The sequence below is a fragment of the Electrona antarctica genome (assembly GCF_951216825.1).
Source record: "Electrona antarctica genome assembly, chromosome: 16".
Taxonomy (NCBI): Eukaryota; Metazoa; Chordata; class Actinopteri; order Myctophiformes; family Myctophidae; genus Electrona; species Electrona antarctica.
In genome coordinates, this window is record NC_136797.1 from 27,143,219 (window position 1) to 27,287,397 (window position 144,179).

The 144,179-nt window shown below is 41.9% G+C and overlaps 4 protein-coding genes across 8 annotated transcripts; 3 read left to right on the forward strand and 1 right to left on the reverse strand.

The window, feature by feature from the left end:
• The first annotated feature begins 325 nt into the window (after positions 1–325).
• Positions 326–70,845, forward strand: nedd4l (NEDD4 like E3 ubiquitin protein ligase). 4 transcript variants are annotated; one of them, XM_079523713.1, is made up of 32 exons: positions 326–694; positions 3,563–3,636; positions 10,183–10,258; positions 13,567–13,605; positions 15,113–15,166; positions 26,701–26,736; positions 27,730–27,780; positions 30,392–30,453; positions 31,686–31,788; positions 33,817–33,971; positions 34,482–34,620; positions 35,450–35,647; positions 36,425–36,502; positions 40,742–40,804; positions 43,144–43,281; positions 44,897–45,085; positions 49,785–49,982; positions 50,795–50,872; positions 54,904–54,958; positions 55,721–55,779; positions 57,441–57,506; positions 58,687–58,916; positions 61,049–61,170; positions 63,526–63,596; positions 64,587–64,682; positions 64,854–64,927; positions 65,086–65,146; positions 65,720–65,779; positions 67,456–67,563; positions 68,605–68,701; positions 69,309–69,381; positions 69,512–70,845. In XM_079523713.1, the coding sequence occupies exons 1-32, from the start codon at positions 650–652 to the stop codon at positions 69,612–69,614; spliced, it is 3,051 nt and encodes a 1,016-aa protein (XP_079379839.1). In that variant the 5' UTR covers positions 326–649; the 3' UTR covers positions 69,615–70,845. The 4 variants fall into 4 exon arrangements, with proteins under 4 accessions (XP_079379839.1, XP_079379840.1, XP_079379841.1 ...); XM_079523714.1 differs by lacking the exon at positions 26,701–26,736; XM_079523715.1 differs by lacking the exons at positions 326–694; positions 3,563–3,636; positions 10,183–10,258; positions 13,567–13,605; positions 15,113–15,166 and adding an exon at positions 19,832–21,018.
• Positions 70,846–81,133: 10,288 nt separating this feature from the next.
• Positions 81,134–96,215, reverse strand: alpk2 (alpha-kinase 2). 2 transcript variants are annotated; one of them, XM_079524946.1, is made up of 10 exons: positions 94,057–96,215; positions 90,383–91,928; positions 88,422–88,569; positions 86,478–86,605; positions 86,256–86,300; positions 85,305–85,612; positions 84,917–85,005; positions 82,617–82,834; positions 81,607–81,655; positions 81,134–81,504 (listed from the first exon to the last, which is right to left on the reverse strand). In XM_079524946.1, the coding sequence occupies exons 1-10, from the start codon at positions 96,127–96,129 to the stop codon at positions 81,297–81,299; spliced, it is 4,812 nt and encodes a 1,603-aa protein (XP_079381072.1). In that variant the 5' UTR covers positions 96,130–96,215; the 3' UTR covers positions 81,134–81,296. The 2 variants fall into 2 exon arrangements, with proteins under 2 accessions (XP_079381072.1, XP_079381073.1); XM_079524947.1 differs by lacking the exon at positions 94,057–96,215 and adding an exon at positions 92,232–92,381.
• A 7,049-nt stretch (positions 96,216–103,264) lies between these two features.
• Positions 103,265–104,347, forward strand: LOC306940258 (kelch domain-containing protein 3-like; the record flags this gene model as incomplete). Its single annotated transcript, XM_079525279.1, has 1 exon — positions 103,265–104,347. One exon carries the CDS (start codon positions 103,265–103,267, stop codon positions 104,345–104,347), a length of 1,083 nt encoding a protein of 360 aa, XP_079381405.1.
• A 10,359-nt stretch (positions 104,348–114,706) lies between these two features.
• LOC306940259 (inhibitor of growth protein 4-like) lies at positions 114,707–115,501 on the forward strand (the record flags this gene model as incomplete). The annotated part of the gene is made up of 1 exon (XM_079525280.1): positions 114,707–115,501. The coding sequence occupies one exon, from the start codon at positions 114,707–114,709 to the stop codon at positions 115,499–115,501; it is 795 nt and encodes a 264-aa protein (XP_079381406.1).
• Positions 115,502–144,179: the final 28,678 nt, after the last annotated feature.

The following is a 144,179-nucleotide window of genomic DNA, read 5'->3' on the forward strand; positions in this document are numbered from 1 at the left end:
CACGCACACACACACACACACACACACACACACACACACACACACACACACACACACACACACACACACACACACACACACACACACACACACACACACACACACACACACACGCACACACACACACTCACACAACCTTTTCCGTATCCGCTCTCTACACCGGATCTTCAAACATTGATTCAAGAGTCGCTGGTGCGTTATTATGAATCCCACTGCAGTTCTAGGCAAACCGTCCCCGGCCCCAGCGGGGGGCGGGGTTTGCCCCAACTGCGGTGCGATCCATAATAACGCGTCTCCGGCATCATCATCAACCGCTGTGGCGAGAGGAAGTCACAGAGCTTTCTGTCACACAACGTCAAGACTACTATACGGATTATTAGGTTAGGAGGGAGTTAACAATATATAGCCTTACTGCCTTCTGCTTGGAAACATTTCTGACAGTTGTTTCACGAGTTATTGATCAGGCGGATCAGGCTTACTTCTAATAAACACACCACGGCACAAAGGACTGTGTGTGTGTGTCTGTGAATCCTGCACTCCACCACGACAGAGTAGACAGGGGGAGAAGGAGACTATTGTTCACGGCTAGCTTGGCTGGGCTACTAGCACTGTTTCTTGTTTGGACCTGTGGACCTCCAGCCTATATGGAATGGCTACGAATTCCGAGCCCATATATGGACTGTCAGAAGACGAGGTAATGTATAAGTTTATTAAAAAAAATGTCACCACATGTGTGCCGAGCACGATAACGCAAGAGATAATTGACGTGTTGGACTATAAAACATACCAGGGGGTGTAGTGCCGTATGTTGTTGTTGGGCAGCCGCAGCTAGCTAGCGTTCACGTCCAAAGGCTTAATATCGTCGCTCGAGCCTTTCGCTCGATAATAAATGATGTGTTTTCAGTGTCGACGCCTCGTCTTTTCACCTGGAAACCATGTCATTTTTGTCAGTTGAAAGGTGTAAAAGGAGCGAGCCTCCTGTCCCAAGCTCCGCTAGAAATACTCCTCAGGATGTCAGCTGTCAGGAGCTGCTTGTTCCGTGTATTCCAAAGCTTTTCTTTGGCTGACATCAGATCCTTGACAGTGAATGTGGACTGTTAGAATCTTTGTTCTGATGTCAAGGTTTTTAAAGGTGACATTCTACTAATATATATTAGTAGAATTTGTTAAAAAACCTTGGCATAGGTTTTTTAACAAATCAATAAAGAAGCCATTATGATGATCCTAACCCTAACGTTATATTCCAGCCAAGCAAGGGGGTTTAACATTCCATTCCAAAAATACAATCCGTTTTTTAACCTTACATTCCAGTCCTTATGTTGAACTTGACATTCTATTTACAGTAAAAAAAAGTCCTTCTGAATCTAATGTAACGGGGGTTTTAGTTACACTCGTAGAATTATTCTTAACGGTTTTAGCATTACATTATTCCAGTAATGATCTTTCTAAAGTAACGTTTGGAAACGTTTTCCATAGAAGCATTCTGATCTAAAGGTTTGTAGGCCCATATCTTTCAATGACCCACATTTTACATACTGTTAGGCCTATAGTTTCAGCTACTTTTAATGTTTTAAAAAATATATTATTATTATTATTATTATTCTTTACACTATTAATTTATTCATTTTTTACACAATATTTCATGTTCAAAACTGAAAATAATTTCATAACCACAAAACGAATTCAAATTATTTGAGGCTAACACAGCTTTTATCTACTGCTAAACAAAAGCCCCTTCACCCCGTTCAAGTGATGAACTGTTTTGGTGAAACATTAGAACAGAATTTAATTTAATTCATTTCGTTTCACACACTACCATAAGATACAAGAATAGCACAAATATAAAACATTATTAAAAAGATTAAGCCATAAACACCGTTGTTGTTCTAGGTCTGTGCTGAGTGGTCATGGATGGATGAAATATCCTCATATATTCTTCCTGTTCTTACTAGAAATGGGGGGGGGGGGGGGGGTGGTAGCACTGCCTGCATGCCTACATCAATGGACAAAGGAGTCTGCATAGAGTACTAGATTACTGGATTAACATGCTCATTATGCCATAAATGACCAGGTCTTTTAATATAGTGTCTTCAGTTGAACTGCAAAATATAGGCTCGTGTAGCGGTAGCCTTTGTCATACTGCTGCTACACAGAATTATTTTTACATTACTGTAGTGTAGAGGATCAAAATCGATTTAAATCACTGAGTGATCGTTATTGCTTTTGCTAAATGCCAAATTTATTGAAATCATAATTATGTAAAATCATGTATGTACTGTTACTGTAAGTAGCCTAATGAATAATTCAGGTGAAATGTCCAAGCCAGTATTCATGTCACTATTGCTGGGACTCTGGGAGATGGGAGCAGGCTAAGTTACCTTGCTTCATTTGGCTATACCACATTTTCCCTGACCCCTGTCTGTCATTATGAAAGTTAGAGCTAAAGACCATAGCGACATTCCACACATACTATAACAACAGAAGTGGCGTTGCCAGGGAAGGGGTGCCCTAGGCCTAGGGTTCACATTAAAATCCTTAGTGTTAATTTAACTCAAGAGTTTACACTCTTACTGTTACAAAGGGATAAATGAACACTGGGGTTTTTACTGTGTTGTTGGACGCCTAGAACCTCTATGTAATAACTGTGTTGCAGCGCAGGCATATACGTTCTTTATGAATACGACCCAATCATAGGCCCACATTCCATAATACCATAATCTTATTGTGAATGTGTTGTAAACGATCAGTATTGTTACATCCCTCTGAACAAGGCTACTACGACCTTAAATAACAGCTGACTGTCTGTTCCCCTCTCTCGCCCTTTCCCTAGCAGCACTTACAATAATTAAGTCTGTGACCGAATATGTTGTCAGCTATTACTTTGCGTAAACATTACCTATCCTATCTTCTGGTGTAGCGTAGTACTAGTGCCATTGATTTTGTTTTGGCCTGCACTGTAATTTGCTGCGTAGTAGAAAGCTGTGTGAGGCAGCAACCTGAGTGCAGTGTGTGAGGCAGGTCAAATAATTCTCTAGGAGTCTAGGTCAACCCTAAATGGCTAATACATTTCCTATACAGAATGTTCTTTTTTGAGGGGCGCTAGCCCCTCCTATGTCCTGCTTTGTGTGTTTGTGTGAACAATAGCGAAGATTTGATTAGCAGATCACCCCATAGCGATGATTTGATTGGCTGAGCAAAGTACATATTGAGGATAAAAAGTGAGAGCAGACAAGTGAAGACTGAAAAGAGAGGACGCAAATTGTGATTGGCTAGATTTAGAATGAGATGATGTATGATGATAAGAGTGCCCCTCCTATGTCCAGCTTTTATTGTATTTGCAAACACAAACGTTGTCCTTCACAAACATTAAATGCCATTGACAATGAATGGACAATTTTGGGGGTGCACAACTGCACACGCTTATCCGACACACCAAAGATGTAAAACCCCAGCCAGTGCTCAAAGTCTGACATGTTGGAAGTAGTAGTGAGCTTTGGGAATTAGGAAATAATGTCTGGATGAATTTCATTAAATGTCTCTGATCTTTCGCTTTCTTTTCCAGCATGATACAAGGGTGCTACGGGTTAAAGTCATTGCAGGAATCGACCTGGCGAAGAAAGACATCATCGGAGCGAGGTGAGCAATGAGGATCGACCAATTTATAATTGGTTGATGTGAGGTCATGTCGATGTACAAGCTCACAATGTGTTGCTCTGCGACGCGTTGTGAGCTTGTAGATTGGCTATATCTGTACGCAACTAAGTATAAGTTGGACTTAATTCCTTCCTAGCTTCTTCGTACTTCCACTGACACCCTCATTGTCATTATATAAGTGCCATGTAGGCGTTCTTTCCGAACACCAGTTTTGGACACAGCTCAGTTCAGGGATATTGTGCATGGGAACACTTTCTTCACCCAGCAATATTTCTTGAAACAGTAAATATGTTCCGATCAACTTCACAACCCCAGCATCAATATCTAAACATGTGACCATATTTTGTTCTTCTTACATAGCAATTTATAATATAAGTTAAAGAGCTCATGTATGAATGAAAGTGCACTTTTCTCAGCACCACCAACAACAGAGAGAGAGAGAGAGAGAGAGAGAGAGATGTGCAGTGTGCACCTGGTGACAGATGTACATGCTTTTTATTCACCATAATTATTCGTTTTTTGTTTTGTGTTTTTCACTTATTCGGCTGTTCACTGGATTGACCGGAAATGTGTTTTCTGCCTTTTGGTGGCCAAACCTTCGGTGCATCCCTAGTGGACTGTATGATACAATTAAACAATTAACATCCTATAATGAGCTCTGGCATGTATAAAAATGCTGAGCAGGCCCAGTGGACCTCGATTTTGGATCAGATAGCAAGAGGAAAAGACCTGAGTGACTATGAAAGAGGATTCATTATTGCCATTGGAGCTCGGGTGGCAGGAGCTTCAGTCACCAACACTGCTGAACTGGCTAGTGTTACTGTTGACGAATCCGCCGAGTGGCAATCATAACTGCAGTGTCAAGTGGCACCGCTTTCAACCCACAAATCATACAGTATCAAGGCCTACAGTATTATTTATTTCGCATCTGAGCCACGGACCACCATTTGTTGAGACTAAAGGCTCATACATAGTCTGGATTTTCGGTGGTTAGGTAACCACCGAACTACAACATGACGTCATGAGCCGCGGTGAAGAGCAAACCACCGCCACCGCCCCAGCCATTCTCTCTGTTTTTACTCACCACCGCTCAATGTTATTTCAGCTCCGGTGGTCAGCTCACCACCGGAGCGGTGGTCACCTCACCACCGAAAATCCAGACTATGAATGAGCCTTTAGCCTCTCAGACCAAAGACTATGAATATTTTGTTATTGGATAGGACTTTGTCCACAATTCCATATGCTGTATTGATGGTGATGCCATATGAGATTAAATGTGAGCGTTAAATCTACATTCTCAATTTTTTTTAGACTTATTGTAATTTAGGTACTGCAGATGTTTAACAATAATTTAACTCTTGAGAGTGTAAAATGAAACCAAATGGACCCGTCCGAAACGGCGTTGCAGCTTTCCGTACTCGGACACGTACAGGAGCGGAGGCACTGCTCAAAAATGTGCCATTAAATAGGGTTGGGTGCTGTCACAGACCTGACATTATTATAGGCATCATAACATAATGCAAGGTGCAAGCAGAAAATCTTAATATACTAAATTGGCCTATACCTCTGACCCAGGATCAGTCCTTTTACAGTTCTGGATACTGTCTGACTGCTATATTTTGTGCTTTCACTCCTTTACCTCCAAAGCTGTTCTGCGAAAAGTCTGGCATCAGCACTAAACTTCAACTCTAGAGGGTGAATGTTTAGCATTATGGTAATAAAAAAAGCCGTTCTATTTAGTTGTCCTTCTCTTGTCATAGGCTAATGACTATTCTGTGCTGAACTTAAAGGGGCATTCCACTCATTTTCAACATTTTACTATGTCATTAATACACCTTAGAGCTGTTGTGTGGAAATAATAAAAAAGTCCCCCCATTCTGTGTTTCCTAGAACTAGAGGTCTGAAAAAAATAATTAACATGGTGAAACACATCTTGATGATGTCATCAAGATGTGTTTCACCATGTTAAGGATTTTTTTCATAATTACAGTTCTAGGAAACACAGAATGGGGGGACTTTTATATTATTTCCACACAACAGCTCTAAGGTATATTAATGACATAGTAAAATGTTGAAAATGGGTGGTTTTCCCCTTTAAGTATAACTCAGTGTTTTCACAAGTTTGTGTGCTGTTGCATAATATCTCCTTCAAGTCTACATTTTGTTTCTTTTTTCACGGTCAGCCGGGTCAGGCAACATGACTCACGCCCTGTGAATTAATTACTTACCTTGTCTGGACTCACAAGGGTAGAAAAACACTGAATAGCACACCACTGAGTGGTTTAGTTATCATTCTGTTGAAAAAAAGCTAAATTCTGCAGCAAACCTGATCTAGATGATAATTGAAGTCATTCAATATAGTGAGTCATTAGCGTATACGCAGGTCACGTTTTCAAGTTAACAGTAGTAATGTAAGGGGAAATTATTGTTGTAACTCATTGACTTCAAAAGCATTTAAAGCAATCTCATAAGGGGGAACAGTTATGTTCATAAGATTTACGTATCTTCTATAAAAAACGTTCAGACTTACCATTTCTTCCCGTAATGGCCTGTTCAGAAATGCTTCAGAACCCTTGAACTGTCCCTTTAAGCAGTAGCCTCAGAACCTCACTCTGTTAGAAGATTACATGTGTGATAAGAATAGTTTTAATGAGACTGAACACACACACACACACACACACACACACACACACACACACACACACACACACACACACACACACACACACACACACACACACACACACACACACACACACACACAGCTGGCCATGCACATTGAGGGGATAAAACTTTCATGGGTAGAGTTTTTTTTTTTTTTTTTTTTTACATTATTTCCCTGGAGCACACCAGTGGCTGAATAGCTAGTGTGTTAACCATACAGTAGGCCTTATGTCGTTTTGATACCAGAGGGAGCCCGGTGTTCCGTGTGTTGCTTGTCATTCCCCTCCACCGTCGGCCTCCTGTCATTCTACAGTATCTACAAGAATAATTAACCACCCTTAGTCTAGACTTAACCGGACCAACAGTATACCTGGAACACTTTTTTCCATCTACCGTACGTACAGTACACCAAATCTCCTTGCAAGAATAGCCGATCTACAAGCTCTTGGTCAGCTTTTTGGCTTATGTTCTCCCCAGAATATGGAGGCTGGGGTTCGAAAGTGGTTAACCCATTCTGGGCGGGAACCCCTTTTGGTGTTTTAACTAAGCATTATGTTATACTTTAGCTATTGAAAAATAGCAGATCTACAAGCTCATAGCGCGCCACCGAGTGGCGCGCTACGAGCTTGTAGGTCTGCTATTTTTGAAAAATCGTGAAAATGCGGCACAAATCTTTGAATATATATTCTTTCAGTAGACTTTTTTTTATTTCGACGTCAGGCCTATCCCCCCCCCAGTTAAACATACCCTAGTACACCTGCAACAACCTGTAGTCCTCTTAACACTGCTTTCAGAGGTTGACTACCGTATGTCTGAGCCGTGAAAGTGCTCAGAGAGTCGGGAGAATGGACATTTTGAGCAGTGTGAGTGCTACTTCCTTGTTACGCAGCCATGCAGGAACATCCTGTTAACCCATTCAGGCCTGACGTCGAGAAAAAAAAAAAAAAAAGTTTTCTAAATCATGACAATTTTCAGAAAGATTTGAGGCACATTTTAACGATTTTTCAAAAATAGCAGACCTACAAGTTCATAGCGCGCCACTCGGTGGCGCGCTATGAGCTTGTAGATCTGCTATTTTTCAATAGCTAAATTATAACATAATGTTTAAAACACCAAAAGGGGTTCCGGCCCAAAAGGGGTTAATGGTTAATGTGGTTAAACGCTAACGTGACATGGATGCGTTCCAGGTCTCAATGGATTAAGAGGAGAAAACGTTGATGTCATGGAGAAACACAGAATGAGGTCTCACGTTGTGCACACTAGATACTGTAACTGTGCTAGCCGTCTCCTCCTCATTGGATACTCGACCACTACGTTATTCTTCAGTTTTTAACCGTTGCCTTTCTTCTTATCATTCTGTGGGACCTATTTAAGCCAGTGGTTTTCAACCCTTTTCCTATCAAGGCCCATTATTTATTTTGCATTTGAGCCACGGACCACCATTTGGATCAGACCCAAAACTTATCATGAGTTGACAGTTTTCTGAAAAATCTCTGTTTCTATTTCAGTTGTTCTCAAACTATTTCATGCCAAGGACCCCCAAATGATATGTATTCGGCCGCCATCTGAAAACATGTTGTTCCAGGGACCCCCCCCCCAGAAGCAAAGATATGAGTATAGTTAAAACGTTCGCCGTGAAAGAATACTGTATATATTCAAAGATTTGTGCCACATTTTCACGGTTTAAAAGAAAATTGCAGATCTACAAGCTCATAGCAAGGCATTCGGTGCCGCGCTATGATCTTGTAGATCTGCTATTTTTCAACAGCTAAAGTATAAAATAATGGTTAACATGGTTAAACGCTAACGTCACGTGGCACAAATGCGTTCCAGGTCTTAATAGGTTAAATGATCTATGGTGCAAGGTGGCGTAAGGTCTAAAGCACATTCAGTCATCAGTAATAATAACCAGTAATGCCTATATAATAATGAATAATTAAGTGTTCTACTCGTTCTAATGTTTTCCTTTACCCAGAGTCAGTTAAGTCCAGAAAATCTGATCACTTTCCTGCAATGCAGCCTTTAAAGGGAAAATGCTAAAGTTGAGCAATATCACAAATTCACAATATTAGAATATCCAAATCGCAGATGATATCTAGTCACACGTATATTGCCGTTGCCCTACTTCATCAGCAGGACATTGTGTGAAGGTTTCAGGGTAGCAGAGATACAGAGTAGGGCATTGTTTTGGTTTAGTCACAATTCATCTCAGCCAGACATACAGTAAACACACAATTCGGGGCAACATGGATCCTGGTGGAGTGGTTGATTTATTTGCAATAAAGCTCGCAGCAATGTTATTTGGCTCTGTCTCTGAGGGAATTCCACTTGAAGTCCTCCTTCTGTGTCTTGCATGTATCCTTGAATTGAGTGAGTGTTCTACTAAAGAAGCTGAAGTGAGGAGATGCGTAAAAGGGCTCTCTGCTCTGAAGTAGCAGATAAGTTAAGAGACAGTAAATGTTAGCTGGCAAGTAGGACAGCTTATATTCAAATACTGTTCAACAGGAACAAAGCCTATATTGCAATTGTGTTAAGCCTTGGACTGCCACCCCTAATAGCAGCTTTTCAGTGCCTTCTGCCAGCTCTAGACGACATTTTTCAATGCCAAAAAAAAAGAATTGTAAAATATTATTATTTTTTCATTACGTCAACGGGAGTGCTGGATTTTGACGTCAATTACGTCAACGGGAGTTCAAGGGTTAAGTCAAACAAAATGTGTAGGCTATGTCCTCAGCTTCATGTAGGTAAAATATACAATGGAGTGAGTGGGTTTCCTACCTTCCCCACACAAAAGTGAGAGCAGATAAAATGCAAGTGTGTGAAATATGTGGAGGAGTTTCTTATCTCAGGACATGGGAACGCCAACCTGACATTGAACCTACAGTAGAGCTGCCTCTGGGGACTGAAAGCAGCAGAGGAATTGGTCAGCCTAATGAATAGAGCAGCTCAGCCGCTATCAAAAACTCACTGGGGATTTGAGGATTTCTGCCCTGTCAGCACCTTCAAATAAACTACTGTGTTATTTTTAAATGGCCCAGAGTCACAGACGGCCTGCTTACTGTTTGTTCTGCTCGACTCAAAATGTTTTGCAAGGGAAGAGGACGCCCCTGCCTTGCATAGTCCCGTGGGAGGCAAATCTTAACGATTGGGCATGGGGCACAAGCTAAGGCTTGATCACCCTTTAGCTGGCCACCTTTGATGAGGGTGTATAGTGTTTGAAGGCCGAAACACCCGCTGATTCAAAGGCACACTACTGAGGATGTGTCCCAAAATTAACATCATACCCTAGTTAAGAAATACACCTCCCAATGCCACTCTTAACATCAAGGCAAATCTCATGTGAGCCCACACCATCTATTGGCACAATGGACAGTCTTAACATCACGTCCCGTGTTTTATGATTCTTAGCACATTATTTTGTCAATATGACATTGTAGCCATCCCTAACAATAATCTAATACAAGCATTTTTTTTTCTACAGGGATATTCATTGCTACTGTAGCTCAGATTTTAGGTTTTGGAACCAGTAGGATTTTTTTCATGGTGGTAAAAGCCTAGCCTAGCAATACAGGCTCAGGCACTTGTGGTTGTATTGATATAAGGGTCTGTTGCTGAGTAGGCTATCTGGTACAACTAATTAGATGGGATCCTGTCTCCTTACAACACTCTCATGATGTCTTTTCCACCATGAGATTTGATCACAAAAAGTATGTTTTCCTGTTTGATGGACTATTCTTATTTTATGAAGTGAGTTTAACTGTAAAGCATCGACGATAGTGTTTGGTACAGATGTGTTGTATGTGTAAATAAATGTGTCCGACTGGATGTAAAGTTTTAACATTTGTTGCTCTGTTTTGTCTGCAGTGATCCCTATGTCAAACTCTCCCTCTATGCTGCGGATGAAAACCTTGCCTTAGTCCAAACGAAAACCATTAAAAAGGTAAGACCCAAGATAAACAATATCTGTTCCTCTTATATAATATCTAGATATCTGTATGATAATTCCAGAACATTCCTGTGTATGTATCAAGTTTGTTTTCCTCTCAAAAGAGACCATTGAATTTCCATGAAATGGCAAAAATAAATGTGTTTTATTATGGTTATTGTGGTGCAAATATAAGGACTCTTGATTCAAAATAATATGGCTAGTAAACTGGGGGAGTAGCCTACTTAACGTTTGGTGTGTTCTGGTGCTTTGATTTTCACTGTGCCATAGAGTACTGCCCATCTATTTTTCTTTCTTCCTTTTTTTTTTTTTTTTTACAATCTCCTTCAGAATCTTCACTCATTTCTGGCACTGGTCTTTAAACTTAAGCCCTATATACTTTGTCGTATGACACGGTAGAGCGTGTGTGCACATGCATGTTGCAACATCCATGCTGCTTTGTGCTAGTCCTTTCTAGAGCATGTCGTCAGTACCTGGCCCGTCTGTAAGCTCCATCCTAAGACTTCAGTCTCCCCTCCCCGAGCTCACTCCTCCAGATTGGTTGAAATCCCACAGCACCTTCTTCTTCCAGCTTTTAAAATCTGCTCTCCCATATACCCATATGCTGCATGATGCTACTGTGTTTTTTTTTTAATTTACTTCGGTTGATTGCCCATTACAAAGATATGTATCTGTGTAATAATAAGTAATAACCAACCAGTGTAATTGCTAGAAACATTTAAAGGGGGATTCCACTACAAAGTTATGTTAAAATAATTGTAGCCTGGCTTGGCCAGCCTCATAGCGTGGATTCACTGAAGATTATGCGGGGAGGAATCTTCAGTGAATCCACGCTATAAGCCAGGCACTGATGTGGGCCGAGCCACAGTGGCTCGCCAAAGCTTCACAACAGCAATAGTGGCAGTGGGAGTCGGGACGAGTGAATTCCATAATTACACACTCCTGATTGATTATTGTGTTGGTGATTTATATTTTACGGATGAAGGGTCTTTGTAAAGCAGAAAGCTGAAGCATGGGCTATCTATACAGTAGCCTATGTGTTACAACACTTTGTGATCTTGTAGATCACCTATTTTAGCTTTTTGTTGTACGAGGAAGTATAGGTTAGGTGGTTAACTAAGTCAATTATACATAATTTTGCTTATTTATAGGGAGACTCTTCTCACTCTAGTCTAGGGTGTGTGTGTGTGTGGGGGGCTCTTCACAGCAGGGGGAGCCGTTTCTTTATGTTCACATTAACCTCCTGTCAAAGTAGAACCCGTGCCCAAAGAGAGGATTGGTGGGGTGGGGTGGTGAAGGCTGTCCAGGCTCCGAGCAAACATCGATGTGTATTAGAGCTTTTGTATTAGAGTTAGACAAAGCAAAGTCAATTCAAAACTATATCGGCTTAACATTTCATATTTAGGCCATGGTGTATATTATACATCCCTTATTATGTTATGCTAGTAGTGTGCTGTGGATACTTTCGCCTGGAAACCGGATGAATCTGCCAATGCAAAAAAAAACAAATAGCCCTCGCCATATTTTGGTCTGGCCCTGCTCGTTGTGATTGGATTTCCCTGCCCCCGAATTGTGCGGCACCAATCGGGGCCCAGGATGCAAATATGGGACAGGTTTATCACCAGAGGCATTTTTTTTAATTCTCTCCTTGGAAATGCAGGTCCCCCACAGAGATTCCAGACTGATACAGTATCTACGCAGTGATATTAGTTGTGTGTGTGCGTCTGTGTGGATATAGACCTTCATTCTTAAATAGATAGAGAGATATACTACATAGATATCTATCTATATTCAGTACACCACAGAAAGACATTTGGATGGAGGCCTTTGCACTGCAGTACATAATCACACGGTAATGCCATCATCATTATGTAACACTTGTTATAGCTAGTGAGATGGGCATGATTCTGTCTCTGCAACTAGCGTCTTTATTATCTCAGTGCATTTCTCCTCTCCTAGTGGTTTGCATCAGCTACTTGCCAGCCAATCCTCTGCTGGAGCCAGGCAGCCCGGGCCTCCATGCAGGCAGACATATGCTACCAGTGGCTATGCCTGTCTTTTAGGATATAAATAGCTGACAGTGCACTGCCATGTGGAGCAGAAGAGCGAAGGGAAGGCTCTTCTATGCATGAGCTTCATCTATGTGTCTTTTTAAATGGGCCACCCCTGCCAGCATCTTTGTTGTTGAAGATAAGAGTGTGCCCGGTGGCAATATTCACTGGACAGTGGTTAGAAATGCTATTATCGAGCATGCCATAGATTGGGAGACAAACTGATCCAGGCATTGTTGGCCTAACCCTAACTTATACTACTGTATACTATATTATAATATTATACAGGAAATAATGTAACGTTGAGTAACATATTTGGTCTGCTCTTTTGTAACGTGGTCAAGACGAAAGTTGTTTTTGTATTATTCTTATTTTTTTTTAAATACTTTTTAGGACATTGGGTTCAATGGGGGAAAGCTATTTTAACGGAGATGTTATTTTATTGCTGCTGTAAAACTGCTTGTGTTTATTAATCAGAGAGCCATGTGAAATGAAAGCTTCATTGGCATTCTGGTGTTTGCTCCGTTTCAATAATAGAAAGCATTTTAATGAGAACTGTCACATAGTTCTCAGACTAATAAAATGTCAAATGAATTCATGTGTGAGAAGGCTGTGCATATCTGTGGTTATTTCTCCAACAAGACAGTGCAAATGCTTCTGGTTGATTATTTACCTGGGCCGATGCAATCACTGAGTCACACTAAAGGTCTTTTACATTATTTCATGTGATTAATTTGTCCAAAAATGTTGTTTCTTTATTCGGAACATGGTTGATTTGTCATCTGCATAATCCTATGATATCATCAACAATATCAATCAATATCGCCATTCGCCACCGATTTTCTTATTGTTTGTTCATCGTGGCCTGATGTGTAATGACCTTTTTAGGAGGATGAATTCGGATTAACACTAAAAAATGGCTGAGCTCGCAATACGTGCAACATGATTTAAACTTGTAGACCAGCTATTTTCAGTGTGACACCGGCGCGCAAAATTTCAGATGGTGGATTTGTCCTCTTACTCAGATAAACACTGTTAAATAAATTGTCTTGTCTTTTCTGACCTGTTTCCTTTAATTTCTATTCTTTTACCTTTTCTTGTCAACTGCTAATGATAGGAGCTGGTATGGCAAATAATTTAGCCCACTTTTTTACACCTGTAAACCTGGTGACAAAGTTGAAGTTGTCCATATATGCAAAACTACAAGATAATACAATAATTAACGGTGTTCATATTTTATCTTCTTTTTAGACCCTAAATCCCAAGTGGAATGAAGAGTTCTACTTCCGGGTGAGTTCTGTGTAATGTATGTTGTATCAAGTGTCAATTATAAATTAATTGTTCATAAATGTGAATATGTATGATGATGCAGTCATTGTACTGGCCTCCACCCGGCCTGCACTGTTGCACTGTTGAAAAATGGAAACTACATGAAAACTAACCTATGATGACTAAAACTAAGACTAACTAAATATATTGACAATTTCGTCAACAAATAAAAACTAGACAAGAGATCCAGTATGTCATTGCGAACGCAGTGATTGCGAGATCCAGTATGTCATTGCGAACGCAGTGATTGCGAACGCAGTGAGCATTTACTATGAGACCCAGCAGATCATGTCTGTCTGTGTGTGTGTGTGTCTGTCACGCTGTAACACCAGAGGGCGCAGCTGTATCACACACAAAAACACACACACACATGCACGCACACACACACACGCACGCACGCACGCACGCACGCACGCACGCACACACAAAACTTAACTTAAAAAAAACTTAACTTCAAAAAAAAACTTAAAAGGGAAAAACTTAAAAAGGAAAAACTTCAAAAAAACTTAACTTAAAAAAAAACTTAACTTAAAAAAAAATTCACTTAAAAAAAAACTTCACTTAAAAAAAAACTTAAACACACAAAAAAGAGAACTTAAAAAAAACCTTAAAAAATTATGTAATTTATTCTAATTGTTGTTTTTGCAATTTACGAGCTGCGTTCGCTTCCCGCGTTCGCGCGTCTTACTTGTTTTACACTGCACTGCATGCAGAAAATAGCCAATCTACTATTTTCAGTGTAAAATCAGCCATTACGACGGCTTCAAGCATTTTAGATCTTATGATATTTAGTCGAGTAAAACTAGACTAACACTACAACATTCCAGGTGACTAAAATGTGACTAAAACTAAATAAACTATTCAAAAGACTATGACTAAAACAAAAAATCCGAATTTGCTGCCAAAATCAACACTGCACTGTTGCTATCATCAACAACATGCCCCATTCATTACAATAAAGAATGTCCTCAATATCTGTGAATAACGGCCCTTTTATTTTTGCACAATGTAATCATTTTGCATAACAGCCTAACACAGTTATTGTTATTGTGGTGAAGGTTCTTAATGTTGTTAAATGTAAACGTGTCATAAATGAGTTCCAGCTCTCCTGCAACTGTAATCAAACCCTTATGGCTGTAGTATAGTTTACAATGCCAGCTGCTCCCTGTTGGCTATGTATAGCAGAATCATCCTCGGAATCAGCATTATTCGTGCTTATGTTGTGTTTAACATTATTAGAGCACAAGATTGACAATTATCTACAGTAGATATGGAATAGTTATAGTACTCTGTTTTGACAGATGTGAAATATTGTTACAGTTTCGTGTGTGTGCGTGTGCGTGCGTGCATGTGTGTGTGTGCGTGCGTGCATGTGTGTGCGTGCGTGCATGTGTGTGCGTGTGTGCGTGCATGTGTGTGCGTGCGTGCGCGTAGTACTCCACTTAATCAACACTCTTACTATCTGCAGGTGTCCCCCCAGAATCACAGACTGCTCTTAGAGGTGTTTGATGAAAACAGATTGGTAAGATTCACACTTAATACCTTTTCCTGTCTATTCCTTATGCTGTGATACATGGCCTCAGTTTTATTTCCGAATGTTTCTCTCCAGTTTTCTCTGTAGTTAATTCCCGAAATCCTGTTTTCAAAGCATTCTACTTTTCTGATAATAGGTGTATTGTGAGCTTGTAGAGCTGCCATCTTCTCTGGATGTTCTTGGGTTCAAGTGGTTAAAGTGTTTAAAAACGTGTTGGTAAAACGGCTGCTCAGTTTCCAGTGCAGCTCTGTTGATGTGAATGGAAAGGGCATGTGCTCCCTGTAGATGCTGCATGCACAGTAGAGCCAGACGCCTACTGGACAAAATATGGCGTACGATCTGACTTAAAATGTAATAAAATTACATGATAAATTGATAATAAAGGTTATGATAGTTGAACGCATGAAAGCTAGCCTAGTCCCAACACGTGACTTACATCTTATATCGACTTCAAATTCGACATGTGTTCCACGACTGTGGCTCAGGAGGTAGAGCAGGTCGTCCAATGATCCATGGGTCGGCGGTTCGAATCCCGGCTCCTCCTGTCTACATGTCGAAGTGTCCTTGGGCAAGACACTGAACCCCAAATTGCTCCCGATGTGCTGGTTGGTACCTTGCATGGCTTCCGCCGCAATCGGTGTATGAATGGGTGAATGTAATGCACAATCTATGTAAAGCGCCTTGGATAAAGGCGCTATATAAATGCACCATTTACCATTTACACCCCCACAGTGCAGTTCTATACACATAGAAATGCACTGACTGCTGCTGCTCATTCCACCATGAGCTTCACCTTATGTCTGTCTGTTATGCTTCAACGAAAGACGATTGTAAAACTAATATAGCCTGCCTTATAAAACAAAACGTATTGGCTGTTTAATTGCAGTGACTGGATATGAATCATATAATACAGCAGTATTATTAGCCTATAAGTACCAAAAGTTTGTGTAGTACTTAATCATAATTTTGCTCATGCCATTAGTTATGTCCGTCTTTCACAAATAATGACTACTACTATCAAAATACAATTTCTATATATTAGGCAACAGCAGAATGACACTGTCTTCTTGGACTTGTGCTCTATCATGCATGATATTGCTGCCTGTAGTTTCACTAACTCTTAAGTGAGTTTACATCCAGCATAAGACCGAACGTTCAGTATGTGCCTGGCAGCTGGGCACAGGGCATTGTCGTCATTTGCATTGGCGTACTTCGCGTACGTGTGGAGTATGTTTCAGGCTTAAGTCACATTATTCAGGCTGTGCAGCAACTCGGTGTGCATGGCACACTGGATACCACAGTACTATGCATTAGCATCTTAAGTTTAAGGTTAGGTGAATAATGTTCATCCGATAGGATTATGTCTGTATCAGGTTCTGGAGAGCTTTTGTAGGTCAGAGGCTGCATAGAATTTAAACATAATAATAATAATGTCCTTGCATGCCTCACATTTATGGGCATCCCAATTTCATTTATTTGGAAGTGTTTTGTTGTGTGCCCTCTGACACGTTCCCTGATTTGATCCCTTAGGGCTTGTTTTTCAGTCAGGGCTCAGATGTTGGAAGTGGAAGGTTGCACTGTGGTTCTATCAAACATTTTCTCCATCATGGAAACTAGAGCTCTCAATTTGTCACTGTATAAATCAATACCCAATACCTTTAAAATTATTTGACAAATTTTCAAAAATAGCAGACCTACAAGCTCGTAGCGCGCCACTCGGTGGCACGCTATGAGCTTGTAGGTCTGCTATTTTTCAATAGCTAAAGCATAACATAATGCTGACACTGTGGTTCTATCAAACATTTTCACCATCATGGAAACTAGAGCTCTGAATTTGTCACTGTATAAATCAATACCCAATGCCTTAAAATTATTTGACAAATTTGCTCTGTAATTCGAGTTTACAGGACGTCTTCGTATACGGCAAAGAGCATTGCTTTCCTTGTGTTTAACACATTTTGTGCCCAAAACGTCTGTGGACGTCCTGGGTATTACCGCACGTGCATAGCCCAAGACGTCTGTGGACGTCTTTGGAAAAAAAAAAGAAAAAAAAAATATTTTAATTTTTTTTTATTAAAAGAAATCAGAAAAATCAAAACACTTTTTTTTAACACGTGGTGCCAAAGTTTGTGTTTTCGCCATTGAGAATGCATTTGGCGTTTAAATTAAATAACTCAGAAACTATAAAACATTTCAAAGTAAAAAGTTCCAGCATGTGTCTCCACAGTCAGCTGAATTATAAAAAATGTGAATGGATTTTCTAGGTGAAAGTGTTTTTGGGCAGTTTTGCGTGGGCTCTCAATGTGTTAATATAGGCCGTCTCCCAGCGGTCTCCCAGTTGCCATGACAACAAGATAAGACCACTGAATAATGTCAAATGTCTTGGCTACCTGTAGACCTGGCTAATATATTATCTCTGTGTTGAGGTGGTTTCTTCACCATGGCTAATTATAGTGTTTAATCAGAGGAAAGTTTAAGTGAAAGTTACTTTGTTGACATATCTTCTTAAGATAATAATATTCTACGGAGGAAGTAGAACCTCCCTGGAGATGATTATAGGATAATGGATAAGAGCTTGTGGTGTAATTAATGTTTGCTCTTACTGTATACCTCTGGGACTAGATGTTCAGTTTGACGTTTGATCTAAGTAGACAGTGGAATCGTCCGACAGACTTGGTGTTCTTGGCTGAATGAAGCACATTCTGTTGGGGTTTCGCTGGTTCAACAATGCTGCTACCGAGGCTGGAACAACGGAGACGGCTGAGAGATTCAAGCTGGGAATGTGTGTGTTAGAGTTTTCCTCTTCCACTTTTCCTGAACGTACGGCATATGAGGAGAAAAGTTATTTGCAATCGACTCGTATTTTTGTTGAACTGTAATTTATGCTAGTGTTCCCAAGTCGCATAAGGTGAAAGTAAAGTATTGTTTAGAGACCTGCTGGCTTTTATCCCTGTACTTAGCTTTAGTTTACCTCTTGGCATCTTCCCACTGTTGCAGACGGTAGAAGCAGAACACAGACTCCCTCAGGCCTGGCTCTGTCCTTATAAAGCAGACAACACTTGATGAGTGTTAAAACGGCTGTGCACTGGTGGTGCCATTGTTTTCCAAAGCGGTGACGCCCAACCCAGTGGTGTGACTGGTGACACTTCTTTGGGTGGCGCTTACTGCCTGGATTGTCCATATTTGTGTTGCGCTCAAAGTACAAAGGTTTTTTACCTTTGACCCTGTGTGCCATTGTTATTTGTAAGCATGTCCAATTGGAGAGAAGGGCAGAACTGCACGTCTGCCCTTGTTTGAGTTTACCTGCATGCTCGCTATGGTGATGATGGTATCATTAGCATCTGTGGTGTCCCGTCCGCTGATTGGTTCTTATTATGTCACTGTAGCATGCTGTGCTACTGTGGGTTCTTGCTGACACAATGAATGCGATATTTTAAGTGTAGCAACAGTGAAAACAGCACATTATAGGTAAACAGTGCTTTTATTTTACATTCCACAGACCAGAAGAAGACAGAGCGCTCTCATACTTTGTCTGGAACGTTGTCTGTGGCCTTGGTCTGTTATGTTTCTCTGATTCCTAATGCTCATCTCTTGGCCTGTTTTCCACTATTGAGACCATTCTTCATAGCCCTCCCCTTTTTCCCTTTTCATTCTATCATGCACCATAAGATGTGTAATTGTACTTTGACTTTGGCACAGATAGGCTGACACCACTGAGGCTTGGACCATAGGTCTTAGAAGCCATGAAGGCCAGAACAAGGGAACCACTATGGGGACTTTATGCCTCTCAAAGGCCACTTTATCTGAGGAGCTTTGTCTGTTCTCTCTGTGTACAGGCAGAGAGTTCACCCTTAAACCTAGCCTCAGGAAAACAAGAGTATTTACATGCAACCATGTAACCTAAACCTACATTTATTCATTAGCAGTTTTAATTCTGTAGAAAGGCTTTGCTTTAAGGCAGAATTAGATCTGCTCATGTATTTAATTGTTTGCTGTGTAAACGTAATCTGAGTTGAGGTTCCCAAAAATGTAAGGACTGTAATAGGTAGGGCCTAATTGGAGTCCTGGCACAAGACAACATACGGGTCAAAAACAGTTTATGTTGTGGGCAACATGACTTAGCAGGTTAGATGTGTCTGCATGGGGCCAGTGGGGGGCATTTAGCACTGTGGGCAGCGTGGGGTTGTAACAGGAGGCAGGGGAACCATTTGTGGTCACGTGACTGACAAGCAGCCCACTGTCACCTCGGAAACCAGGAGCGCCGGTCGCTCTTATACAGTCATGCCTGGAATGCTGGTCCTCACTCGGCCCAGTCTATTTCTGCTGTCTGTCGCTATTGCCTGGTAGTGCTAAGAGTTTGGCATAGGGCTCCCCCCTCTCTCTCTTTGGTTTCACTCCTCCTCTTGAGTGTGTAGCGTTGAGTTGTCAGCTCACTGGTAGTGCCTCTTTTGTTTTTGTGGCGTGGGTCTGCTGTACTTTCCTCTGTACAGTTTACTGTGGGAGGGAAAGTTGTGGAAAAGACTCAGGGGGGAAAAAGAGAGTGGAGCAAAAGAAGGAAGGGGATCAGCCAGCCAGCCAAAGAAGAGAAGAAGTGGGCGACACTTGAAGACAGAGACGGGAGCCAAAGTAACGAGCCAGACATCCAGCCAGTCACAGAATAGAGTGCTGTAGAGCGCGGGGTGAAAATGTCTCACCGGCTGCGTCTGTACTTCGGTTCAGGCCGCAGTAACACAGCCCCGGAGCTTCAGGTACTAGAAAGAGACTCCTCGGAGCAGCAGGGAGACAGCGATGTGGCCATGACGTTCCGCATGCAGCCACCTCCGGCATTTAGGAGGCCATCTCTGGAGCCAGCCGTGCAACACTATTCAAGACCTCCCAGCTCTTTGGCCCTGGGCTCTGAGCATTCACTCAAACGCAGTTCCTCTATGTTCATACCCCAGCTCACCCCTTTGGCCGAACCACGGCCCACCAAGAGCTCCTCTATGCAGATCTCCCTCCAGCGCTCCAACGGACCAGGCACCGCTAATCTAAATGGATTTGCAGACGATGTCCCGCCACCCTCTTACACTCCTCCAGGACCTGCTCCTGCCTACACAGAACCAGGGGTCTATACGGACTTTCCACTATCGCCACCACCTCCGTACTGCAGCCCGGAACCTCGACCTGCAGAAAACTCGCACACTAATTCCTCAGAGCCTGGAATGCCTAAACGCCGGGTATTCAACATCGGCCCCAATGGCCATGCTGTACGCAACAGCCAGCCTGGCATCGGCGGGATTTGTATCCATAGGAACTCTCCTGACGGTTCTGACATCCAGCAGTTCAGAATCCTCCCTTACAGCGGTACAGGAGGTCCAGGTGGATGGTACGTCCAGCGGCACAACTCGGACCGAGACTCGGAGGTCAACGGTGGCGCGCAGAGGCTTGTGTTCCAGGTCCAGCAAAATCTGAGTCAGGATCAGAGCCAGCGGAGGCAACCAGCTGCCTCCTTCCCAGGAGAGTACACTGATCTGGCCTTTGGCAGCTCCAAGAGCGGTCGCATGGTGTGTTACCCCATGGTTCGAATGGAGAGAACCTCGTCCCCCCAGAGGTTGTCTCTGGGCAATCAAAACCAGAGATCAGACTCAGATAGCCCAACTTCAGAATATAACCAAACAGAAATGGACACGCAGAGAATCATGGACGCAGAAGAAAGATCCAAAGGTTGCACTTTCAAAATCAGAGGAAAGACACCCAGAAGACAACCTCATTTCAAGATCTGTTTTACTCCGAGTGGGAGTAGAGATCAGGATATAAGCTTTAGCAATGACTCGACCAGGAATAAACCAATGAATCCACAGGTAATGATCACAAACTACATTTGCTCAAAAATACTTTATGAAAAGGTCTTCAACTGGTTGATTTAATGTTATAAAGATAATGTACAGTGATAACCCATAACTTTTGAGACAAAGCAAATAACAAAATGTAAATATTGTATCTTAAACAATGTTAGTTGAATAGAAAGTGAACCTGGGGAAGTTGGTGTTGTTCCTTAGGACTTTTGGCAGAAGAGATAACAGAAGGATGTAACACATAAGGGACATTTTACCATGTAACATGAGTTGGTTTAAGTATGTAAAGGAAAGTGACTATTTGAAGGGCAAGAAGAAGAGAGGGTGGTGACATTCTGGGAAGTGAGGCACCCAGAGAGTAGCTGTGTTAAACCACACGCGCGCGCGCACGCACACGCGCGCGCACGCCCAGGCAATCCTTTAACTCCACAACCGCAGGATTCAAAGGATCTGTTTAATAATCACATCCAAGGAAAGGAGCGGACTAAAAAAGTTTAAAAAAAAAGCTTAAATATTTCTTGCAGTTTTTGCCTTCATTATAAGTCACTGAAGCATGGCTCTTAAATGTTGGTAATACATTTACTGCAACCACTGTTCTTTGAGAGTTAGCTGTTTCTATCTTTAGCTGTGCTTCAAGTGTGGTAGTTGATTTTGAGCACAGGCAATAGGCAGGCAGAATGTTTTTCTCTCTTCTGGCTCTAGGATGGTAGAGATCTTTCTCCTTGCAGCTGCTCTGCAGGCGATTAAGATGTCATTACAGAGCGAATGATGATGGAGAAGGTTAACAAGCTATCAATATCAACTTTTCCTAAAAGCCTGGAGTCTTTTTGATGAAGGCTAGCTGTCCATTAGCTGCTTCTGTGTGACTCAAGTGTTCTTGTTTTTGAGTGGTGTAAACCACTCCTACAACTGGCTTTGTTAGTCTGTGCAGAAAAAATGAGCATGGTTGCTATTGAGTGGTGTAAACCACTCCTACAACTGGCTTTGTTAGTCTGTGCAGAAAAAATGAGCATGGTTGCTATGTTCACCCTGTTCACCCGGGTGTGATTTCATTACGTCAGACATGATTTCATTACGTCAGACAGGCTATATAAGACCTTACACCACTCAGTTCACACGGGTGTGATTTTTTTAATGTGTCACTGTAACCATTCATTACTTGTCATTATTATGTGCTTAAAGGGACATTTCACCGCTGGAAGAAACCACAGTAACTCAATCTTAATAGTATTTGTAGTAGATAACAGTAGCACAATTCGAAATTTGCATCCTATGGCCAGAAAAATAATGAAGTCTGTGTGTTTGACTAGGGTTTGACTGGATTACTGAATTCCTACAATGGCCATAATGCCTTGGTGCACTGCCCCTCCTTTTGGAGAAGGGGAAGGTGTGACTTGTAGTCCAGGAAGGAAGTGAGACCACATATTCATGTCAAATTTTTTGGTCATGAACATGGGGATCATGACAAAAATATCCAAAAACACATATTACACACATAAAAACCCCAGGAAAGTGTTTCTTGTGTCCTAAACAATAAACATCATTAAAAGAAGATCTGGTTGCAACCGTTGCAGAAGGGGTGAAGTGGCCCTTTAACGGTAGGACTGAGCTGGGGGGGGGGGTATGAACGTTGAGGAGCTGTGTAAGATGTATTCAAGATCTAATTTTACATGATTGGTGTCATTGAGACGATGGACACGAGCAGAACGTGACTGTGTCCATGTTGCGTCTTTTACAGGCATCTCACAGCTGGGGGCTTTTAGGGCAAGGAACGCATCTGTGTCGCTTTAGCGTTTAACTGATTTAACCATCATTTTAACCTATAGCTGTAGCGCTATAGCGCGGCACTGAGTGCCACACTATGAGCTTGTAGATCTGCTATTTTTTTTAAATCGTGACAGTGTGGCGCAAATCTTTGAATATATTATTTCAGAGCGAACGTTTTTGAACTCAAATCTTTGCTTCTGGGGGGGGGGGGGGGGGGGTCCCTGGAACAACATATTTTCAGATGGGGGTCGGCGGCCAAATACATGTAATTTTTGGGGTCCTTGGGGAAAACCACTGGCATAGAAACATATTTCATGATTTAGAAGACATTTTATAGAATCTGGTCTCAGTCCAAAATGGGTAATGGAAGAGTGAGGGAGTGTGATTACTGTTCCTTCTTGCCAGTAAGATTGGCTTCAGGTGTTTTTGAGCTATACTCTTAACTTAAGGAAATCCACTGTTTTAGTTTTGAAATTTCATACAATGGTGATTCTGTCCATGTAGAAATATAGTGACGGTGTGAAACGTTATTTGGTTATTTTTCCACTTATATATTGTGGTGAATATTATTATGTTACAATAATATATATTATATATTGTGAATGTTGTGTTTTTGGTTACTATAGCAGGATTGTGTTTCTGTGGAAAGACGTGCAGTGTTGGGGAATTTATGACTTGAATGTGGTTAACCCATTTTGACCTGAGATCAGATTTTAAAGCTATGTTTCTATGTCAGTCGTTCTTTGATTTTTCAAAAATAGCAGACCTACAAGCTCGTAGCACGCCACTCGGTGGCGCGCTATGAGCTTGTAGATCTGCTATTTTTCAATAGCTAAAGCATAACATAATGCTAACACCAAAGGGGTTCCCGCCCAAAATGGGTTTTAACTCGGTGATATCTCTATCTCTGTCCTCTGGCTGTAATAGGTCAGCAACAAGCATTTTGCTAACTTGGAGCAAGCGCCAATACTGCACCTCACTGAAATACACTACCATTTATCTTATTTCTTCACTAAAGAAACAAAATGAGATATTGTACTCTAATGTAAGAAACGGTTCAGGAAACGCAGTTGCATACTTCATTCAATTCAGTGCCCTAAAGCTGTCGGCCATTTTAAATAACCTTTGCATGTAGCCTACGAGTGTGCTTCTCATGACTCTTCAACATATGTACTGTATGTGAGGTGTTTTAATAGTCTTTAGCAGCGTCATAGCAGTAATTTTGACAGCATTTCAGTCAGACCGTGTAAGAATGTATAATATTCTAAATACTTTGTCCTTCAGACACAATTGTGTTGTGATAGTCTGTGCCAGGCTATTTCTAAAGCAAGAGGGAAATCCTCATACATTACGCACCACAATGACAGGACTTCCCCCACTGGTGGCCTGTTGTAAAGCCTGCCCTTGTGTGTGTGTGTGTGTGTGTGTGTGTGTGTGTGTGTGTGTGTGGGGCTGGGTAATTTGGCCGCAGAAAGCTATGCTGTGGACCCATGCCCTCTCCAAAGCCCTGGTGAAGCCCCTGATTTATACTTGGTTGCACGCCAGTGTCGTGCACCTGTGTCTTGCACCGAGAATAGCCGCTTATAGATCTGCAAAGATCAGGCCTAACGCTTAAACTTCTCTAGCCTGCATCTGCCTACAGGTATATCCTCTCCTGCCAATCGCGTCCTTCCCTTAACTACTTCTGTTTCTCTCTCTTTTTCAGTTTTTCTCTTTGTTGCCGTCGGGCAAGAGGCCTTGTGTCTATCTCCTTATTAAATGTTTGTTTCACCCTCGTTTATACTTCGTTATATGCCAGTGTATCCAGACATGTAGCGAGTCTAGCGACAATCAGCTGATATGCTATTTATGAAAATGTTTTTAAAATATTGTTTTATTTCGTTTTTAAATGTTGCCTATAATGACATGCCCGAAATAGGGATGCCAGTTTGAAAGTGGTTAAGTCTTGTCTTTGGGCTCTTCTTTGAGCCTTTATTGCAGTGGAGAGTTGGTATGCCCATCCGGTTATCAGTGGAGAGATGGTATGTCCGGTTATCTAACCGGGGACTCGCTGTCAGGCATTGCAGCCCATATGGTACTTGACCTAATCACTACTAGGGTATCGGATTCCCCCCCAGTTAAAAGTATTAGCCCATTTAGGCCTGACCTCGAAAGTTTTCTGAAATAAATATTTTCACGATTTTTCAAAAATAGCAGACCTACAAGCTCGTAGCGCGCCACTCGGTGGCGCGCTATGAGCTTGTAGATCTGCTATTTTTCAATAGCTAAATTATAACAATGTTTAAAACACCAAAAGGGGTTCCCGCCCAAAATGGGTTAAGAGCTTGTTGTGACTTAATAATAATTTACATTGACGCCATTGGAAGTTATTTTTCCCATTCCAAAGTAATAGTTTTGGACATACAAGGTTTTCCACCTGGCGGCAGCGTCTTGCTTTGCCTCCGTCTCCAGTGAAACCTGGCCCTGTATGAGACAGCTGCGGGCTCAGCCGTGACCCAGTGATGACTCTGCAAATAGCTCCCCTTACGTTCACACAACAGCCAAGCATCAAGGCTTGTTATGGTTGAAGACAAGAAAGAACCGTTGGCTGCTGCTACGGTCCATAGAGACCACAGAATCATTAGCTACCACTGTTGCCGACTCGAGCTATAGGGACTTAACCACATGAACCCTAGCGTCTCTATTCTGCGATGAATATTTTGCGGAAATAACGCAACACAGCTAACTGCTGTGAGCTTGTAGATCGCCTATTCTGTGCGTAGAAAAAAACAAGCAAGTGTAAAGTCTTGGGGGACCTCGGTCAACAAAGTGTATTGGGTTTAAGCCAGGGGTAGTTCACCCCTATCAAATACCCCATGAAGCCTTGACTTCATGGAGATTCTTTAGTGTTTGATGCATTAATGCACATATCTTTGTGTTTACTAAATGGTTTTGTATTTACTCTCATTTTTAATGTTTCTTTTGGGCTTTTCCAATTGGAGCAGTTCAAGGTGTGTGTCAGTATGTACTTTTAAGCGTGTGTGTGTGTGTGTGTGTGTGTGTGTGTGTGTGTGTGTGTGTGTGTGTGTGTGTGTGTGTGTGTGTGTGTGTGTGTGTGTGTGTGTGTGTGTGTGTGTGTGTGTGTGTGTGTGTGTGTGTGTGTGTGTGTGTGTGTGTGTGTGTGTGTGTGTGTGTGTGTGTGTGTGTGTGATGTTTCAAATCTGTGTGTCCATGCATTTACATTTGTGACTCATTTGTAACATATCAATTGTAGTTGCGTAAGCTGTTTATTGTATAGAGTCATATATCCACCCACCCATGCACACTGTACACAGCATCTATTACTGTACTGGCTATCAGAATAAACAACTGTGGTATTTGCACACCTTATTCCATCCAGCAGGGGAACACCACCATTACAGTAGTAATTGTAAGAAAGCTCTAAATCAACATGGTTTTTCCACAGATGTTTCTTAATATAATGCAGTCTTGTTGTTCATTCAACTGCATTTTGAATATGGATGAACCGTCTTTATTTTAAGAAAAATGATATTCCCATAATGCACACTACCAACCCACTGAACCAGTGTCTACAATAGCCGCTATACCCTCATAGGCGATTTGTTGATTAAGGTCAGTTTGGTCTCAATTGACCAATAATCTGTTATTTTATATTTCCCAGCAGCACTGAATGAAAAAGTATAAGCACTTGTACTTGTAAGTAAAATACCAGATTTTAAAGAGGTGCTTTTACATCACTGCATGTGGGAAACTGTAATTTTAAAAATGTGTCAATTAAATCCACTAATCTGTTAGTCATCATTCGTTGTTGGACCATTAGCCAACTGAGAATGTGTTTAGTGGGAGGACAGGCGTAGTCTACAACCAGACACCACTGATACTCCATGCCTGTTGTCTAAATCAGTTGTGTCCCACACACAGGCCGTCAACAAGAATGGGATTTTCCACCTCGGACAGGTAATCACTGATTTCACCGTGGGCTGCTGGCTGCTGTGTGGCTCAGTCACCCTGTTGCCAATCTAAGCTTTGCCTCTCATTCTGCATTAATGGAGGCAGAAACACAAACATAACTACAGGCTACTCTGATTTGTCACACACGCCCCCCTTCCTTACTTCCCCCAGCGCTCCACTTCTGCCTCGTCCCGCCTCCTCTCACTCCGTCTGACCCCCCCCTGGCTCTAATCCGATGGCGGGTTGATGTTGTGTTTCTTTGCTAGGTTCACAGGTTCTTCTCCTATTATGAAATGTCTCTAAACAGGCCTGTCCATAAACAAACCCTAGACTGCAGCTACTACTGCTTGGACACTTGGTGTAAATCTGCGAAGGGAGTTTAATAGAATTGTCCCCCTACTGGGACACATTAATTATCGCTCCTCCTCCTAACATACTGTACAATAGACCTGCCGTATGGTTTATGTGAGTTATGTGACATAAACGGTTTTTGCAATACTCGGATCAACACAAGGTGTTCAAGAACAAGGCTAGAGGTTATTTCTGGATGGGACTCTCCCTTAAGTGAAAATTTGCCCTCTCATCCTATGGTGTCTGTCTGTCTGTCTGTCTGTCTGTCTGTCTGTCTGTCTGTCTGTGTCTGTCTGTCGCTCTCTGGTGTTTCTCTCTCTCTCCCACACATCTTTATTTCTCTCTCTCTCTCTATATACAGTGTATTTGTTTTCTTTTAGATTTTCTCTCTCTCTCCCTTTAGTTTTGTGCCCTCTCTCTCCCCCTCTCTATCCCTCCGCCTCTCGCTCTCCAACGCTGGACCTTCTGGTGGGCTTGGTAAATCCCCCTCATCGTTGTGGTTTTCCCCTTACCTCTCCAAGCCCTGCTGCTGGAAATGGACTCCTTGCTTTTGGTTATTCTTCAGTTCAGCCAGACTGAAAAACAATCTGCTTCTAAATTGAAGGTCTTAAAACACAATCGGCTTGTCTTTTCTTTTTTCTTTTCTAGACCAGAGATGATTTCCTGGGACAAGTCGATGTACCTCTCAGTCATTTGGCGGTGAGTCTGTTTCTGCTATCAAGGAACGTTACAGAAGGAAGAGACGCCGCTGACGTCATGGATACGCCATGACACTTTCATGGGGTGGATGGAGCCGGCTGGACCAGCTCGTGAACAAACATTATTTCTGAACAATTTAAACCTTTGTCACATATAATCGGTTCAGAAATATAAAAGAAGACGCATCACAGGTTGTTTTCTAATAACTTGCTATTCGATGTGCACAGTACATCATTTTATTTGAAGATCTAAACAGCGGCAGGTATCGTTTCCGTTGTGAGATTTGGCTGCGAGACAGGAAACGGTGGAAAGTCTCGCGATACTTGACACGTTCAGAAACGTACATTGTGGTCTTTAGATACCTCCTATAAAATTACACGGTGTATACACATCGAAAAACAACACGGCATATAAAAATGTGTTTGTCTTCTGTTATTTTCCACAAGCGATTACTTTACAAAAGGTCTCAGTCATTCAGAGATGGTGTTTGTTCATGAGCTGGTCACTGGGCTCTCATTGACTCCATGGTAGCGAAAATACCGTATTTTTCATATACCTTGTCTGCTATGAGGAAGGCTATTTAATATTTATGCCTACTTATGATGACTTCCATTGTTGTCATTAGGTTTTTGAGTACTCAGGTGTTCCTTTTGTTCGGCATGGTTAACTTTTGTGAAGGTCAAGCTTAGTGTGTGTGTGTGTGTGTGTGTGTGTGTGTGTGTGTGTGTGTGTGTGTGTGTGTGTGTGTGTGTGTGTGTGTGTGTGTGTGTGTGTGTGTGTGTGTGTGTGTGTGTGTGTGTGTGTGTGTGTGTGTGTGTGTGTGTGTGTGTGTGTGTGTGTGTGTGTGTGTGTGTGTGTGTGTGTGTGTGTGTGTGTGTGTGTGTTGTGTGTGTGTGTCTTGAGTGTGTGAAAGCCCTGGTGGTCACACAAGCAACCTGCTGTTGCAATCAAGCTGCAGAATGGAAAGAAGGCAGTCTGGAATGTAAACAAGAGGTGCCCGCCGGCCTGAGGGCGGGCTACCCTCTGGCCGGCCTGAGGGCGGGGCTACCCTCTGAGGGCGGGCTACCCTCTGGCCGGCCTGAGGGCGGGGCTACCCTCTGAGGGCGGGCTACCCTCTGAGCAAATGGAAAGTGCCATGCTGGCTAAATTGACACACACTCAGTTGCATGGACAAGCTTTTAAAAAACAATAACAAATGGAGTCCATGGAGAGGCCATTAGCCAATAGGCATTAGGTCACCTTACACAATTCTTGTGTGTGTGTGTGTGTGTGTGTGTGTGTGTGTGTGTGTGTGTGTGTGTGTGTGTGTGTGTGTGTGTGTGTGTGTGTGTGTGTGTGTGTGTGTGTGTGTGTGTGTGTGTGTGTGTGTGTGTGTGTGTGTGTGTGTGTGTGTGTGTGTGTGTGTGTGTGTGTGTGTGTGTGTGTGTGTGTGTACCCATTGATCCTTAGCATACATGATTCATAGTCACAGATCATTCCTTTACTCACCACCTCTGTGCTTGCTTCTGTTAGTATAGGCATTCTTCCATTAACCTTCCATGAAGCCTGTCCACTACAATAATCTTTAACAGGCTTCTAGCTACGTTGGCCCTATGAATCACTGTGTCAAGTCACTTCATCTCTGAGTCACCCAGGCCACGTTGTGAGATAATGCTGAAGTAGAGGAATCATCAGTTAGTTTGAATGACTGACACCGTTTTATACTTCCCGCATATGACAGTGATGATGCAGAACTAACGGATCTTCAAGCTCACCACACGTCACATTGTGACACGTGAGCATACTGTAGATCTGCAAAAAAAATTGACATGCCTAAATACTTGGGATTTCAGGTTGAAAGTGGTTAAAAGTATGTCTGTTGATGTAATATATAATGGAATGTACTGTATTTTCCTCATTAAATAATGAGCTGTTAGCACCGACATGTTAACTCCCAACGCCCTTTGTCCTTTCTATTAGTAACGCCTGACGCCCAGGACGAAGTATTGTCCAAAAGACGAAGTTTATTGATATGAGAACGGATCGCAGGGCTCTATAGCCCAGGAGCGCCTGTTGGGCAATCCTCTGTGTTGCGTAAGAGTGAGATGTCATCGAAAAACTCCCTCCCCTGTTTAGCTGATGATAAACGAAAATCTAAAAACGTTCATAACTCGCGATCTAAATCATCCCGTCTAATTATGAAAAAAGATCCTGTGTTAGACGGCGCTCCGCGGTCCAGTCGCTAGTCGCGATAGATTTATTCTTACCTCCCGTTGTTGTCGATCGACTCTAGAGTGGTGTGGCTATTGTTAGCTGCTACACACACATTCACAACAACATCCGGTCCGTCCGGAAAAGGGGTCCGTGTTTATAAATCGATTGGGCGCTATAATGTAATGGATTAAATAACCCCGGGCAATTAAAGTGTTAATTAAGTGAGATCCACCTTTTCTACTGTTCAGGGTGTAAGTGGAGAAACTCAACATTGCATAATGACTCCACTTGAGATGGGCTGTGTACTACCTATTATAGCCCTGATATTTTGATACTCTCTGACTGAGTATCACAAGTTGGTTGGTTGTACAGTACATGCTGTTGATTGATTTTAAGTCTTGTTGTTGTCGTTTTGCAGACGGAGGACCCTGCCATGGAGAGGCCTTACACATTTAAAGACTTTCTTTTGCGGCCCAGAAGGTTTGTTTCTATGGCATGTGACATGTTGACTGGCCACTTAATGTGAGCAATGAATGACTACCAGTATGTAGCCTGTGGTGTGAAATGAGGTGCGACTTCAAATCATGCTCCCAAAAAAGCTTTTGGTGGGGGAACGTCATTGGCCAGGCACACTTTTACTGCCTGTGATTTAGCATGTACAGATTGCTCACCGCCAACAGTCTGGACTGACTGCTGTCAGTGTTGACTTTCTGTATGCAAATTAACAAATCAAAATTGGGCAAAACGTTGGCTTGTTGGCACTCATGTACTCATGTACAGACAAGTACAAATGTATATGAGATCGTTGTAGCCTCTGCAACCGTAGTGCGGTGTCTCTGTGTGAACTCCAAACTGTATCTGATCAACCCGCCACAGAGTGACAGAACCAAGGCTTGCTTTGTAAAGAAGAACCCTCTTAGCAGTCATTGTAGCCACATGTTAGTGCACATGGGAAACCATTACCTCCGCCAACTCAGAACTGGCTTCTCCTAGTCGGTGCAGTGTGGAGAATTCTAGTCTTGATAAAAAAGGTTTGATGATTTTGCTATCACATGGAAAAGGGAGATGAATTACTTTTTTCTTTCCTGGCTTATAATTTAGAGTAGCCAATAATCCTTTACCCCCCTTTTCTCCCCAATTTAGTCGTTATGCCTATTCATTCCTCCCCACACACATTTCAGTGTTGTCACTGCTGTTGTATCCTACTGACTCACCTGCCAGTGAGGAGCCCCCACCGGGAGGACGTAGAGCCTTCGCCCTTCGTCCTACTCCTCCCCGCCCATCACACAGAGATGATGGTGTCCTCTCCCTTTTTTGCCCTGTTTTGATCGTAGCACTAGGTATGTTGTGTTGCAGACAGAAAGTCATGCTCCTTACGGGCTCGGATGTGCAGCAACCCAAATGAGCAGCGGTTAAGCTGTGATCATTGATTTGTCTGCATATTTTTCTCCAAAAAGATCAGAGCCCTCACAGCAAGGTTGTGGTAAAACAGGCATAGAGTGAGAAGGAGCAGTTGGTTAGCAGTTTATACAGTGAGAAGGAGAAGTTGCGCACACACACACTTACCGTAAGTGGTGGTTTCCAATCTCCTGATGACACCGAGCAATAACATGAATGGTATTGGTACATTGAGGGACACTTCAGAGTTATGTCATTTTTTTTTTTTACATTTCTTTCTCTTAGTGGGTTATTTTTTGACATTCTTCCTCCAGTCACAAGTCCAGGGTGAAGGGCTACCTGCGACTGAAGATGGCATATCTACCCAAGCAAGGAGGAGCGGAAGAGGAGGCTGGTGAGATGAGGGAGGAGACGGAGGTGAGTTCATTGCACCTGTTGACTTACATCAGTCATCTACAGTACGACCTACTATGATGTATGACTCCATGTTTGGGCAAGGTTTCCCGCCCTATCCAACCACCATGGGTTTCCGTTATAGCATACAGTTAAGGTGGTTGCACACCGGCCGTGTTTTTCGGAAAACCGATGGAGAAACGCCGCTAAAAATCCGAATTCGCATCCGATTCGCGCCCGGTGTGTGGAGACCTTTAAATAAATCAAACAATATATAAAACATGGCCTCCTGGCAGTAAGTGTACACAAGAAGTTTGTCGCTGATTAGTCCAGCGCTTCGCGAATTTGGTCCTGTACAGAGTCAGACGGACAGACCCATTTCTAGGCGACTTGCCTCCTACACAGCCAAGCCATAACACGATGGCCCTGCCAAACCAGATCCTATTTCAGTAATCCTGAGGTCTTGAATCATATCATATCTTTGCTCATTTGTATAATTAATTTCATAGCTAATGGGTAAATGTATTCAGTTGATACTATCTCGCACAATGATTGCTTTTTAGACTGAGGGCAGGACATTTTATTTTTTAAAGAATTCAAGCAGTATCCTTTAGCCAAAAAAATGGAGACAATGTCTTCTGCAGGTTAAGGTCTGGAAAGTAAATTTACAGTACTCCCCCTTATTTGGAGAAAAAAATAAAATTGTTGCCTCTCTCGTCCGCTTTCTCTTTCTCACTCTCTGTGTCTCTGTCTCTGTCTCTCTCTCTCTCTCTCTCTCTCTCTCTCTCTCTCTCTCTCCTCTCTCTCTCTCTCTCTCTCTCTCTCTCTCTCTCTCTCTGTGTCTTTCTGTTGCTCGCTCAAATTGTGGATTGTTTTTGCACTTATATGCAGGATTGCATGCATATAAGTATGCATTAGACTAGAGAGTATGATAGGGAGTATATATTTTCAGACAATGAAAGATTGCATAGATAAAGTGACATTTAACAGGCTAAGAAGGGGGGAGGGTGCACATAAAAAACATAATTTGCAGACTATACGGAATTTCCTTTTACTTGTGTCTCCGCCAGGCCAAAAGCATGGCCGAGACTACTGTATGTTTTGCACCCTGTCTGTCTGGCCGTCCGTCCGTCCTTCTGAGAGCAGCTAGTCTCGCGTGCACAGCGAAACTGACCACACACACTCCCTGGATGCCAGAGCAGAACTCTAAATGTTTCACATGGGCCTACTGATAATTTTTTCAAACAACGTGCAAATCGGTACACAGTATCTCTCTATTAACTCTATAGTCATTAAACGAAACGGTTCTTTCAGCTTTGTCATATTCCATCATGATTGGCTAAGATTGGCTTGCATTGTTTGCAAGAGTGCTCCGTTTTGAACAAAATGTCTCGAATCATGAACACATTGTGCGATTTCCGTAACATTTTGCACGTACATTCCCACTGGGCCGAGGAAGAAATGCCACTTGAAAATGTTCAAATCATGGTCATGCCTCATGGTCGCGCTATAACAGGCCGATTTGTGTTTTTATGCATAACTGCACCAATCTGTGTAAAACTTTGTGTGCATACACACGGCTGGAAATGTCATAGGGAATCCAATCGAGGGATGCATTGGACGTGTGTACACGTCCTAGCGCATCCTCAATGATACCAGGCGAGAGAAGAATATTCTGAATTATTTCCTTTTTTCTTCTTCAATCGGACTCTCGGCCACCGTACTTCGTTCTCTACGGTCATATTAGTTTCCCGTTGACTTAGCTGTCAGAAAGAATGCCTCGTCTCTCCTAATCCAGGGCGCTTTCCGTGGTTTTGATCTGATGGATATACTAGCGCTTCATTTCTGCTCCTCATCCGCCTCTCGTTCAAAATATGAACGCTTTTTGGAGCTTCTAGCTCACATTGTGAGCTAGATCAGCTATTTGAACTATTTAAAAATGTTTTTCAAAATAGTAAAAGAAAATCACACTCATAATAACCGTATGTCTCTTTCCTCGGCTTCTGTTGCATTTCCCTTTCCAACTCTTGTCTCGCCTGCTCCGTTGACCAGGCTTATGAAGACTCGCCGGATTCGGCCACCCAGCGCCCTCCACAGTTGCTGCCCCCGCTGCCCGCAGGCTGGGAGGAGAAGGTGGACAACTTGGGCCGCACCTACTACGTGAACCACAACAACCGCTCCACACAGTGGAAACGGCCCTCCAACATGTATGTTTTTTCAGAAAACTGTCACGATTTAGAACAGTGGTTCCCAAACTTTTTCATGTCAAGGACCCTCAAATTGACACTAATTGGCCCCAATTTGAAGAGATATGCCAAGGACCCCCATAAGAGAAGATTTTTACGGCTCTAGCAGAGATTCTCAACCCGTTTAATTTCAAGGACCCCCAGTTTTACATGCATTAGTCTACGGACCCCCATTTAATGGCATTTCTATCTCTGGGACCCTCACTTTATATTGTAAAATCAATGTTAATTTAACTGAGAGTGTACAAATGGTTTAGTTACAGACCCATAAGGACCCCTGGGGGTCCCCGGACCCCGCTTTGTGATTTAGAAGACCTCTGTAGAATCGGATCCTCGGGTCTTATCCATAATTCTACGGATAGGCTTTGAACGAAAACGGACATTCTGCAATCTAACAATGCATTGCATCACGATATGTTGTGAGTATAAACCAGGCTTGAGTAGATGTGTGTGCATGTCTTTGTTCTTCAGGGATGTGATTTCGGAGACGGAGAGCGACAGCCAACAGCGACAGAACAACCTGGACGCGCACCGCGTGTTCCGCGCCCGCCGTCACATCAGCGAAGACCTGGAGGGCGAACACCTGGAGGCCATCAGGGACATGGAGAACGTGAGACACCGCACACGCCTTCAATTCGCCTGTAGAGGAAATAATAAACTGTGAAGTCATGGTGCAGTAATGCACTACTTCTGTTGGGGTGTAAAAGTTAAAGAAGCTACAACTACAATTTGTTTTTAATATTTAATTTCATATTGTTTATGTCCCTCAAATTTCTAATGGTTTGAGCCTAAATCACCGCTCTGATATAACCAGTCTTTCTGACTTCTGTGGTGGGGGCACTGATATGCAAATTATTTAATCTTTCAGTCATTATAATACTAATGCTAGATAAACCCAGGCTTGTTTCCATTCCATGCCAGCTTGGAAAATCAACAATGGCGGACATTGTAAACAAAGTGGAAATACAAATTGAAGACTGAAGACTGAAGAGGGGGAGGAATTATACAAAGTAGGGCGATACTGATGCCAGTACGGGTACCACCAAATCAGTTAGCTGTTCCTGAGAGCAATTTCCATAAAAGCCCCTATGATGAGAATGCCTGGTTGTTCAAAATTGCTTATTTGGGAGGATAGAAAACACATAGGGGAGCGCAAAAAAACACCCCAAAAAAATTGAGAAGTTGAATTTCATGTTGTAGGACCTTTAAAGTGCTGGTGTACGTTAGGGCATTAAGCAACTAGTCGACTAGTTTACTAGTTTACTAGTCGACTAGTAAATCCACTAGTCGACCTTGTTGGTACTAGTTGACTAGTTGATAAGAAACGATTTCGTAGGCCTCAAGATCAGGTAGATTATAGTTATAGTCACCAATGTACACAGTTTTTAAATGTACAAATATTTATTTCCAAAAAAAAACGCGGTCTCCTTTCTTTGCAGTCGTGGGAACTAATCTCGGAAGATGACTCCAATGACCACGTGGCCCAGTCGTCCCTGCCAGGCCTCTCGGTTTCCACGACGCCCCAGCCCCCACAGACGCCAGCAGGGCCGCCGCCGGAGTTCTCCGAGGATTTGAACCTGCGGCTGTCGCTTCCCCCCGACACCAATGGAGAGGTGGAGAGGCCTAGCTCTGCTCTGGTGAGACCATTACATCAATCGCTACTTTTGATTGAATCTAGACCAGTGCTTCTCACTAGGGATCACCCTGTCACGTTTTTATGCTCCCGATCCGATTACGATCATTTGATTTTCAGTACAATATCCCAAATCACAGACAATATCCAGTCTAATATCATGATATGGATATAATATTGATACTAGGGATGTCCCGATCATGTTTTTTTGCTCCCGATCCGATTCCGGGGACCCTGGGGAAGGGTTCCAGGGGGTCCCTAAAGTATTGATACCAGAAACAAGTCCTAGAAATGTAAAAGGTTGCGAACCAGTGACCATCTAGACTTCTTGGCAGATCCCAGATCATAGTCTTTGGAATGAAACTTCATTTAGTTTGAAACTTCATTTAGTTTTAGTCACATTTTAGTCATCTGAAATGTTTCAGTGTTACTCTAGTTTTAGTCCACTAAATATAAGATTTTAGTCGACTAAATCTACAGTTGATTGTAGAGTGTAAAATGACTTGTCTTTATCTCTTGTCCACTAGTCCCTTCCTAATATTTTAGTCTAGTTTTTATTTGTTGACAAAATTGTCAACATAATTTAGTCTTAGATTATGTCATCATGGCTTAGTTTTTATTTTGTTTCCCTACCGTGTAAATTAAAACGGTAGTCAACAAACATTTTCCATCATAGTTTTAGTCAATGAAATCAACTCGTGGTGACTGATGCCAGTTCTAAGGTGATTGTTCCATCTGTCTCTCATCCGTACTGTATGTGTTCTCCTCTCTGTTCTGACAGAGCCAGCTGTCCAACAGACTTCGCTCCTCCAGTATGACGGATGGCGTTAGCGATCAGGCCCAGGCTCCTCCCCCATTGGTATGCATTTTCTCTCCCCTCTTTTTCCCTTCCGTTTGTTTCCTTTGGTTAATTTGTGGCTTGTCGTGAGGATCCGCATATCTTCATTGTATTATGATGCCTCTGCAGACTGCCGCATTCACTCCATGTCTTGAAACGACATGCTGCGTTTATCTTGCTCCTCTATCGCCCACACTTTGCTGTAGACGGTGTACAAATGGTCACCCATGATCGTCTATCTTCTCTGTCCATAACTCGCAGTACACATGGATTTAAAGTTCTCAGTCGCCACCACTGATTTCAGTCATTTGGATTCCATAGAAGCCAGCGTGTCTTCTGTGAAAGCATGCTGCGCACCGAAAATAGCAGATCTACAAGCAGATAGCAGATCTACAAGCTGACACACAAGCAAGCTTGTAGATCTGCTATTTCGGTCATTAGTTATTTTAAGATGAAAGACTATTTGAAGTGATCAAACTAGCAGTAGAATACAAGTTTAGAAGAATACCAACGAAGTTGCGCAACTTGCCCCGGGCGTACAGCCTGCTCAGCCTGGTATTCCTAAAGTAACCTAAGTAAATTATGCTTAACCCATTCAGGCCTGACGTCGAAATTAAAAAAGAAAAAGTTTTCTAAATCATGACAATTTTCGGAAAGATTTGAGGCACATTTTAACGATTTTTCAAAAATAGCAGACCTACAAGTTCATAGCGCGCCACTCGGTGGCGCGCGATGAGCTTGTAGATCTGCTATTTTTCAATAGCTAAATTATAACATAATGTTTAAAACACCAAAAGGGGTTCCCGCCCAAAATGGGTTAATGGTTAATGTGGTTAAACGCTAACGTGACATGGATGCGTTCCAGGTCTCAATGGATTAAACGATTAAACCTAACCTTATTCCTAACCTTAACGCCAGTAAAGTAAAACAGTAAAACAAATTCAAGAATACAAGAACCGCCACACCGAGCGGTCGGCGGGAAAAAAAGAGCTATGAGCTTGTAGATCTTCTTTTTTTCAATACCTAAAGTATATAACGTAATGCTTGAAACACCAAAAGTGGTTCCCGTCCTGAATGGGTTAATTTCAAGGGCCATTATTCAGCATTTGAACCACGGACCACCATTTGATGGATGATGGGCGACGGTACCCGTTACCGTAACGTTTAGAAGCTTCTTCCAGAAACACGGATGGTCTCTGAAATGTCACAAAAGCAACCTTAATGCCTCAAATCTGTGATTGCTTCAGCTGGTCGGCCAAAAATGTCATCATTACATTTTCGATGTCTTGCTTCATCCTGTGAGTACATCATCATAGCACACTGTCCTGCACCACGCTCTGCACCTTCACCTCCCGCTCACTTCGACCCCCTGTCCTTCCTGCCAGGCAGCCACGCCACGTCTTCCTTTCTTCTCTTTTTTTCCACCTTCATTTCCCGCAACTCCTCCGCGTTGGTCATGATTCGTTCGTTCTCTGCCAGCTCTGCAGCATCAGTGAAACCTGTGGCGTTAGCCGTTAGGGCTGTGTGCCAGCAGGACACTGTGGGTGGGACAGGATAACAATAGAAAACCCAGGCGCACACAGTGTAGAGCAGTGGGTTTTCAACCATTTTTACCCATTTAGGCCTGATGTTGAAGTTTAAAAAATGTCTTCTAAATCCTGACAGTTGCTCAATAATATTTGGGCCACCGACCCCCATCTGAAAATGTTATTCCAGCAACCCCTCAGAAGCAAAGATTTGAGTTAAAATTGTTCGCTCTGAAAGAATATATATATTAAAAGATTTACCCCACATTTTCAAGATTTTTCAAAAATAGCAGATCTACAAGCTGATAGCGCGTCACTCGATGCCGCGCTATGAGCTTGTAGATCTGCTATTTTTCAATAGCTAAAGTATATAACATAATGCTTAAAACACCAAAAGTGGTTCCCGTCCTGAGTGGGTTAATTTCAAGGGCCATCATTCAGTATTTGAGCCACGGACCACCATTTGATGAAATTTAGCCTCTCAGACCCAAGACTAAAGAATATTTTATTTTGTTCGGTCGTTGAATGAGATTTTGACCACAATTCCATGCTGTATTGATGTTGGTACCATAGGAGAGATAACCGGCAAAACCAAAATAACAATTATATTTTACATTCTCTAATGTAAATTCTCTTCTTGTAAATTAAGTAATGCAGATGATTAACTCATGAGAGTGTGAAATGCAACCACATTGACCCATAAGGGTCTATTTGGTTTCATTTAACACTCCCAAGAGTTAAAGATCTATAAGGGTCCATTTGATTACCAACTCTCTGGGGATGTAAAAAGAAAATATGTATATATATATTTTGCCAGAAGTAGGGACGACAAGTTGAATTTAAAGTCTCCAATATGCAACCAAACTCGCCCTGAGTCATAGCATGAATCAGCTGAATATTGAGGAACTGTCACATGATCTGCTCTGATGAACGTGCCTCCCACGTAGTCGAGTCATAGTAAACAACAGCTTGGCATTGGCTGCATGCCAAGACTCTCAAAGGAAAACTACAGGTGCTGATATCAGCTTTTTCTTTGAGAGATATTTGACACTAAGCACTTTTATAAGCCTTCAGCGAGAAATGATATTATACGCATGTGTTGGTGGTGCCCTACATTAGGCCTGATCACATTTTCCGGGGGAGGCGGTGAGAAGTTCAGTGTGTGGGATTGCAGTTGCTTTGCTATATCAGCATTGGAAGGCTACCAAAACACAGCCACGATAAGACCGATAAGACGGTCTTTGATGGTAATGGCCTTTCAATTTAATCCCACTCCCTCTCGTTTGCACAAGAGGGGGGAAAGAGGGAGCAGGAAGCAAAGCAAAGACAAGACAAACACATGAGTGAGAGCCAGGTAATATTAGTCATGAACCACTGGGTGTGTATGATGGGTGTGTATGATGGGTGTGTATGATGGGTGTGTATGATGCCTGTAGTTAGAGCTTTGTCCATAAGTAACACCCATTGCTTAATGACAAATGAGGCATTGTTACCCCATTAGTCTCTGGAGACAGATGTGAACTGGCTCAAACAACTTTCAAATGCTTCCGCCTAACAGTCCTCAGAAGCACTGACTTTGCTAGCCTTAGATCCTCAGGTTCTTGGTCACTTTACCAGAGGTAGAAGCAAATCTATTAATTTTGAACTGCTTGTGCTTTATAACAATAATCTTTTCGGGGTTTTTGGCTTATCTACCTAATACTGTGTGTGTGTGTGTGTGTGTGTGTGTGTGTGTGTGTGTGTGTGTGTGTGTGTGTGTGTGTGTGTGTGTGTGTGTGTGTGTGTGTGTGTGTGTGTGTGTGTGTGTGTGTGTGTGTGTGTGTGTGTGTGTGTGTGTGTGTGTGTGTGTGTGTGTGTGTGTGTGTGTGTGTGTGTGTGTGTGTGTGTGGTTAAACTGTTCGTCTTCTACTAGAAAAAAAATTCTAGGATGACTCATCTGGCTGATGAAATCGATTATAACTAGAATCAATCACTGTCACGGTACAGCTAAAATCAAATGCGTGGTAGCTGGCCGACTTCCTTTTGAACCAGTGGTGATTGTGTGTGAGTCTTACTCTCTATTCCAATCACAGATCACACTACCGCAAAATACAGTTGATTTAATGCACTCCCTCCTGCTATCTATCAACCTCACAGTTCTGCTTAATTCATCCTCCGACATCCAACAGAAATAGCAGAAAGGTGTCGTGTGCTTGTAGACAGTCTATTGTTTTGCCACCAGACACCGTCGACGTGGTATTTGGACGTACCGTACGACTCAGGCTTTAGTGTCACCTCGGGTATCCTCCCCTCCGTACGTACCGTACGACTCAGGCTTTAGTGTCACCTCGGGTATCCTCCCCTCCGTACGTACCGTACGACTCAGGCTTTAGTGTCACCTCGGGTATCCTCCCCTCCGTCTCGTCTCACCTCTCTCACCACCACAGCGACAACCATCTTCACCGGGATCTTTTCTTCTCACGCGGCAACCTCCATGGACCCCCACGAGCACAAGGAGGAACCCGTTCTCCTCTCTTTCTGACAAGACATTCCCGTCACTCTGTCTTTTGCCTCGATCCCCCCACATTCCTCTCCACTCTCCCTCCGCCCGTGTAATTCCTCTCCTTAACCACCAATCAACTGGGCTCTCACTTTGCTCGATGGACGCTCCTCACTGAGCCTCCACCCCACTTGCTCTGTGAGAAAGAAACTCTGTAATCTAAAGACCCTCTTCCACCCATGTTGTCTATACCAGCCGCAGAGTTCCCAGACCAGAAGAACGAGAGCTCAAACAGTCACAGGCGTTGAGGAGCCCACGGTAATGTTCTCAGTCTACAGTGTATATATACCCTCTCTCCGTTGTACATCTCTCATTGGAAGTATTCATCTCTGCACCCCCCCACCTCCACCACACTGGATTAATCCCCCCCCCCCCCCCCCCTTTTTTCCTTTTACAAAATAGCAAAATATATCCTTAGAACTGAACACGAAAAGCCAATTTAAACAAGGAATTAATCAAGGCATGATAAACTCTGTGGTCATCAACTTCTATATTTTTTTCTATTTTTTAAATGGCCAATTCCAGTGAAAGACATTGCTTTATTGTTGCACAAATAAAGGACAAATGCGTGAGTGTCTTGCAGCCAAAGATGGCTTCCGTGTTAGTTCATGAAATATGTGAAGAAGAATATGTATGAATGAATGAACCATTGTAAAGCGCTTTGAGCACTTGGAAAAGCGCTATAAAAATGCAATTCATTATTATTATTCATTATTATGCTGTTGGTAACGATAGCAATTAGCAAACAAGTGAAATAGCACACTATTATGTTATATATGCTGAAAATGTCTCTGGGGCATTCACTTACTATTACTAATATAATTGTAATGCTTTTTTTAAAGTCCTTTTAGTGTCATCACTCAATTGACTACAAATTGCAATCTTTATGTTGCACATGGTTTATTTAATTGTTCACATGTATTCTTCATGGTGTTGTTTCTGTCTGAGTCTGTTGTTTTCATTTTAAACAGGATCCCTTACTCCATGTTATTTGATGGATCCCTTACTCCATGTTACTTGAAAGGCATGGAGTAAAGCCCCTCGCACAGTCTAAAAAATAACGGAGACACACTTTGCCATTACCTCTTGCACACTACTCAGACAGTCGAGCCCAGTTCGATTCCTGCATTTTCTCCCCAGATACGTTAAGATTGACAAAGACCGTAAGATGCATTTGTGACTGTTTTACTTTAAAAACAAATAATTAAGGTCTTGTGATGTTTGCTCACAGTTGATGTTAGCCACTTAAAGGGGATAATGCCACCATGGGCTGATGTGTGGAAATTAGAAAAAGTTCCCCCACCTTCTGTGCAGAATCTATTATCTGGGGCCATTTGATCAGTGACGGGTCGGCTGCTGTAGTCTTTCGCCCAACCTCTAGGCCCCCAAACGTTTTCATGTCAAGGACCCCCAAATTGACACTAATTGGCCCGTGGACCCCCATTTGAAAAGATATGCCAGGGTCAGGGACCCCCCTTAAGAGAAGATTTTTATGGCTCTAGCAGTGATTCTCAACCCGTTTAATTTCAAGGATCCCCAGTTTGACATGCATTAGTCTATGGACCCCCATGGCATTTCTATCTCTGGGACCCCCAATTTATAATAGTAAAATCAGTGTTAATTGATTACAGATAAGGGTCCATTTGGTTCCAAACTCATTTAGCTGGGGACCCCCTGGAACTCCCTCAAAGTCAAAGTCGTACGATTTGTCACACACGTTACCGCAGTGAAATTTGTTCTCTGCGTTTGACCCATCTCTTGGAGCAGTGAGCCGCAGCCAAGGAACGGTGAGCTGCAGCCGTGCCGCACTCGGGAATCATTTGATTAGTTGATTTGACCCTCCCATCCAACCCTTTGATGCTGAGTGCCAAGCAGGGAGGGAAAGGAATGGAGTGCAATGGAAAGGCATTTTTGATAAGAATGCACTTCTCCATAAACAAGTAGGCACTTGTTTATGGAGCAATACAAAATGTACTTCGGTTTTTACTTCCTTAAATGATCATTTTTACTTCATGCTAAAGTGTCCAAAGACGAGTCCTCCTGCAGTGTCGACTAATACTACTGTATGACGAAAAATGTCCGTCGACTACCATGTTCACTGACTGGAAACTAAATGGAAAACTAAGCTACGATGACAATTTCGTCAACAAATAAAAACTACACTAAAATGTTAGGAAGGGACTAGTGGACAAGAGATCCAGTATAAGTAAAAGACACAAGTCATTTTACACTTGGTTGCATGCTGAAAATAGCAGATCTACAAGATCACAACGTGCAGCAAGTAGATCGGCTATTTTCAGCAAGTGTAAAATCAGCCATTACGACGGCATCAAGGCCACGCCAAAACACATTTTAGTTGACTAAATCAACCGTAGATTTAGTTGACTAAAATCTTAAGATGTTTAGTCGACTAAAACTAGACTTAACACTACAACATTTCAGTTGACTAAAATATAACTAAAACTAAATTAAAATGTATTCAGAAGAGACTACGACTAAAAAAAACTAAAATCCAAATTTCCTGTGACAAAATCCACACAGGGCTAACTAGTCTTTGCTTTGCTCTGTTCTCTCTGCCTTCACTGGGCTCTCTCCAGTCCCCGTCGGGAGCCGCTCACGCCCTGACCACCCCTGGCCTGCCACCGGGATGGGAGGAGAGGAAGGACGCCAAAGGACGCACTTATTACGTCAACCATAACAAGCGTGCTACCACCTGGACCAGGCCCGTTGTGCAGGTACACATGTCTTGACGGTTATGGGGACGTACGGCTGTGCTCGTTGCACAGCACAGACCGACCGGACCTTACTTGTATCCAGGTTTTATTCCGGGGTCATTGTCTTGAACCTGTAACTTCTGGAATGAGTCGTGTATTCCTGTTATGTTTCCCCCCCCCCCCCCCTCTCTGTGGTGTTAAGAACGGCTTCACAAGGACCAGTGTTCCTTTTCTGACTTGCCTCTCTTTGTCTTTCTCTCTTTTCCGTGTCTTTAATTTTCCAAGTTGAATGTGTGTCGTCATCGTCGTCCTCTTGTCCCCAACACTTTTGTCACGAAGTCCAACTCTGCACGGGCCATGTCTCTTTTCCAAGAGCCAAGCATGGAGTTACGCCAACAACCTCTTCTCTGTGTCTCTCTCACGTTCCCCCATATCTGCCCTGTTTCTCCTCTTGTCTTTCTTTGTGTCTTGTATGTGTGTGTGTGCGTGTGTGTGTGTGTCTGTGTGTGAGGCAGCTCTACACAGCCTGAGGTGGGAGAGAGAGTCTGCTGCATGGCGCTAATCCCAGGTCTCTAGGCATAGCGCTGTATGATTATAGCTCACCTCTGGAGCCCGATCGATATATCGCTTGGGCCAATATATCGGTCATTATTTGACTTTTTGACCGGTATCGGCACTTATGCAGCTGGTGATGTGTCCAGGTTTCTAACCACGTTCAACCTTTTGCGGCCATGTCATTATAGAGATGGATTTTCAAACTTTCAAAAATAGAACATCTACACATTGCAGAAATGCGCGTCGTGAGATACAAACTCACAACGTGCACACCTACAAACTCACCACGCATCGCGGTGCGGTTAAATCCCATAAAGTTAAATGTATGTGTCGGTTCTTTAACTATCAAAAACGTACGATACGTTGAATGTTCTCCAATAGAACGTTTAAAGTCAATTTGGTCTACGACTTGCCAACAATTGGACCCAAAACATTTGGCATCGGTCGGGCTCTGGACCTCTTTGTCTTCGCCCCTCTTTGTTTCTCCTTTTGTGTCGACTGTCCGTTAATGACCTGTTCATCTGTGTTGTCTATGAACAAAACGGCGTACTCTGCTACTCATCTACTCTCGTCATCACATGGTCACTCCAAAAGAGAGGAGGTCAATGGCAAGCGATTTATATTAAATTGGAATGAAATGGACACATTACGCCAGTGCTCATTGCTATGCAAACAGATCATTGATTAGCGTGTTGCGCTACTGTTTCCTCTGGACGCTGACATGATTGACTCCCAAAGCCTTGTTCCTCTTCTTCATTTGGAAGCTGAGAATACTCGTTTAAGCAATCATCTTTTAGTTCAGTCATTAATAAACACGCTAATGTTTGGTGCCCAATGGAAGCCCTGATATCAGGAACACATTTCCTCTGAAAGCAATGTCTGCATCCAAGCCTGTAGCACTTTTGATTGGCTTGTTTTGGGGAAATGCAATCAAAGTCCAGTGTTCTGGTGGGTGAGTTGTCCTTTTTCACGCCAGCTGCAACCGATGTGTCAAACCTGTGTGAACCCATCAAACGCGTTGGCGATAAATATAACGCCCTCAAGCTAGTGTCTTTAAGCGTGTTCTTCCTCCCACCCACAGCTGACTGAAGATGGAGCCAGCACCTCCTCCTCGGCCGGAGCAGCAGTAACGGCTTCGGGAGGAGCCTCTGCCTTTCCGCCTTCCCCTTCCCCCTCCGCCGCCTCCTCCAATAGCCACCTCCACGAGCCCCAGGTCCGACGCCCCCGTAGCCTGAGCTCGCCCACTGTCACCCTGTCCGCCCCGCTGGAGGTGAGGACCACGCTATACCCGCTATCCCTGCTTATTACACGGCTTGGTTGAATGCTTGATTCTCGATTGGTCAATCGCTGAATTCAGCTGTGTGTTAATTCTTGATAACAGACCAGACCGCTCCGCTCTATAACAGACCGCTGTCTAATCAAAGCCTCGGAGCACCTGGCTGCGCTGCTGGATGTTTCGGTTGTATCCAACACGACAGCCATGTAAACACACACACCATGTCATTTACAACTAAACATTGCTCTCAAGAATGTTTTTGAAAACATTTGAAGGGAGAAACAGACGGCGCAGTAACCGAAAATGTATTCTATTTGATCAACTCACTTCCTTGTTTTCCGAGGCGACTGTGCCGCAGCTGGGCAGACGGCCAGCGCCAAACTTATGGAATACTTTCAAATCATTACAGTAAGCAAGGAAATACCTTGTTTTGTTGTTACTTTTGTCAATTTATAAATGTATTAATAAAGTAGCTGTGTAATAAGCGGGGTAATGTATGACGCGGAAATAATGCCCTTCAGGAGGATTAAACGCCGAGACGAAGGTCATTATTGTTCAACAACTACCGCCGCGACATACATTATCTCTTGCATAGTGTACAGTACAGTAGATATGCTTTCTTCTTTCTTGGCTCTGTTTCCGTGACCACCCCTTACCCCCACCCATACCTAACAACAGGGGTCGACAATAAAACTGGCCCGGTGGCCCAGATGTACTTTTTTTTAATGCTCCGGGCCACCATAATAAACCAAGCACTGGCCCGGTGTGGCCAGTGAAAAGACTGCCTTGAAAACAAAAACATTAATTAACATCTAATAATTAAGGGACCAAGCAGTCCTTATGGTTTTTTGCAGTTGCAGTTCTGGCTGAACCGTGCAGTCGGTTCTCACGAAACTCGGCAACATGGTAGAGGGCCATGTCAAACGGTGACGATGCGAAGCACACTACCATTGGCCAAAGGGTGGCGCTATAGCACTCAATTGAAAATGCAAACTTTGAACGCACATAGCTCATGAACCCGTTTGACCGTCTGCAATGAAACTTCGATACGCATATGCGTCTCTTACTTTTGACCTCTGACCTTTAGATAACCCGCCATTTTGAATTACATGAAACACAGTTAAAATCTATCTCCTCCCAGGATATTTGATCAAAATGTACGAAAACTTCTACACGTGAACTTTGGACTGTTTGGACCTATACGGACAGTTGAAGTAATGAATGACATGCATAGCTCAGTAAGTAGAGCTCTTGCCTTTGAAACACAAGGTCATGGGTTCAAATCCAGTTACCGACAATTCAGCATATGAGTCTTCAAAAACCCTGCCCCACAATTAAAACCGCCCCAGTCCCAATTGGTCTTTTTCTCAAGTTCAATCTTCCATGTTTCTATGGTTTATTGTGCATATTGTTCTTATTGCTTATTGCCTTCCTGCTTGGTCCCAAGTTTTGTAATGACTTCAGTTATATCGTCTCGATAATTACCGTTAAAACATAGGTACGTTTTGTAACTGATTCCGATATCATGGATCAGTGTGCAGAGCTCACTCGCTCCCGAGTCCTGAGCTCCCGTGCATGGCTCTGTCTGTTTTGCTACGTTAGCTACATGCTCACACTCTGTTCCTCACTGTTTCAGGTTAGGTCTGTTTTCATCTCTCTCTCTTTCTCTCTCTCTCTCTCTCTCTCTCTCGTCATAATCAGATTAGATGGCCGATGATAATGATTAATCAAACTTCTATCACTTCTTTGTCCTGGATATTTGGTGTCGCTATGATGATTGTGGTGTGAACTGTGAACCCAATAACCTTGCATTGCAGCCCTGCAACTGTAAGCAGTCTGTGAGAATGTGTGAGTGCAATGCTCAATGTAAAACACATTGAAGGGCCGGCAAGACTACAGCAAGGCGCAATATGAATGCAGCCTATTTGCCATTGAATCTGTGTGATCAGTAATCATTACATCGGGGCCTGTAAGCAGTTAGAAAGCGTCTACTGCATGTTGTTTTTACACCTCCCCATGCAATTAGTTACTTATATGTCCCGATACATTCTGGCTACTGATTAGCTAAGGGCTTATTATGACGGGACACACCCTGTTCACATGAAGCCTAGGATCACTGTTAACCCATTCAGGCCTGACGTCGAAATTTAAAAAAAAAAGTTTTCTAAATCATGACAATTTTCGGAAAGATTTGAGGCACATTTTAACGATTTTTCAAAAATAGCAGACCTACAAGTTCAGTTGCTATGAGCTTGTAGATCTGCTATTTTTCAATAGCTAAATTATAACAATGTTTAAAACACCAAAAGGGGTTCCCGCCCCAAAATGGGTTAATGGTTAATGTGGTTAAACGCTAACGTGACATGGATGCGTTCCAGGTCTCAATGGATTAACCCATTTAGGCCTGACCTCATAATTGAAAAAATATCTTCTAAATCCTCCAGTTTTCTGAAATAAATATTTTCACGATTTTTCAAAAATAGCAGACCTACAAGCTCGTAGCGCGCCACGCGCTATGAGCTTGTAGATCTGTTATTTTTCAATAGCTAAATTACAACAATGTTTAAAACAACAAATGTTGAGGCTAAATTGTACGCCATCATATGATTAGAGTATAAATGAGGCGTTAGTTTAGGATGCACTTTTATTAACCAAGTGATGTTGACCTTAAGTATTGGCATAGGATCAGTCAAATCTGACCCCTACACCTCTACTCTCTTCAATTGGATGTTAAGGAGAGATGCAATTTCATTAACAAATGGGAAACTCGTAAGTGTGCATTATTCTTTTAGGGATGAATGCCAGATATTCAGGCTCTTATCATTATGTCTTGAGTCAGGTTTCTTCTGACACTGACTTTTTTTGTGTGTGTGTGTGTGTGTGTGTGTGTGTGTGTGTGTGTGTGTGTGTGTGTGTGTGTGTGTGTGTGTGTGTGTGTGTGTGTGTGTGTGTGTGTGTGTGTGTGTGTGTGTGTGTGTGTGTGTGTGTGTGTGTGTGTGTGTGTGTGTGTGTGTGTGTGTGCTAATTTAAGCATCTTATCCATGTGTCCTGGGGCTAATATTTTTTAATCTCAAGCAGAAGAAAAATGGAAGATGTAATGTAATTAACATCCAGCTCAAAGTTATGGAATTATGATGAAGGCTTTGTAACTAAAAATGGCCTAGTTGTCAGCTCTTGCTGCATTTAAGAGAACTGAACGGGTTTTGTAACTGTCAAGGGAACGGACCTTTAAAAAAGTTTTAATTAACATTTGTGTGCTCTGCTCTGGATGTTAACAAAAGTTAAGAGTTGAAGTCCTAGAAAAATGTTCTAATTACAAAGTATAAAGGGGTGAAGCAGAGTGTTCTGTAAAATAATAAGCATGGTTTTTTCTCTTATTAAAAATCTGATAGGTCTATCACTCAATGGGAAATGATTGCTAAATGAGCACTAGTGCTGTAGGAAGAGTTTTGGGCTGTCCTCCGTATTGGCACGTTGATATCATTTGTTTTCAAAGCAATGGGCATCGTAGCGTCCGTTCTTGCCGCTGTTCTTATCCCCCCCGTACGTTGAATTTAAATTTCCCCCAGAAATATCGGAATAGGTGGAGATCTCTGATCGTCTCACTACGACTAAGGCCCCATTTACACTGGCAGCCTAATCCAGCCTGAATCAGATCTGAGCCACATCCAGATTGGAATCTGATTCGTTTAAAGGAGTCATGTGACATGTTAGACTCATTTAAACCAATCGGATTTCAATCTCGATGTGGCACAGATCTGATTCAGGCTAGATTTGTCTGCCAGTGTAAATGGGGCCTAAGACTATAGGCACTTGTTTGTGGCCTTTCTGGTTTGCGTGCTATAGTTCAGGTCAAGATCATTGAAATAGTACCTGTTCTTTTGTTCTGCTCTTTGTGACAGCCTCGAATTGTTCCCCGGCTGTCTGTTTGACTGTCCTTTAAATGCCACAGGTAATTGCACCTGATGCACTCGTTTGAGGAACGTGAGAAACGTTGAATCCCTGGATCCACTGTTTGTGCTGAGAAGTTTAATCCATTTTGACCTGAGATCAGATTCTAAAAATGTCTTCTACATCCTGACAGTTTTCTGAAAAAGCTGTTTCTATGTCAGTGGTTCTTCGATTTTTCAAAAATAGCAAATCTACAAGCTCGTAGCGCGCCACCGAGTGGCGTGCTACGAGCTTGTAGATTTGCTAAAGCATAACATAATGCTAACACCAAAAGGGGTTCTCGCCCAAAATGGGTTAATCTGCAAAAGTGTTTTGCGTAGCCTTATGAAGTCTGCAAAACGCCTAAAAAAAGATTGACCCATATATCCGATTACTAAATAATGGTGCGGTCCTCCGCTGTTCACGGCCGTCTCTGCTGGACAGTGTTGATTTTGACAGCAATTTTTTTGTTTTAGTCATACAGTCTCTTGAATTTTAGTCACATTTTAGTCACCTGGAAATTAGTCGGCTAAAATGTGTTTTGGCAGGCCTTGATGCCGTCGTAATGGCTGATTTTACACTTGCAGATGGCAGATCTACAAGCTCTGTAGATCGCCTATTTTCAGCATGCGACCAAGTGTGAAATTACTTACATTTTACTCTAGTTTTTATGTGTTGATAAAATTGTCAATTGTCAAGGTATCTTATCTACTTTTCCCGATTTCATAACCTGAATTCTGTTTGTTTCCCCCCCCCACCCCAGGGGGCCAGTAACATCCAAGTGCGGAGGGCCGTGAAGGACACGGTGTCCAACCCCCAGTCCCCTCAGCCGTCCCCCTACAGCTCCCCCAAGTCCCAGCACAAGCAGCAGCACAGCTTCCTCCCGCCGGGCTGGGAAATGAGGATAGCCCCCAATGGAAGACCCTTCTTCATCGACCACAACAATCGCAACACCTCCTGGGTGAGCTTGAGTACTTGAGTACCAACCCCAGAAGCAAAGATATGTGTCAAAAACGTTCGCTGTGAAAGAATATAATTTTATTCAAAGATTTGCGACACATTTTCACGATGTTTCTAAAATAGCAGATCTACAAGCTCATAGCGTGGCACTCTGTGCTTGTACTGCGCTATGAGCTTGTACATCTGCTATTTTTCAACAGATAAAGTTTAAAATAATGGTCAATGTGGTTATAAGCTTGTAGATCGGCTATTTTCAAAAGATTTTGTGCCCATTTTGAACTTGTGAAATGGGCCATTCTGCAATATGAGTACTTTTACTTTTAGTACTTTAGGTACATTTTGATGCCGATACTTTTGCACTTTCACTTGAGTACATTTTGAATACGGGAGTTCTTGACATGACATGCCCAAAGTAGGGAAATCTGTTAAGGATGCAACATAACATTTTAATGAATTTAAATAACTCTGCTTGTGAATTTGCCAACTTTGTTTTATTCACCGCCTTATTCAGAGGGCATTTAAAAAAATGTCCTAGGCAGTTAGTTGATCTAATCGTTCTTAAAATGACAAATAAAGTGATTGAAGTGAATAAAGTGATTCTGATTCTAATGTAATGTTGCAGTGACACCTGGTGGTGGGAAATTGAATGTAAATCTTTAGATTTCAATCTAATCTCATTGTACCACCACCTAGCCTTTCAAAAAGCTTAAATCAATTAGTGAGGAACGGGAATTACACTAAGTGCTAGCTATTTGAAAGTAATTTACTGGATTTGTCTCTCTCTCTCTCTCTCTCTGTCGTTCTCTCGCTCAGGAGGACCCCAGGTTGAAGTATCCAGTCCATATGAGGACTAAGAATTCCATGGAACCCGGTGACCTGGGTCCTCTTCCTGTGAGTAGTACTGTTAGACCCAACAGGAAACTAAAGCATTGACTGACTCACAAAGAACACACAGATTCAGGTTCTCAGTCCCCACGACTGATTTCAGATTTGGATTTGGATTCCATAGAAGTCAGCATATAGAAGTGTGTCCTGCACCAAAAATAGGCTATATCCACAAGTTTACAACACGTCGCGTTGTGACGTGTTGACCTATTTTCGGTTATTAGTTATTTCAGTCTTCCAGAAAACCCCTAATGATCTCAGATATTTCATAACCGCAATCGTTAACGCCTCAATGTGCAATTTCTTCAACTGGTTAGCTGTATGGCTACCAAAACATCATAATTTGACAATATTGCATTAAGTGTGCAGGACACACAGCGTTAGTGTGTGGTGGCTCCTTTCACGCTGTTTCACAAATTACATATTAGGACTTGGCCAAGCAACATTTTTCAGTCGTGAGATTTTATTTAGCTTTAATCCATGAGAACAATATAACATGCAGTACCAAGCAGCTTTTTCAGAGCTCTTCAACTAAAGCATTATCTATTACCAACCATAAGTGACCATACTTCAAAATATTAACCCATTTTGGGCGGGAACCCCTTTTGGTGTTTTAAACATTATGTTGTAATTTAGCGATTGAAAAATAGCAGATCTACAAGCTTGTAGGTCTGCTATTTTTGAAAAATTGTGAAAATATTTATTTCAGAAAACTGGAGGATTTAGAAGATTTTTTTTTTATTTCGACGTCAGGCCTAAATGGGTAAAATAAGACAATCAGACTGTCGGGGTATTGTGATTTATATTATATCGTCACTGAGACAATCTCTCAACAAGAGAATGCATTTTTTTTTTTTGTATTGCAACAAAGTGCGCAAACCTCAGCTCCTGTGGAGCGATGTCGATGCTGTTCAACCGCCAAATGATTTAAGGAACACTGTCTGCTTTTTCTTCTGCGCGTGGGAGAGAGGCTGCATTGTCTAAAAGAGATGCTGAATGAGATAGGGGGCTATGTGGTCAGAATCCTTATGAAGTATCTGGCGTTCCTTCCTGTCCTAATCGGGGGCAACGGCAGTGGAGGGAGGAAGTGATAGGGACAGTTTTAGAAGAGGACGGTCTAGGTCAGGGGTATTCAACTGGCCCTTGTGGCCCCAATCTAGGTCCCAAATTCAGGTAGGCTATGGTGTGTGCGATATGAAGTGTGAGATTACCATAATGACATTAATCCTTAGTCATATTCCATCATATTCAAGGGCTCTTGGAGAGAAATGAGATAGTCTCCAGTAACTTTAGACTAGAGCGCAGCAGAGGGTGGATACGCTCATGTAGTATAAATTAGCCATTCGCTGAATCAGGTTTTGGGATGAACAGCTTCAGAGTTCTCACAAGGCTTGTCTGGTGTGTGTACGTATGTGCTCTCTCTCTGTCTCTCTCTCTCTCTCTCTGTCGTTCTCTGCACATTCTGGGGGATCTTGTGTGCGCTACCTCTTCTTCTCCACCTGGCCATGTCTGTTTGGCAGAACCTACCAGAGGAGGTTGGTTGGCGCCTCCCTCCCTCTGCCTGCCTTCCTTGTCTGGTCTGGTCTGGTCTGGTCCGGTCCAAATCAAAATGCCTGACAACAGCCTTGCACTCTCTTTCTCTTTCTCATGACTGGGCATGGATGGACTGTAGTGTATCTCTCCTACCCTGCAGTGTTGATTTTGGCAGCAAATTTTGATTTTAGTTGTAGTCATAGTCTTTTGAATAAAGTTTAATTTAGTGTTTGTCAAATTTTAGTCACCTGGAATGTTAGTCGAGTAAATATCATTTTAGTCTGACTTCTACAGTTGATTTAGTCAACTGAAATGTGTTTTGGCGGGCCTTGATGCCGATGTAATGGCTGATTACACTTGGCTGATTACACTTGCTGAAAATAGCTGATCTACAAGCTCGAGCTTGTAGATCTGCTATTAAATTACTTATGCTGGATCTCTTGTCCACTAGTCCCTTCCTAACATTTTAGTCTAGTTTTTATTTGTTTTGACGAAATTGTCAATATATTTAGTCTTAGTTTTAGTCATCATAGCTTAGTTCATTTAGTTTCCATTTAGTTTTTGTCAGTGAAAAAAGGTAGTCGACGAAATCAACACTGCTACCCTGTTCATCTCTGTTCTTCCTCTGTATTCTCGCCCCAACACCACCTCTTGTGAAAGACCCACTCCCCCCCAAAAAAGTGTTTTGTTTTTCTTTTCTTTTCTTTTCTTTTCTTTTCTTTTCTTTTCTTGCACTGAAAACAGGTATTGTTACAGGTTCAGACAGTGTGTAAGGAGGGACATTGATTCATACAAAACAAGTGCTCATTGAGGACTGGCTTGTTGTTTTTTGCTGTGCTGCGTTTGGTGGATATTCTCCGTGGATATGTATTGATTACCCAAATCCTGGATCATCAATGCATCATTCAAAGAGTATATGGAATACTAAATGAAGTCAAAGATTGAGCGAAGAAAAAGATACATTAAACTTTAGGGACAAAAAATAACTTGGCATGCCATGTACGTACATTTATTATAAAGAGATGATTATTATTTTTTCAATATTTAAACCACATCATTACCAATACCAATTTCCTAAGGATTCCTAAGGATTCCTGTTTGAAAATCGGGAGCTTGTCGGCAGGAGACTCCTGTGAGTGAAACAAGCGACCAGGTCTATGAAAACAATCCCAAAAGAAGTGACCAGTTTCACCACTTGAGCCCTATTACATCAGCTGTTTTCAAAAAAACGATTGGGAAAGCAAGTCCAAATGAGCAACTACACTTCAGAAACAAGCCCAAAGTCGCTTATAATAAGCTACTTTGCATGGGTAAAAATAATGTTTCCTCGGCCGACTGGTTTGTGCTGTTTAGAAATGCCAGTCTGTTGAAATCTGACAGTTTTAAGTAGTCTTTGACTAGTCACTTGAGAAGTGATGGTATCAAAGGAGAGAGAGACAGAGGTAGGGCCAGAGCGTGAAAGCCAGGCAGTCGTATCGTATGTAAGCGTGCGCAGCTTTGTGTGTGCCGCATGTTGATGAACCCCTTTCGTCTCTCCCCCTTACGTCTTTCCCTGCTCTCCACTTATAGGCCCCGATTCACCAAGCTGTTTTACACCCATATTTTGGGTGTAAAGGAATTTTCCAAACGTCCCACATTAGTAGTCTAGAATAAGGCATTCCAATGACATACAGCGAGCTTTGGTCCCATTCAAGTCTACGTCCGAGCAGAAAGAGCGGCCCTCCGCAAAATTCACAGACAAAAAAAAGATTACTGAATCGTACTACTAACGTGGTTAGTTTGGAAAATTCCTTTACACTCCAAATATGGGTGTAAACAGTGAATTGGGCCCTAACATACAGTTAGTTGAAGCACCACACACACGCACGCACGCACGCACGCACACACACACACACACACACACACACACACACACACACACACACACACACACACACACACACACACACACACCTTAAATAACAAATTGTCTGTACCCCCACCCCTTCACTTTATATATATACTGTACAACTGAACTGTTCTAACTGCCTGACTGCTGGTGCTGTATGAATGTGTGTGGCCCGTGACACTGTCTGGTTTATACTCTGTTGCGTGTTGTTGTGGCGCACCGGAAGTAGCCGATGCACAAGCTCACAAACGCATCGCAACGCACTGCGGTGTGAGCTTGTAGATCGCCTATTTTCTGCACACAACACCGGCATGCAATGAAGGGTTGTGTACTGGCTTGGTGGTGGTGGTTAACATGGATGTTGTGGTTGGTTGTGTGTGTCTCTGTCTGGTCACATGTATCAGACCTGGCTCAAACACGACACACAATCCTTCCTCTTTCTTTTCAAGTTTGAGTTCTTGAACCATTTCATGGTCGGGGCAAACTCATCAAGCATAAATTTAAAAAAAAGAAGTGGTTTGATGTAGGATATTATTTGAGCATGGCCTGGTCATTAGTACGGTTTGATGTTAAACCTGTTGTTCATCCCACCCTATTCATTTTTTCTTTTCTTTAGCCTGGATGGGAAGAACGGATTCACACGGATGGACGCACCTTCTATATCGATCACAGTAAGGCTTTCCGTTACCACATTCACATTCATGTTAAATGTCCTTTTATAATAATCGAATCACTTTTTATTTACTTGTATTTTGTTTTTATTCTTTTCGTCCAGCGAAAGTGTGTAGGCATTATGTCTATACAGCTCCTTCTCAAAAAAATGTGAATATCGTGCAAAAGTTAATATAATTCAGAAAGTGAAACTTTCATATATTCTTGATTCATGGTGCATAAAGTGAAATATTTAAAACCTTTTTTTTGTTTTAATCTTGATGATTATGGCATACAGCTCAAGAAAATCAAAAGTGTCTTACTGGTATTGGTTCTTTCTTTTCAAAATCTTTATTTTGGTTTTATAACGGTATTGGTGTCAAGTCACAGGTTCATAGAAATAATAAAATATCAGATTTTAGTATCAGTGACTGAGGTAAACAAACGTATAAATCACAGAGATAATGGGCAGACATAATGAAAAGACTGTTATTGTGAAAAACATGCCCCTTCAAGACAAAAGAAAAACATTTTCTCCCCTTCAAGTCCCAATTTAGTAAAGCCAATTCCCAATTCCCCAGCCTCTCTACAAGTACTCCATCTCTGCTAACCCCCACAATCAGTCATTGGGAGGGTGAAGAAAGCCTCGGGTCTCATCCGATACCCGGGCCGTCAAGCCAACATCTTCTTTCCACCCGACAGTGACAGGTCTCACTAGGGGTCTTACTGGTATTGGTTAAGTGTTACAAACAATACATCTGATTTGTGTTTGTTTCATGCAGACACAAAGAACACCCAGTGGGAGGACCCTCGTCTTCAGAGTCCAGCCATCACAGGACCCGTGAGTATTCATGTTCTTCCTTTTGCTGCATATTGATACAGTACATGCTGTACACAACATGCTGTACACAACATGCTGTACACAACATGCTGTACACAACATGCTGTACACAACATGCTGTACACAACATGCTGTACACAACATGCTGTACACAACATGCTGTACACAACATGCTGTACACAACATGCTGTACACAACATGCTGTACACAACATGCTGTACACAACATGCTGTACACAACATGCTGTACACAATGTTAAACCACGAGCCCTTCTAGCTGTCGCAACGTCTTGCACACCGGCGTCGGCCCCAATGTATGTCCCCTCGAGTGTTTACGCATACACAGATAACGTCACTTTGTCACTGCAGTCGTCACTTAACGTGCCAACACCTTTGTGTCATTCTGTGTGCCTCTTCACAGATACGGTCTTCTCCCCCACGGTAGATCACAGCTAAACCTTTGTCAACCTTATATTACATATATCATTTACATAACATTTGCTTTTTGCATAGCGATTGATGCTCAAGGCCTTCAGATTGTTCGGTTCTTTACAGCAGTGGTTCTGAAGCTGTTCGGATCCATTTGGTTCCATTTGTACTCTCGAAGTTACAGACTTGTAAGGGTCCATTTGGTTGGTAACTATTAATCATTTAGTTGGGACCCCCCCCCAAGGATCCCTGGGAGTTCCCTGGACCTTATGTTGAGAACCACCACTTTTGCATCAGTAAGGTGACCAGATCCAAACTGTTCATTTGAGGGACAGAAGTATCGCTTGTGTGGAAGTGGGATGGGGGGGACGTCCCACTTGTCCCACACAAGCGATACTGAAGTACCGGGTTAGCAACTTACTACTTGAGTTGCTATTAAATGCCTTGATGTCATATTCGACCATAGGCCTATTGGCTATCATTTATAAACTCCTCTGGTGTCTCACATTTTGTTTTAAAATCATGCTTTATTTTTATTTTTATGCTATTTTAACAGGCTTAAAAACACATCTCGCAGGAAGAGACAATGAGAGAGCTTTACAACAGAAGGCCAACTATTAGGGGACTAACTATTAGGGCATTTGAACACTGATGCAATTGCCTGCAACAGTCAGGCAGTGGGACGCCTGAAAAGTCTTGGAAATGAGGGACTGTCCCACGCAAAGAGGGACATCTGGTCACCCAATGCATCAGTGGTTTTCAGCCCTTTTCATATCCCAAGGCCCATTATGTTTTCGACATTTGATCCACTGACCACCATTAAACGATGAGATTTAGCCTCGCAGACCCAAAACTGAAGAATATTTTGTTATCGTTGGCTAGGATTTTGTCCACAATTTAATGCTGTTGGCAAACGTTGATCAAAATAACAATTCTTCTACATTCTATAATTGTGTAGACTTCTTGTAAAATTAAGTAATGCAGATGTTTAACAATAATGTAACTCTCGAGAGTGTAAAATGAAACCAAATGGACCCGTGCAGGTCCATTTGTTTTCATTTTTCACACTCAACCACCACGCTGGGGACCACCTGGAACCCCCTCAAGGACCACGGGTGGTCCCCGGACCACTGGTTGTGAAAACCATGGCTTTACACCGCCATGTACTTTCTGAAAAGAACATCCATCTTGTCAATGTTTGATGCATGCTTGTCGTCTGCTATACCCGTACAGGCTGTGCCCTACTCCAGAGAGTTCAAAACGAAATACGACTACTTCAGGAAGAAATTTAAGAAACCGGTATGTTAATAATTCTCTCTTTCAATGCGCTACAGTACTGTATGTCTAACAATGATAATTCAAAAGCAACACTGGCCCTGATGGCATCACTTCAATGGCATGTTGAGTCTAAAACTGTTAACCCCTCACCTCAGTCTTATCTCGCTGTGCTTTGGACATTTTCTGTTTGTTATTCAGCCTTCATATATTATAAATATTGATTATCGCTCATGGTCTAGAATTTCACGGTACTTCTCTCAGTTTTAAATACTGGACCATGGGAGTGTAATTACTAGGGTTGTATATAAGTTGAAGACAGAAAAAAATAATAACCAATCTTCAACTTCAAGCACACAGTAACATCGCAATGTAACGATTTAGCCTATAATAATAAACATGCACAAAAAATAGTGACACTTTTTCACGATTTTGGAAAAATAGCAGACCTACAAGCTCATGGCGCAGCACTCGGTGCCTGAAAGTGTTTAACCCATTTTGACTTGAGAACGATTCTATAAATGTCTTCTAAATCCTGACAGTTTTCTGAAAAAGCTATGTTTCTATATGTCAGTCGTTCTTCGATTTTTCAAAAATAGCATACCTACAAGCTGATCTACAAGCTCATAGCACGCCACCGAGTGGCGCTCTATGAGCTTGTAGATCTGCTATTTTTCAATATCTAAAGGATAACATAATGCTTACGCCAAAAGGGGTTCCCGCCCACAATGGGTTAATTCCTATTATTATGATCATTAGTACATTGCAATCAAAATTGCAGCATCACTCCCAATCTTCCGCCGTAGTCTGAAGACCCACCTTTTCAGACTCCATCATGGCCCATAGCACTTATCCTACCCCCTTAGATAGCACTTTTTAGACTTATAGCATGTCATGTAGACAGCACAATAATTGCATTGTATGTAGTCATAGTACATATGTATAGCATAGTATAGTATATATGTATAGTTAATATGTATAGTGTCATTATATAGATATGTTCTAATTACGTTCTTAGCTTACGCATGTTTCTTGATAAATGCAGTGATGTATTCCCATACTTTTGTTCTTGCCTAATGTAAATTGCTCTGGATTAAGAGCGTCTGCTAAACGCCTAAATTGTAAATTGTAAGGCAATGTTTCTTGATGTACATGGATTCTTGGAAATGTGTGTGTTTTCCTTTGTGTGCCACGACGTGTCCAGGCGGACATACCCAACCGCTTTGAGATGAAGCTGCACAGGAACAACATCTTCGAGGAGTCGTACCGTCGCATCATGTCCCTGAAGAGGCCCGACATCCTGAAGGCGCGGCTCTGGATCGAGTTCGAGTCGGAGAAGGGCCTGGACTACGGCGGCGTGGCCCGAGAGTGGTTCTTTCTGCTGTCCAAAGAGATGTTCAACCCTTACTATGGCCTCTTTGAATATTCTGCCACGTGAGTGTGTTTATATACTGGCTGGGTACACTTAATCATTGGTTCAGTTCAGGCCCAGGGACTTGGAGAGAGAGAGCCTTACAGTTCAGGCCCAGGGACTTGGAGAGAGAGCCTTACAGTTCAGGCCCAGGGACTTGGAGAGAGAGCCTTACAGTTCAGGCCCAGGGACTTGGAGAGAGAGCCTTACAGTTCAGGCCCAGGGACTTGGAGAGAGAGCCTTACAGTTCAGGCCCAGGGACTTGGATTGAGAGAGCCTTACAGTTCCATTTGGTTCCAATCTCAGAGTTAACCCATTTAGGCCTGACCTCGAAATTAAAAAAAAAATCTTCTAAATCCTCCAGTTTTCTGAAATAAATATTTTCACGATTTTTCAAAAATAGCAGACCTACAAGCTCGTAGCGCGCCACTCGGTGGCGTGCTATGAGCTTGTAGATCTGCTATTTTTCAATAGCTAAATTATAACAATAGCTAAACAATAGCTAAATTATAATGTTTAAAACACAAAGGGGTTCCCGCCCAAAATGGGTTAAATTAACACAGATGATTTTATAGTGTAGATTTGAGTCCCAGAGATAAACTTTTTTTGTTTGTTAATAAAACGTTAATTTTACGTTAAATCAATTACTGCCGCTAGGTGGTAGCATAAGCACACCTAACGAATGCCACCCGTCCGCTCTAACTCTACTATCCTCGTTTAATTTCTGGGTTATTCAGCGAGGTGGGGGCTGTCAGCAGTAGCCCATACCCCTTAGCTATCATTACAAACAGTTACATGTGCTCAGCGATGCGATACAAACTCACAAATGATTTACGATCGTCGGGATGCGCGACGGCTCACCGTGGACAGCGCTCGAAGCTTTAGAGAGATGCAGCGCTTTGAAAATCCTGTTCTAATGGTGGCTCAATGGAGCTGGATTTAAAAATCCCATAGCTGGTGGGGACGGAGGCTCTCCATAGAAACCGGAGCAATGCTAAAAGGTAAATTGACGGTCGCCGCTTTCATATATGGAGTATACGGTTGTCTACGAACATGTACGTACAGTAGATAGCACCTTTAGGTACCTATGGCCTAGCTAGGTTTATAAACGTAGATGACAGCAAAAAACTAGCAACTCTAACTAGCAGGGGTGGACGTCTCCCTACTCTTCCATTGAGTCATTTAGAGTACCCTGCTGTCCGGTGGACACCTACCGGTTGACAAAAAGTACTGCCTGAAGCTAAAAACAATAGTATCTCCCCTGCCCCAAAACAAGCTTTCCTTTTTTGCTCAGTCACGGTTTCATTGCTCATGATGAGGGAGTCCCGTGTTCGAGTCGCAGGTAGAACTTACACGTAAATCTTACGGATTGCGGCGTTAAAGGTTACACTGGATTTGACTGTGCATGTTAAGATGTTTGTGAGGACCAGCCTATTCTGTCCCCTAGAAGTCCAGTTACACTGTAGTTTCCTGCTGCTTTGATTAGCGTTTCCTTTTCCTCTCATTCAGTCCGGCAGGCAGGCATCCGGAAGCATTAACAAAATGTGTCCCATTTCCATTCCTACAATAATGAAAACGACATTCCTTTTGTTATGCCCTTCACACACTCCTAATCATCATCATCAACGAGCCCTAATGACTCAATGGTTATCGAGCTGTTCCATGTAAGTCATTTGAAGTGACACATTTGCCATTCTGGTCACAGCTCCTAACATCATTAACTATCTATAATGAGCCCTAACATGAGAAAATGGCCGATCTGCAAGCTCACGATGCGTTTGCATCACGACACTTTGCGAGCTTGTAGATCAGCTATCGCCGCACACCGCCTACCGTCGCACGACAGAAGTGCAAATCAGGCTGAAGTGATTAACCCATTTTGGGCGGGAACCCCTTTTGGTGTTTCAAGCATTCTGTTATACTTTAGCTATTGAAAAATAGCAGATCTACAAGCTCATAGCGCGCCACCGAGTGGCGCGCTATGAACTTGTAGGTCTGCTATTTTTGAAAAATCGTAAAAATGCGGCACAAATCTTTGAATAGGTATATATTCTTTCAGAGGGAACGTTTTGTTGTATTTCGACGTCAGGCCTAAATGGGTTAAGTTTCCATTGTGAACAACAACGGCTCACTTCTGCTGTGTCTGTCTTTCCAGAGACAACTACACGCTCCAGATCAACCCCAACTCTGGCCTATGCAATGAGGACCACCTCTCTTATTTCAAGTTCATTGGCCGCGTAGCAGGCATGGCGGTGTTCCATGGAAAACTGTTGGACGGTAAGCTTCAGTGCACTGGCTTGTGTTACTGTACTGTATGTCTGTGGTTCTCAACCCTTTTCATATCCAGGCCCATTATTCATTTTTGCCATTCGAGCCATGGACCACCATCTAATACTTAGTCTCCCAGACCCAAAACTTAGAATGTCTTGTTGTCGTTGGATAAGATTTTGTCCACAATTCCATGCTGTATTAGGAAAGATAACAGGCTAACGTTGATCAAAATAACAATTCTTCTACATTCTCTAAATGTGTACACTTCTTGTACATTAAGCAATGCAGATGTTTAACAATAATTGAACTCTTGACAGCGTCATTTAATTTTACGCTCTCAAAAGTTAAAGATCTAGTAAGGGTCCATTTGGTAACCAACTCTCCATCATTGTACTGGGGACCACCTGGAATCCCTTCAAGTACCACTGGTTGTCCCTGGGCCACTGGTTGAAAACCACTGCTGTACGTGAACGCATGGCAATATTATCCCTGTCAATATAATCAAATAACACTGTACTGTACATGCTACAGTAGTGTGCATATTAGACGAGACATGCCACAAGAGGCCGCCATATATTCCCTGAAGCAATATTATTGTCAATGCAATGCATGGTTCTGTACACTCTTATCCAGAGCGAAAGTAAAAATCAGAGTAAATCAGTGGAGTCGTTTTCAAGGGGATCCAGTGATCTTGTAGATCACAACACAACAAAACTAAGTATCTAAGTGTCCATGATGTCATGGACACTGGGCTCACTTCCTTCCTGGACTACAATTCCCATAGTCAAAATTTAAGTAGGGGTACCCCTGGAGGAAATGTATGAGCCCTGATATAAAATACCATGCCCCCTCCCCAAGTACCCTCCCTGAACGATTAAGCGAAAATGAATCACCCTCCCCTAAACAATAACATGACATTTACCCATAGAGTATATAAAAGGATAGAGACTGAACTGGCGCGAAGCTCCGCCCCCCCAGCTATTCATGTCAGTGGAAGTTGCTCAGTGGCGTTTTGAAGCACCCGGAAGACTGCCGGAAGTACCGTCTCAGAACGTCTACTTCCGCATTTGACCACCAAATTTTGGTGGTCAAATGCGGAAGTGCAACCGAGCGCTCAATGTTAAAGCCCAGCTGCACAGGGTTTCCCGGTCATGAATCCACGGGTCCGCCTGTAGTCCCTCCTCCTACCACTAGGGCCCAGAGCTTCAACGTTGAATAGCCTCACTGGCCCCTTGCATTTACCCCAGCAAAACTAAAACCCTCCATTTTAGCACAGTTATTATTATGTGTTTCCTGATGTCCTGCTGTCACTTCTCTCATTACAGGGTGTTTACTCCCCATGTGTCTCAAAACGTCTTTAACCACATTACCAGCTGCTGTATAGATAATTAATTTCACGTCGCACGTGTTTAATTTTTTTCTTCCAGAAAAGAAATGTGACTGATTTGAACCAATCAGAATATTAACTATGATGACAGAAACATGTTTTAAATGTAATTCTCGTCGTAGCCCGCCTCCGGTAATATTTTGCACAAGTGAACTGAGCGAGCCCATAGAGTTGAGTCCAGGCAGTCTGGGTTTTTTTGTGCATCGCGCGAGTGGTGGAGTGGAAAAAACGTCTCTCCGTTGAATAAATGAACACCAAACGCATGGATTACGCTGACTGACACAAGCACACTGTCTCGTGTGTGTGTTAATCTGACATAACGTTAGTAGATTATGTTTTCTTCTTAGACATCACATGCGTTTGTGGTACTTATGGGATTTTGACAGCTGCCGTCCACTTTTCTTATTCTTAATGGCCCACTTTCACCCCTGCGTGATCGAACGCATGGATTCCGCTGACCGTGCGCGCGGTCCGCAATGTGTGTGAGTGTGAGTGAGAAACACCATAACGTCATTCTTCCAAAGATTTGAGTTAAAAACATTTACTGTGAAAGAATATATATTCAAAGATTTGCGCCACATTTTCACGATTTTGGAAAAATAGCAGATCTACAAGCTCGTAGAACGGCACTTGGTGCCACGCTATGAGCTTGTAGATCTACTATTTTTCAATAGCTAAAGTTTAAAATAACTTCCCTCAGTGGAAGTTGCTCAGTGGTGTTTTGAAGCACCCGGAAGACTGCCGGAAGTATAATTATAACTCAATGGCTCGAGCGAGCGGAAGTTTAGCCTAGCCTTGAGGTCCGGGCTTACGCACGTGACGTCATGAACGTCCGTCCACCTCCATTAAAGTGCTGCAATTCCACATTTCGCCAGTAGGTAGTGGCATCGAGACCAAAATAGAAACAAATCGAAAATGATAGTAAAACGTTAGAAGTTTAATTGAGCCTTGTGTTTTTGTCTATTTGTGCATAGGATTCTTCATTCGACCGTTCTACAAGATGATGCTGGGGAAACAGATCTCTCTCAACGACATGGAGTCTGTGGTACGATTTCACTGCCACGCAGTGTTGATTTTGACAGCAAATTGTGATTTTTACATTGAACGGATCTCTTGTCCACTAGTCCCTTCCTAACGTTTTAGTCTAGTTTTTTATTTAGTCTTAGTTTTAGTCATCATAGCTTAGTTTAGTTAGGAATTTAGTTTCCATTTAGTTTTCGTCAAAAGGTAGTTGACGAACATTTTTCGTCAATAGTTTTAGTCGACAAATTCAACACTGCTGCCACGTCAAAACAACCTTTTGACCCCATTAACCATGGCTTCCCTATTTTGGGCATGTCATTACTGTAGGTGAAGATTTGCAAAACATTTACAAAACATCCCGACGCGTTGTGTAGATCTTATATGGAAATTCTTCATTGGGAATAGCCCCTTGAGATGAATCATCTCGTTTTATAAGGGGATCCAGTGATCTTGTAGATCACAACACAACAAAACTAAGTATCTAAGTGTCCATGATGTCATGGACACTGGGCTCACTTCCTTCCTGGACTACAATTCCCATAATGCTTTGGTGCACTGCTCCTTGTGGATAGGGGGAGGGATGTCTTAATGAGACAACATGTAGTCCAGGAAGTAAGTGAACCCAGTGTCCTAAATGATCTAAAACCACATATTACACACACAAATACCTCCAGGAAAGGGTTCTAAATCTTCTAAATGTCATTAACATTAACATCTATTTTTTTTTATTTTTTCGTTTTTGCAAAAAAGGTGCTAAAAGCTATAAGGTGACACAGATGCGTTCCCGGCCTTAATCAAATGGGTTTAGTTTGTGATGATGTCTCTTGCATGCTGTCTGTCTGTCTGTCTCCCGCCATGCGGCGTGTCCCTAAAGGACAGCTTGTGATGATGTCTCTTGCATGCTGTCTGTATGTCTGTCTCCCGCCATGCGGCGTGTCCCTAAAGGACAGTTTGTGATGATGTCTCTTGCATGCTGTCTGTCTGTCTCCCACCATGCGGCGTGTCCCTAAAGGACAGCGAGTACTACAACTCTCTGAAGTGGATCCTGGAGAACGACCCCACGGAGCTGGACCTGAGGTTCTGCATCGACGAGGACAACTTTGGACAGGTAACCACAACAACTCGCGTCACATCACTCAAACACAGACTATTATGGAGTCTATTGTCTCAGGTTCATATTCATTTATTTTTTTTAAATAGCCATCAAGAGAGCAGTGCTGAATGTTTTAGAAACCTCATTCTTTGGTGTCCTTTCTTACTGTGTGTATCTGCCATATAGACATACCAGGTGGACCTAAAACCCAGTGGCTCGGACATGGTCGTCACCAATAACAACAAGAACGAATATATTGAGTAAGAACATTATACAATTGTATTATTATTATATTTTGCACTTTACTGTTGTGATTATGATGTGCCTTTCCTAACAATCACACTAAGAAAACACTTAATGTTTCCATTTAAAAAAAAAACTTTGGTTTGCTACATGTATATGTGTATCTCTCTAACAGCCTGGTCATTCAGTGGAGGTTTGTCAACCGCGTGCAGAAGCAGATGAACGCATTCTTGGAGGTACGTGCAGTAATGTCAGCCACCACATGGGGGCAGCATGAGTCTTATACAACTATACGTAGATCTAACCTCAAAACAGTCTAACCCCAGGCATTCTAATGGCATTGGTCTTAGAATTAGAACATGTTTTGACTATTAAAAATGTCATGTATAATTTGGCTAAAGGAATCGTGACATACAAAAAAATGTGTTTGTAATTTTATTATTTTGTTCTTAGGTTTTCTGAGCTCAATTGCACCCAAAAAACCTGAACTTTTAACATTCAGTAGATTTTCTGTGGTCTGGGGTTTTCTGGCTCAAACAAGTGCTCTGATTTGCCTGTGGACTATGAGGTTCAAGAGTCCACAAATCCACATATATGACATAAGAATTTGCCAGCAGATGTCACTGTTGAGGGATTTTGCCTGTTTTCATTGCAGCTCAAAAGGCTTCAGAATGCACAGAGAAAACCCCCAGACAACAGAAAAACCACTGAATGTTCAAAGTTCAGGTTGTGTGGGTGTAATTGCGGCCATAAAACCTAAAAGTAAAATAGAAAAATGAAAATTAATGTTCCTTTTATTTGCTTTCCAGGGCTTCACTGAACTCATTCTCATCGATCTGATCAAGATCTTTGATGAAAACGAGTTGGAGGTATGGAATACAATCCAGAATCAACCCGCTCTATACTCTTCCATTCTCCAACTGTATTCTAACCAAGCATGCTGTAGAAGTGTCTATGCTGACAGTCCAAACGAGTACATTTATTCAAGTTATTTGTCACTACTACACTATGAAAACAGATAGACATAGTTTATGCACGTTGGAGGCTGTGTCTGACTCTGATCTACAAATCACTTCCCAGCCAAATTAACCCTCCTTCGATCATGTAGATCAGTGGTTTTCAACCCTTTTAATTTCTAGGCCCATTATTTATTCAGCATTTGAGCCACGGACCACCATTTGATGAGATTTAGCCTCTCAGACCCTAAACGAAATATTTTGTTGCCATTGATCAAAATAACAGTTCTTCCACATACTCTAATTGTGTAGACTTCTTGTAAATGAAGTAATGCAGAAGTTTAACAATAATTTAATTCCTGAGAGCGTAAAATGAAACAAATGGACCCATCTCAAGAGTTAAAGATCTATAAGGGTCCATTTGGTTACCAACTCTCCATCATTTACCTGGGGACCACCTGGAACCGCTTCAAGGACCACTGGTGGTCCCCGGGCCACTGGTTGAGAACCACTGATGTAGGTTTTTGTAAAGCAAGCCGAGCTGACCCGGCCAGCAGACCTGCGGTCATCTATTCTAGACCAATAGGCTTAATGTCACTGCGCTCGTGTGTTCTGCCAAATATTTTTCCATGTAAGCTTATTTTTCCAAAAGGTTCTCATCTAGGTGTAATGTCGAACATAATGTCGAATATGAGCATGGCGAAAGTATTTTGAGAATAGCAGACCTACAATCACAACGCAGTGTGGGATCATTGCTCACAATGTGTCACACTGCTATTTGTTGTGAACTTGTAGATTGGCTATTTTTGAGGGGCACTAGCCCCTCAAAAATATTAATAGCTATTAGTGTAGATTTTTGTCCTACACAAACATTGAATTCCCATTGACAATGAATGGAGAATTTACATCATAGTGTGTGAGCAAATAGGCATAGTGTCTATTTTACGTCATGATGATATACGATGATAAGAGCGTCCCTCACTTCACACGGGTGTGATTTTTTTTATAGTGTCGTACAACAAAGCATGTCGGGTTCAAGTGGCTTAACTGCTGTCTCAACGCAGTGGTTTAAAGTAACAAATATGTATATTTACTCAAGCGCAATGTTGAGGTACTTCCAATTTTCTATACTTTTACTTCTACTCCACTACATCTCTAATTTTTACTTTCCACTACCATGATTAGAACACATTAGTTACTAGTTACTTTGTAGATTTGGATTATTATTATTATTACAAATCATTAACATATGTTAACACTTATTTAAACGTTGGTATTTGAAAATTGTGGCTATTTTCAAAAGAGTTTTATACATTTGATAATCTGTGAAATGGGACATTCTGCATAATGAGTACTTTTACTTTTGATACTTTTAAGTATATTTTGATGCCAATACATTTGTATTGTAACATGTGTGTTTCTACATTGCAGTATTGATACTTTTACTTAAGTAAAAGAAATATACAGTAGTACGTTTCCACCACTGTCTGAGGGGATTGTTCACTGTGTGTGTGTGTGTGTGTGTGTGTGCGTGTGTGCGTGTGCGTGTGCGTGTGCGTGTGCGTGTGTGTGTGTGTGTGTGTGTGCAGCTGCTCATGTGTGGCCTGGGGGACGTCGACGTCAACGATTGGAGGCAACACACTGTTTATAAGAATGGCTACTGTCCCAATCACCCTGTCATACAGTGGTTCTGGAAGGTAAATATGCTGTGTGTGTGTGTGTCATAGCTCTATGATCAGAACATAAGACCTTATTTGGTCTGACCACAGCCATCTCACCTGAAATGGTGCCAGCAACATGTCCACAATTCAATTTTGTCCAAATTTGAAAGGAAAATGTCCATTTTCTCCTAAGATGGAGTGGGGATTTTGTCCAAAAAGCACATGTATGATTGTATGGCATGGTGTACTTTGAAACATGGAAGCAATGGCTCTAGAATAGTCACATCACCCTTACCCCACGATCAGGCCAGTGGCAAGTTTTCTGGCCTAATCTTTGGAAGATCAAAGTCTGTTTGGATGAACGAGTGTGTTTGCTCTGATGAAAGAGACTAGAGCAGCGCTTGCCCCAGTTATCAGCTGTCTGGAGCTTGGTTCAGCACGCTTATACACACACACCTTAAATGTACGTACGTACACACACACACACACACACACACACAGGGTCATACGGGCTGGACTGATTCAAACAACATCTGTTTGTTCATACAGGCCTATGCCTCGGTTACAAGGAAATCCATCATTACAACTGCTGTTTGTTTATGTCCTTTATAAGAAGAAAGAAGAGTTGCTTATGCCATTAAGACCTTATAGGACCTGATTCTACAAATGTCGTCTAAATCCTGAGAGTTGTCTGAAAAACCTATGTTTCTATGTCAGTGGTTCTCAAACCTTTTCGTGTCAAGGACCCCCAGAATGATATGTATTTGACCGCTTACCCCTGTCTGAACATATGTTGTTCCAGGGACCCCCCAGAAGCTAATATTTAAAATCATTTGCTGTGAAAGAGTATAAAGATTTGCACACATTTTCACGATTAAAAAATAAATAAATTGCAGATCTATGTCGCACTATTTTTCAGCAGCTAAAGTTTAAAATAATGGTTAAAGTGGTTTAAAGCTACAGCATGAGGCCACACAGATTCATCCTCGGGTCTAAATTGGTTATACTGTAGCTCTACGTGGCGTTATGCAATGTTCTTGTTTGATTTTTGATTGATGACCCATTTGATCTGCTCAGGTTGTCCTGTTGATGGATGCTGAGAAGAGGATCCGTCTGCTTCAGTTTGTTACAGGAACATCCAGAGTCCCCATGAATGGCTTTGCTGAACTCTACGGTATGCACTGTATTCTTACCAAAAGATTATAAGATGAATTGGCTTTTATAATAGCAGGATACTTCTTCATCTTTTAGTCACTAATCACATTTTTATCATGTCACCCTTCAGAGAAGGAACTTTGTTAGTTGTTATTATTATTTTTAGTTATTTTTATTTTTTTTCAGTACGTTTTAGTCCCATTAGTGAACGACTGTAATTACAATTCGGATTCCCTCTTGCATGAGTGGTAGACACAATGGTTAGGAATTCCAAATTGTGTAGCTTTTAGACAGCGGTGCCATTTACATTTTGGCTGGTGATCAATGTTACATTTCTCACCCTGGTAATAAAACAAAGCATATCTGTAAATCTAAACATAAGAAAAAAAGGCACAGGTTACTTTTGTTGTGTAAAATCAATGTCTGGTTTTGTTAACACAACAGAATCACCCAAACCAATCCGATGCAAGCGTGTGACGTAGAATAGAGTACAGTCTCAAGAAAAGAAAACTCGGGGGAACTCGGTTTAGCAAGCAAAGACTAAATCAATAAACTTGGGAAACTCTGGTTAAGCAGTCTAAGTGTTAATGTTATGCTCTCTCTCTCTCTCTCTCTCTCTCTCCAAGGTTCGAATGGACCTCAGCTGTTTACCATTGAGCAGTGGGGGACCCCAGAGAAATTGCCAAGAGCCCACACATGGTATGTACCAAGTATTACCAACCATGCTTTCATGCGTGCACACACACACATGCATGCACCAGTGCTGCTTATAGCATCCCAACACGCCCAAACCCCGCAATGCATCTGATCTAATATGTTCTCCTTTCAGTTTCAACCGATTGGACCTGCCCACCTACGAGTCCTTCGAGGACCTGCGAGAGAAGCTCCTCATGGCCGTGGAGAACGCCCAGGGCTTCGAAGGGGTCGATTAAAAAGAAGGAAAAAAAAAACACCAAAAAAATAAATAACACGGCTGCATCAAATACAGCACGGTCACGGGAAACGGTCACCACACTGCCATTTTTACAGTGGCTGTATAGCAGTTCCGTGCCAGCATGTTGTACTGTATGCCTGTATGAACGAGCCGCTGGGTTGAGACTGTGTGCAGTGACTCGTCGAGCCAATAAACCCCTACGTCCTCCTATCTCGTCCTTGTACTGTACGTCGGTCACTCTTTCCAGGTGCATAGGATGGAATGGGTGGTGGATGGGGAGAGGGGATAGTGTTGCACCATTCAGAAAGGCTGAATTCTATTTACTACACAGGCATGATTTACAAATGATTACAACTGCCCACTGTATGCCTCTTTTTTTTCCCTCCCTCTCCTGTTCCTGTGAAAATCTGCAGTGCTGGAAAAAAAAACAAACACTAATAACATTTCATTAGATCCTTTGTGTACATTGTATAGCTCTGTATTTTTGCACCCTTCTCTATCTGTAAGGGTCTTAGCATGGCCTTAAGTCCGATCTATACTTAGTTTTGCGCTGGTGTTGCGTGTAGAAAATAACCAATCTGCAACGCATTGTGAGCTTGCAGATGGGATATCTTCGGCATGCGACGTCCACGCCCAACAAAGTATAAATCAAGCCTTAAAGTGGCTTTTTACATGCACTATTTTTCTCCCTAAGGAAAACAGTAACGGCAGGGCACTATACGATCACGCCTCTCAGATCCTCACACACCAACACCGGATTACCTTAGGAATGTTAGCCAATCACAGATCAGGAGATCTGACGCAACCTTTCAGACAGTAACACGCCACCGTCGTGTGATCCAATTCAACTCTGTGATCACATTCACCATTACAGCCTGTTGTTGTATATTCAGATTAACATTGATTCTTTGGGACGGACTGAGAAATGAGGAAATGTATCAACTGATGGTTTGATAATCTCATATTAAAAGTAAAAAGGAAAAGGATTTATTTTTTCTCTTCATTTTAAAGTTTTTTTTTTTTTTTTTTTATCAATGTTGTTGTTCTTACAGGAAATACTCAATGCATTTGTACTGATGAATACTGATGTTTACTATTTGGACATTTCTAGACGGAATGTGTGGAGTGTAAATCTGGCCAATTTGGGAAATGATGAATCCATATCATTTGTCATGGTGATAGAAAATATGTTGAATAAAATGGTTATCATAAGAGCTATTAAAGCGGCATGATGATGTATCTTGTGTTTGCTTTGATTGCTTTGGTAATTGGAAGTGTAATTATCCCTCTGGGGCCGCAGGTTTGGGGAGGGGAAGAGTTCAATATGGGGATAGTTTGTCCGAGAGATATGCGTCACAGTGATTATTATATTAATATTGTCATGCTTATAACTGTTCATAATGCTGTAAATTCTTATAAAAAAAAGAAATTCTTTCATGATATATAAACATGTATGTATGGTCATTGGTCATCTAACGGAAGTATTAATGATGGAAAAACACAGAGAATGAAGTGTATGTATGTCCATGTGTGTGCGGCTGTGTGCGTGTTTGCGAAAAAGAAAGCTGTGATTGCCACTGAATATAAAAGCAGCACGTTTCTTACAGACGGAGAAAAAAAAGTTTTCATTTTTTTTAGCGTTCATTTTCCTCCCCTTTTTCTAACACAACTGAACCTAAAGGGCACTTTATAGATCACTTTAAGGTCATGTCGCCTGTCTTATGTCTTCTAACTTGAATGTGAATTTGTTTTATTTTTATTTTTCATTCAGAGCACTTACTCGGTGCAATATACATAGTTTGTAATACCTAATTTATGCTCCTGTCGCGTGACAGTGTCGTGCACCGAAAATAGATCTACAAGCCACAACGTGAAGCATCTGTGGCACGTTGTAGCTTGCAGATCTGCTATTTACGATGCACACGACAAAGTATAAATAGTCTGTAAATCTGGGTTGCTGCTAAGGTAGAAAACATTGATCGCTGTGAAGCTGAGACTTTACATTCTTAGTATTCTCTCTTTCTTTCTTCCTTGTTCTGTTTCTTTTCTCCGACCACCACCACCACCACCACCCAAGCTGGCTCAGTATAGATTTGTCCTTTTATATGGGGTGTTTCTTTTTTATTATTAATGGTGGGGAAATATCACTTTTGTTAAAAGATTCCACTACTTGCAAGTATTTGTGATTCATATAACGTGGGTCAAATAAAAATGAAATGTAGAACTTTTCAAGCTGTGTTGCGTTGATCTGTGGAACGGTCATTAGTGAGACTGCTACTGTCTATGAATTGTCTTGCAAACTCAAGTTTGAGAAATTGATCAATCACAACGCTTGAGTCTCTCAAGTCGTTGTCTTTGATCAAGACTGTCAAGCAACTCACTCTAGACTGGACTATCTGACCTGAGAGAGGCAGTGCCACAGAACTGTTTTGAATGCAACGATGTGTAGGCTGTTTTCCGCTGGGGCTGTGAGTTTTTACTAATGTAATTTATTTTTATGTGTAAACTTGAAACATTATTGTCCTGTAAAAAGGTCTCTTTTCCCTTCATCTTTATCCTTTTTAGTATAATAGTGTAGTGAACCTGACTTGGAGTGACGTCATACAAAACATTGATTGATTGATTGATTGAAGAATTTATTAACAGTTTGCAGAATTACAGTACATTTCAAGCACAAACTCAATACAAAGGCTGTTAACTGTGAGTGGACGACCCAATTAAGCATTACACTTGTTTCCAATAGGGTCCACCATGTTCAAATCATCAAAACATTTAGAGAGTACAAATAGACACTTCTATAGACAGAACAGGAATTCATCATAAAGGAGGTAAAAAGGGAAAAGAAACATATAGGCCTACAGTGAGGGGGGAAAAAAAGGGGTGGGCGGTGGGGGGGATTCACGTTCAGCTCCGTTAATTTGTTTGTTTTCCTTGGAGGAGCTGCGTTGGGTCCCCAAGTTGGCTCAGTGGCCAGTATATAAACTAGAGACATGTAGGAATACAAAAATCAGTCGGTCACCTTATGTGGTACCAATTAATGTAAATATCAGTGTTGGCCCCTGCACTAATAAACCTGGCCAGCATTGCCAGGGTTATTGTGCTGCGCATTCAAGTTTCGGTACCCAGCATGGTCGGTGTGTTGCATGAGTGCACTGACATCAGCCGTTGCCCCAGATAATCCCAATTTGGGCTGACGTCAACCATTGACTTCACTGCTTGACAATTCTGATTTCCGCTGATGACAACCATTGCCTGTAACAATAGTGATGCTGTCAGGAATGTCTATACAAGGACATATACCGGTAGACAACTTTAAATTTATAGAATAGATTAAACAGGTGGTGTTTTCACACACTTGGACCCTTTCAGCCCTTGAAGTGGACTCAGACCATGACTCAGCAGTGAACACTCCAAAATAACTCAGACCCCTCTGTAGTGAACCATAGAGGCCAACACAAACTAAATACATTACAATTTTGGTTTCTACAAATTAGTATGATGATGTAGTAGGCATAGGCCAGATCCCTCCAGGTACAAATAAGTACAGTAGACTGTTTTCAGACTGCCTTTGCTATGGCCTACGCCCTACAACACATTTAACTCAATTTAATGCAGTGCTTGAAATGAACACGAATGAATGGTATAAATTAATGAAGTCAATATAACCTTATTCTTAGTGTTACAATGAGTGTATACGTAGAAATACACCAGGTGTTTAATTTCATCCTCATTAGCAGTTCTTGAGACTGATGAAAATGAGGTTTATATTAAAACTTCATTTTCACTTTTAGAGCTATTCATAACTGCTATACTTTACACTCTCTCTCTCTCTCTCTCTCTCTCTCTCTCTCTCCCCAATCTCTCTTTCAGTGCACATGTGTGGTGAAGGGACGTCAGTTCATTCACACTGCAGGCAATCTAGGAGTTATCAGCTTCAAGGACGAACAAATAAAAACCTCCCTGCCAGTCCGGGGACATTTTATCAAAGCCCCCATGTAGCCAATCACTCCATCTGGTCACAAACAAACCACCAGCCAACCCTTCCTCCAGTTCAATCTACTATAATATAGATTTAAAAATGTCACAAAATCGTGTGTGTGTGCGTGCGTGCGTGCGCCCGCCCTTATTATTGCTAATGGCGAGTCACATGTACGTGTAGGTAGATTTATGTCTTAAATCTTCTATGTTTAACTGTGTTCTTTCTTGCTACATAATGTGTAAAATCATGACCCAAAGCTAATGTGTAATACTGGGTATAGCTACACTGTTTTCCTATGAAAGATAAGACGGTTCTAGTAAATGGGAGCCAGTTGGGACTATTTACAGTGTCTCACAGGCCTCTGGTATCCATGGTTACGTCCGAGCACTGACCTGAGTGACCTGAGCGGACATTTGAGCTCAGGTAAACCACAAGAACCCTTTAATACTTCAAATACAGTCGTACACTCCAGTGGTGGAAGAAGAACTACGATTCTTTTACGTAATTAAAAGTATATACCACACTGTAGAAGTAGCCTATATTCTGTTACAAGTGATGGGCCTTTTGAACAGCATTTTTAATTGTAGCAAAGTATTTGTATTTGAACCCGGTTTCCTTCACAAGGGGATACATTGAATCTTGACCATCAGGTCAAAATTGGTGTCAGATCCTTTGTCTAGGTGAGACATGACCTTTGTACAAAATACAACCACCACAATTGTATAAGTTATATTGTATAACCAACCAACCATACAGATTGGACAAAATTACATTTGATTCAAGAAAATAGTGCAGCTTTAATTCAAATAATTATTCAAATAAAAACCATCCACACTGTAAGCTACAGAGGATGAAGCAAGGTCAGACCTTTCAAACCGATATGACGGCTGGGTTAGAATCTGAGTGTCGGGTTCGAGAGTGAAACCTGCGAAAAAGTCAGCATGGTTCCTTGGGGACATGGTGGAAAACATTGTGAAAGACATTAAGCCAATCAAACCCAAGGAGAGGGTAGGTGTTTGTGGGGGTAAGTAGCCTATCCAATGTGTGAGCTGGAATCAAAACACTGGTTGAAATCAGAACAAATCCTACATAATATTTGAGTTTCATCTATGACTGGAAAACTAAAAATAAACAGTGAATCTCTGACCTTGCTGTAGCGTACTCTACTGTGTTTGTTCGTGTTCCTTTTTTGTCATAGCATGTGTTTATGTTCCTGGTTTGCAACTTGGGGTCCAGGACCCCCAGGGGGCCCTTCCTTGAGGGCGTTGCTTGGGTTCCAGGACCCCCAGGGGGCCCTTCCTTGAGGGCGTTGCTTGGGTTCCAGGACCCCCAGGGGGCCCTTCCTTGAGGGCGTTGCTTGGGTTCCAGGACCCCCAGGGGGCCCTTCTTTGAGGGCGTTGCTTGGGTTCCAGGACCCCCAGGGGGCCCTTCCTTGAGGGCGTTGCTTGGGTTCCAGGACCCCCAGGGGGCCCTTCCTTGAGGGCGTTGCTTGGGTTCCAGGACCCCCAGGGGGCCCTTCCTTGAGGGCGTTGCTTGGGTTCCTATATCTGTAGCTAAATGATTGATAGTTAGGAACCAACCATCCTTATGGATCTATATCTCCGAAAATCATTTAAGTATGAAGTATTATCTAATTATTTATATAAAACTGGGGGGTGGTCCTTGAAATCTAAAAGTGTGAGAATCAGGTATGTGACACTAAACTTAAAATGACTGGGAATTGCGGCCCTGTTACCACATAGTATCTTTTTTTCTCCCCTGTTGCTCACCATCTCCTGCGCATTCTACCTCTGGTCAGGGTCGATCAATACTTCTGCTGTAGCTTATCACTGATGGGGAACCGTCTGTTTGTCCAAACCCCCCTCATGGGCTACATAAAGAGCTCAGGACGGGACAGTTCTAGGACCAGTTGCACCGTGGACCACCAGACCCTTCATCACATGCAGGACTGCAGACTCATCACTGGACTGAACTGAACTGAACTGGATTGGACTTTAACTGTGCTACACGGACGAGACCTGTCCTGGAGACATAAATGCCGTGGAGCGGAGGAAGAGGAGTTAGAGGGAGAGAGGGGACAGGGGACGGCGGACCACTGGATATTGAAGAAGAGGCGGGAGGGAGAGAGAGGATCTTACTGTTCACTGTGGAATCTTGGGGTGAGTTGGTTGGATCTGAGCTAGATGGGGTCTATACTTTCAAAACCTGGGTTGGTTCCTTGCCATTGAACGGCCTACAGCACATACCCAGTAGCCTAAAACGAATGAATCCATGGATCACCGTGAGAGTTAGACAAATGTTATGTAACCATTTTTGTCCTATCTCACTCAGATTTAAATGAACTGTGGCTTTTTCGAGGGAATTGAGCCTAGTTTCTTGAACTACATTCTGAAACCATATTTTACCTGAAATATCATAAATATGTAATTCTGTTCTAATAGTCTAAATTTTGGCAAGTTTAATCTTCAGCAATCAGCACAGTGACTTTATAGAGTCTACAAAATAGCACTATGGCAGTGATACTGGTAGCAGTGGTGAATGAATAGGACACATCACATAGCTTCTTGTTACCTCTCTCATTTTTTATCTCATTCTGTCTGACTTATATACACACAGCTGCTCACATACCCACTCAACAGATAAGTCTCAGCTTAGTTAGAAACCTTTTCATACTGTCGTTTTCTGGTATAAAATGGCTACAGATTGCTGGATTCCGAATTGAAATGGCTTCATCCAGTTTCTGCTTTCATTGGGACACATTAACTAATAGTCTAGGATAGTTTCAAAGCAGTAATAATGAACATTCCATTGGTTTTGTCGCAGCCTGACCCTGAAATACCTGATAGAAAACTCAGCCGGCTGACTAACACACACAAGCTAGGCGTACTTCAAATAATGAATCATTCTCTTGTGAAATCTACAGCCTGTCTTTATTTTTTGTTCTGTTTCTCTGCTATTCATGTCTCATACTAATTCCCTTCACCTTACCTTCATTTTATGTTTTTTTTTGTCTTTCTCCAGAAAGTCTTCTCACAGTCTGTCTGTCTGTCTGTCCGTCCATCCATCCTGAACCATGTCTTCCAGAGCTATGGAGTGTGACAATGGTGTTTGTGTCCTGTGCTATCAAACGCCATTATCACACTAAATAGCTATGGCAAGAACAAAACCTCCACAGCGCACATGGGCAACTGGCAGCCCCGGGAGCCACATGCGGCCCCCCGGCCCCACGCACCACCATCACTTAATGTGGCCCGCAAGTTATTATCAGAATACTGATATATTTATTGATTTCAGCTGTTATAATTCCATACATGCAAACATGACCCGCTTGAATTACTTCAGTCTACACTATATATGTAGCTTTAATGACTAGTATTAAGATGTTGTTTGTCTTTTTGTCTTTTTGTCCAATGTATTTGTATTTAGTTCATAAAGTTAGATAACTAAATGCTTTTGAAATTAAATAAAAAAGTAACTTCAGGATTCCAATTAAAAAAATGCAACAAATTTATTCAGGATTTCAATTCCAATATAGCAAAAATAACTGCTTTACAACTGTGACCGGTTTTGAGCTTGTAGATTGGCTATTTTTGCTATGACAGAAATATGCAATGTGGCCCCAATGTGGAACTATATTGTGGCCCTCTGGAGTGAATGTGGAACTATATTGTGGCCCTCTCCATCGTCAAAGTTGCCCACCCCTGCTCCACAGGACCGATTTAAAGACATTCTCATAAAATGTCCTATAGATTATTTGTTACATTGTGTTATATTATGACAGTATTTGTTGACCACATCTTTATTATTCTATTTTTTTCTTTTCTTTGTTGTTGTTATTACAATTAATTTTGCTCTTCAAAGGCTGAGTGGCTTATTTGAGAACTCTGGATATTCACCTTGAACCCCATAGCATTCCTTTTCTGGGGTGAACATTTAGCGGAGATAGAAAATCTACAGGCTCAACGAAGTTGAAGTTGGGAGTTACAGTAGTACAGTTGACAGTGTAGTTACAAAAAGACAGGACGGTGAAATAATATTCGCTTTAGTTTTCCTTACATACAAAATGTGCTCCTCTGTAGTCATTGCATGATAATAAATTAAGCCAGGGGTCTTCAACGTTGTTCAGGCCAAGGACCCCTTAGCTGAGCAGGGAGCCATAGGCCTACTACATATTGTATACTTATTGTATATTGTGTAAATTAATCTATTTAAAATCTATTATTATGTTGTTGGATGTGTAAAAGGTGGATGGGGTTTGGCAGCCCCCCCTGTAGTAACTCCAAGGACCACCTGTTAAAGACCTATGAATATAACTGTACTGTACTGTACTCTAGTGAATGATGATATCTATATACGATGCACGGTCCTGCACTACTAGACCACAGATGGTTGGTTGGTGACCCAGTTACCTCTGCATGCCAGAGCTGCTCATTTGCTGCTTTAATGCCACATTGTTATGGACAGAAATAAGTGACCCGCAACTGTTCTAAGTCTGGACATATACGTCCATCCAACTGTTCTGAGTCTAGACATATACGTCCATCCAACTGTTCTGAGTCTAGACATATACGTCCATCCAACTGTTCTGAGTCTCGACATATACGTCCATCCAACTGTTCTGAGTCTAGACATATACGTCCATCCAACTGTTCTGAGTCTAGACATATACGTCCATCCAACTGTTATGAGTCTAGACATATACGTCCATCCAACTGTTCTGCGTCTGGACATATACGTCCATCCAACTGTTCTGAGTCTAGACATATACGTCCATCCAACTGTTCTGAGTCTGGACATATACGTCCATCCAACTGTTCTGAGTCTGGACATATACGTCCATCCAACTGTTCTGAGTCTAGACATATACGTCCATCCAACTGTTCTGAGTCTAGACATATACGTCCATCCAACTGTTCTGAGTCTAGACATATACGTCCATCCAACTGTACTGAGTCTGGACATATACGTCCATCCAACTGTTCTGAGTCTGGACATATACGTCCATCCAACTGTTCTGAGTCTAGACATATACGTCCATCCAACTGTTCTGAGTCTAGACATATACGTCCATCCCGGCAGTTATTGTGTTTTCATTGATGAGTTGAAGAATACTTCACATAGAATACTTTGAATCATTACAAGGCCACAGAATGCAGTTTTGTTTTTGTTTCGTTTTCTTACAACGTCACCACAGAAATAAAGACAATACTGAGATTGGCTGTTCATTATAGGCTACTTTATTTGTTACAGTAAAAGTGTTTTTCACTTATTGTTGTATTGTATATTTTTTCACTGACACAAACGCGCACGCGCGCACACGCACGCACACGCACACGCACACACACAAAGTAGATACGTTGGTACAGTCACATTTCAAGGAAACTAGTTTTTTAGGAAAGTCTAAACCCTAATAACATCCTTGCCAGGCAGAATGACATTCATAGTGTGCACTTGCTTAATTTATACTGGGCTATTTTCGAAGCGCAACACCGTTATATAATGAAGTATACGTAAATCAAACTGCAGGTCAGGGGGTCCATTCCACTGCATTTGCTCACCTCCAGGAAATAAATCACACTATGGTTGATTTAACACATGTTTGCTCACCTCCAGGAAATAAATCACACTATGGTTGATTTAACACATGTTTAATAACAAACAAATGCAGTATTACTGTAGTAATACAGTACACACTACACAACTACACACGCACGCACGCACGCACGCACGCACGCACGCACGCACGCACGCACTATTTTTGTTTGTGTGTATATTTTATTACACTGCTGCCACATTGTGGAACACATCAACACTCATGTCAAGTCAAGTTGGAACAGGTTGAATTTCTTTCAAAACGTTTTTTATTTCTTTATTTTGTGATGTGCTTTTGGAATCGCCATATTTTTGTCTGACAAAATCAATCAATCAATACAATTTCTCAGTAAATACAATGTATTTGAATTAAAACAGAAATGTAACAATGACCTTAAAAACAATATCATTATACATGTATGCCTGTCCAGAAGAGAAGAAAATATATATATAACGTTCTTTGTAAATCTGTAGCTTTTCTAACGCAAACAAACATATTAATCCAAAAATATATATTTCGACATTAAATATATGGTGGGTTGAAGGAATCTCTTGGGCTTCACTTCTGCCACTCCACAATCGGACGTCGGTTTTTCTCACAACAGGATAGCTACTAGCAGTGGTGGAAAAAGTACTCGTTGTTTTACTTAAGTAAAAGCATCAATACGGCAATGTAGAAATACTCCAGTACAAGTAAAAGTCTGGAATTCAAAATGTACTTGAGTAAAAGTACAAATGTATTGGCATCAATACATTCTATTCTACCATTCTATTCTATATTCTTTCTACCACAAGTAGAAGGTACTCATTATTCAGAATGTCTCAATTCAAGTTTTCAAATGTATAAAAAAATCATTTGAAAATAGCCGATCTACAAGCTCACAATGCGTCACATTGCGATGCATTGTGAGCTTGTATAGGTCGGCTATTCCGGCCGAAAATCTATACAGTAGGGCTGAAGTGGTTAATGCATGTTTTGTAATAATGATCTACAAAGTAACTAGTAACTAAAGTTGTCAAATAATTGTAGTGGAGTAAAAGTACAAGATTTGCCTCTGATATGATATGTATAGTGGAGTAGAAGTACTGAAAATTACTCAAGTAAAATTGTACTTAAGTACAGTACTTACAGTAAGTTATGTACTTACTGTAGTTACTTTCCACCACTGGTAGCTACTAGTAACATTTCTACAGGCCAGTTCTCAACGACTGAACACAACTAAAATATTCATGACTCTCTTTCATATTTTGATAAAGTGCAAATGAGTAAAGCCCGATTTCATACTTTGGTCGTACGACAGTGTCGCAGGCCACAAATATCACGAATGTTTGTATGCAACACCGTCATGCACCATTTTAATGCCCACTGCATTTTCTAGTTCTAATTCACTTTGAAGAAGACGCACAGCATTGAAATGTTCTTTTGGGTTCAGTTGTTGAAAAGTCTAAAAATCTAAATAGCTTGTGTGTGTAGGCCTACATCTATTCTTACGTGCTGATCTGATTTACAGAAACACATCCTTTTTTTTTTTATCAAAGATGGAAATAAAGAAATTTGAAGTGTAAATTGAAAGTAAAAAAGAGAGGAAATACGACTGATCCGAAGAGACACAATATTGCCGTCCAGGCGTCCACAAATCTAACATTTACAGTTAAATTAACACAGGACTTTACTGTCGACAGAAACGCTATAAAATAAATTTCAAGTTTTTTTTCTAAATGAATCACAGTTTTATCCAAAGCAAATTAAATAATGTCTCTGATTATCCGTCAGATGATGACTATAAGATACAAAATAAAAACTATGATACATAACCAACCGTACACTGAAATCCCCGGCCACTATCGCGAAACGTTTTAACCCATGAATCCATTTTCATTTGAAACAGTCATTTCCATAGAGACGACTCTCCTTGGGATTTAAAGTCCAAAACGAGGCAAATAAATGTGGATCATCTGTCACTCGTACACCCTTATGGTATGTGTCCTACATCTTCATATAGATCCTCTTCATCCATCCAAAATCCCAGAAATGTTTAAGTCATGAACAGAAGTCATAAACAGAGGAAGGCTCAACAACGAAACCCATGCCCTTAGAATATCATTCTATCATGACTTGCCCTTCACACTGGGACCAAAGGGCTTCTTCTTGGGAGCAGCACTAGGTTGAGGCTTAGGTTTTGGGACAGTGGCAGGCTTTTTGGGTTTGGGCTGTAAGGACGTGAGGCAAAGGATGTCACAGTACTTGTTGCACTGATGCAAAGCTTTGAACTGCTCAATGAAGGAGGTGGCACAGTTCCCCCTGAAACCCTTGTACCTGGAATAACACAAGGATGGAACACTTTGTCACTCTGTGTATTCATTTTGTTTATGTACTGTACACCCTCATCTTCTTTCCAAAACACTGTCTAGTACTCACCCTTTCTTAGAGGTGGCTATCCCGACATCAGTGAGCCTCATGCCAACTCCTGCAAAACCACATAAATCAAATTGATATTTGGATTTCTGAATTCTATTTCATCATAATGTGAAAATATATTGTGCCAGTAATTGCATTAGTAAGTGAGAATTTACTACTACGCATTGTCTACATGTATATATAGGGGCGGCTAGCGCATGGGTAGAGACTGAGGCCTTCTGTGTCACCAGTTTGTCCCCCTGGTCCATGTTACAGTGTCCTGGAGCAAGATACTCTAGGTGCTCCCCGGGCACTGTGTTATACTATGACTATATACTATATATAGTGCTACTACCGGGGCGGCAGTGGCTCAGGGGTAGAGTGACCGCATGACAACCAGAAGGTTCCCAGTGGAGCAAGACGCTGAACCCGCAGGTTGGTGCCTTGCATGGGTTCCTCCTCCATCGGTGTATGGATGGGTAAATGTCATGCACAATCTATGTAAAGCTCCGTGGATAAAGGCACTCTATAAATGCATCAGTTACAATTTAACATAATAATGAATTGCATTTTTATAGCGCTTTTCCAAGTGCTCAAAGCGCTTTACAATGGTTCATTCATTCATACATTGGGAGGTGAAGCGGCGAACAGTCGACGCCAGCGTCCTCACTTCCCACATTCACACACCAATGGTGGCGAGCTCACACCGACCGACTCATTGGAGGCAGTGTAGGGTTCAGTGTCTTGCCCAAGGACACTTCGACATGTGGACAAGAGGAGCCGGGATTCGAACCGCCGACCCAGGGATCATTGGACGACCTGCTCTACCTCCTGAGCCACAGCCGCCCTGTATACATGTATATGCTCTTAGTCAGGATGGGTAAATACAAAGGATAAATAACCTGTATGCAAATGTACAGTGACAAATACCTGACAACAACGATAGGGGACGTTATTATTATTATTATTATATGCGTGTGATGTCATACAGTATGTTTGTTGAGATCTACAATGTTCTTCATGCAACCAACCTTGCATGTCAGTAACCAGTAGGTTCCCCTCAGTCTTCTCGTAGACCCAGTGCTGGAAGGCGCAGCATTTCTGTCCTGCCTCGGAGTCACGGCGCATGAGGTTGATCTCTTTGCCGTCCCTGACTGAGTACTTGACGAAGTCGCCAAACAGCTCCTCCTCCATTGTGGCGTAGGGGATCTCATTGGAGGGACGATGAACAAGGTAGATGGGGATGATCCTGTACAGGAGGCCTGACAGTGAGTGGCCAGGTATATGAATGTGCTCTTTCTTGCACCACCCCTTACCCCTTAACATTTTAAATCTGATCTACAAGCTCACAACGTGTTGATGTAGATCGGCTAGTTGAACTATTTTAAAATGTTTTTCAAGACGTTTAGGCATAAAGGGTAAGGCATGCCCAAGATAGGGCCAATAGTCTATTTGTATGTTCTAATGCATTTATGATACGTAACTAACTATATAAAACTATACTAAAATGTAAGGGCCTATGTGGGAACAGGCAAAAAGGGGAATTCTGATTCCCAGATCGTCTCTCTACCCACTGCCGCCCAACAAAACATATTCTGTGAGCTACCTGTGTGATGTCATAAGATTGACGGGCAGGAGAAGTCATAATGATTGATGAGTCTCACCTGAGGTGGTTCTCTATTAGAGAGACATGCATGAATGCAGTGAGGCACTGTGGGATGGCTTAGTGTCAAATATAACATAAGGATTATCCCGCTGTGACACACTATATAAGGTAATACGCTGTTTGAATTCATGTTTAAGCCTTTTCCCACCATATATATATATATACTCTCCCTTTGGATCACATGTATATTTTAAGTTAATCAAAATTGGACTCTCAAGAGACCAATGGCAACTGATGACAGTCAGATCGAGGTGAGCTGGCCTAGAGCGACAATGCGACAATTTATTTTGAAGTGTTTCCTGTTTTCCTTGTACCCTTTTTTACCTCTGTTGTCTCACCCTACCTGTGATTACTAGTTTTCTCCACCTGTGTCCTGTTAGTCTCCCAGCCAATCCCTATGTTGATTATCACCTGTGTTTGGTTATCCCTGCCTACTTAAACCCTCAGTCCCTTGTTGTTCCCTGCTAGAGTATAGATGTTGTTATGTACTGTAGTAGTGTTTCCAGTCCTGTATGTATTCGATGTTTCGGGTGAATAAATCCCTCTGCATTTGACGTCTCCTGCCTTTGACCAGACTGTTATGCATTTTGGGTCCTACATCTGAGTCGCACCGTGACATGCAGTCTCAGCAAAATGAGTAACGGAACTGTATGGTCACAACCAGAGTGCTGTAAATGGAACCTAGCAAGCTGACCAAGCCCCCAGCATGGGAGGGAAGCAAAAGTTGCTCAGGTACTGCAAATTGTGGGCCCACTTCCGCGGGTGGCTTGCCCAATGGGCTCGACTCATGGGCAGCTCGTCCGTGACGTAGGACACAGGGTACCGGCACACTGTCGCGTCAACAAACTAGAGCAGGTGTCTCTTCCGGGTTTTTAAACAGCTGGTGGATGAAAATGAGGCTAGTGTGTGGCTTCAACTTGTAGCGCCGGCAGAAAAACTGAAACGCTTTGCCGCCGTTACAAGTTGAAGCCACGCACTAGCGTAATTTCCATCCACCTGTCTAAAAACCAGGAAGAGACGCCAACTGCTCTAGGTGTTTTCTTGCTGCCTCGTGACGCGTAAGAGTGCCTGCGCCCACATACTGTAGGAGAGATACTTTCGGGTAGGGGGAGTGCTGTGGGAGCAGCTTTCATTTAATTTGATTGGACAGGGATCGTCTTTCATTCTCGAGCTCTTATATATTTATCTGAACTGCTGAAACCCTGCTCCGACACGGACGCTTTAATAGGTCCTCTGACCAGCTTCTCCTGGTGGTGCCTAAAACCAGGCTGAAGCTCAGAGGGAACCGAGCTTTTGCAGTGGCAGCTCCCAAGCTCTGGAATGGGCTGCCTCTGCACATAAGACAAGCCCCCACCCTCCAGGTGTTTAAATCACGCCTCAAGACTTACCTTTATTCATTGCCGTTTCCAAGCACAGTATGAGATGTTTTGATGTTTAATGTGACACTGCGCATGTTTGTGGTTTTTCAATGAAGTTGTGTTTTTTAATGTTTTACTGTAAAGCACTTTGGTACAACGTTGTTTTTAAATGTGCTATATAAATAAAGGTGGTATGGCATGGTATATAGCTCAATGGAGCTGACTAACAGCGTTATTGATATCAAACACACCGGGCAAAAACACCACTATGCAGTCTCACAAATTGGCAGCATAAAGTTTAACTTACTCTGGGACGTCTCCAAAGGCTTCATTAGATCCAGCTACAGCAGTGTATGCCTTGATGTATTCCCTTGCTGTATTCTGCACTTGGCATTCCTAAAACACAAACATTTTGTACAATACAGATAAATATTTATTTGTGAATAAAAAGATTTCTGCAGATGATCAATATACTGTACAGTAACAGCTACTGTATGTATAGAACAGGTTGTGCAAAAGGCAAAAAAAGAAAAACACTGACTTGTGTTTATGCAGTGAAATAGTGGTATAATATAAATGCCATAATATTTATTTTAACACATTATGTATGGCTTAATCCTGACTCTCTTTCCGTTCACTGTAGAATTACCCTGATGATGATGATGACTCACATCAGAGTTCTGTGACGTTCTTACCTCCACGGCCAAGTTGAAGTTCTTCAGAACCAGCTCTTCATTGTTATTGGTCCCATAGCTGATGGAGGTGTGCACTTTGAGTACGCAGGAGTCTCCAGGTGTCAACAAGGGCGCCATGCCTGCTTGCAGCGTGGCGCGGAAAGCCTTGCGGTGCATGCCTTCGCCGAAGTGGACCTTCTCGGTGACGATACTGGCAGGCTGGTTCTCTCCAAAGTGCTGTTCGGTCAGGAAGTCCTCCTCTCTAAATATCAGCCTGGAACAGTTGACGTCCTCCTCCTCCTCGGCCCCCACCAGCTCCACAGGGACAGCTGAGATACAAAGAAAACACATAGGCCTACAGGCTCAATGGATCAATCCCAAACAGTGGTGGACAAAGTACGTGTAAGTAAGTGTTGTACTTAAGTAAAAGTATGAATACTGCAATGTGGAACTACTCCGTCACCGTTACAAGTAGAAGCCCTGAATTAAAAATGTGCTTGAGTAAAAGTACAAAAGGATTGGTATCAAAATGTACGTTTTGCGTCGCATCTCGACGCATTGTGAGATTGTAGATCAGCTATTTTCAAATGGTCAATGTATGTAGGGCTGAAGTGGTTAATGTATGATAATCAAAATCTACAAAGTAACTAAAGTTTTCAAAAAATTGTAGTGGGGTAAAGGTACAATATTTGCCTCTGAGATGTAGTGGAGTAGAAGTACAGTAAGTACTGGAAATTGGAAATACTCAAGTAAAGTATACAAATACCTCAAAATCGTACTTATGTACAGTACTTGAGTAAATGTACCAAAGAAGTACATTTATGAATATTTTTCACGTCTACATTTTGAAATATTTAACTTTTTGAAACTATTCAAATAGGCCTAGTATTAAATTTAATTCAATTTACTGTGTATATTGACCCTATACAGTTTGTGTAATGCAAGACATCTGAGCATGAGCTTCCAACTTACATTGGAGGTTCTTCGATGGTGATGGGATGACGATCTCACTGAGTGCTGTCAAAGAGTTGGAAACAGTCAAAAGTCATAATATTTGCTGGTTTTCTGCAGCAAATAGAATGTGTATTCGTCCAGTAGTGGAAGAACGAAGTACTGATATACTTCTTCTTAAAGTAAAGGTAGCAATAAATACCACAAGGTTAAGTTAACGTTTTCAAAATAGTAAAAACGTACCCTCATAAGTGAGCAGGTAGTCCAATGTGACAGATCCATGTGGACTGGAGAGTTGACACTGGTACTTGCCCAGGTCTTTGTGAGATGCCTTGGTGATGGTGACCGACACTCTGCTTTCATCCCCAGCACTGTGGAAACACAAACAGCAACGTTACTTACTGTCGCTAGAGCTGAAGATATCACACTACATTTTCATTGATTTTGACATACTGCATAATCTTAAACTGTTATTATTATGTCCAATCTGAAGAAGCTGCTGTTTATTCTGATCCCGTCAATATTGTACAAAATAAACTAAGACTCCACAGTCTGATGCACCGCCATTCCGACACGCTCAATACCAACGCTGTCCCTATAACCCTAACCTCCGACACGCTCAATACCAACGCTGTCCCTATAACCCTAACCGCACGCTCAATACCAACGCTGTCCCTATAACCCTAACCGCACGCGGAAGACACGTACTGTACGTAGTCGGAATGCCACTCTGTTCCGTCAGAAACAAGTGCCATAGCTGTGTTATTGTGGGGTGCAGTACTTAGTTTAGACAGTTTTTGGTTTAGACTAATCATTGGTTAGACCAGTCATTAGTCCTACAACTACAACCTATCTCAAACCCTCACCCTAAACCTAACCTCCCACAGGGCAGCACACCTAAACCTAACCTTAACCCATGTCTAACCAATGACTAGTCTAAACTAAGTACCCCCGTGATTGTGTTATTAGCATCCACAGGCAAAACTATTTGAATATTTGGTGAAAATCACAGATCTACTGTACAAGCTTGAGCTTGTAGATAGGCTATTTTCATTATTTGACCTTATAACTTTGATAGTGCCATACTGCCAACATGGGTCGTGTGCCAGCGACCCATGTTGCCATGTTGTGTCCCCTTAATTGTTGTCAATATCTGACCCACTCCCCTCCATGAGTGGCTCGCTGATTGGTTGAAACATCTTGGCACACCGAAGATGTTGGATGGATATGGAAACACATTAAGAATCTCCTGAGCCTGGCAGACACGCCAGACCATGCAGGCAGTCGGCAAAGTATGCTTTGTATGTTTGTATGTATGCGTATGAGTGTTTTCCAGATCAGTGTTTCTCAGCGTCGGCTCCATCGGGGATTTAAATAGACCCTCATGGGCCTGTAAACAACAGTTTACAATAGAATGTCTTTGAGGGGCTGCTAGCTACAGTCTGGCTTTCAGACATGACATCACGTGGCAGCCAAGTCTATGGACTTTTAATGTCTGTCTTAAGCAGCCCCTCCCCCACTTTTCAGCATGCCCCCCCCCCCCCCCCCCCCCATGATGATGACGACATGTGGCAGCCACGCGAGTGTGATTTTGTTTTTGTACACGCTCGGAGTTAACCCATTCAGGCCTGACGTCGAAATAAAAATCACACCCGTGTGAACTGAGTGGTGTAAGGTCTTATATAGACTGATCAGCTGTGGTCTGATGTAATGTCTGACGTAATGAAATCACACCCGTGTGAACTGGGTGACCATAGCAACCATGCTCTTTTTTTTTGGTACGGACAGACACGTAAACTAACAAAGCCAGTTGTAGGAGTGGTTTACACCACTCAAAAAACAAAGTCTGCTGATAGAATATATATTCAAAGATTTGTGCCACATTTTCACGATTTTTCAAAAATAGCAGACCTACAGGCTCGTAGCGCGCCACTCGGTGGCGCGCTATGAGCTTGTAGATCTGCTATTTTCCAATAGCTAAAGTATAACATAGTGCTTAGTTAAAACACCAAAAGGGGTTCCCGTCCAGAATGGTTAAATGTATAGTCTCAAGCAGTGTAGACTGGGGGCCCCAGAGATGAAATATTGTATGAAGTAGGGGTCCGTGGCCTAATTATGCATGTCAAACTGGGGACCTTTTATAGTAAATGATTTTAGAGGATGATGATACTTGAAATAATGAGACACCTTCTCTTGCTTTCAGCCAGGACGGTCCCGTCTCTCCTCCAGGTGACGGTGTGGTCGGTGAAGACGGCAGAGAACTGACACCACAGACCCAGACTCTGAGGGTCCTCACTCACTGACACTGCCTGGATGGGCTGCACCACTTTGGGACCTACAGTAGGGACAACGTGAACATACTGTACTGTCATTTTCATTATGGGTTAGAAAATGTACATTGTCACTGTCAAGTGGAAACACTGTATGACCAAAACCGTTCTTTTGTTCAGCAAATATCGATATGAACCCACCTCACTTGTGATATTATCTCTTTAATCCATTGAGACCTGGAACACATCCATGTCACGTTAGCGTTTAACCACATTAACCATTAACCAATTTTGGGCGGGAACCCCTTTTGGTGTTTTAAACATTATGTTATAATTTAGCTATTGAAAAATAGCAGATCTACAAGCTCATAGCGCGCCACCGAGTGGCGCGCTATGAACTTGTAGATCTGCTATTTTTGAAAAATCGTTAAAATGTGCCTCAAATCTTTCCGAAAATTGTCATGATTTAGAAAAATAAATAAATAAATTTCGACGTCAGGCCTGAATGGGTTAAGACAAACTAGTCATACTGGCACGCACGGGTATATAAGGCCCAGGTGAGCGTGATTACACTGATTTTCTTTGATGTGGTCTTCTCGACAGGGGTGTAGAGCAAGTTATCAGCAATAACTGTATTTTTTTTTTTACTACTCACGAGTTTTGGCAGCCGAATTAATCCACTGCAGGTTGTAGTTATTATTTATTCTAGATCAGGGGTGCCCACACATTTTTGACTTGAGAGCTACTTTCAAAATGACCAGCTCAACAAGATCTACCCACCAAAAACAAATATTATCCCATTGCTGAAAATAGTTACAAAATTGACCTGAGCCGGGGGCTTTGGAATAGCACTGCACTGGCATTACATATAAGACAGACCCACTTGGAATGGGAACATTTTGAGGGGGGAAATGGAATTGGTAGGGTTTCTTGTATATATAACTTTTATAACTAGTATAATAAATAATAAATGGTGCATTTAGCGCCTTCATCCAAGGCGCTTTACATAGATTGTGCATTACATTCACCCATTCACACACACATTCATACACCGATGGTGGTGGAAACCATGCAAGACACCAACCAGCACATCAGGAGCAATTAGGGCCGGGGTTCAGTGTCTTGCTCAAGGACACTTCGACACTAACTCTGGGGGAGCTCGGGTTCGAAGTGGCAACCTTGCGGTTACCATCCAGCCACTCTGACCCTGAGCCACCCCTGAGCCACCGCCGCCCCCACAAACACAACACAAACAAAATCTTGCATTTGTGGGTTTGTTTTACATTGAAATTACATTTTTATTTGGTCCCCTGGTCTAGATCTACAAGCAGCCTGTTGTGAGCTTGTAGATCGGCTATTTTCACTACTTTTGCACGACAATGTCGTATGTCAAAGTATAAAAGCAGGCTTAAGTGGTTAAAGGATGTCCCATATAGCATTAATTTATGGGAAAAAATATAAAAAGTTTTAGTCATAGTCTCTTGAATAGATGTGACTAGATTAGTTTTAGTCACATTTTAATCACCTGGAATGTTTTAGTGTTTAGTCTAGTTTTAATAAAATTAATTTATTTTGGCGGGCCTTGATGCTGATTTTACACTTGCTGAAAATAGTCGATCTACAAGCTCGTAGATCTGCTATTTTCCGCATGCAGCAAAATGACTTACTCGTTATACTGGATCTCTTTCCCACTAGTCCCTTCCTAACATTTTTGTCTAGTTTTTATTTGTTGACAAAATTGTCAATATATTTAGTCATCATAGCTTTCCTTAGTTTTTTCCTTAGTTTTCGTCAGTGAAAAAAGGTAGTCAAACATTTTTTTGTCATAGTTATTAGTCGACGAAATCAACACTGACGTGCAGTTCATAATAATATTACCTTCTTTAGGTGTGTGTGCTTTTTGCTTGACCACGTCACTGTAGGCCTTCCTACGAGTTGTCTCCACGCCTGCCTTGGGCTCCTCCCTCTTTGCCTGGACGGGACCTTCTGGCTTGGATAATTTAGATTCCATAGTACTGACCATCTTCCCAAACTTATTTTCAGACAGGCGTCGCCTTTTAATTGCATCCTCATTTAGCTGACTGGTTGACTTGGTTGACTGCTGGTCTTTAGGGGATACACAACTTGAAGATTCAGCCTCTAGGTTTGCAATAGTCTCCAGTTGATGGGCCTTTTTCTGTACATCATCTGACTTATCACCGTCCTTACTTGTAATAGTTGTAGACTTATCTTTACTTTTCCCGCCTTTATCACCCATTTTGGCCTCAAAGATATCAATCTTACTTTTCGCTGTTTTCTGTTTAGCTCCATTCTCCAATTCGCTCAATGGCTGCACCTCACTCTTTACCACTGTTGCATTCTGAATATGTTTCTTCTTCTTCTTGCCATGTGACTTGGTGGCATACTTCTCAGCCACCGCAACAGTCTCTATCACAGCCACTGATGGAGCCTTGTCATCTTCAAGGCCAGTCAGATGCTTCTCTTGTGTTTTTGAGGTCTGCTGAGCTGGGAGGTGCTGAGGAACATTCTCCAGCTGCACCTGTGCAGCATGATGCACACAACTCCCAGACTTGTCCTTTTTGGAGCGTGTTTTACACTCCGAGGTGCTCTTGTGAGATTTGTGAGGCATCTTGGAGGATTTGTAAAATTCGGATCCAGATGAATCCGCGTCCCGATCAACTTGTAGTCTTGAGGCGCTGGGTTTTGTAATCCTTGAAGCGAATGGATCATCTAGGTCTAAAGTGACGTATGCGCGGCGGTCTTTCTCAGAGACCAGCAGTTGATTCGCTGGGAAAGTAACAAAGTCTGATTGTTCTCTATCCTCTTCACAGTTATTGCTGCCTGCATTAAGATAATAGACAGAACAGACGGTCAACTCGGTCAAAAGTTTCTCCTTGTGTCTTTCCAAAGGTGGTCCATTATTAGACCATCCACGGTTGGGCCAAAGGACATGAGGTTCTATGTGAGCACAAGTGTGGCCTTTGCTGTCATCGAGAAATCCTTTGGCACGGGCTTGGCCTCCGTCCAGCACGTAGCTTGTCGGGCGGAAGATTGAAGGCCCAATACTGAGTGGGGCTAAGGGCATAATAAACTGAGTGCCTCCTGACTGTAGCTCCCCCCGATGCGCCTCCTGGAAGCCTTGCGAGGTGTCAAACAACGGGTGCGTGTGAACATTAGTGTTCTGAGCAGTTGGTGTGTCCACAGGTGGCATGTGTGTGTCTGTCAGAGGCTGTGTGTTCGTCAGTGGAGTGTTTACTTCAGCACACTCATTCTCAACCTTTGGCGTCTCCGCCTCAGTACAGCCGAAATGTGAGCCAGTCACACTGGACCCATAAATCCTTTCATCTCCATTCCTGCCCACCGCCAGGCCTCGCTGAGAGACTCTGTGTTGCGCTGTCACTTTACACAGGCCATCTCTAAAGGTCTGATCATCACAATGAAAGAGAAGAAAAATAAAATGATAAGAACATCTAAAATCACGTTAGATATACAAACATTTTAGCAACAATAATCCATGAGCATTCAAATGAGTATAATGGGCCTTCCACACCAAGCGCGATACCTATAAGGATAATTATGTGAGCATCCATCCACACAGATCCCATCACTAGGAAAGTACATTTTCTTTTATTTCTCACGCTACTATCATTACATATTACATTTTGAAGGTAGATGCTGCAGTTTGTATATAATATGCCATCAGATTACATTCACGTTATTCACATACCTTTTTATGGAACAAGAAGTCTGCAATTTGAGAAGCATTATAATTCCAAGCCCAGATGGGCAACATGTAGCTGAAACAGTCTATAGGCGCTGTCATAGAGAGGAGCTCACACTATGGCAATCAAACACCATCTCCTCCAAGCCTGAAGAACCAGTCAGATTCCTGATGCTTGCTTTTTAAAGGAGCTGCAGTGGGAATGGGGCGTGCTAAAGGGTGAATGTATAAGAGAGGGGGTCGTGTTTCAGTCCTCAGCTGTGCTCCCCTCTCACCCCTCCACCCTGACACGCGAGGGATGCATGCTATTATCATCAAACACTCGCTATTATTAGACGCCATTTCTTGTCTATCTGAAGTTTTCTCCCACCCTCCCATTTCCTCAGACACATCCACTTGTCGGTCTTTTGGGCGGGAACCCCTTTTGGTGTTAAATTATGTTATAATTTGGCTATTGAAAAATAGCAGATCTACAAGCTCATAGCGCGCCACTCGGTGGCGTGCTATGAGCTTGTAGATCTGCTATTTTGGAAAAATCGTTAAAATGTGGCGCAAATCATTGGATATATATTTCAGAGCGAACATTTTTAACTAAAATATTGGCTTCTGGGGGGTCCCTGGAACTACATATTTTGAGATGGGGGTCCATGGCCCAATAGAGATAATTCTGGGGGTCCTTGACATGAAAAAGGTTGAGCACCACTGACATAGAAACATGGGTTTTTCAGAAAAATGTTAGGATTTAGAAGCCTTTTTTTTAAATCGACCTCAGTCCAAAATGAGTTAACATCTGAGCCACGGGACAGAGTGTGCAATGTTACACACTGTCTCAAGGGCCTGATTCCATTGGGCGCTAAGCTGATGACTTGACTCCACAGAGGGGATGAGAATACCTCTGACGTGTGCAACAGTCTCTGCTGATTGAGTAACAACAATAGAACACCAACAGGGAGGGGATGTAAGTGGGTTTCCTATAGTTCTTATGTAGAGAAAAGACTTGATTTACGGTATACTTATTGGGGATCACGTCGAATGTGATCGCTAAAGGTGAAGGTTGTGCAAACGGAGAATTCATTGGAGATACAGCATTTTTGCTCTCATCATTTATGCTAATCACACTGCTGCACTTCCACCCTTAACCACATTAACCCCTATTCTGGGGCGAACATTTGGCGAGGAGCCCATGGAGGCCAACTTAGTATTGGACATGTAAGTGTCCAATTTGTTTTAGTTAAAGTGATCGTAATCATTGCTGTAAAAGTGTTTGTTCAGTAACAGGGGTCTCCCCTTCTCTCCAGCTCTTTAGTAAACAGAACATACATTTTCAGGTCGGATACCAATTTCATTAAATTAGGAGAGAACCCATTTATCAACTTCAATTTTATAGTGTTCCTGTTTGAATACCTGTCCAATTTTTCACTCATCACTTCCAATTTCACTTGTTCATCTTGTATCCTGTATAAGTTCTCTCTCCTGATTAGATCAAATTAGAAACCCCACCTGAAGATATATTTTCTGTAGCCTATACTAAAGAGCTGGAGAGACCCCTATTACTGAACAAACACTATACTATAGCAATGATTATTGTTATAATAGCTCGGATTGTAGAGCCATTTAACACAGTTTAATAATGATTAATAATTAGGGATGCACCAATATCAGCCACATATTGGTATCGGACGATATCGGCGACTGACATTCTGAACATTTATTTCTTGTACTGAAGATGTACAGTAGCGTGTACATGTGTTTCCTTGGCTCAAAAGGAGGAAATAAAAACAAAAACGAAATAAACATATATAATCAAGCATCACAAATGTTCACGTCTCACCTCCCCAATATTCAGCTGTGAGAAGACATGTTGGCTCTCCAGCCCTTCATCTGCATCTTCTGTGATGTGCAGTAGGATTGGATCCTCTTTATGGCTAGTATACATTTTTGCCTTCATTGCACTAGCATATTCCTCCAACAGGGGTAGATCTGTGCTTAAGACATCGGAGGCAGCAGAGGACGAATGTCCAGGTCTAGTGATCAGTGCAACCGCAGGAATGTCTGCGCTGTGTCTCCCAGAATACTCTAGCATGCCACTGGACGAACCAAAGGACAAGTGCTTGTCCGTGGGACAGAGTCGGCCCTCATCCTGGGTGTTCTGGAGCTCCCCTGGTTTGTTATCTCCGTGTGCAGTAGCTGGTGATAGATAAGACTCTTTTGTTTGGGTGTCCCCTCTGCTTGAGAGCTCAACTGAGTCTCCAGCTTCTGCTGGCTCTATAATGGAGCTAGAGCAGCAGGTCTGTCCAGGAAGGATGGAGCTCTGTGGCTCCAGTGACTGATTCTGTGATTGTGGGTCTGCCTGGGCCTCTTCCTGTGACGTTTCCCGGCCCTGTCCCTTTGAAAGTTTACCTTGTTCCGTCTCTGCTTGACTTTGTGTCTCTGTCTGTTGATATATATGAGTCTCTGTCAGTGCCTGTGTTAAGGCATCAATCTCTGCTCCTACCTCTGTGAAGGCAGCTGTGAAATCCTCCGGTGGAGCGGCGATGATTGCCGTCCAGTCAGAGAGTGCACTTGCCCAGCTGTCCACTGACGACCACCTCTCAACAGGTGCCCCCCAGATGTCCATGTCATCACTGGACCAGCCAATCCCACATGCCTCACCAGTGGCGTAACCCGACACCTGTGTGTCCGCTTGCGGGAAAGAGTCAGTGGTGGTCCAGACTCCTCCCTCTGTGATAGCATCATCTCCATGGCCTTCATCCTCACCTGCCAGAAACTGGCACGCGTCCAGCCACAACTCTACACAATTAGGACTTTCACTCTGTCTTTCTGGGCTGGTTAGACTGCTAACCTCTGATTTCCCTTGACTCAGTTCACTTACTGACATTAAGCCCCCCTCATAGGAGGCCATAGCAGGTGGTCCTGACCCTTGTTGGCCCAATTCTGGATTTAAATCCACTATAACCGATTCCCCTTCCTCACTGATGTGACGGTGATCTTGTGCCACTGCCAAGTCCTGATGGCCGAGGATTAAGGCATTCATACCATGTTCAGGGCCTGTGTCATTGTCCTCGGGCTGTGATGACGATGATAATGACCGACAGTCTGTACAGTTAATCCTTTCGAGATCCAACTCTGACTTCCGGGGACTCGGGATAAAGTCCTGCATCCCACTCTCAAAGATATAAAGGTCTGAAATAGGCTCCGTGACATCGTCAGTTTCTATTGAGCTATCGGAAAGCTCTGATAATGACCTGCTACTGCCCTGCTGTGGTACAGACTCGGTGAGAGATTGTCCCATCAAGCTGCATGACATCAGTGGCATGGGCCTACAGTCCTTTGAGAGCAAATCGGAGAGCGATGATTCACGTTCCGGGAACTCTGAGAAGGTTTCCTTGGGGACACCCGAGAGACTTTGAAAGGGGGTTGAATTAAGGCTGCGTGATGTGTGAGGTGACTCAACAGAAAGAGGAAACGTACGCTCTGTTGTGTTAATATAGCCTAGGTCGCTGATTCTCCTGTCCTGTATGTCACAGTAAAGTATGGTCGGTACAGCCTCTTTGTTGACTTTGGCCTCTGGGCGATGTGAGAAGCATGTTGTCGGACCACTGCTAGGTGACACAGGCTTTACTGAGGGCAAATGGCCCACGTCAGAAACAGTCTCCAGAGAGGGGCAATTGGAAAGGGTTGATGAGATCCCTATTGGGTTGTCCGCGGGGGACATACCTGTATGCTCTGTGGCACAGTCTGAAAGTTGCGACGCAACCTTATTTTGAATCTCATTTCCAGGAGAGTTTGTTTCTGTAGGATCACGTGAAGAGGCTAAATCCCTTGTTTGGCAGTTTGAGAGTGGAGTTACTGACTGCCTGTCTGTGGAAGGGAGTGGAGACTCCATGGGGAGAGGGAGATCCATGTCTGTGGCAGCTTTAGCCCCACAACAATACCTTCAGGCTCGGCATGTGGATGAATAGGATGAGGTTCTTCTGTGGACTGTGGCTGATTGGTTAATCCATAATGCTTTGCCGTTATTGCCTTCACAGATTACAACCATCTCCTTCAGCACCTGTAAAGTAAAGCATGAAACGGTGTTGATTTTGGCAGCAAATTTTGATTTTAGTTTAGTAATAAAAAGGAATAAAACTTTTAGTCATATTTTAGTCATCTGAAATGTTTTAGTGTTAGTCTAGTTTTAGTCGACTAAAAATCATCTGATTTTAGTCGACTAAATCTATTCAGTTTTTTTTGTCGACAACAATGCATTTTTGCGGGCCTTGATGTCGTTGTAATGGCTGATTTTACACTTGGTTGCATGCTGAAAATAGCCGATCTACACGCGTTGTGAGCTTGTAGATCGGCTATTTTCAGCATGCAAGTGTAAAATGACTTGTTTTATACTTATTCTGGATCTCTTGTCCACTAGTCCTTTCCTAAAATTTTAGTCTAGTTTGTATTTGTTGACAAAATTGTCAATATATTTAGTCACAGTTTTAGTCAGTTTCCATTTTGTTTTCATCTGTGAAAAAAGGTAGTCAACGATACAATGTTTCGTCATAGTATTAGTCAACAAAATCAACACTGGCACACACTGAGCTATACGTGGTCTGTGATCTCTGATATTTAAACTGATCCTGGACTTGTAGTTATAATAACCCTATACATTGGTCATCTCTAGGTTATCCAGCCAGGTCCCCTATCTCCCTCTAGCTGTCACTTTGTGTGATGTGTTTATCTTTCCCCTAGGGTATGCTCCTTGTTAATGCCTCAGGGCTGCATCTATTTCAGTGGCTTTAAAAGGATTCTTGTCGCACCTTATCACCACGAAAGCTTCCTGTTGTTGTATGTCATGCATTTCGGCAAGAATAAACCGAACACACTCTGTGCTGTGCATGTCTGCATTATCTTATCAAAGTGCTTCAGATTCAAATACTTCATTGTCATTAACGCAGGCATATTGCAAATGTGTCTTTTTCTGTATGGCTCGTGTAGAGATAGAATACAGTGACACAATTTACTGCACATAAAAAGACAGCACTGCAAATGCAGTAACATAATAAAATAAAAAATAAATAAAATAAAGTGATGCCATCATACCAACAGGAATACTAGTTTTAAGTTGAGAAGTTAAAAAGGTTGACCAGTAAGACGTGCTGCATTAGCTCAGCTCAGTTGCTGTTGAGCTGCTTAATGGCATTGGGGATGGATCAGCTTTTAACTGCACTTACGTGCGAAGGTGACGCTGAACCTCCTCCCCAATGGCCTCATCTCTTAAAAGTTATGAAGGGGGTGGGATGTGTCATGTGATTTTATTGGCCATTCTGTACCGCTTCTGAATAATGTTAAGAGAGCTGGGTTTGTGCGCGGTCTGTTGTTTTGATATCCCGGCTAATCCCGGAGAGTTTGGCATTGCTCCTCACAGACAAGTGACCAAACCAGAGGACACAGTGGTAAGGTTAGTGCATCATTCAAAGCTTGGTAGACGATAAACTGCTCGGGATCTCACTCACTCTGGGTTTTTTTCTCTCTCTCTATCTACTTTACTTCTACAATTACTTCCGGTCTTGACATGCAATGTAGAGTGTACTCTCTGTTTACCCTCTGTAAACAAGTGCAATAATTGATTTGATCTATTTACTTACTCATGTTAACCATATATAAGCCTCAATATTGTTTATAATATTTATATTTCTTGAGGGCGTACTGTTTACACATAATGTCATGTTACACATACTAATACACATACTGTCAGTATTAAGTGTAATGTATCCCTCTTATGTGCAAACATTCCCAGAGAGCATGTATACGTACAAGGCCATATATACAATAACTTATTATTGTATTTCAACACAAATTGTCAACATTACTGTATAATTCTACACAGCCTCAGTATCTATCTATAGAAAGACATAGCAGCACAACTGCTATACGGTATACAAATCTAAATGATGCCTGTGTTACTAATTAACTAATTACGCTACTAGATACGCCTGACATGAAGTTGGAAGGCATTAGGCAACATGACCATCTTGCAGAAAGGGAAGTTGTGGCAGAGCCACTGGAAAAATACCAGTGCATCTTCACCCATGACCTGCATTGGTCACATTCCTGCAGAAGGGCTTTGCATTGAAGGGCACCTCGGCTAACAATGTTTACCATTACATAAACCAGTCACTTCGCTGTGTCCATTAGCCCACACACGCACACGGAAATAATTACTCAAAATGAAAGGTAGAAAATACACAGGAAGAGGACACGGACCTGTATAATCGTTTTTATATTTTAGATAAGTGATTATGTAATGACAACTTCTAAATGTGTTTAGCTCCAACTCAAATGTATTATGTCCACATCGCTACCGACTCGTTCATAAGAGAGTTCAAAGCATTCCATAGCTAGTCAGAGACTTTCAAACATGATCCCAGAAGTATCTTGTGAATCCAAAATTAATCCTTCTATTTGACCACAAAGCCACTTGGCTTGAGTGATGATCAGAGAACTGCACTTAAAAAATGATCCCAATCAATTAGATCTGATCATGGCACAAGGATCATCTATTTAACTTAGATGTTAGTTTCCTCTTGCTGGAATCTGACTTTTGGTCAGGGTCAGTAGACGGGGTCTGATCTGTACATAACCAATATAAGAGGCTAATTCCACAAATGAGGATCTGTTATAAGTATAAACACTATCTCATTTTACAAGATTTCTTCAACGCAAATAACTAGAGCAGTTGAAAAACACAACTTTTTTTCTAATTTCTTTATTTTTAATAACACAGCAGACTCAGCACATCACACTACCCACCCTTGTGCAGTGTGCACACAGATGGAACATTCTTGAATGTTTCATTGAATATAATGTACTGTATATTGAACATACAGTGCCGAGTAGAACTGACAGAAAATGTATTGGCAACCCGGTTCCGGCAGTAAAAGATAATACCATACATCATAAATCAACACTTGAGACAACAAAACAGTTGTTTAGGCCGTGCAGGGGATTTCCAGTCATGCAGGTACGTACCCTTTTCATAGCTGAGTTGTTGACTATATCGACCTATGATGTAGGACTCGAGAATAAGCTCAGGCAGGACTGAGGGTCTTGGGGTGTGAGTCTATTTTTAACGGCAGTCCCCCACAAGTACAAAGTCAGTTACATGATATTGTGGACATGCGCCGATCCCGAACACTTAACACTCTGCATCTATATACAGAGCGTCTCACTGGCGGCCATCTAACATACTTTGCAAATATCTGGATCACACTCATTTCCAGGTTCTGTTTTCTCCCACAGTAGTGGAGTCACAAGGGCAAGAACTGGAGAGACAATGAACCCAAACACATAACAGGACAGCTTCCTCAGAAGACACATCATTAAAGACATTTTAGATGTTTCAGGCTATAGTTTAATGGGAATAACACTATATTGTATGAGTGGATCATTGAGTTATCAGTATCCAGCCTGCCATTTGGTTACAGTTGTACATGCACTCTCAAAGATAAATGAACACTGATGACTTTACTGACTGTGTGTATTGGGGAGGGCTTAATACTCTCTTCCGTTCCATATACCACTCATGTAGTTATAAGAATAACAATTTTATTTAAGTATTAAGTATTACAGCATCTTATGGTAGTGTGTGCAAGCAATGGAACCACAGTACCTTGAATATATGCAACAAAATATCCCTGTTATTCCTGAATGGTTCAGATGGCCGGGACCACCAGGGGTTCTTGAGGGGGCTGCCAGCTAACACATCGATAGGAACTAAATGGACCCTTGGGGGTCTGCAGTTAATTTAGTTTAGACTGGTGTCCCTCCCTGAAATGTAAATAACTAAATACAATGGATATGGATAATAATGCATAGGTGTCTTTGAAATTGAAAAAGGTTGAGAATCACTGACATACATGCACAGTAGTATGTTAGGACAGTGATGGTGATGGCACAGTACATACAGTATGTAAGGATAGTTAAGACATAACAGCTGACCCAAACAGAAAGGACTGAACAACAAATTGGATGACTTTTCTTACTTTGTTCTGGTTAGGAAAAGTGGGGAAACATTTCCCAAGCTCCAGCAGCAGTAAGCGTGACCCAGTTAAGTGGAGCCCTGCCCTGTTCCTGAGAAATGTGTGGGCTGTAATGTGAGGTGGGCATGCCAGCAGGTGCACTGTCTAATATGCAGTGTTCATTTAACCCCGAGAGTGTAAAAATGAACCCTTGCTGGGTCCCCTCTGGGTTTTGCAGAGTGGAAATTTGTCTGATATGGTGACACACACATATTTCCATTTGCTACGCTCAAGGAACATATTCAATGGGGCCTGTAGGATGTGGAAAATCTATTATTGCAATTACAATTTAGGCATTTAGCTGATGATGGGATCCGGTATACCAAAATGAATAGCATGGAATGAAAAAGGGCCATATGATGTTTGTTTTTTATATTCAGAAATTTTACTTCGGTCAGTCATCTCTTCAATAATACCAATTGGTAGTTTATATCGAAAAAGAAATCACACCCGTGTGAAGTAAGTGGTGCAACTCCGTGTGGGGGGTCCCCGAAACTTCAAGACCCACAGGAAAGCGCCCAGGGTGCCGGCCCGATTCCGGCAAGCCGCCCCACGTCCGAAACGGTCGAGAAATGACAGTTACCTGCATGTGTGGGTCCCCGGGGGTTCCCGGAACATCCAGACCCTCAGGAACGCGCCCAGGGGGCCGGGTCGTTTCCGGCGAGCCGCCCCGCGTCCGAAACGGTTGAGAAATGACAATTACCGTGTGGGGGTCCCCATGGGGTCCCTCTACTGTACTGTACTGTCACTGTACTGTACTGTCACACCCGAAATCATCATATATACAGTTAATATGTGTGTGTGTGTTAGGCTGCGCAACAGTGACACTTGGTTATGAAAACCAACCAAATGCTATTTTCGTGCTCGGACACAGCCAGGGATGGACACAGCCAGCCAGCCAGCCAGCCACAGACACACAAAGCTGTGTAAAGTGGTTGCACCACTTAAAAATAAATCAACTCAGTGGAGGTGCAAAAAGCTTTAAAAAAGTATGATGGTGCTTCATAGATCAAAGGGATATATCACTGTATATTAAAGGGCAATCCAGCTATCATTGAAGTCTACGGGCGTGGCCATCTTGTTTCCAGTCCCATTGCCTGTTTATCGATAGCTATAGGAACCGAGAGCTAACCAGATGATAATGAATACGCTGATCTTTCATAATTCAATAAAAAGTCATCAAAGTCGTCCTTGGCAATAAAATGAGTTCATATTCAAGGAAGCCATTGGATTTAATTGATTTATATGCATGGTAAGAATGGATACATACCCTCAATTGCAGAGACTTGAAATTTGCATATAGGCCTAATGCAATAATTGCACATGTATAACATTTTATATGACTATAGGTTATAGTCATATTATGTAACATTAATTTTACTAGTCTTTTCGGCCACAACAATGGTAGCTCCTAGTCTGACTATTATGGAAGTATCTCTCGAAAAGGAATGCTGCAGGATACAGCGCCCGAGGATATTGGAAAGCAACATGTCAGAAACTGGATTTATTGTGTGGTGAGGGGCGCTCTTATCATCGTACATCATCATGACGTAACATGTCTATTTGCTCAGACACATATGACGTAAATTCTCCATTCATTGTCAATGTGTAGGACAGAAATAGCCGATTTGCTCGTCCACATATGACGTGAATTTAATGGGAATTTAATGTTTGTAAGACCAAAATCTACACTAATAGCTGAATATAGGAGGGCTAGCGCCCCTCACAAATATATAAATAAATATATTTTTTAATCCATGTCATTTTGGTGTGTGTTTGGGGGAACTCACTAGTTGTTTGAGAAGTAGTCAAAAACACAATGTGGAATGTTTCTTTGTGACAAAATAGGCGTTGGTCATCTATGTCTATGACATGTGACTCCATATATGGGCAAGGTTACAGCACTTCAATAATATATAGGCCTCTGCTGTCAGGATTCAGGAAGAAGCCACCTAACTCCAAATGTTCATATTCCAGGAAAAGAAAAATATAACTTTTTCAGGAAATGAAGAAAGCAATTTTGAAAACAAAGCAATTCTGCCTCATCAAAGTTGGTGTTGTGACTTTATTTAGTATCAATTACATGCATGAGCGGGGAGAGGTGGTGGAGTTAGCTGCTTTAGCAGACAGTTTGAGGGTCCAATGGAGTTAAGAGGTTTTTCCCGAAGCGCTTTTTACTACTTTTCATTGGTTCTCTGATGACAACACAGAGACTTTAAAGGGTGTTCAATAGCACTGATTAATGCAGGGGAAAAAAATCAAAAACCCCATAAATGGAGTTGGGTGGTTTCCTCCTGACAGGAACGATCTAAAATTCAAGTTGGATTTTGTCAAATTTGATGCTGATCAGTCCAGTAGCCGTGGACAGACGGATAAACTGATCTATAGACCTATTGCCTCTTAGAAAGCCACACCATATAATGCTGATAGTATTCAGCATGAACAACAATTCCTTTTTTAAGGGGCGCTAGCCCCTTCTATAAACAGCTTTTGTCCCCACACGTCTCAAGATTTGCCATTGACATTGAAGGGAAAATTTACGTCATATGTAAACGAGCAAATCGGCTAACCAATCACGGGCAACAGGCATTCTGATTGGCCAGTAGATGCATGATGATGTATGATAATAAGAGCTGATAATTCCGCTAAATATGACGTAAATTAAACATAAAAATATGAAACGCCATTGACATTGAAGCGAAAACTGTACGAAGACAAGAGCGCCCCTTATTTCACACAGGTGTGATTTTTACACAGTAACCATCTGAAGAGTGCTGCATGGCACAGGGAGTCCCCTGAATCTGCTGGGGTTACTATAGTTTGCCCTATTAGGGAGATAAACAGGCATCAGCTTCACGGATTGGCTGATCTTTGTGTGCTGTTTGAGCCGCTGTACTAGTATAAGTGTGTTTCAGGCAGAGTAGGGTGACATTCTTTTACGGAGCTACTGTATATTAGGCCATTCCAATTTTTATCCAGATGGTATTGGTGTTTGAGACTCTGCGCTGGACGCTGTACCTGAAAGGACCACAGAGAGCCAACCATGCTGCTGTGGCAGTGGGGCTAAATGTGTACTCCTTTGGAGGCTCCATAGGACTGGTGGCGACCTACATGAACAGGGATCAGATTGAGGTTCACATCTTCAACACAGTGTCCTTGCGCTGGATAAAGTTGACCCCAATGACAACTGGAAGAGGAGAACATCCCCTTGCGGTTCCCTCAATGCGCATGGGCCACACAGCTGTGCTGATCGCTGATGTCATCTATGTCTGGGGAGGGTTTAAGTACACAAGGGATTTCTGCAACGTGCTCTATGCGTTTGATGTCAACACCCACAGATGGTTCAAGCCCACGATCTCTGGAAATGTTCCAGAGACTAGGTACAACCACTCAGCCTGTGTTTTAGTGAAGGTCATGTATATCTTTGGGGGATTCAACCTGATGACTGGATGCAGTAATGACATCCACAAGATGGACACCACCACAATGTTCTGGTCTTTAATTAACACCACAGGTACTCCCGCACCGGGTTCATTATATCACACTGCCACCATCATTGGGAAAAAGATGTATGTATTTGGGGGCCAAGGGGACCAATTCAACTACAGCAACAACATCTATGTGTTTGACACAGAGGCCGACTGCTGGCTGCACTCTGTGACTTCTACCCAGCTTCTGCCAGAAAAACGCAGGGGTCATTCAGCTTTTGCCTATAATGGAGAGCTGTACATATTTGGTGGCGACAACTATCGCCTAAACACGACCTTAGATGATCTGTGGAAATTCAATCCGGAGACCTTCTCTTGGAAGAAGATTGAGCCCAAAGGGAAAGGACCATGTTCATCCTCTTTTAGAATGTGCTGTTGCATGGTGGGAGATCGTATCGTCCTCTTCGGAGGGTACATACCTGATGACATGTACATTTTGGACTTGAGTCCCGGTCTGAAAACGTTATGCAAGCTAGCGGTTATTCAGTATGGTCTGGAACAGTCAGGACTCCCACATGACATTAGATGGGAACTGGCAGCCATGACTACTAACAGCAACAGAACATTGTGTTAGCCCACATGATAAAGATTACGATGGCTATGTTCTAGGAAATGGAACGGAAGGAAAAGACAAGAGATCGCCACCCTTGACGAGGTTCCCTTCATTCAGTTAAGATAGAACGTAGAGCACAGGAATATGCTCAGGGATACCAACCAGGAACTAAGCAGCAGCATACAGTAAGTAGAATACAAAACGTGTCTACCAACTGAACAACACTAGGTCAGACAGGCTGCAAAGGATGCGCAGTTAATCTACATCAGAAGGATCTGTTTGCTTTGGGCAAAGCAATGGGCAGTTATAGAATAACGAGTGGGAAGATTTTTTTTCTGATCTGTGACATTTGAGGTAGTAATAAACAGAGCAGTGGATGAGATCATAATTGCTAGTTACTTTCGAAAGACAGCCCTTGCCATCACAGCTTGTACATGTCATGACAGAAAATAAGTGTGACTTCTGCCCAACACTACAGTATATTGCATCCCATAACTAAATTACATAAGTTGTTGGAGTGATGAAACTGTTACCACTCTTCTACAGACCCGCCCAGGATATGTCTCCCAGCCAAGAAATGTCTTCCACCAGCACAGGCCACCTCACTGGGCTTCCCCCACTGACAGCCCTAATAAAACGATTGTCATGGCCATGCTTATAAGTTGCAAGCATGAGAGAAGAACTCTCTCTCAAAAACCAGTGCAACACTAAATCTGCCTGTTGCAAGAGTGCCATTGTGGCACAGAGTCCACATCTTCACGACCAGATGCAATGAGCCGGTCCTTCACAGCCGATGTCCCCAAGCAATCCTGTCAGGCCATATTTGTCCTTTGAAACGATGGCACAAGTCTGAGCAACATGAGTCATTGGCGGCACGTGCTGCAGCTCTATTCAAATGCACCCAATGGATGGTCCCCCTGCGACCATCCGCACTGATCCTGCTCCCCAGATTCAAGGCCCCGGTCAGCAACGAGTTTGTGCCACAGCCCAGGATCACACTGAAGCAGCAGCATGCCAGAAACCCCAACCGGAACAACAACTCTGGTAGAGAAGACAATCCAAGAGCTGGAGGACGAGCTCCTGTGGCCGAATCCTTTGAGTGATGCTGTCTCCACTCTCCATTGACCCTGACACAAGTAGAGAACTACCGTGTCCGCTCATGTGGTCATTTGTCATGAGACAGTGTCTGTGTAACTGTCTGTCTACCAATCCTGCAAACGACTACACGATAACTGCCAAATGTCTTGTATCCACTGCCAAGGAAGTAACATCCTCAGCATAATATTTCACATTTTGTGACTATCTTTTTGTGTGTGAATATTTGTACTTTTTTGTGAATTCATAATCTCAGATCCACTTTCCCGCCGATCAGTCTTGCCCAAACATGGAGTTCCGTGTTGACACCATCAGTATGACATCATCAACATGACATCAGAGATCCACCGGGAAGCCAAGCCATTATTAGATCTGCTCTTGTTTCTTCAAGAATCTTGTGACTTGGAGTAAATCGACTTGATGTGGGTCTAAAGTAACTTACTGTAAGACAGTAAGTAACAATCGTTGACAATGTACAGGCTCATCCACAAATTGAGGAATGCATGCCAAAGTCCTGGATGTGTTACTAATGAAGGGGTGTGTTCCACTTTTTGAGGGGCGTTTGAAATTACATCATATGGCAGCCAAGTCTATGGACTTTTAATGTTTGTTTAGGTCACTGATGTGACAACGTAAGATGTCATCGGGTTATGATATAAATAAATACATGATATAAATACAGCCCTCGCTGCAGCCCCCACTTTACACAAGTGTGATATTTTGATCCTTCATCACTAATGGAACATAATCATCTGGCGCTGTTTGGCTTTGCACCCCCCCGCCCGCACGCCCGCTAACTCTCTTCCTCCTCCTCCTCCGTTCCTCCCATGCCTTCCCTAAGGTCAGTGATCGGCACCTATCGGTGCCTTTCCTCTCCTTATCGCCACAGCGCCTAAAGGTCAAGTGGACAGAGGTCTGGAATCACCCTCTCCTCCAACTCTGCATCGGCACACAGGCCTCCTCAATCTACCCCCTCCAATAAACACTTCAGTCCAGCGACAGCATTGAGTTTTGATTGTGCGTGTTCAGGCTGTACATGTACAGTAGAGTGTAGAGCACTTAGACGTTAAAGGGTTTGTATTGCTAAACAGATGTGGCATAGTCACGGTAAAGGACAGTCTTATTGCTTTGGATAATTAGAGAGAGAGAGAGAGAGAGAGAGAGAGAGAGAGAGAGAGAGAGAGAGAGAGAGAGAGAGAGAGAGAGAGAGAGAGAGAGAGAGAGAGAGAGAGAGAGAGAGAGAGGTGTTTGTACACCAAGGCGAAATAGGAAACGGACCGTAGTGGTGCACATGTTCTTGTAATTGTATCTGTGAAGAAAGTGGTTGCACCGATAAGTAAGCCGGTGGCTCACACACAGACAGAACGTCTGTCTCTCTAAAGTGTGTCATGTTATTGCTGGTCACACCGTGCTTTATAGTGTTGTCACTAGAACGAGGTCAGTTTAAATAGTGTTGAAGCATGAGACTGATAGAGCTGTACAGGGATATAGTGGCTAGAGTTTGTAATTTGTAGAGGTGTCTCACACACACGCGCACACACGCACACACACGCACACACGTACACACACACACAGCTATCATAAGGGCTTTTAATAGACCTTAACTTTCATGTTCTTGGTATCTTCTCAGAAGTAAAAGACGCAAATGGAATCTTCATGCAACAGCTGAGTTGGGGAGTATATAGCTGCAAGTTGCTGGTGGATGGAGTATTGGAAAACAAATCTGTAAGAAGATTTATTAAGCACCAACACAAATCCTATAATGTATAATTCATTTATTTATTTCTCACAAAATTACAGTACATCTTCCTAGTTTACAAATTTCTACTAGTACAGAGAGTTAATCAAATAAAGAATATTATGCAACAGCTGTCTCATTAAGTATGAATTGGGCTTGACATACTGCTACATTATTATGTTGCTATACTCACAACTCCATGACCATGACCATCTCAGGTTTGAGGTCGTATGCTGCCAAACAGCGAACCAGTTTGTTGTGGTCGAGGTGGTTCATCAGCTCTATTTCCTTACAGGCTGCCTCCCTGGTACGACCAGCATACACATGACCTGTCACTTTGTGGGTCAGCTTGAACACCTGGCCAAACTTTCCCCTAAGGAAAAAAAGAATACTTTTTGTTCGGTTTTAGCCAGAAAGAAATGTGTTTGTTAACTAGAAATTGGCTTGAGATAGTATCATGTTATCAGAGAGAACGGATGTAAGCTGTGTGTTTACAACATTATTAGCAATTAGCCATGACAGACACTCACACTCCCAGTTTCTCCAGTACATTGTAGTGGTCTGTGACTTTATGGGTAGAATCAACCTTGACCTCTGTATATGTTTGAACGGACTCCTCTCCCTGTGGCTTCTCTGAAAGCAAATAGGGACATAGCTGATGTCAGAGACAATACATAATACTGTAGACCAGGGGTGCCCAAAGGGTAGATCACGATCTACCAGTAGATCACAAAGGCTGTGCAGGTAGAACACATGACATGCCCCTAAAAACAATCTGCATCTGCCACTTGAATTAAGGTGACCTTACGTTTAAGTTTAATTTAATTCCATTTCCACCCTTCTATATGTAACATCAGCACCACTATTTCAAAGCCTCAGGTAGCCTACTTTTTTTTTAAACTATTTTCAGCAAAGGGATAACAATGTTTGGGTAGGTACGTAGATCTTGTTGAAGCTGGTCATTTTGAAAGTAGCTCTCAAGTCAAAAAAGTGTGGGCACCCCTGCTGTAGACTATATCCTTATGAGCATAGGGATATGTTGTGCTAATTCGTCTAACAGCGTAAAATCTTGCACAGATGTAACCCAAGGCATGCTCTAATGATTCAGCTAGGGCGTCCGAGGCGGCGACCTTTGGGGTCACACACATACATCTGGGCACCATTGACAACCTACTGTATATAAGGCAACATTTTCTAAATTTCTTTATGCTTTAAGTAGCATGTGATGTGTCAAACTATGAGTTTTTCATGATTCTGAATCCATTCCAAGCGTTAGTGTTGCCCGAAAAACACTCCTTGGGCTAAATTCAGCCATAGCCACTTGCCCAGATGTGCTGACTGACGTGTTGAGAGCTTGTAGATCAGCTATTTTGGGGGCGTGACCCACACTTTTTTGTGGCATATGACATGGATTTCTAAACAGAGGAAAAATTATTTCAATGCAAAATGCTGCTGTAGTAAAAGGGCAAGGGCTCAAGCCCCCTTTGATGTCTATGTGTGCACGACACGTGCCTGTAATACACAACACAGCATGCAGCATGATGTCACCGCATGACACCGAAGATAGCTAGCAGATCAGCCATAATCCCTGCTGCACTCTGCTTCACGCTATATTGCATTAGAGACAGACATCTTTATTATCTTTAATGCTCGGCTAGTTTAAAATCCTTCAGTGTTTTGCACTGACTGCACTCATAGCAAATAAAGGTAATTGCATGTTCTACAATCTACACGTTCCCTAAAGACAGGAACGATTGATGGCATGTAATGTCAGCCAAGATTACTCCCTCTGATCTAATTGTGGTAACCAGTAATTCTGGGGATACCAATTGTATCATATGCAGTGTATATTTTTAATCAATTGATATGAAAGACATTGTTTGGAGGACAAGCATTTGTGTCATTGTTGCTTATGAGAAGATTTTTTTTTCTTCTTGTAAAATGTCTTTAATATAAATATTCTGTGTATAAGCAATGTATTGGACTTAAAATTCTATGTAATTTGTCAGTGTTGATTGATAACAATCATTACCTCTTGGCGTTACCACGGGGCTCTGGTTATTCGAAAATGATGGGGAACTTGATCATCCAATGTTGGGAGACAGCGATGACCCTCCGTTTTCCATGATAGTGTCCAGCACCCCACAGATGGTTTCACGGTCTGAATTGGTTTCATCATGTTGGGCATTGTTAACAGGACGGAGAATGGAGAAGAACCAGATTTACAGGGATGTCAGAACTGAAAGGCTATAGCTTCAAAGTGGTTAGGCCTTAGAGAAGTGATCATAATGACATCACTGGAGCGTAAGCTATTCATTCAACCTTTATTTTAAAGAGAGATCATTGAGGGAGACCCTAATTTACAATGAGGCCGAGATTACACATAAATAACCAAAAAGACTATGTTGACACCAATCAGTTAAATCAGTTGAAAAACTGATTTAAGTAAATGGAGCCAAAACTTACCGGTCAATGCGATGGAAACCCAGGCTCATCTGGCTCATTGAACAGGGGATTCACAGTTTTTACCTGCCAACAGCTACAGCTCTGATCAATAGGAAACAGACCTGTTCTGCATGTGACATGAAAGTCACCTGAGGTCTGTTGATTGATTAGGTCAGATAAAGAGCTGAAGAAACAGTCACTACTGTCTTAAGACAGTGCTAGACACCGCTGCTCAAAAAAAGAAGAAAGAAGATTAAATAATATGGCAAACATCATGTGACTTCTCACACCTGCATGTTTTACTTCTCAGATATCTTCCCAGTCATTTAAAACCAGTGGTGTAAAAAGTTCTTAAAGTTTTTACTTAAGTAAAAGTATCAATACTGCATGAATATGGAATTACTCTAAAGTAAAAAAGTAAAAAGAAGTCAGGAATTTAACATTTACTTAAGTAAAAAATCAAAACCACGGACAACGCTCATAGTTTCAGAGAAAATCCTATTTTAAATAGGACTGCGTGTGCACGTTTCCCAATAGTTTTAAAATCTAAATGTCCCATCCACGGGACAAAAGCTATAGTGTACAAATGGTTCCATTTGTACACTCTCCATATGCAGTCCATTTGTACACTCAGAGTTAAATTAACATTGATTTTACAATATGAATTGGGGTCTCAGAGATAGAAATGCCATTAAATGGGGGCACGTAGACTAATGCATGTCAAACTGAGGGTCGTTGAAATTAAACGGGTTTACTGCTAGAGCCGTAAAAATCTTCTCTTATGGAGGTCCCTGGCATCACTTTTCAAATGGGGGACCACGGGCTAATTAGTGTCAACTCATGAGAAGTTTGGGAACCACCGCTCTACGGTTCCCAAACTTTTTTTGGCTGTGCACCCCCTAATACCTTCTGACCTAGCTGACGGACCCCCCAGTGCCCGGTCTCGTTGTATTTGGCCGAAAATGAGATACATTTATTTGTGTGTGTGTGTGTGTGTGTGTGTGTGTGTGTGTGTGTGTGTGTGTGTGTGTGTGTGTGTGTGTGTGTGTGTGTGTGTGTGTGTGTGTGTGTGTGTGTGTGTGTGTGTGTGTGTGTGTGTGTGTGTGTGTGTGTGTGTGTGTGTGTGTGTGTGTGTGTGTGTGTGTGTGTGTGTGTGTGTGTGTGTGTGTGTGTGTGTGTGTGTGTGTGTGTGTGTGTGTGTGTCACACACACACACACACACTAAGCTTGACCTTCACAAAAGTTAACCATGCCGAACAAAACTGAAGATAAGGAACACCTGAGTACTCAAAAACCTATTTAATATTTATGCCTACTTATGATGACTTCCATTGTTGTCATTAGGTTTTTGAGTACTCAGGTGTTCCTTATCTTCAGTTTTGTTCGGCATGGTTAACTTTTGTGAAGGTCAAGCTTAGAGTGTGTGTGTGTGTGTGTGTGTGTGTGTGTGTGTGTGTGTGTGTGTGTGTGTGTGTGTGTGTGTGTGTGTGTGTGTGTGTGTGTGTGTGTGTGTGTGTGTGTGTGTGTGTGTGTGTGTGTGTGTGTGTGTGTGTGTGTGTGTGTGTGTGTGTGTGTGTGTGTGTGTGTGTGTGTGTGTGTGTGTGTCACCTTGAATGGGAGACTGTCATTGGATTTTCATTTTTTCATGTCATATGAAAGCAGAGAATCATAGCTTCAAATTGACATTGGTTGTTCAGTTTTATCCACCAGGTTTGGATATATATGGCTTATAGAGTAATGTCTTGCAAAGAAACGCCAAGTTGAGAAAACAGGCTTGAAAGGTTCACTTCTGTGGCCTCTAACATTACACCTAGCTACATGTTTAAGCATTTATTTCATATGTACACGTCTTGTGGTCTCTAACATTACACCTAGCTACAGGTTTAAGCATTTATTTCATGTTTACATGTCGATTTCAGCTCTGACATTTATTTCAGACATGCTCTAGTATGTGAAGAGTCTGGCACTACACCATCTGTGCCAGGAACGTTTGGTTATGTTTTAAGCAGCACTTCCACCTGTGCCAAGACGTAAAGTTATGTTTATATCATAGACTATAAAAAAGGTTTATATATATATATATTTAGATTTTTTTTTTATCTGACGTACACGTGATGTGAACATACATGCGCCCACTTTTATTTACTCTTTCATTTGTCAGTTAGTCTTGCAGCCAACCATCTGAGAAAACTCATTTCGGCCGCTTGTATCTGCTGTTGTTCATTCTTTTGTGACCTTGTTGGCAGTGAGCACCAGTGTTGTTAAAGTTACTTTTAAAAAGTAATTAGTTATAGTTACTAGTTTGAAAAAGTAACCAATTACTTTACTAGTTACTAAATTATGAAAGTTACTAGTTACTTTACTTTATAAAAAAAATTAAGGTTTAAAACAATATATCTATGACACATTGTTTTCAAGGAAAACATATTCCCTACAGTCACTGGTCCAGTTGTGGTGTGTTTAAACTCTACTCTTAACACTTATGACAATATCCATAATCACAGACAATATCCAGTCTAACGATATGGATATAATACTGATGCCCTGCCCATGCACGGGCTTAAAGTAATTACCATATGTTACCCTATGTTGACCAATCATCATTATGATGACGTTATGACCTGTGGAAGCCACTTTCTCTTTCTCATGTGGAATGTGTTTCACTCTGGGAGTGCACTCAGCACACCGTGTCAGTTTATGACAGACTCCGCACTGGCAGGAGAGGAGACTGTTCTTTTGGATTACATTACATAACGTGGGTAACTACTAACTCACCCATTGAAAACACAGTAACTATAATGGCATTACTGAAACAAGTTACAGCAAAAAGTAGTTGTTGGTTGTCATGGCTGCCAGTTCCCACCTGATGTCGTGTGGGAGTTCAGACTGTTCCAGATCGTACTGAATAACCGCTAGCTTGCATAATGTCTTCAGGCTAGGACTCAGGTCTAAGATGAAAGTGCCGTAGTGCACATCAGCAGTAGTCCATATGTTGTCTCTGCGTTTGAATCCTCCAAAGAGGATGATACGATATCCCACAATGCAACAGCACATAGCAAACATTGGACCCGGGCCTTTCCCTTTGGGCTCAACCTTCTTCCAGGAGAAGGTCTCTGGACTGAATTTCCACAGATCATTGAAGGTCTGGTTATTGTAACCATGGCCACCAAATATGTACAGCTCTCCACTGTAGGTAAAGGCTGAATGACCCCGACGTCCTTCTGGAACAAGCTGTGCAGAAGGCATGCTCAGCCAGAGGTCGGTCTCTGTGTCAAACACTCTGAAGGTGTTGAAATACACCCCCTGGTCCCCCGCTCCCCCAAATACAAACATCTTTGTTCCGATGATGACACAGTCTGAGTCCACCAACAGGTCACCTGTTGGTGGAGATCCTCTGGTGTTAATTAAAGACCAGACCATTGTGCTGGTGTCCAACTTGTACATGTCATTAGTGCCTCCAGTCAGGCTGCGTCCTCCATAGATAAACATGACCTTCCCCAACACAAAGGCTGAGTGGCCGCACCTCCCCGCTGGAACAGTTCCAGAAACCCTGCTGGGTTTGAACCACACGTGGGCGTCCACATCAAATGCATAAAGGTCATTGTAGTACTGAAACCAGAAGCCTCCCCAGATGTAGACTGTATCTTCTATCAGAACAGCTGTGTGGTTGTGGCGCTTGGATGGAACCTCAAGGTGACCGTCTCCTCTTCCAGGACTCACTGGAGGTAACTTCTTCCAGCATAAAGACATTGTGTTGAAGACATGGATGCCAAATATCATGCCTCCAAAGGAATAAAGTTTGTTCTTCACTGCTACAGCAGCATAACTGCTTTCACATAGCTGTGGTCCTCCTTTTTTGGAAACAGTCCAAGAAAACATCACCCTGTCCTGTCCTGTCTGTCTGTCTGTCTCATTCTCTCCCTCTCCCTCGATTCACACACTCACTTTCATGCAGTGCATCATCTTATATATTCTGGAGTGACATCACACACAACACAAACTTTTGCCATGAACGCCTCAACGACGCCAATTTGTGCAGCCACTCCTGGTCTGCGCCTTTTGACTGCAACACTGTTCATTCACACTTACTGGAAATTGTTGATATATGAAGCCCCATTTCCAGTTTACAGTTTAAGTCTAAACACAAACAAGTCACATGTAATCAGATCTTTATACAAATGTGACTTGAACCACATGATTCAAATCTGTTTTCAGGAGATCCCTCTCAGTCTGAACGCAGTAACCTGATCTAAATTGGATTCCATGTGTTTAGACTAATTTAAACAAATCAGATTCCAATCTGGATGTGGCACAGATCTGATTCAGGCTGGATTTGGCTGCCAGTGTGTATGTAAACTACGAAATTAGGGCTTTCATTCGGTATATGAGCTGTGGGGAAAAAGCATGTTAGCAATAGTTCCAGGAAGTGAGGCGACCTGGGGTTCCATTTTATTGTATCAAAAATGTTTGGTGGTGGTTTGTCAAAGAGACTGTTTTAAGGCCAATACTAAACCAGAACCAGAAATTGAGTAGTGGGGCCAGAAACCTGGCCAAGGAGGGTTAGCTCTGAATCCATTTCATTCAGAGCTTTTATTTGCAGATTTTATATGGATTACTTGACAATAGAAGATCTACAATTTTTGGTTTGATAACTTTAGGATTACTTTTTAAGAACTATGATGATATCATCATACTCCGCACTCAGCCAATCAGCTGAGCACATTCCGTGCTCATACGGACAGACACAAAACTGTGCTTAGGAGCGTGCAAACATATTGCAATTTTGTTTTCCTATTAGTCTGCAATACAGTTTGGTTACAGTATAAAGAATTACTGATGCAGGTACAGGACCTTTATTTCCCCCCCCCCTCTCTCTCCTCATCTCTTTTCTTGCTCATCGAGCTCTGGTCTGACATCACACGCTACACAAACCGATTTGCGCTGATGTCAGGCATCTCCATATATGTGCTGAGGCTTGTCCACATCTGGGCATAATCTGGGTACTCTGACACCCCATAACCTTGTAGGATTTCCGGACAATCTATCATAATGTATGACAGGACAACATAAGGGTCTAATTGTCTTGTTTTTGAATTTCCAAGATGCCAGCGGGAACGTATTTGGAGCATTATTTACATAGCATTGAGAATATGCCATTCGAACTGCAGCAAAACTTAAACGTGATGAGGGACCTGGATCAACACACAGAGGATTTGAAGAGTCAGATAGACTCCCTGGCTAAAGAGTACACGTCCAATGCTTGGACTCTGTCCTCTGAGCAGAGACTCTCCATACTCGGGCAGATTCAGCAGTCCTACAGCAAATGCAAAGAGTTTGGAGATGATAAAGTACAACTGGCCACGCAGACCTATGAGATGGTTGACAAGCACATCAATCGTCTGGACACAGACCTGGCACGGCTCCAGGCTGACCTGAAAGAGAAGGAGAAGCAGAATGAGAGCCGTACCGACTATGATTCCTCGTCCAGGAAGGGGAAGAAAAGTGACTTCAGGCAGAAGAAGAAGGTGGCTAAAACCACGTCGAAAGTGAGGAGTTCAGATGAAGGTGGCAGCCCCATGAGCAAACAGAAGAAAGTCAAACTCCTTCAACCAGGAGAGATCAACATCAACACTGCCAACTTTGGGAATGTGCACCTCTCTGGTGTTTTGGAAATGCCAGTGGACCTCAACGAGCCCACCTATTGTCTGTGTCACCAGGTCTCCTATGGCAAGATGATAGGCTGTGACAACACCGGCTGTTCCATTGAATGGTTCCATTTTGCCTGCGTGGGCCTGGAAACCACACGGACACCAAGAGGCAAATGGTATTGTCCACAATGCTCACAAGACAGAAAGAGGAAAAAGTCACCTGGATACCTGAAACAAATCAGAAAATAGTATATTCACTACACGTTTCAACTATTTAGCTTTCTTATCTTTCTTAACATGTGGTGTGTTTTCTTTTGGTTTGCATTAAATGGTCAGAAGTACATGATGCTGTTGTCTTGTGTTGTTGTTACACAGTATAACAAGTTAGCAGCTGTGAAGTTGTTCAATATCAATGCGTTTCATTCCAAAAGTAGATATCTTGGTTCTTGAAAAGTAGATTATGGAACACCACTTAATTAGACAATCTTTTTTTTCTCCATACATAAGAGTAACAAGTTTAGATTCTTACTTAAAAATAAATAAATGGCACCCATATATATATATGGGTGCCATTTTCCCTTCATCCTTTCATATGAAGAAAATCAAGTAATATTTAAAGTTCTGGTTGTATTATGAATGTACCTGGTTGCATCTAGTATATATTTTCTATATGCTAAACTCGTTGTGCTGTTCACTGTGCCATTCTGTCACGTCTGCCCATCGCGTTTATCTAAAGTGACAGTGGTTCTCAAGAATTGTCCGGGGGACCCCCAGCAAAGTGTATAGCATCGCAATCATTTTAACCACTTTAACCATTATTTATACTGAATAATTTCACACAAATCTTCTCTTCTGGTGGTCCCTGGCACAAACTCTTTTTTAGATGGCAGTCTATGGCCAAATAGTTTGACATGAAAGGTTCGAGAGCCACTAGTGTAAGATTCCCACGATGATATGAATAGTAGTGCCGAGCAATCAGCCAAGATAAAGGTGTATTTTCTGTTAAAAAAAAAACATAATATGCAGTTAATTCTATGGGATGTAGGTGGCAGCAATACACCTCGAAGTATCTAGCCTGCTGGAATGTAGAATAAGCCCAACTGCTTTGAAATCAATCAAAATTAAACCCAACTCCAAACAGTAACTGCTCAGCACTGAATCATGAATAAAGTTTTGGTGCAGTGTTTACACTACCAGGAGACCAGCAGACTGGATAGAAAACCCTCTCCATCTGTCACCAGTTATAAATAAAATCGGTCTATTGTAGAACACTGACTCAGGAGGTCGTCCAATGATCCATGGGTCGGCGGTTCGAATCCCGGCGTCTCCTGGCTGTCTACATGTTGAAGTGTCCTTGGGCAAGACACTGCACCCCACCTTGCTTCCAGTGGTTGCCACCATTGGTGTGAATGTGGAAGTGAGGACACTGGCATTGACCTCCCAATGTATGAATGAACAGACCATTGTAAAGCGCTTTGAGTAAGCACGTAGTGCATAGAAAAGCTATAAAAATGCAATCCATTATTATTCCTGTCACCAGTTTAAAAATAAAATCAATGTCTATGTAGAACACCGTTTCCCAAACAGACCAATTTTGAAGTAAAAATCTCATAATATTGTATCAAGTGTTTAAGTCTTTAGATCATCATAATAACAGAACAATAACATCCACGTCTCCATTTCTGTTCAACACATACATCACACAGTAGTCAGTCAGCAACGTTAGCATGTCTAAAAAAAAAAACACACCAGCTACTGTAACACCGCTGTAGGTCAGTGGTTCCCAGCTTGTTTGGTTTTTAGATGTTTTTGTTTAAGATGTCCCGTTACTGTGGATAGACGTGGGCAAATAAGGAGACTTAAATTAAGCCCTCATTGAAATATGATATGTGGTAGAATACATGAATCAATTGCTTAAGGAAACACATAAAAACACTGTAGTGTACAGAATATTCAGTCCGCCTGCGAGTAAACATGAGTGCTGTCACTGTTGGGAGTGGGGACTTTCTTCATCACGATAAACTTGTAAACGTCATTCATTTTGTGCTGAGACGTCTAGTCCCCGACATACGTTACCTGGAAGTATAATTTTAACACCGTGGATTTCACTGTGTGGTTTATGAATTGAACACATTGTTAAAGTTCCCTGCTGGGAATATGCAAGAATGACGAAACTTCTCTGCCCATTCGCATCCAGTCTACCGAATTAGGTGTTTTTTTTTTTTTTTTTAAGATATTTTTTTGCGGCTTACGCCTGTTATTGGTTTTTTGAAGGGACTGACAGGAAACGGGAGAGAGATGGGGGAAGACATGCAGTAAAGGCCGTGTCGGGCTCGGGAGTCCAACCCGCGGCACACCAGTCGGGTGCCCAGACGGTTACGCCACCGCCTGGGCAATTAGAGGTGTTCTAACCTTTTATGTTAACAAAAGTGGTGCACTATACCAGCTGCAAGGAAACAAAATCAAGTAGGCACTATTTTACATTTGCATTTTTATTTTTTTTCCAAAGGGAACCGGCAACCGCTCGTCTGTCCATCTCCGGGCTAGCAGATCTTCATTCTCCGCCGGCAAGAGCCCATGACCGTGCCTCTAAAGAAAAGGTGTGACCAGACTTAATTCTCCCATTAAACAAGCATATACCATCACCTTCTTAAAACAATTGTCCCAAGTCATTTTTTTAGGAAAGGCTTTCAGAAAAAAATAAAAACTGGTCCAAAACAGAAATATTAGTTAACATTGCTTGATGGTACGTTATCTTACCTAGTGTCTTCGGCAGATAGTGACGATGTTCGCCAAAAGCAGTATAATGGGTCCTGCATCAAGAGTGGCAAGATGAGCCGGGTCCAGGATCACGGCCATCAGAGCTGTGGCCGAAGCAATTATATCGCCAAACCTTGCTTGTGCCTCTGTCAAAAATGGAGAGAAGTTTTGTTGAAATTATGTCCGGCAGCCACACTAATAATAAAGTGGGACAACACTAGTCTGGTTGCAACCACACTAATAACGCCCTCCGTCACTGACAGACATAGCATGAAAATCACTGTTAATCGAGTTATGTCCGGAGCTGAGTACAGTACATAAATAAGGGATAATGTATGGCTGAGTGGTCATTGTTTATAGATAAATAACCAACAGGCTGATTAACCACTGACGCGAAGCAGAGGTGGTGAATCAGGTAGTTAATCTATTTACAATTATTACTGACCTTCCGCAACCTCCGCGGCTGTTATAGCCTGTGCCATTAGACCCAAGCCGGTTAACATCTGTGCACGGAAGTTGCCTTGCACTGGCAGACCCAGCACCACACCTACGACGTGATCCCAGCCAAGTCCCCCATTCTGTTATGTTAACAAAGGTGGTGCACTATACCAGCTGCAAGGAAACAAAATCAAGTAGGCACTATTTTACATTTGCATTTTTTTTCCAAAAGAGAACAACCACTCTGTCCATCTCCGGGCTAGCAGATCTTCATGCTCCGCCGGCAAGAGCCCATGACAGTGCCTCTAAAGAAAAGGTGTGACCAGACTTAATTCTCCCATTAAACAAGCATATACCATCACCTTCTTAAAACAATTGTCCCAAGTCATTTTTTTTAGGAAAGGCTTTCAGAAAAAAATAACTGGTCCAAAACAGAAATATTAGTCAACATTGCTTGATGGTACGTTCTTACCTAGTTGTGGTTTTGGCAGATTGTGATGATGTTGGTCAACGCGTTGGTCATTGCGGCATCATTCAGGTTCTGCACGTTCAGCTGCGCCAGTGCATGGGCCCTAGTACCAATAACGGCAAAACTTCCGTCCACTGTCAAAAATGGAGAGATGTTTTGTTGAAATTATGTCCGGCAGCCACACTAATAATAAAGTGGGACAACACTAGTCTGGTTGCAACCACACTAATAACGCGCCCTCTGTCACTGACAGACATAGCATGAAAATCACTGTTAATCGAGTTATGTCCGGAGCTGAGTACAGTACATAAATAAGGGATAATGTATGGCTGAGTGGTCATTGTTTATAGATAAATAACCAACAGGCTGATTAACCACTGACGCGAAACAGAGGTGGTGAATCAGGTAGTTAATCTATTTACAATTATTACTGACCTTCCGCAACCTCCGCGGCTGTTATAGCCTGTGCCATTAGACCCAAGCCGGTTAACATCTGTGCACGGAAGTTGCCTTGCACTGGCAGACCCAGCACCACACCTACGACGTGATCCCTGTTGACCTTGATTTGAGCCAAGTCGCCCATTCTGTTATGTTAACAAAGGTGGTGCACTATACCAGCTGCAAGGAAACAAAATCAAGTAGGCACTATTTTACATTTGCATTTTTATTTTTTTCCAAAAGAGAACCGCTCTGTCCATCTCCGGGCTAGCAGATCTTCATGCTCCGCCGGCAAGAGCCCATGACAGTGCCTCTAAAGAAAAGGTGTGACCAGACTTAATTCTCCCATTAAACAAGCATATACCATCACCTTCTTAAAACAATTGTCCCAAGTCATTTTTTTAGGAAAGGCTTTCAGAAAAAAAAAAAACTGGTCCAAAACAGAAATATTAGTCAACATTGCTTGATGGTACGTTATCTTACCTAGTTGTGGTTTTGGCAGATTGTGATGATGTTGGTCAACGCGTTGGTCATTGCGGCATCATTCAGGTTCTGCACGTTCAGCTGCGCCAGTGCATGGGCCCTAGTACCAATAACGGCAAAACTTCCGTCCACTGTCAAAAATGGAGAGATGTTTTGTTGAAATTATGTCCGGCAGCCACACTAATAATAAAGTGGGACAACACTAGTCTGGTTGCAACCACACTAATAACGCCCTCTGTCACTGACAGACATAGCATGAAAATCACTGTTAATCGAGTATCGAGTTATGTCCGGAGCTGAGTACAGTACATAAACTAGAAAAAGTGCCCTTCTGGGCACAGGTCTCCACCAGGAGGATAGGACTGTGTGAGATGTTTAGGAGTAATATAAACATGTTTGCCTTTGATGGCAATTGGATGATTTGAGGCATTTTGTTCCAAAAATGTGTTTTGCAAAAATCAACCTGTTGGTGGCGCTATAACAGGCCAATGTGAAAAGGGTGGGATATATTCCTCAGCCCAGTAAGAAAATGTGTGAAAGATTTCACGTAAATTGCATGCTGCGTTCATGATTTGAGGCTTTTGTTCAAAACGGGGCAATCTTGCAAACTGTGAAAGCTAATTATAGCCAATTATGATGGAATATGAAATATCGGACAGATCCGACTTGAGCACATGACCATAGAGATACTGTGTAACGATTTGTGAGATTTTTGGACAGAATCTGGAGGAGTAATATCAAAAAATGTGTTTTACAAAAGTCGGCCTCCTGGTGGCGCTATAAAAGGCAGATGCGGAAAATGCAGGTCAAAGGTTTGTCCTTGGCCTCTAGGGAGTGTGCATGCAACGTTTCACGCAGATCGGTGCAGTTTTAGGTAAAACATGTGAAAAGCTGCCTCATGGTGGCGCTATAACAGGCCGTTCTGGAAAATGCGGGGCAGAGGTTCATCGTTGGCATCCAGGGAGTGTGTGTGCAAAGTTTGGCATCGACCGGGTTAACGGTGCCAGAGATTAGCTGTACACAGACGGACGGAAGGAAGGACGGAAGGAAGGACGGACGGACACACACACACACGGACGGAGTGCAAAACATACTCTCTCCCCATGCCTTCGGCCTGGTGGAGACAATAAGGGATAATGTATGGCTGAGTGGTCATTGTTTATAGATAAATAACCAACAGGCTGATTAACCACTGACGCGAAGCAGAGGTGGTGAATCAGGTAGTTAATCTATTTACAATTATTACTGACCTTCCGCAACCTCCGCGGCTGTTATAGCCTGTGCCATTAGACCCAAGCCGGTTAACATCTGTGCACGGAAGTTGCCTTGCACTGGCAGACCCAGCACCACACCTACGACGTGATCCCTGTTGACCTTGATTTGAGCCAAGTCCCCCATTCTGTTATGTTAACAAAGGTGGTGCACTATACCAGCTGCAAGGAAACAAAATCAAGTAGGCACTATTTTACATTTGCATTTAATTTTTTTTCCAAAAGAGAACAACCGCTCTGTCCATCTCCGGGCCAGCAGTTCTTCATGCTCCGCCGGCAAGAGCCCATGACAGTGCCTCTAAAGAAAGGGTGTGACCAGACTTAATTCTCCCATTAAACAAGCATATACCATCACCTTCTTAAAACAATTGTCCCAAGTCATTTTTTTAGGAAAGGCTTTCAGAAAAAAAAAAAACTGGTCCAAAACAGAAATATTAGTCAACATTGCTTGATGGTACGTTATCTTACCTAGTTGTGGTTTTGGCAGATTGTGATGATGTTGGTCAACGCGTTGGTCATTGCGGCATCATTCAGGTTCTGCACGTTCAGCTGCGCCAGTGCATGGGCCCTAGTACCAATAACGGCAAAACTTCCGTCCACTGTCAAAAATGGAGAGATGTTTTGTTGAAATTATGTCCGGCAGCCACACTAATAATAAAGTGGGACAACACTAGTCTGGTTGCAACCACACTAATAACGCCCTCTGTCACTGACAGACATAGCATGAAAATCACTGTTAATCGAGTTATGTCCGGAGCTGAGTACAGTACATAAATAAGGGATAATGTATGGCTGAGTGGTCATTGTTTATAGATAAATAACCAACAGGCTGATTAACCACTGACGCGAAGCAGAGGTGGTGAATCAGGTAGTTAATCTATTTACAATTATTACTGACCTTCCGCAACCTCCGCGGCTGTTATAGCCTGTGCCATTAGACCCAAGCCGGTTAACATCTGTGCACGGAAGTTGCCTTGCACTGGCAGACCCAGCACCACACCTACGACGTGATCCCTGTTGACCTTGATTTGAGCCAAGTCCCCCATTCTGTTATGTTAACAAAGGTGGTGCACTATACCAGCTGCAAGGAAACAAAATCAAGTAGGCACTATTTTACATTTGCATTTTTATTTTTTTCCAAAAGAGAACAACCGCTCTGTCCATCTCCAGGCTAGCAGATCTTCATGCTCCGCCGGCAAGAGCCCATGACAGTGCCTCTAAAGAAAAGGTGTGACCAGACTTAATTCTCCCATTAAACAAGCATATACCATCACCTTCTTAAAACAATTGTCCCAAGTCATTTTTTTAGGAAAGGCTTTCAGAAAAAAAAAAAACTGGTCCAAAACAGAAATATTAGTCAACATTGCTTGATGGTACGTTATCTTACCTAGTTGTGGTTTTGGCAGATTGTGATGATGTTGGTCAACGCGTTGGTCATTGCGGCATCATTCAGGTTCTGCACGTTCAGCTGCGCCAGTGCATGGGCCCTAGTACCAATAACGGCAAAACTTCCGTCCACTGTCAAAAATGGAGAGATGTTTTGTTGAAATTATGTCCGGCAGCCACACTAATAATAAAGTGGGACAACACTAGTCTGGTTGCAACCACACTAATAACGCCCTCTGTCACTGACAGACATAGCATGAAAATCACTGTTAATCGAGTTATGTCCGGAGCTGAGTACAGTACATAAATAAGGGATAATGTATGGCTGAGTGGTCATTGTTTATAGATAAATAACCAACAGGCTGATTAACCACTGACGCGAAGCAGAGGTGGTGAATCAGGTAGTTAATCTATTTACAATTATTACTGACCTTCCGCAACCTCCGCAGCTGTTATAGCCTGTGCCATTAGACCCAAGCCGGTTACATCTGTGCACGGAAGTTGCCTTGCACTGGCAGACCCAGCACCACACCTACGACGTGATCCCTGTTGACCTTGATTTGAGCCAAGTCCCCCATTCTGTTATGTTAACAAAGGTGGTGCACTATACCAGCTGCAAGGAAACAAAATCAAGTAGGCACTATTTTACATTTGCATTTTTATTTTTTTCCAAAAGAGAACAACCGCTCTGTCCATCTCCAGGCTAGCAGATCTTCATGCTCCGCCGGCAAGAGCCCATGACAGTGCCTCTAAAGAAAAGGTGTGACCAGACTTAATTCTCCCATTAAACAAGCATATACCATCACCTTCTTAAAACAATTGTCCCAAGTCATTTTTTTAGGAAAGGCTTTCAGAAAAAAAAAAATGGTCCAAAACAGAAATATTAGTCAACATTGCTTGATGGTACGTTATCTTACCTAGTTGTGGTTTTGGCAGATTGTGATGATGTTGGTCAACGCGTTGGTCATTGCGGCATCATTCAGGTTCTGCACGTTCAGCTGCGCCAGTGCATGGGCCCTAGTACCAATAACGGCAAAACTTCCGTCCACTGTCAAAAATGGAGAGATGTTTTGTTGAAATTATGTCCGGCAGCCACACTAATAATAAAGTGGGACAACACTAGTCTGGTTGCAACCACACTAATAACGCCCTCTCTGTCACTGACAGACATAGCATGAAAATCACTGTTAATCGAGTTATGTCCGGAGCTGAGTACAGTACATAAATAAGGGATAATGTATGGCTGAGTGTTTATAGATAAATAACCAACAGGCTGATTAACCACTGACGCGAAGCAGAGGTGGTGAATCAGGTAGTTAATCTATTTACAATTATTACTGACCTTCCGCAACCTCCGCGGCTGTTATAGCCTGTGCCATTAGACCCAAGCCGGTTAACATCGGTGCACGGAAGTTGCCTTGCACTGGCAGACCCAGCACCACACCTACGACGTGATCCCTGTTGACCTTGATTTGAGCCAAGTCCCCCATTCTGTTATGTTAACAAAGGTGGTGCACTATACCAGCTGCAAGGAAACAAAATCAAGTAGGCACTATTTTACATTTGCATTTTTTTCCAAAAGAGAACAACCACTCTGTCCATCTCCGGGCTAGCAGATCTTCATGCTCCGCCGGCAAGAGCCCATGACAGTGCCTCTAAAGAAAAGGTGTGACCAGACTTAATTCTCCCATTAAACAAGCATATACCATCACCTTCTTAAAACAATTGTCCCAAGTCATTTTTTTAGGAAAGGCTTTCAGAAAAAATAAAAACGGTCCAAAACAGAAATATTAGTCAACATTGCTTGATGGTACGTTATCTTACCTAGTGTCTTCGGCAGATAGTGTCGATGTTCGTCAAAAGCACTTGAATGGGACCTGCAACTACTGCACCACCAATAGTGGCAAGATGAGCCGGGTTCTGGATCACGGCCATCAGAGCTGTGGCCGAAGCAAGAATATTGCCAAAACTTGCTTGTGCCTCTGTCAAAAATGGAGAAGTTTTGTTGAAATTATGTCCGGCAGCCACACTAATAACTAGAAAAAGTGCCCTTCTGGGCACAGGTCTCCACCAGGGCAGGTCAGGTTGTGGCCTCCTGGTGGCGCTATAATAGGCCAATGTGAAAAGGGTGCAATTTCTTCATACGCCTTTGATGGTAATTGGATGATTTGAGGCATTTTGTTCCAAAAATGTGTTTTGCAAAAATCAACCTGTTGGTGGCGCTATAACAGGCCAATGTGAAAAGGGTGGGATATATTCCTCAGCCTAGTAAGAAAATGTGTGAAAGATTTCACGTAAATTGCATGCTGCGTTGATGATTTGAGGCTTTTGTTCAAAACGGGGCAATCTTGCAAACTGTGAAAGCCAATTATAGCCAATTAGGATGGAATATGAAATATCGGACAGATCCGACTTGAGCACATGACCACTCTGGAGGAGTAATATCAAAAAATTTGTTTTACAAAAGTCGGCCTCCTGGTGGCGCTATAAAAGGCAGATGCGGAAAATGCAGGTCAAAGGTTTGTCCTTAGCCTCTAGGGAGTGTGCATGCAACGGTTCACGCAGATCGGTGCAGTTTTAGGTAAAACATGTGAAAAGCTGCCTCATGGTGGCGCTATAACAGGCCGTTCTGGAAAATGTGGGGCAGAGGTTCATCGTTGGCATCCAGGGAGTGTGTGTGCAAAGTTTGGCATCGACCGGGTTAACGGTGCCGGAGATTAGCTGGTAACGGACGGACGGAAGGACGGACGGACACACACACGGACGGAGTGCAAAACATACTCTCTCCCCATGCCTTCGGCCTGGTGGAGACAATAAAGTGGGACAACACTAGTCTGGTTGCAACCACACTAATAACGCCCTCTGTCACTGACAGACATAGCATGAAAATCACTGTTAATCGAGTTATGTCCGGAGCTGAGTACAGTACATAAACTAGAAAAAGTGCCCTTCTGGGCACAGGTCTCCACCAGGAGGATAGGACTGTGTGAGATGTTTGGCAAAATGTTTAGGAGTAATATAAACATGTTTGCCTTTGATGGCAATTGGATGATTTGAGGCATTGTTCCAAAAATGTGTTTTGCAAAAATCAACCTGTTGGTGGCGCTATAACAGGCCAATGTGAAAAGGGTGGGATATATTCCTCAGCCTAGTAAGAAAATGTGTGAAAGATTTCACGTAAATTGCATGCTGCGTTCATGATTTGAGGCTTTTGTTCAAAACGGGGCAATCTTGCAAACTGTGAAAGCCAATTATAGCCAATTAGGATGGAATATGAAATATCGGACAGATCCGACTTGAGCACATGACCATAGAGATACTGTGTAACGATTTGTGAGATTTTTGGACAGAATCTGGAGGAGTAATATCAAAAAAATGTGTTTTACAAAAGTCGGCCTCCTGGTGGCGCTATAAAAGGCAGATGCGGAAAATGCAGGTCAAAGGTTTGTCCTTGGCCTCTAGGGAGTGTGCATGCAACATTTCACGCAGATCGGTGCAGTTTTAGGTAAAAAATTAGAAAAGCTGCCTCATGGTGGCGCTATAACAGGCCGTTCTGGAAAATGCGGGGCAGAGGTTCATCGTTGGCATCCAGGGAGTGTGTGTGCAAAGTTTGGCATCGACCGGGTTAACGGTGCCGGAGATTAGCTGGTAACGGACGGACGGAAGGACGGACGGACGGACGGACACACGGACGGACGGACGGACACACACACGGACGGAGTGCAAAACATACTCTCTCCCCATGCCTTCGGCCTGGTGGAGACAATAAGGGATAATGTATGGCTGAGTGGTCATTGGTTATATATAAATAACCAACAGGCTGATTAACCACCGACGCGAAGCAGAGGTGGTGAATCAGGTAGGTAGTTAATCTATTTACAAGTATTACTGACCTCCATCAGCCTCCGCTTCTGTTATTACGTCTGTTATATTCTGTAAGTGTGTTCCCATCTGATCACGGATGGAATGCGGCAGCTGTTTCACCAGACCCACAGCATTGTTGTTATGGACGTTGATGTCCGCCAAGTCCTGCATTCTGTTGGTGAAAATTTGTGGAAATTATTTTTTTAATGTACATGACTTATTAACACCACTTTCTTTATTATATATGTGACCAGATGGACACTGATGGTACTTTTGGAATAAGAACCAAGTTCATAGACTAAGACTACGCCACTCTCAATGGGTGAGAGACCCGTATTCAGTATTTACTCTTGTAACCAAAATCCCCGTGCAAGGTACTTTATAGACGGACAGAGGCTTTTCTGTGTACAATCACTAGATCAACTTTATTCACAATTTCACATAATACAGATAGCAAAACCTTCATAAGTGTTGTATTTAAATTACTTGACCGGAGGGACAATATAGCACTTCTCATAAACACAGCAAACTGTTAAGAGAATAAGATATAAATCACTGCAAACTGCTACGAGAATAAGATATAAATCACTGCAAACTATCATGGCACTGCGGCTTATGTTGCGCACAAACACTTGCTGTTAGTCAAAAGGTAAAAGCACACTAGAAGTGGGGAAGGGGGGTAACAACGGTCATTCAGTAAAATATACAGTACAGGAGGTTTCTTTCAATAAGGTTATATAAAATACTAGAGGCACTGTAGAGCATGGAAACAATTAAAAGCAAAATAAAACTGAGGAAAAGAGCAATGGCTGTCTGCTGACCACTCTGTGTCACCAGTTCAGCCTGCAATGTACAACAGAGCAATTAGACACTGAGCACCCATCATAAGTACTCATTATAATATAAACATATACTGGCAAGCCTATCTTCCTACCTCCTAGGCCCAAGGCATAGGAGGTAGGATACCCAGCAGGCAGGATTCAGGCTAGCCAGGTCTGGATCCGTTCTGACATTGTTCTACCATGAAATACAGAAACAATATTAATTCCCCATCATAATAAATATGTGAATTAAAAGTATGACATAAGGTGGTTGCATGCCAAAGTCCACATTGAAGTGTGAGACTCATACCTGTGTTGTGTTAAATAGTGTGTGTGGACACTGGGTCCAAGTTAGCCCAAACATTTAGACTCTCGTAGAGCCTAAACGTTTGGGCTAGGTCCAAGTGTAGTCTGCTCTGTACAGCCTAGCCCCACAACAGCACCAACAGTTTCTAGAAGCCTCAAGCACAACAACAATAAGTATCTACAACTCTAAATCATACTAAATGCAACAGACTACAATGTGTAAGCCTTTGTTGTAACATACCTTGGTAAATTGATTTACACGGACGCGACGGGTGCTGCTGGGCACTGACGCTACATGCACACGACAGAACGAGAACAAACGTGAGCTTCATTGATCTCACGGGAGTTTAATATAGAGGCTCTGTCAAGCTACCGCTCTGCTCTGGGCAGGCAGCTCCCAGGTCCTAATGTCCCACCTGTCACATATAAGCCACTTTCAAGCCATTTTCACTCAAAATGTCTATTAGGCCGTGAGCCAGGACCCCAAATCTGGGGTCATCTGTACCGATGGGGTGAATAAGTCTCATAGTGATTTTTGGGAAGGTATACATCCCTAGTGCTAGGAAAAATGTGATAGCATTGCATCTGTGGTAGCTTTCTGTGTGTTATCACTCCATTTATAACCACATGTCAAAACACAATTTTCAAAATCCGAATGGAGCATTCTACTTCAAACTGATGGTTCTCTCCTATTATTGATCATATATCTTTGAAGAATGGTTGGGATACAGCTCAGACTATATATTTCTCTGAAAAGTTGTTAAAATTAGCACATCTAGAAATGTTATCTATTACAGGAGAGACAACATATAGGGACTATATATTACATGAGACGTACTTCTGTTTTCATGAAAGATGCAGCACAAAGGTTCCCTCTGTAAATAACTGTAAATATTTAAAACCATCTTAGAACATAAATTCTAATGAAATGTTTTATGAAATTCAATGTGTACAGTGTAAGTAATGCATAAGATAACTTTCCGTTCACCATTACATCACCTTTTAGTCCATTTGACACTTCTATCTGTTCAATACCAAACCTAATAATACTGTTTCATATTACGTTTTTGTTGTTGATTTGTATTTGGGGACAATTTTAGCTTGGTTGCCCAAACTTTGGTAATTGGCATAATCAAAAAAGGCCTTTATATCAGGTCACTCTCACATGTTAAAGGTCTGGTCAATGAAACAGAGACAATACTTATACATTTGTAATAATAGCATAAGAAAATATGATAATATGTATCTTTTGCAACTACATTCAATATCTGTAAGCTTCAACTCATAATCAGGAACATAAAATCAACCCACCACATCCCCCTAGCCCTCCTGATTGGCAGCAATATCTTACCCAAATCCTGATCTACCTCATCGTCAAAAGTATATCCTCTTTATTATCAACATCACTTCTCATTTGTAGCTTCAACATCTCGTCAGGTCACCCTTAGCAAAATGTGGATCTCCCATCCAAATTGTGTGACATAACCTGAACTTTCAAATTGAGCTTGGTGGTCTGCCACATTCCACTTGTATATGAGTACAACTGTCGTGGTACAACAGGAGCAACAGATTGTTACATTGTGACACCCAACTCACCCAGCACATCAGGGTAGTCTGGGAAGTTCCCTGCCAGCAAAGTATTTTGTGCTCTGATCTTGCCTTTGCACATGGATATGAGGTTGCACAGGACTGTCCCATTGAAGGTCGTTAATGTCAAGGCAATTATGTTTATGCACTGTCAAATAGGTCTACATCTATTCTATGGTAACATATAGCTGTATAGTCATATTATCCTGCTCATTACTGTGCACAAATGTATACATCTTTGTGTTTGAGCACAAATGCATTTTGAGAACCCCCACATTTTCAGTAAAGCGTGCATGCTGTGCGGCCCCCACACACCATCATTCTACAGTTCAATCTAGTTGAATACCCCTGCTGTAGGTTACAACAACAAACAGCTGCATATCAATGGTAAGGTGAATACTGTGCATGTCAACCAGTGACCATACTGTATCTGCTGCATGCTTGGACACACCTGCTTATGAGACAGACATTGACCTGACCTTTAGCACATAAGATTGACCTACTTATAAGAAATTGATTTTATGTGACAGTTATTCTGTTCATTTTGTAATTGTATTGTTTTTACATAATGCAGTACAATAGAACATCACTTTGGGTGTGGTATGGACACCATTTTGGATTTGGCAATACATAATTAACTAGTGATGGGAGATTAATCGGCAAACACATCGGTATCGGACGATTTAAGTTGTTTTTAGATTAATCGGCATCGGTTTGATTAATCAGACCGATTACGTTTTTCAATAAACTTTTCCCTACTCCTTTTTCGAACATAGTAACTGCAAGAGTGAGGTCTAGCCAACACCAACTCGGGATTCCTGGATCGCTGCCCTCCACAATGTCCTATCCAACATCAGGTTATTGAGCTCTGCAGTGTTGTTAGCCAAGCTGTCGCGCCGCAGCACGTCTACATAGGTGGTACGCTTCTTTCCCCCCCTTGGCTTTGCCCTGGGTTTGGCTCCCATAGTCAATTTACTTGCCTCAAGTTCTGGGTACCTGACGCAGTGCCCTGCCAGCCTCATCCTGCTCTCTCTGACTTTGTCCGTGACCCGTGGTAGGTCCCCATAGAGGTCCACATTTCTGATGTGACACCTAGTGCCATTTGTAGCATTCTTGTGTAGACTCCATCCAGGGATTTTTCCTGTTGTACTGTGAGGGTCCATGTCTCGACAGTATCTATGAACAGCCGCCTCTTAAGGTCTTCTCCCATGTCTGATTTCCACACTCTCCTCATCCCGTGCAAGGCTTTGCAGGCAAGTGCTCTCCGAACCTTCAGATCCTTTTCAGTTGAGGCAGTCCAGGCCCCGAGGTACTTGAAGTCCTCGACTCGCTCGAGCACCGTCCCCTCTGCAGTGGCAATGGGTTTGTCCTCTGTGTTGACTGTCATTACCTTTGTTTTCTTGGTATTGAACTTGAGGCCGAACTTGGACCTTGGCTCGAGTCTGGCTGTAGCTTGACTCTATCATCTGGACCAACTTTTCTGGAACTCCGTAGGCACGTAGAATACTCATGAGTTTCCCCCGGTGGATGGTGTCGAAAGCCTTTTGGAAGTCAATGAATGTGATCACCGCTGACAGGTTGCGCTCCCATACCCCTTCCAATATCCTCCTCAGTGCCAGTATCTGCCCGACTTTCGAACATAAACATAAGTTAAGGATTATGAAAGATCATTATTATTATTATTTTTGGACGTTTATTTCCTTTGTCTTTTCTCATTTATATTTTAACATGTTTGGAATAAATAAAAAAATTAAAAAAAAAAAATTAAATAAATTAATTAATCGGTCTGTCTTTACAGATAAACAAGCCCAAAGTAACAGTTTGAACAGATCTACAAGCTCACAATATTATAAAGGTATTTAAGTTAGATGTGACTTGCCTAAGCCTGCAGTGCAGACACCCTGTTACATGTATTTTTCAGAATAGACAAAATTATAATCTTTCAATACAGAATGAGATCGACATTGGTAATATTGGTTATCGGCCATAACAGCAATTAATTATATCGGATATCGATATCGGCCAAAATGTCTCATCGGCACATCCCTATAATTAACTGATCACTTTCACTGATTCAGCCACATTCCTTTAGTCCTAAACCCCCAAATAATGATGAATTAGTATTAGTTATAGCCATTTTAAGCTCCTGGCAGCCATATTGGACGCCATCTTGAAAATGACGCCTTTCCAGAACATATATTTTCCTATATTTTCAGTATATTCTTAAGCATGCCTAGAGGTACCAGAACCAATTGGAAAAGCCTTTTCTATCATTTTTGGGGGGTGTATTACTAATTTTTTTTTTCATATTGATCCATGCAATTTTCGCCTAGTGTTATAAAATAAAATGCATGATAGCACTCATAAAGCTACCACGGGTGCAATGCTATCACATATTTTCTAACTCTAGACATGTATACCTTCACAAAAATCACTATGAGCCTTATTCGGCCAGATGGTACAGACCAACCCCCCTGGCTCACGGACTATATCGGTCATCTGCAATTTACCCAATTCGGAGAAACCGATCTTTTAAACTAGCTGCTACAGACCGTTTTATTTTTGCTAATCTAATGTGCAATATATCACAGATTAGGCTACTAGTTCTTGACTTGCATTGTGTAATATATGTATGGTAGTCAGGAGTATACTACTAGTAAAATGATGTAATTAAATATATATAAATATAACCAATAGAATTAATGTAGCTCGAATTAATGGAATGAGAAGGATAAAAAGGTAGAGGAATGGAGTTAATCAATGTGGAATAGTTTATTGATGCTTATTTATTTAAATTGTGATAACCGCTAGCTATTTTGGAGCGCTGGTGGTCTCGGACAGACAGGGAACGCGATCCAAGTTATGCCCGGGCAGAAGGGATCATGACTAATTCACACAGAGGAAGCTAAAAGCAAGAAGCTGCTTCTAGCTTCCATGTTATCTCTATGCATACTAGTTTTCATTTTGAAGCTTGGAATCAATATCTTTTAGCACGCTTTTCCCCCTCAAAACGTATCTTTGACGCAGCTTCTTCTGGCTTTTAGCTTTTAATATCAAAATAATAAAGTAAGCCAGCCCAAGATTTAGACTCGTAGGGTTTTTTTCGATTCTGACGATATCACTCTCTCAGAATCGAAAAAATATATTTATTTACAGTTTGCAGAATTACAGTACATTTCAAGTAGGCCTACAACTCAATACAAAAACACAAATACAGTGAGTGGACGACACACCATAAACTCATAAAGCATTACACTTGTTTAAGTGTAAAACGCTACGAGTCTAAATCTTGGGCTAAAAGTACTTGGAATTCCGTTTTATTATCCGCCTCCCGCCTGTGGAAGATCTGAAACATCGGTGTCTTTAATGTAATTTAATCCATTAAAACGAATATACGTTTTGCTGTTAGACAGCATCAACAGCAAACTACGATCTTTGAGACCTTATCAAGGTCTAAACTTTGATAACGCTATAAGAAAGTAGCCTAGAATGAGGTGGCTCAGAATTGCACACTTGCGGCCAGGGCGGACTCAAATGATCCGTATGGCGTCTCTAGCTAGCACCACGCGGTTTCTCCTCTCCCTCTCTCGCTCTCCCCCAGATGAACATAAACTGTGGATAGTGACTAATTGTTTGTGTGGACATGTTTACCGGTCGGGTCTTTTTTTCCGTTTTTTTAACCAACGCGCAACGAAATTTAAGCGATTGAAGCGGCTTGAATCAGATATTTATCTTATCATTACCTGTTTGTGGCTTGTCGTCTATACTCCAGTCCAAATCCAGCACGAAGAGGAAGTTCTGACTCTGAGCTAACGCTAGAGCGAGCTTCGCTGCCGTCGCAGTCCCGCCCCTTTCATGACGGACGGCGTCCGCGTCCGTCATGAAAGGGGCGGAACTGTGATCAGCGTATCTCATCTGTAACCAAATGGCTGCCTGCATGCCATATATTTACAACTGATAACTTTGATGCAGGCACTGTCAGGACTCAGTTTTTGGCGTTGGGTCCTACTACACAGGTAAATTAATAATTTGATTAACCACTAATAAAGAAACACAAATCCTCAGTGGATACTGCATATCCTATAGATTGTTTATGTATAATTTTCCAACAATGTACTGAATCTTAATCTCTTGATTGATTGACAGGTGCTTGTCCCTGCAGCACTGCGAGCCAGCCTATCCATAGGACTTTGCATCAACTGTACAGGTCAGGTATATGAATGTAATCACCCACCTAATGTTGATTCATTGAATACTTGATTAACATTTTGCAAATAGTACAGCGATATCGTTATACATTGAAGCTTAAAAGAAAATGAACACAAAAAAGCCTGGAAGGCTTGTTTCCATTGTAGTCCTATGTTTAAATTCACATTTAAACACAAAGCATGCAGGGAAAAAAGTGCATTTTTTGTTTAACTTTCTTGTTTACTTTAGTTGCCATTGTATCACTGGAAAGATTGTTCGTTAAATCTTAATCTAAACCATTTCCATGTCGATTATTATTGTTGCTCTCTTCAGATCATGGAATCTGCCGCAAATGCGCTTCCATGATGTAGAGCGACTTGTTTCTGCATTCTCACACACACCAGGTTCCAAACGGGAAAAAGGCTACAAGTATCTTTATTGAACAGTACCTGTTTGATTATGAAGATAAAGTGCTTGTCTTTTTATTATTATTTTTAGCTAAAATGTATGTATATATATATATATATATATATATATATATATATATATATATATTGTGGCGACTGGTACACATAACCCAGCAGACAGAATTGAATGCAAAATTATAATGGTGCGACAAATAATAATATTTCCTTTCTTTCTTTTCAGATGTCAGACCGGTTCATGCTTTTTCTTTTCCAGCAGGTGAAGCAGTGGAGTCGTCTTCGTCTTTGGACCTCGTCGCGGGACTTCAACGGTAGGTATATTTACTCAGGTAGGTGGTTTTAGCTGTAGGGATAGAGACAGGTGAGTAAAGGTCTAGGATAGGGTTTCTCTCTCCCCCTCTCGGGAGTCGGTAAGTATAAGAGTCAGCTGGTGAATAAACAGTTTCTCTCGTTCTATAGGAAGAGGAGGTATTAACGTAAGTATTTCTACTCAGCCTGGAGGTTATATATATATATATAAAATAGTGTTATGTTAAGTTGAAGGTGCTTCCCTGCATTGGCTGATCTGAGTTTGTAGGGTTCCATCAGACTTGCAAGATATGGGGGTGCCTATACCTTTGGTTGCTTTGAATGCCAGCATCAGAGTTTTGTACTCAGCGACCGGAAGCCAATGCAGCGGAGAAGGGGGAGGCATGCCATATCTCATTTTACAGGGTGAGTTGTCTAGTTAAATGTTTTAAATCTTCTCACATGTACCACTGTAGATATTTTGCCATCTATAAATAGCATGGTCAGTCATGAACAATCTTACCAATCCAGCTAAACTCCATTTTTTGGGGATAAAATTAGACATTCTAACGCACATTTTGATATATACATAGTCTTACCAGTACCTTGTCTATTCATGCATGTATCTCAAAAACATGTTATGAAGAAAAACAGTTTTGATAAAAACACATCCAAGGACATTGTTGGACATGACTTGGTGCCCATGATATGTATCAAAATATAGACTTGAATGTATACTGTATTATTTTAAAAAAAATTGGGTTCTTACCATCTACCGTTACAGAGTAAATCACAGTTGAAACTCACTTAGTCAAACCATAAACCTCAGAATAGTGTAAAAATAGCCATGACAGGTATCTCAAATTGGAAAAGCGTCTTATTTTTTATGACTACTAACATAATAAAATTATAATAAATATTACAGAAAATAAATAGGCCTACATACAAAACAGTTAGCCCAGTGTCCCCGGTGACGGTGTGTGTGTGTGTGTGTGTGTAAGCTAAATAAAAAAAACACCCTGAAATGAATGAATGAATCCGGTTCAGTATCGGAGAACTCCATCGCAGTCTTCACCATCCTCCTCCTCATCTGATGCCAGTTCTAAATATATAAAAAATAAATAAACATTTAGCTGTAGTCAGTGCAACTGCACGCTACCATTACATGGTGTTTTTACCCGGCTGCTAGCGATCAAATTATTTTATTGTGCAGTGTCTTTGTGGGCCGAGTCGTGGCATGCAATTCATTAACGTTAGAATGAAACACCAATGAGTGATCGCGGGTAATGTAGCTGCCCAGGGTATATCCAGCACCATTGCGTCGCCATCATCCAGCACCATTGGCTTGTGGCCCGGCCAATAGCCAGTACCATTTGTGCAGTGTTTGTACAGTGGGAAGAGGGGGGTATCATGCACCCCCCGGAAATATACTTCTAATCAGTGTTTTCTTATTGGAAAAGATGTGCTGAAAATGATGAGCTATGATAAAAAGTTGTCAAAATGTCCCACCTACCTCAAAACCCCCTTTTTGGTATATGGCTCTGGCGAAATTGTGTAAAGGCAAATATTAATTCACTAGAATTACATAAATAGACATGGAAGTCTGAAATTTGTCATGGAGTATCCTGACACATAGGGGTAAGTAGAAGAATAGGATTTGGGGGGTTGCTACCATTATACTTTTAAATATGTACCTACAATATCCCCAGAAAAACAAAAAAAGATGCTGTCCGCTTGACTAATAATATCAAAGATGGTTATTTTCCAACACATTATGGTGAAAATCACTGCCTCACTTGTATATAGAAAACTTCCCATATCCCTAAGCTTCAATTTAAGCCCAAGATAACCTTTCTATCTTGAAAATGACTCTTTCTGTAGCCAAAACTCTGAACTATACCTCAAATCTGTGAAAATTGTATATTCAGTCAGTATCAGCTATACATTTGGAATAAATTAATGATTAATGAAATTAATGACTCCACATTATGGAATATTTCTTACTTGAATAAGCTATGTTAAAAAGTTGGAAAAGTGTCAATACTGCACTTAAATGAACAAACTAGAAAGGTCGCAATTTAAAAAAATTGCAAAGTGTGGTTGCCGCAGTGGCTTACATATGCCCCTCCCACTAATATTGCCAGCCAATTACAATGTCACGTCGCCCCTGTGATCATGCGTAAATAATTCGGAGGGGATTTCTCCCCCAAAAATCATGTTTTTGCGACAAACGGTTACATTTCTCGCATTTGCGGCGCCCCCTATGGATGAAAATAGAATTGCTGGTACTTGGTTGATTGAACCACCTGCGACATGTGATTCAAATTTGGGATGGATTGGACATTCCGTTCGTGATTGATGGCATTTTTTGTGATATAGGCCCCTCCTACTAACTTCGGACGACGATTACGGCCGAACGATACGCACTACCAAAATTCTGCCGATGGTGTTTTAATCGGATAGGTCCAGAGATCATGTGTGCTGATTTTTGTGAGATTTGGACAAAATCTGTAGAAGGAGCAGCAAAAAGTGTGTTTTGGATAAAATTCAAAATGGCGGAAAATCTATCATGACGCAAATGGGCGTGGCCTATATGGGGAGATGCGTCATGATTCAAGGAATCCAGGGAACAAATAATCTTGATTTTACGACCTACGGTTCAAGAGTTATAAGCCAAAACGTAAAGTGGGCTGTTATAGCGCCACCATGAGGCCGACTGATAACATTATAAGTTGATTAATTTTAGTAATTATTATGAACCTACCCTCCAAGTTTTGTAACTATAGTGCTTACAGTCTCTGAGGAAAAAATACTTGAATGTGAGAAAATGCGAAAAAAAGCATTTTCCCATTCATGTCAATGGGAAATTCTATTCACTAATAAATTCATATCAATTAAACTATACAACATTTATCTTAAAAAAATACAAGCACTACCTTCCCGATGAAGCCGGTCAATTTGAGATATGGCTCAAGTGCGTACAGTCAAAACTGTGGGAGGAGTAGCACATCAAAAAAAAGACTAATCCAGGTAAATAATAACTAGAAAGGTCGCAATTTTAAAAAATTGCAAAGTGTGGTTGCCGCAGTGGCTTACATATGCCCCTCCCACTGATATTGCCAGCCAATTGCAATGTCGCGTCACCCCTGCGATCATGCGTAAGTAATTCGGAGGGGATTTATCCCCCCAAAAATCATGTTTTTGCGACAAACGGTTACATTTCTCGCATTTGCGGCGCCCCCTATGGATGAAAATAGAATTGCTTTTGGTACTTGGTTGATTGAACCACCCGCGACATGTGATTCAAATTTGGGATGGATTGGACATTTCGTTCGTGATTTATGGCATTTTTTGTAAAATAGGCCCCTCCTACTAACTTCGGACGACGATTACGGCCGAACGATACGCACTACCAAAATTCTGCCGATGGTGTTTTAATCGGAAAGGTCCAGAGATCATGTGTACCGATTTTTCAGAAATTTGGACAAAATATGTAGGAGGAGGAGCAAAAAGTGTGTTTTGGAGAAAATTCAAATTTGCAGGATTTTTTTTCCCTGACGAAAATGGGCGTGGCCTATATGTGGAAATGCATCATGACCCAAGGAATCCATGGAAAGTGAAATTTAGATTTTACGACTTACGGTTCAAGAGTCATAGGGAAAAACGTAAAGTGGGCTGTTATAGCGCCACCATGAGGCCGACTGATGTAATAATTCATTACATTAATTTTAATAATTATTATGAACCTCCCCTTCGAGTGTTGTAACTGTAGCACTTACGATCTACAATAAAAAAATACTTGAATGGTAGTCTTTGCATTTTCCTATTATAAATCAATGTTAAATACATAATTAACTAATAAATTAATATCAATTAAACTATACAAAATTTCTCTTAACAAAATACAAGCACACCATTCCCGATGAAGCCGGTCGATTTGACATATGGCTTGAGTGTGTGCCGCAAAAACTGTGGGAGGAGTAGTGTGTCAAAGTTTTGTTGTACAGGTACAATAAAACACTAGAAAGCAGTTCCTGTAGAAACTGCGTGGGCTCGCTAAAAACGCAATGTATAAAGTTATAGCTGTGTCTGTGGGACCACCCACCAAGTCTGAACACTGGTTTTTCATTTTTAAGTTTTCTTTTAAGTTTTTTTTTTAAGTTTAAAACAAAAAAAAGTTTAAAAAAAAAAAAGGTAAAAAAAAAAAAAGTTTAGAAAAAAAAGAAGTTAAAAAAAAAAAAGTTTTTAAAAAAAAAAGTTTAAAAAAAAAAAGTTTTTAAAAAAAAAAGTTTAAAAAAAAAAAGTTTTTAAAAAAAAAAGTTTACAAAAAAAAAGATAAAAAAAAAAAATTAAAAAAAAAAAAGTTTAAAAAAAAAAAGTTAAAAAAAAAAAGTTAAAAAAAAAAAAAAGTTTAAAAGAAATATATTTTTTAAGTTTATATTAGTGTTCCTATTGGTGGTGTAAGTCCATAAACAAATTTTCAGGACTGTATCATGCTGCAAACAAAAGTTAGAGCTGTGTAAAGGCCAGCCAATGGGAAGACAGAAGGGCGGGGCTTAAGCAATTAATTAAGTACAGCGTGCTCCTATTGGTGGTCTAAGCCCATGGAGCAAATTGCAAGACTGTAGCATGCTGCAAGCAAAAGACAGGGTTTTTGTGTGTGTGTGTGTGTGTGTGTGTGTGCGTGTGTGTGTGTGTGCGTGTGTGTGCGTGCGCGTGCACGTGCGTGTGCACGTGCGTGCGTGTGCATGCATGCGTGTGTCTGTGACTCTGTGTGTATGTGTAGAGCCTAATTGCACAAATAGCAGACCTACAAGCTGTGTGCGTGCGTGCGTGCGTGCGTGCGTGCTTGCGTATGCATGCGTGTGTCTGTGACTGCACAAATAGCAGACCTACAAGCTCACAAGGTTTCGCAGAGCAACTCATTGAGATCTTGTAACTCTAATGTCAGCCCTGTAATTAAGCCCTTATATGTCTCAGCTGTGGGAGAGTAAAACAGTGCTTCACTATGACTGGGAGATTTCAATGGGCCTGAATAGGGAAAAACCTATGCCCGAACAAATTGCTCTATCGCAAAAAGTAAAAGTCGAATGCAAATATTGTTTTCACTTTGAGTGGCCTGAGCCATTGAGGTACAACATGTGCGATGGTGGTGTTGGTACGATCGAAAATGTGGTTATAAGAGCGAGTTAAGAATTGTCTTCACGATACTTTCCTCGTAAGAATTATACAATGGAGGTCAATGGGCAGCTTGACTGTATTTGTGTCACTTAAAAGGCCGTAGTTCACATTCTGTATGTATCTGTGCTTTGGTGGTTACATTGTGTGAAAGAGGACATGTGTGGCTACAAAATGACCAAAGAACATCCGTGTAAAGTGAATATTTTGGCCAGGACGACAATTTGTTTGGTAGATTTCCGAGGGAAGCATTTCAGTTTCCACACTCTACTCAAGGAGGCCCCGCACTCTAAGGGGACACTGATTAGGCGAAACGGCCTGCGATTGAACTGCGATTTCAGAAAAACCGTGTAACATATTCGAATACGGTTTGAACCACGAAAAAGTCCACAGTCGTGTGAGCTAGCTAAAGTTTAAATCACGTTTCTACGACAAAGTATGCCAGAGTAATGAGGGTGCAAAAGTGAGGTGGATTTAGAGATTGCATCCCATACATTGTCTATGAGAGAAACATTTTATAAATAAAGTTAAATATTTTAAAAAGTATAAACTTTTTCAAAAAAACGTTTTCACCAATGAAAATTCAAAGATAGATGAACATTTTAAAGTTTGAATGGAGTTTCAAAGTGAAAGTATGACAGAGTAATAAGAGCACAAAAAAGTCAACTGTGAAAAATGGGACGTTTCTCCCATCGACTCTCATTATAAAGAATGTAAAAAAAAGTTTAAAAGTTTAAAAGTTAAAAAAGTATAAACAATTGTAAAAATAAAAATGCAAGCACACATAACTGCAAAGAGCTGAACAGTTTGAAGTTTGAACTAAATTTCTAGCATAAAGTGTGTGAAAGTAGTAGGAGTACGAAGAAAGTGGCGGAATAAAGAATAATAACTAGAAAAGCAGTTCCTGGTGAAACTGCGTGGGCTCGCCAAAAAACGCAATGTATGACGTAAGTAAAAGAAAAAAAAAAAAGTTACGTTTTTTTTTAAGTTTAAAAAAAAAAAAGTTTTTAAAAAAAAAGTTTAAAAAAAAAAAGTTTTTAAAAAAAAAAAAAGTTTAAAAAAAAAAGTTTTTAAAAAAAAAAGTTTAAAAAAAAAAAGTTTAAAAAAAAAAAGTTTAAAAAAAAAAAGTTTTTAAAAAAAAAAGTAAAAAAAAAAAAAGTTTAAAAAAAAATATTTTTTAAGTTTATATTAGAGTGTTCCTATTGGTGGTGTAAGTCCATAAACAAATTTTCAGGACTGTATCATGCTGCAAACAAAAGTTTGAGCTGTGTAAAGGCCAGCCAATGGGAAGACAGAAGGGCGGGGCTTAAGCAATTAATTAAGTACAGCGTGCTCCTATTGGTGGTCTAAGCCCATGGAGCAAATTGCAAGACTGTAGCATGCTGCAAGCAAAAGACAGGGTTTTTGTGTGTGTGTGTGTGTGTGTGTGTGTGTGTGTGTGCGTGTGTGTGTGTGTGTGTGTGTGTGTGTGTGTGTGTGTGTGTGCGTGCGTGCGTGTGCACGTGCGTGCACGTGCGTGTGCGTGTGCTCTGTGTGTAGAGCCTAATTGCACAAATAGCAAATCTACAAGCTGCGTGCGTGCGTGCGTGCGTGAGTATGCATGCGTGTGTCTGTGACTGCACAAATAGCAGACTTACAAGCTCACAAGGTTTCGCAGAGCAACTCATTGAGATCTTGTAACTCTAATGTCAGCCCTGTAATTAAGCCCTTATATGTCTCAGCTGTGGGAGAGTAAAACAGTGCTTCACTATGACTGGGAGATTTCAATGGGCCTGAATAGGGAAAAACCTATGCCCGAACAAATTGCTCTATCGCAAAAAGTAAAAGTCGAATGCAAATATTTGTTTCACTTTGAGTGGCCTGAGACATTGAGGTACAACATGTGCGATGGTGGTGTTGGTACGATCGAAAATGTGGTTATAAGAGCGAGTTAAGAATTGTCTTCACGATACTTTCCTCGTAAGAATTATACAATGGAGGTCAATGGGCAGCTTGACTGTATTTGTGTCACTTAAAAGGCCGTAGTTCACATTCTGTATGTATCTGTGCTTTGGTGGTTACATTGTGTGAAAGAGGACATGTGTGGCTACAAAATGACCAAAGAACATCCGTGTAAAGTGAATATTTTGGCCAGGACGACAATTTGTTTGGTAGATTTCCGAGGGAAGCATTTCAGTTTCCACACTCTACTCAAGGAGGCCCCGCACTCTAAGGGGACACTGATTAGGCGAAACGGCCTGCGATTGAACTGCGATTTCGGTAAAACCGTGTAACATATTCGAATACGGTTTGAACCACGAAAAAGTCCACAGCCGTGTGAGCTAGCTAAAGTTTAAATCACGTTTCTACGACAAAGTATGCCAGAGTAATGAGGCTGCAAAAGTGAGGTGGATTTAGAGATTGCATCCCATACATTGTCTATGAGAGAAACATTTTATAAATAAAGTTAAATATTTTAAAAAGTATAAACTTTTTCAAAAAAACTTTTTCACCAATGAAAATTCAAAGATTGATGAACATTTTAAAGTTTGAATGGAGTTTCAAAGTGAAAGTATGACAGAGTAATAAGAGCACAAAAAAGTCAACTGTGAAAAATGGGACGTTTCTCCCATCGACTCTCATTATAAAGAATGTAAAAAAAAGTTTAAAAGTTAAAAAAGTATAAACATTTGTAAAAATCTAAATGCAAGCATAAATAACTGCAAAGAGCTGAACAGTTTGAAGTTTGAACTAAATTTCTAGCATAAAGTGTGTGAAAGTAGTAGGAGGACGAAAAAAGGGCGGAAATTGGAATAAATATAAACTGGCAATAACTAGTGTGTGCTCGCTGTTGCGAGCCCACAAATATAAACTGGCAACTAGAAAAGCAGTTCCTGGTGAAACTGCGTGGGCTCGCCAAAAAACGCAATGTATGACGTAAGTAAAAAAAAAAAAAAAAAGTTAAGTTTTTTTAAGTTTTAAAAACAAAAAGTAAAAAAAAAAAGTTAAAAAAAAAAAAGTTTAGAAAAAAAAGAAGTTTTTAAAAAAAAAAGTTTTAAAAAAAAAAAGTAAAAAAAAAAAAAGTTAAAAAAAAAAAAAGGTTTTTAAAAAAAAAAGTTTAAGAAAAAAAGTTAAAAAAAAAAAAGTAAAAAAAAAAAAGTAAAAAAAAAAAAAAGTTTAAAAAAAATATATTTTTTAAGTTTATATTAGTGTTCCTATTGGTGGTGTAAGTCCATAAACAAATTTTCAGGACTGTATCATGCTGCAAACAAAAGTTAGAGCTGTGTAAAGGCCAGCCAATGGGAAGACAGAAGGGCGGGGCTTAAGCAATTAATTAAGTACAGCGTGCTCCTATTGGTGGTCTAAGCCCATGGAGCAAATTGCAAGACTGTAGCATGCTGCAAGCAAAAGACAGGGTTTTTGTGTGTGTGTGTGTGTGTGTGCGTGTGTGCGTGTGCGTGTGTGTGCGTGCGCGTGCACGTGCGTGTGCACGTGCGTGCGTGTGCATGCATGCGTGTGTCTGTGACTCTGTGTGTATGTGTAGAGCCTAATTGCACAAATAGCAGACCTACAAGCTGTGTGCGTGCGTGCGTGCGTGCGTGCTTGCATATGCATGCGTGTGTCTGTGACTGCACAAATAGCAGACCTACAAGCTCACAAGGTTTCGCAGAGCAACTCATTGAGATCTTGTAACTCTAATGTCAGCCCTGTAATTAAGCCCTTATATGTCTCAGCTGTGGGAGAGTAAAACAGTGCTTCACTATGACTGGGAGATTTCAATGGGCCTGAATAGGGAAAAACCTATGCCCGAACAAATTGCTCTATCGCAAAAAGTAAAAGTCGAATGCAAATATTGTTTTCACTTTGAGTGGCCTGAGCCATTGAGGTACAACATGTGCGATGGTGGTGTTGGTACGATCGAAAATGTGGTTATAAGAGCGAGTTAAGAATTGTCTTCACGATACTTTCCTCGTAAGAATTATACAATGGAGGTCAATGGGCAGCTTGACTGTATTTGTGTCACTTAAAAGGCCGTAGTTCACATTCTGTATGTATCTGTGCTTTGGTGGTTACATTGTGTGAAAGAGGACATGTGTGGCTACAAAATGACCAAAGAACATCCATGTAAAGTGAATATTTTGGCCGGGACGACAATTTGTTTGGTAAATTTCCAAGGAAAGAATTTCAGTTTCCACACTCTACTCAAGGAGGCCCCACACTCTAAGGGGACACTGATTACGCGAAACGGCCTGCGATTGAACTGCGATTTCGGAAAAACCGTGTAACATATTCGAATACGGTTTGAACCACGAAGAAGTCCACAGTCGTGTGAGCTAGCTAAAGTTTAAATCACGTTTCTACGACAAAGTATGCCAGAGTAATGAGGCTGCAAAAGTGAGGTGGATTTAGAGATAAAATCCCATACATTGTCTATGAGAGAAACATTTTATAAATAAAGTTAAATATTTTAAAAAGTATAAACTTTTTCAAAAAAACGTTTTCACCAATGAAAATTCAAAGATTGATGAACATTTTAAAGTTTGAATGGAGTTTCAAAGTGAAAGTATGACAGAGTAATAAGAGCACAAAAAAGTCAACTGTGAAAAATGGGACGTTTCTCCCATCGACTCTCATTATAAAGAATGTAAAAAAAAGTTTAAAAGTTTAAAAGTTAAAAAAGTATAAACAATTGTAAAAATAAAAATACAAGCATAAATAACTGCAGAGAGCTGAACAGTTTGAAGTTTGAACTAAATTTCTAGCATAAAGTGTGTGAAAGTAGTAGGAGGACGAAAAAAGGGCGGAAATTGGAATAAAGTATAACTAGAAAGCAGTTCCTGTAGAAACTGCGTGGGCTCGCTAAAAACGCAATGTATAAAGTTATAGCTGTGTCTGTGGGACCAACCACCAAGTTTGAAACCTGGGGACCGGAGTACAAAAAGTTGTATAACAATTTGTAAAAAAAAATAATATACCGTAAGCAGTAAAGTATGTGGAAGTAGTATGATGCCCAAAATGTGGCAGAATAAAGTAAGTCAAGTTATA

What these genes read in the sequence shown, in the direction of transcription:
- nedd4l (XM_079523715.1), top strand. Translation starts at nt 19,864, where the DNA reads ATGTCTCACCGGCTGCGTCTGTACTTCGGTTCAGGCCGCAGTAACACA. An exon ending in TACCTCTCAGTCATTTGGCG is followed by an intron (nt 27,781 to 30,391) that starts GTGAGTCTGTTT and finishes GTCGTTTTGCAG; the next exon opens with ACGGAGGACCCTGCCATGGA. An exon ending in TTGCCAAGAGCCCACACATG is followed by an intron (nt 69,382 to 69,511) that starts GTATGTACCAAG and finishes TTCTCCTTTCAG; the next exon opens with TTTCAACCGATTGGACCTGC.
- alpk2 (XM_079524946.1), bottom strand. Translation starts at nt 96,129, where the DNA reads ATGGATCTCCCTCTCCCCATGGAGTCTCCACTCCCTTCCACAGACAGG. An exon ending in AGCACACACACCTAAAGAAG is followed by an intron (nt 88,570 to 90,382) that starts GTAATATTATTA and finishes TCCCTACTGTAG; the next exon opens with GTCCCAAAGTGGTGCAGCCC. An exon ending in ACTGGTTACTGACATGCAAG is followed by an intron (nt 81,656 to 82,616) that starts GTTGGTTGCATG and finishes GTGGTTTTGCAG; the next exon opens with GAGTTGGCATGAGGCTCACT.